The sequence below is a fragment of the Odocoileus virginianus genome, chromosome 4, assembly GCF_023699985.2.
Source record: "Odocoileus virginianus isolate 20LAN1187 ecotype Illinois chromosome 4, Ovbor_1.2, whole genome shotgun sequence".
Lineage (NCBI taxonomy): Eukaryota > Metazoa > Chordata > Mammalia > Artiodactyla > Cervidae > Odocoileus > Odocoileus virginianus.
Genome location: NC_069677.1, coordinates 40387543 through 40522902, shown reverse-complemented (window position 1 = coordinate 40522902; position 135360 = coordinate 40387543). Strand labels below are relative to the sequence as shown.

At 37.5% G+C, this 135360-nt stretch overlaps 2 protein-coding genes across 6 annotated transcripts; one reads left to right on the top strand and one right to left on the bottom strand.

The window, feature by feature from the left end:
* Positions 1-16354: 16354 nt before the first annotated feature.
* On the bottom strand, positions 16355-59692 carry PDCD10 (programmed cell death 10). Of its 4 annotated transcripts, XM_020878613.2 has the most exons (9): positions 59570-59692; positions 48321-48391; positions 43459-43666; positions 34623-34676; positions 27697-27814; positions 25990-26116; positions 20732-20810; positions 20349-20431; positions 16355-16841 (listed from the first exon to the last, which is right to left on the bottom strand). In XM_020878613.2, exons 3-9 carry the CDS (start codon positions 43552-43554, stop codon positions 16760-16762), a joined length of 639 nt encoding a protein of 212 aa, XP_020734272.1. In that variant the 5' UTR covers positions 43555-43666; positions 48321-48391; positions 59570-59692; the 3' UTR covers positions 16355-16759. The 4 variants fall into 4 exon arrangements, with proteins under 4 accessions (XP_020734272.1, XP_020734271.1, XP_020734274.1 ...); XM_020878612.2 differs by lacking the exon at positions 48321-48391; XM_020878615.2 differs by lacking the exons at positions 48321-48391; positions 59570-59692 and adding an exon at positions 59027-59215.
* Positions 59693-60322: 630 nt separating this feature from the next.
* On the top strand, positions 60323-134774 carry SERPINI1 (serpin family I member 1). 2 transcript variants are annotated; one of them, XM_020878623.2, is made up of 9 exons: positions 60323-60559; positions 105379-105646; positions 106661-106891; positions 108704-108898; positions 110731-110935; positions 117536-117633; positions 132597-132683; positions 134128-134217; positions 134447-134774. In XM_020878623.2, exons 2-9 carry the CDS (start codon positions 105397-105399, stop codon positions 134521-134523), a joined length of 1233 nt encoding a protein of 410 aa, XP_020734282.1. In that variant the 5' UTR covers positions 60323-60559; positions 105379-105396; the 3' UTR covers positions 134524-134774. The 2 variants fall into 2 exon arrangements, with proteins under 2 accessions (XP_020734282.1, XP_020734281.1); XM_020878622.2 differs by having other exon boundaries at positions 60327-60570.
* The last annotated feature ends 586 nt before the right edge of the window (positions 134775-135360 follow it).

Below are 135360 nucleotides of genomic sequence, written 5' to 3'. Positions count from 1 at the left end.
GAACAAACGATCAGACATATCCAAATCGACAGAATTCCGTACAGCCAACCACCTTCTTCCAAAAATATCAGTGTCATGAAAAGATACAAGGCAGCTACATGCACCTCCTAATCCCTGATTGGCTCCTTGGATGGGGGTTGCGTGAAGGGAGGGAGCAGCGCTGAGAGGAGAGGCAACGTTTAAATATGGACAGTCTGTTAGGAAATAGTTATGAATCAATGTGAAATTTTCTGAATGTGACAACTGACCTGTGGTTACATAAGAGAATGTATTTATTCTTAGAGATACACGGTGATTGATGTATTGAGGATAAGGGTCATGATGCTTGTAACGTTTGCAAATGACTCAACAATAATGATCATATATAACAATTCTAAATATTGCTACATAGACATGTTATTGAATTATTCTTACAATTCTGTAGCTTTAAAATTGTTTTCAAAAAATAAAAAATAAATAAAATTGTTTTCAAGATAAAGAGCAAATTTCAGGATTTGAGCCTGAGCTGGGGGAAGTGCTCACCAGTGCCCAGCTGAGTGTCTGGGGGTCATTTTCATTTAGGGAAGCCATTGATTTTGAGGTCACTTCAGTTTTTACAGTTAGGGGTCACCCAGCATCCTCCTCCGACCCAGGTGCCCACTCTCCAGCACAGCCTGCATCTCATAGTACTGGTTATTAATTTCTCCAAAGTCATTTACAAAGTCATTTGCAACTTCATTTGTGGCTCAAATTGGAAATAATCTGCCTGCAAAGCAGGAGACCTGGGTTTGATCCCTGGGTTGGGAAGATCCCCTGGAGGAGGGCATGGCTACCCACTCCAGTACTCTTGCCTGGAGAATTTCATGGACAGAGGAGTCTGGGGAGCTACAGTCCATGGGGTCCCAAAGAGCTGGATACGACTGAGTGACTAAGCACTGCACAGCACAGGTGCTTGGACTGTGACAGTCCTTAGAAACTCATTTTCGTTAGGTCCAGGATACATAAACTCCCTATAAATCCTAGAGTTAACGTGGCAAGAGCAATTCTAAAAAAGGTCAAATGCAAGACATTTCGATGCTTGAAAAAGCCACTGAATCAGGTGTAAATTTTTTCTCACCATCTTGCAAGGACTTTGTGTTTCCCCCTCAACATTGCTTCCTTGTCCCTTCCTTGCTAAGAGAATCCCCTTTTCACAGAGAAGAAATTCATACCCAACACAAGGCAAGACAGGTTGTTTTCCCAGACTCCCTCGCAAGCAGAGATGACCACGTGACACAGTGACATAATTCTGGTCAATGAGACTATAGATAGAAGACTGTCAGGGCCCTGGAAAGTTCTTGTTTTACATGATAAAATGGGAAAGGCACCCCCTCTTCTTTTCATCCTGCCCTGAATCTGGACGCCACCACTGAAGCCGCTGAAGGAAACACTTGAAAAAATCTCGTAAGTGTTGTCACTTAACCAACATCAGCAACTGCCTTTTTAAAAAAAAAAAAAAATCTCTTGTTATATTAAAAACAAACAAAAAAACCCTCTCCTGTTGCTACTCGCAAGCTAGTATGTTCTTAATGCGTGTGTGCACACCAAGTCACTTCAGTTGTGTCCAATTCTGTGTGACTCCATGGATTGTAACCTGCCAGGCTCCTCTGTCCACGGGATTCTCCAGGCAAGAATATTGGAGCGGGTTGCCATGCCCTCCCCCAGGGGATCTTCCCGACCCAGGGACTGAACCCATGTCTCTTATGTCTCCTGCATCGGCAGGCATGTTCTTTACCACCAGCACCACCTTGGGAAGCCTTATGTTCTTAATAGATACAATTAGGAAGATGATAACACCATTCGCCTTGTTAGAAAATATTAGAGAATACACGAGGCTAAAAGTAACAGGTGAACCTTTAGACTTTGAGCCTAGATTTCTGAGGACCAGCTAATGGGGTGTCCAACCAAGAAGAAGCTATAAGTGTTGGAGTGTTTCCTTAGGCATTTTGAATTGGGGAATGATGGATTTAGGGGAGGAAGGAGAGAGATCAAGGTGAGAGGATGATGGACATCAGCCTTCTGACCACTCATCCCAGATAAGTGACACCTGAAGTCATTTTCCCATATTTCTCCACTTTCTGTATATTTGAACACAAAGGAGGCATAGAAAGAGGTAGGGATTGTTTTTCCTTTATGCTATTTCTGTGACCTGGAAAGTACCTGTTGTGTATGGTTTTTGTTTTTTGTTTTTCCTTTAGGTAGGAAAGAAAAAAATGAGAAACAGTGTTTAGAAATCTAGTTGTCTTTTATTAGAGAGTGGTAAGTACAATTGAGGGACCATTCTTTTCTAAATGAAAAAGAAATTCTGACTAGTCAGGAGAGTTCTATAACTGACAACTCTCCAGATCAGCCCACCTTCTTTTCCTGCCTTTACTTCAGTGGTGATTTAATCAGCAAAAAAAAAAAAAAAAAGGGGAGGGGATGGAGAAATTAAGAGAATAATGGGTTAAGAAAATTAATGAGTACCTAAATATCAATACTTCACACATACAGCTACTGAAACACTACTATTAGGCAATGTAGCTCGGGCTATATGGGTTGTAAGAACCAGGCTCACTCCTACAACCAAGTAATGGGGATTTGCTACATAATATGACTAAAAGGAAGGAGAGAGACACATTGGGCACCCTTGAAGAAGTAAGAAATTACTGGTATACCTTGTTTTACTATACTTCACAGATATTGCATGTTTTACAAAATGAAGGTTTGTGGCAACCCTGTGTCAAGCAAATTTTCCAGTAGCATCTCTCTCATTTTGCATCTTCATGTTACATTTCAGTAATTTTTATATTTAAAGTGTTTTCATTGTTATTATATTTGTTATGGTCATCTGTAATTAGTTATCTGTGATATTACTATTGTAAAAAGATTACAACTCAAAGGCTCAGATGGGCTTCCCTGGCGGTTCAGATGGTAAAGAATCTGCTTGCAATGCAGGAGATCTCAGTTCGATCCCTGGGTCAGGAAGACCCTCTGGAGAAGGAAATGACTACCCACTCCAGTATTCTTGCCTGGGAAATCCATGGCCAGAGGAGCCTGGCAGGCTATAGTGCATGTGGTCACAAAAGAGTCAGACATGACTGAATGACTAACAGTGTCATCTTTCAAAGGCTCAGATGATGGTTAGCATTGTTAGCAACAAAGTATTTTTCAATTAAAGCATGTACATTGTTTTTTAGACATGAAGCTATGGTGTAATTACTAGACTACAGTACAGTATAGATATAACCTTTATATACATTGGGAAATGAAAAAACTTGATTTGCTTTATTTTGGTGACCTGGAATTGAACCTGCAAGATCTCTTGAGATACGTCTGTACAGCAGAGCCTAGTTTGATGCACTACTGGAAGGTCATTCTAGAACCAAACTAGGGCTGAGACTTGGATTATTTTCTTTCAAGAGCAGTCAACTGAATTTTCACCTAAATGTAACTTGAGTGCTTCTGCTGTTTATTTTTGTTTCTACACCTACTTTTTCACTACAAACTGACAATTTATCCTCTGATCAATTTTCTCCACCTCTTCCTTTCGGCTTCCTCCTACTGTGGGCTGGTATGTGCTTCTTCTGCTTTATAGCTTCATTGTATCATTTCAATTTCCTTTCTCATAGTCAGCTGACTTTCAGAATTACCTAGCTTAGAATTTAGAGCAAGATCAAAGGGGCCTGGCTATAGTGGCCACGATTGAGCAGAGATGTACTACAGAATAGCTATCTCAAAAGCCAATCCCAGTAATTTTTGGCCTTGGATAAGGTTTCCACCCCTGTTCCAATCAGGGTAGATGCAATAATGTGTCTGGGAAGTGTAGATGAGTGTAGATGGGAGAAGTCACATTGAAATAGCCAAGATCCCTTTTTCTTCAGCAACGACCATGAATGCAGCAGTTTCCTTCAAGGATAGAGTCTGAAGGAAGTAACTCACGGGGGGCTTGTGTGTACCATCAAAAAAAGAGGAAAATAAGAAATATGCTGGTAAGTATAATGGTATTCAGAGAATGATTCTCTAACTATATTCACAAAGCCAGACTCTGTAGGGTAGTTGTAGATGAAATGAGATATTAAATATGCTGTTATGAATAGCTGATGTGATTTAGAAAGATGACTGCTATTTCCCTGCAGTGGTATCAAATGACCGGGTTTATTTTCTCAAAGACCTTAGTAACACATGCTTGAAAAAGCTTAGCACTTCTGCTTGGAATATAAATGTCAAACTGTCAAAATCATAAAAATGCTCTAAAACAATTTCTGGAAAATGCGTAATAGAAAAGAGAAATGCATAAACATTATAAAAGAGGTCAAATATAAATGTCAATCAAGAAAATAGGTGAAATAGATCGCTATAATTGCCCCCACTTTAAATCTTAATTTCATTTGGAATTCAATCTATATAATTTCTTCTTTTTCAAATTCCATTTAGAATAGTATCCTGTTCATAATTTGTAGCTTTTCATGCAATGTGCCAGGTGATGAGACATCATTTCTGAATCACTCTGTTCTCTTATTTAGCATCTTTACAAAACAAAACAAATATATTGATTATTTCATGCTGAAACATTTTAGCACATTTACAAGGTAATGTTATTTAGAATCATCTTCAGAACATTTTCCTTCTTCTGCTTATCTCTTGTAGTTGAAAGGCATGGTATGCAAATTCATTTTTATATTCTTGAGTGTTTCTTTCATGGGTTCCCTCCCTCCTTTAGTATTAATTTTAGCAAATGAGACCATCTATCTTAGGTCTTCCTTAACATAGCCGAAGTTCAACAGTTTTCCTAGCATTCTCTTTGCTGATCCTCTTTTCTGTTGCTGATCTCAGCCTTCCAGCCTCCAAATCTGTGAGAAAATGAAATTTTGTTGTTTAAGCCATGCAGTCTATGATATTTCATGACAGCCAGGGTAGGCTGATTCTGCTGGGCCTACTCCTCATTAATAACACTAAGTTTTACTCAAAATGCATGCTTTTACATTTATCACAGTTGGTCTGCACAGTTCACTGGAGGGCTGGAAATGACCTTTGGACTTCCCAGACACATTATTCCTTAATTTGAAGCCCAGGAATATCCCAGTTTCACCGACATGAGTATGGCACTTAGAACTTTCTCAGAATAGAAAACTGTCTCCCACCGCTAACCTGCAAGACAACAGCAAGTGCGCCAAGACCAGAGCAAGACAAGAAGCTGGCTTCCGACCAGTGCTGCCTATAGAGGAAGGATACTGGGCGGACTGAGGGAGTCCACAGCTTCTGAGTGAAGGCTGCCTCCCTAAACACGGAGTCTTCATTTACCTCCAAAGCCGAGTCTTTTAATCCATAGGTTTCAGGAATTTGGGATTGCACAAACCAGCTAAATTACTGGGAAAACTCAGAAAGGAAATGCCAGGTTTGGAGAACAACAGTAGCCATCTGATTCTTAATATCCCAAAAGATATTTTATATCCTAATTGAAATGACAAACTCAGTAAGAGTAAACGAAATGTTAGCTGATTTATGCCTTCAGTGTAACTAGGAGACAGCGAATGCCACAACTTCCAAATCACCTGTGAGTAGAGAGGAAAAATCCAATAGTTCTCACTTCTCTCCTGGTGTTGGCAAGCCTGTGAGCCAGGAGAGCAGGTAAGGGGAAGTTTAAGTCTCTGAAAAGGAGCAGAAAGGAAAAGAGGACTCAGAAAAAGCAACAGTGAAATCATCTCTAGAAAGAGAAAGTGCAACATTAAAGGCCAAGGCTCTGAGCACACGTGGGTACTTAATAGAAGTTCACAATATGAGTTGCAGGGGCTGGATGTGGCAGCTCTAGTAAAGCATTGCATCCAGAGAACAAGGCAGTGAAGAAAAGCAGGAAAGTAGAAGCGGAAACTAAGTATCTAGCAGTCATAGAAAAGAAACAGGGTACACTGACTGGGCTCTTTCCCCTACAGCAACACAATCCATTTTTTGCTGCTAAAAATTCTCCCAAAATTAGCCACTGAAGAAAACTGGGCCAGTCCACCCCAACTAAATAAAATATCCTCAAATAAGCATGTGGTATATGAAAAATTACTTCCACTTTCCCCCCTCTGTTTCCTCTTCTTGGACTCTAAAATTTTCCCTGTGGATGGTGACTGCAGCCATTAAATCAGAAGATGTTTGCTTACTGGCAGGAAAACTATGACAAACCTAGACAGTATGTAAAAAAGCAGAGACATTCCTCTAACCAACAAAGGTGCCTAGAGTCAAGGCTATGGTCTTTCCAGTGGTCACATACGGTTGAGAGAGCTGGACTGTAAAGAAGGCTGAGCGCTGAAGTATTGATGCCTTTGAACTGTGGTGCTGGAGAAGATTCCTGAGAGTCCCTTGGACAGCAAGGAGATCAAACCAGTCCATCTTAAGGGAAATCAACCCTGAATATTCATTAGAAGGACTGATGCGGAAGCTGAAACTCCGGTATTTTGGTCATCTGATGCGAACAGCTGACTCACTGGAAAAGTCCCTGGTGCTAGGAAAGATTGAGGGCAGAAGAAGAGGAAGAGGGCATCAGAGGATGAGATGGCCGGATGGCATCACTGATGCAATGGACATGAATTCGGGCAAACTTCAGGAGATGGTGAGGGACAGAGAGGCCTGGCGTGCTGCAGTCCATAGGGTCACAAAGAGTCAGACATGACTGGGTGACCGAACAATAACAATATGAAAAAGTAGACTAAATTAGAAATACAAGTACTAAGGACAGAAATGCACAAAAGTAGGGAGAGATGAGAGTTGACTAAATGTAGGGGGGAAAAAAATTACACCAGAAATAAAGATTAAATTACTAAGTGTCTGAGAGAGTAGACTTGGATAAAAAATTAACAAAAAATCTTGATGAAAATAAATAAAGCAAAAAGTAAAAGAAGGTCACAAACAAAGTAGAAGAGAAGCAAAGAGAGTTCAACATGTTAATCAATGTCCTGGAAAGACAAAAGAACAGAATAGAATTCCTATTTAAAAGTGTAACCCAAGATCACTTTACAGAAATAAAAAAAGACCTCAATCTACACATAAAAAGGACCCATTAGGTACCACGAAAATTGACCTGGAATGACCAACTCTGATACACATCCTAATAAAACTATTAGACTCTGAAAGTAAGGAAAAAAATCCTTGCATTTCCAGGCAAAAAGACAAATAATGTAAAGGCAAGAAAATTAGATTTACATCAGACTTCTCAGAAACAACATACAAAGCAAAGCAAAAGTGAAGCTACAATTTTCAATAAACTGAAGGAAAGAAAATGTGAACTAAGGATATTATAGACAATTGAAATAGTCTTTAAGAAACAAGACTACAGGAAAATAATGTTGAACCTGCAAGAGCTCAGAGAGTACTATATAAACCTGTAGTTATAAAAGCTTCTAGATGATCTTCATCCAACCAATAGATGACTGAGAAAACAGGCAAAGGGACTATGACATATGTGAGCATTCACATGTATGTGAGCTCACAATATATGTGAATATTCATGTGTTTAATTGTAGCATTTACACTGAAATAATAGTGGATTATTTCTTCTACCTTTGTAGAAGAAAACAAAGGTAGGAGAAAAACGTAATATTCTGTGTTTTGATAAGGTATTAAAATGCAATTAAAAATAAGAAAAGGGAGAGAAAAGGGGGACAAGATGTAAAAAAAGAACACTGACTCTCATTTAGATAACAGGTGAGATTTAAAGGATACGATTTAAAACTGACACACCAGATAATAAAAATTTTAAAAAGATTAAAGATTAAAGAAAAAAAGATTAAAAATAGTATATTAATACAAAGCCACCACTAAGATAAAACTATAAACCAAAGATGTCACAAAAAAAAGAAAACTACAGGCCAATATCACTGATGAACATAGATGCAAAAATCCTTAACAAAATTCTAGCAAACAGAATCCAACAACATATTAAAAAAATCATACACCATGACCAAGTGGGCTTTATCCCAGGAATGCAAGGATTCTTTAATATCCACAAATCAATCAAAGTAATACACCACATTAACAAATTGAAAGGTAAAAACCATATGATTATCTCAATAGATGCAGAAAAAGCCTTTGACAAAATTCAACATCCATTTATGATTAAAACTCTCCAGAAAGCAGGAATAGAAGGAACATACCTTAACATAATAAAAGCTATATACAACAAACCCACAGCAAGCATTACCCTCAATGGTGAAAAATTGAAAGCATTTCACCTAAAATCAGGAACAAGACAAGGGTGCCCACTCTCACCACTACTATTCAACATAGTTTTGGAAGTGTTGGCCACAGCAATCAGAGCAGAAAAAGAAGTAAAAGGAATCCAGATAGGAAAAGAAGTGAAACTCTCTCTGTTTGCAGATGACATGATCCTCTACATAGAAAACCCTAAAGACTCTACCAGAAAATTACTAGAGCTAATCAACGAATATAGCAAAGTTGCAGGATATAAAATTAACACACAGAAATCTCTTGCATTCCTATACACTAACAATGAGAAAACAGAAAGAGAAATTAAGGAAACAATACCATTCACCATTGCAACAAAAAGAATAAAATACTTAGGAGTATATCTACCTAAAGAAACAAAAGACCTATACATAGAAAACTATAAAACACTGATGAAAGAAATCAAAGAGGACACAAACAGATGGAGAAATATACCGTGTTCATGGATTGGAAGAATCAATATTGTCAAAATGGCTATACTACCCAAAGCAATCTATAGATTCAATGCAATCCCTATCAAGCTACCAATGGTATTTTTCACAGAGCTAGAACAAATAATTTCACAATTTGTAGGGAAATACAAAAAAACCTCGAATAGCCAAAGTAATCTTGAGAAAGAAGAATGGAACTGGAGGAATCAACCTGCCTGACTTCAGACTATACTACAAAGCCACAGTCATCAAGACAGTATGGTACTGGCACAAAGACAGAAATATAGATCAATGGAACAGAATAGAAAGCCCAGAGATAAATCCATGAACCTATGGTCACCTTATCTTCGACAAAGGAGGCAAGGATATACAATGGAAAAAAGACAACCTCTTTAACAAGTGGTGCTGGGAAAACTGGTCAACCACCTGTAAAAGAATGAAACTAGAACACTTTCTAACACCATACACAAAAATAAACTCAAAATGGATTAAAGATCTAAACGTAAGACCAGAAACTATAAAACTCCTAGAGGAGAACATAGGCAAAACACTCTCCGACATAAATCACAGCAGGATCCTCTATGACCCACATTCCAGAATATTAGAAACAAAAGCAAAAATAAACAAATGGGACCTAATGAAACTTAAAAGCTTTTGCACAACAAAGGAAACTATAAGCAAGGTGAAAAGACAGCCCTCAGATTGGGAGAAAATAATAGCAAACGAAGCAACAAAGGATTAATCTCAAAAATATACAAGCAATTCCTCCAGCTCAACTCCAGAAAAATAAATGACCCAATCAAAAAATGGGCCAAAGAACTCAACAGACATTTCTCCAAGGAAGACATACAGATGGCTAACAAACACATGAAAAGATGCTCAACATCACTCATTATCAGAGAAATGCAAATCAAAACCACAATGAGGTACCATTACATGCCAGTCTGGATGGCTGCTATCCAAAAGTCTACAAGCAATAAATGCTGGAGAGGGTGTGGAGAAAAGGGAACCCTCTTACACTGTTGGTGGGAATGCAAACTAGTACAGCTGCTATGGAGAACAGTGTGGAGATTTCTTAAAAAACTGGAAATAGAACTGCCATATGACCCAGCAGTCCCACTTCTGGGCATACACACCGAGGAAACCAGATCTGAAAGAGACACGTGCACCCCAATGTTCATCGCAGCACTGTTTATAATAGCCAGGACATGTAAGCAACCTAGATGCTCATCAGCAGACGAATGGATAAGGAAGCTGTGGTACATATACACCATGGAATATTACTCAGCCATTAAAAAGAATTCATTTGAATCAGTTCTAATGAGATGGAGCCCATTATACAGAGTGAAGTAAGCCAGAAAGATAAAGACCATTACAGTATACTAACACATATATATGGAATTTAGAAAGATGGTAATGATAACCCTATATGCAAAACAGAAAAAGAGACACAGATGTATAGAACAGACTTTTGGATTCTGTGGGAGAAGGCGAGGGTGGGATGTTTCAAGAGAACAGCATCGAAACATGTATATTATCTAGGGTGAAACAGATCACCAGCCCAGGTTGGATGCATGAGACAAGTGCTCGGAACTGGTGCACTGGGAAGTGCCAAAGGGACCGGGTGGAGAGGGAGGTGGGAGGGGGGGATCGGGATGGGGAATACATGTAAATCCATGGCTAATTCATTTCAATGTATGACAAAAACCACTGCAATACTGTAAAGTAATTAGCCTCCAACTAATAAAAATAAATGAAAAAAAAAAACTATAAACCTTCATAAATACCAAAAGGAATTTTTTAAGTAGAAAAAATAAACATAATACATAATTAGCCCAAACATAGTTAATGGGGCTTCTCTGGTGGAGGTTAAAAATATAAACCTTCCTAAATGCCAATAGGAAATTTTTTTTAAAAAACCCAAGTAGAAAAAACATTTATAACATAATACATGCAGAAATTACAACATAGCAGAATTAGCCCAAACATAGTAGTCATGACAATAAATGTGAATGGGCTTAACTCAAGGTCAAAAGACAAATTTTAAAAAACACTACTAAACAAGAAAAAAAGAAAAGGACACTTTGTAACGTTAAAATCTACATTCACATTTAGGATGTAACAGGTATGAATATCTATACAACCAATAACACAGTAACCACATATGTAAACAAACACTGCAAGAGATGCAGGGAGAAACAGAGAAATACACTACTAATAGAGACTTTAACACGGAGTACGAGACAGGTCAAGTAAATCAAACAAAAAAGTGTATGTATGAACTGAACAAGAGAGTGAAAATATACAGAAGAAGAAATAACAACAAAGAAACAGCTATGATACAGAGAAAAAGTTTTTAAAACATTAGTTTGCTCACTTCAAGAGAAATACACATGTGAAAACCAGAAGCAATGGACACTCTCCTAGAAAAGTATATTTGACAAACTGACTCCTGTAGAGATAGAAAGCTTAAAATTTTTTGCATAAAATAAATTATCAAGCAATTCCTCCACAAAAAAAAAAACAAAACACCAAGCCCAGATGGTTTCATGGAGGAATTAATAAATTTGTCTACATAAACTTTGCATGGTAAAAAAAACAAGCAAATTCAAAATCACAAAGATACAGAATTGGCCCTTAAACATGAAAGATGCCTAACTTTACTCATAGCAGTGAAATGCAAATGAAAGGATAATGAGTTACTATTTCTCACTCATCATGTCAAAAATTCAAAAGCTTGGCAATTTTAAGTGAAGTTTTGGATAAATAAATGGCCTCATACATTCTTGGCAGAATACAAATTGTTTCAACATTTATGGAATTTGTCAGTATCTAATAAAACGTCATATACATATGTTGTTGACTAGTACAAGCCCACTTCCAGGAGTCTCCTCTGAACGTATACTTCAAACAAACCAGAAATAGGTATGTAAGAACATTCACTGTAGCATTACTTGTAGTTCTGCAAAATACTGAATACTATCTGAATGCACAAGCATAGGAGATTGATCAGATAAATAAATTAGGGTACCTACACACCCTGCAACACTAGGCTGCTATCAAAACAAAAAAAGAGAGAGGATCTCTAATAGACTTAGGCATGGAGTGATTCCTGAAGATATTAAGTGAAAAGAACCATGTGGAATACTAATAAACACATGAAAAACACTGCACTTCATTCATCATTAGGGAAACTTCCCTGTGAGATATCATTTTATATGTACAAAATGCCTATAATAAAAATAATCATTAACAAATGATGGTGAAGACGTAGACATATGGGAACCCCCTTCAATTGCTGCTGGGAATGTAAAATGGTATACCACTGGAAAACAGTATGACATTTTCTTAAAAACTTATATATAAATTTATCAAACAACCAAACATCACCACTCTTAGGTATCCACCCAAAATAAAAACCCATGTCCATAAAAAAGACTGGCAGGTGAATGTTCATAGCAGCAATGTGCATCATAGTGAAGAAGGAAGCAACTCAAATGTCTATCAACTATTTAAAGGATAGATAAAATATAGGAGATTCATATAATGGAGTATTCATTAGCAATAAGAGTACTGATAGAAATGCTAACATGGCTGAACCTCAAAAACATTATGCTAAGTAAAAGATGCCAGGCTAAAAATGTAACATTGTGTGATTCTATGTATATGAAACATCCAGAAAGAGTTTAAGGGTTGCCTGAACTGCGGAGAACAGGATTAACCAACATCTGGGCATGAGGACTTTTGCCAGAATGATAAAAGTACTCTACAATGTAGTCAGGTTGCACAACTCTTAAAATGGGTCAATTTTATGACACTGAATTATACCTCATTTTTGTGAAGGCACATATGTAAACCATGTACCAATAAAGTTGCATTTTACAAAAGCAAGTATATTAAATGACTAATTCTCTCAATTTGTCTGATTCTTCCAGTTTTTGCACTAAATACTCCATGTGCCAAGAAACAGCGGTCCTAAGCAAACTGGGAGGGTTGGTTTCCCTGCATTATTTCTACCTTTTGCATTAAGAAAGGAGGGATAAGAAAACACATTATTTTTCTTCATAAAAAGAAACACGGGATAAAGACCAAAAAAAACCAGTGGAGTTGGATACCTACTTGGCAGGGTGGGAAATGGCACAGATGGTAAAAGTGACACTTCTCTGGTATACTTTTTGGTATAGTTCTTATGTTTAGAAGCATGCTAATGTTCTATATATTATTAATAAATAAATGTATAAGGATGCGAAGTGGGTGGTGTGGGTGAGTTGGGGGAAGGAACCTTAAACCTGGAAGAAACCTGAAACAAATGAACCCAATTTATTTAGAATAAAGTACATAATCACAGTGAAGGAGAAAAAAAGGATTGATCCAAGTAACTCATAAACACAGAATATAATTGCATATCCTTAGTCTTGGGCAGAGTACAAACAGTTAAAGAACTGCAAACGATCTTACAGTCTTTTAAGTGTGCTTTCTACAGTGATAGGGCAAAAGAAATTCTAAAACTATTTCGAGTGTACTGTAGGACTGAACAAGTGAATAAACTGATGTTTCGGTGAGTCAGGATTTTGGGGGAGGGACACAGAAATATGGAATGGGAAAGTAAGAATGAATCCTAGGAGGATGGATTGCAATCGGAGGTATTACTGTGAACTCACGACTTCTGAAATCACACATAATGTGCATATGACATGTAAAATGTATGTGTACACGTAGATTTGTGTGTACATGTTTGTACATGCACATTTCCTAGTTGTCTGAATAAGCCTAGAAGCAGATGACATCCAGTAGTAATGAGCCCACTCAGTAGCCAGACCTGTGTATCTCTTATCATCCCCCAGGGTTCCCTGGAAAAACCGCTGATTCCAAATTGTGGGACATACTTAAGATAATGTACTTATGATAAAAAAAAAAAAAAAAGATTAAGTGGAAGCCACAAGGACACAGAAATCAGATTGAAATAGAAGGTCCCCATACTGATCAAAACCTAAGACCATTTAAGTATCAAAATAAGTAATGAACTATAAGCCATTGAAAAAATAGAAAACCAAAATAAGTTACTGTAAAAACTCATGTGGATAGATATGGATGAATGAGAGGATGGAGAGAAAGGAAGGTTCATATTTAGACAGTAGAACACCTACATAAGATATGCTGGCATTGGGAAAATCACCATTTTGAAACTATCAAAGTAAAGACTGAATAATCAAGAATCATCAATGGATACTAAATGCTGAGGGTAAAACATTGATATTGCTATTTAGCTGCTAATCATGTCCAGCTCTTTGCGACCCCATGGATTGCAGCCCGCCAGGCTCCTTGTCCATGTGATTTCTGAGGCAAGAATAGTGGAGTGGATTGCCATTTCCTTTTCCAGGGGATCTTCCCCACTCAGGGATCCAACCTGACTCTCCTACACTGGTAGATTCTTTACCACTTCCTCAGGTTGCTTATCAGGTGCAAGATGAAAGTAGTAACTATACATTTATGAAACTGACCACCACCTTGACTGAGTGACCAAAATTAATACCAGTGAGGAGTGGATGGGACACCGCATAGTATTCTGACCAAGAATGCGTAAGTAGAATCTAATCACGAGGAAACCAAAAATAAGGAACATTCTATTATAAAGGGAGGAGGGGGCAGGAGACAGAAGACTGTATTTTTCAAAAACATAAGTAAATACCATGAAAGAAAAAGAGCCATGGAAATGACCCAGGGTAAACTGACCAAGGAGTTTAAGGAAAGGAAAACAAATAAACAAATGACAATATAAAAATGGTAAAATCTTAACAATAGGTCAGTCTGGATAAAAGACAAGTTGATGTTCTTTGCACTTCTTCCTCTTGCTAAGTTTTGGTAAATAACTTGAAATTATTTCCACATGAAAAGTTAGTAACCAATTAGGAAGGCCTTACATTGAGTTACCAACCTCATTTTGCCATACAAGGTTATCACAATAATGCAATCATGAAAAAAACCCAAACTACAATTGTATCACTTTGTTTAAAAACAGTGTGAGAAGGCATTTTAAACATCTAAAACATAGTTATGGTCTCAAATAAAAGGAGACCTCTTTAAATAAATTTAGATTTATGAAAAAGACTTATCACAATGTCTTTTCTCACTTCCTGCTATGTCAGCTTGGCCAAGGAAACTATTCTAAACACTGCATTTTTGGCAGTGCATGGAGTTCAGTGGAAAGAGTGGAATCTGGAGACAAATGTTGAATTCAAATCCTGGCTTTGGCAATTACCAGTTTTGTAACTGAAGCTCTCTTAGCCAGTTTCCTCAACTGCAAGGCAAATGACAAAGTCACAGGACTAAAAAGAGAATTGTAAGAAATGGATGAGTCTAGAAAAACACTTGATACAGAGGTGCTCAACAAACGTCTCCTCTCTTCCTTCCCTGGGGAGCCACTTTTCTGTTCTCTGGAGTTGTATCTGACTCCCTGATCCCAAAACACAAACCACTAGGATCATGTAAGAAACTGAATTATCCTGAGACTAAATCTCCTTTCTGGAGGTAAATTTGATGAAAACAGAAAAACGGAGATATTGCATAGCAGAATAAAAATATAAAAGAAAATTAAAAAAAAAAAAAGATGAGCTGAGGCATGACTGGTTAACAGGTGAGTTCTCTTAAGGAGGGAAAGACAACAGGAAGAAAGATAGTACTCGTTCATGTTAGAAAAGTCTGCTGCTCAATGAAAAGAAAAGCAGTATTTTTTTCTCCATGTATTCACAAGTGTTTTGCAAATCACCATTCATCTGCTTCCAAGAGTGAAAAACAGCTTATGCCTAAAATACACAGTATTAAAATCACCAATTATATGTGTTTTACTAGCTAAGTATCACTGAAGAAAAAAATCAGTATGTCTGTTATGATATTTCATTCAATTGTCTTATCAGTTTTTTTGCTTTCTTCCACGTTTCCTGTTTACATCTAAGTGGATGATTTCCTTTTGTATTGCTAATGACAGTATTTTTTTTTTTAAATCTATTTTCTAAAATGGGGGGAAATTTTTAAAGAATAATTAAATTGTATTATAGCAAAAAATTTATATTGTCAACAGAAATTAAACATTTTAAATCTTTATAAAAGATAAACAAATTCTGATTTTTTCCTTTATTTTATCATAATTGAAAAATGAAATCACTTAACATGAATACTTGATACATAATTTCCTTAGAATTTCTCTACGGTGAAACAAAACTGTACATATTTAAAGAGTGTATATAATATTATTAACACTCATGACAATTTCAAACCAACTAGCATTGGTATAGCTTCAAATTACTATTAGTTGTGGCTATTTATGGAAAAAAGGCGCAAAGCTTATTAGGGCCCAGCATACCAGAAAGACTTAATCTTACATTGTCACAGAGCTCAAAAATGGCAGTAGAATGTGAAGACACTATAAACTGCCATCTGCTTCTCATAAGTCTCTTAAAACAAAGGTTGGAAAAATACTCAGTACCTCAAATATAGTAACTAACAAAAATATCTCCATCAACTACTTTTTGCCCAGAGTGATTAAGGACAAAAAAATAGGAATTCTTGTTGCTTTATTATCCGATAAACTGCTAATAAGCTCCCCTTAGAAGTTCTTTAGACATTACACCAAGTCTTCTTGGTCTTCTGATCATATATATATTCACATATATATATGCATTTTTTCAAGTAAAGAAATGTTTAACAGATGTAAACTATTTATTGAATATTTGCCACCAAATATTGTTAAATACATTATCTTGCAGCATATCGCTTTCAAGTTAAAATGTCAGAAACAAACACCAATATTTACAATTCTTTTAAGGAATGTTATATAATGACACATTAAGGCGTAAATTCTTTTGGCTTATAATTCTTAAAAGAATGATAATAGCAAAAGTGATGCAAAATCTTCAGTGTGAGATTATGATTAAGCTACATTTTACAAAAATATGGTGTAAGATGGCAATAATCCCATTCAACATCCTGGATTATTAGATCCCTTCAGGAGGGACTGATAATTTATACAGTCAAACTTTAAAATTTACAGATAAAGGCAGTCCAATACTGCCACTGAGAAGTACATCTCTTAACATATACAACTCTCAGGCCACAGTTTTGAAGGTCTGAAGTATCAAGTTGGTTTGATGAATTAGTCGGTTGGCACTTATGAACACATTTATTGCCCTGTTTCAAAAAAAAAAAGAAAAGAATAAGCGTTAATTTTATCCAAAAGATTAATTCTTTAAAAATATTTATACTTAAAATGCCAAACTAGCAGCAGCAATAAAATCAATTTAGGACCAACAACAACAAAAAAAGGCAAGTTAGTACTGAGTAGCAACTTTTATCCCAGCTTGGAAGTTAAGTGTCCTGCATCATTGGAAACTTATCTAGGAGTTACTGCCCCCTAGTGGTCCTGGCTGCAATTAGGTGTTGGTGGGCCGCTAATGATGGGTGGTGCATCAACAACCAGAGAGCATTTTATAGGAGTTCATTTTACAGGTCGAACATGTAACTGGCCAAAGAGGAGGATTTGAATGTAGTCTCCAGCTGTGGTTTCACAGAAGTTATCAAAATAAGACCTGCTAAAATACCATATTCAGTCTCAAAATCTGTATCTCAATGAGATGATACGTGGGAAAAGGTTCATTATTTTGATTCATCCCTATCCTTACCTTCCTTCAAAAACAAAATAATTGAATTACTTTTAGAATTAATAAACTTTTAAAATAAAATAATCATGTGGTTTCAATATTTAAGAGTTGACAATGTGTAAAAATATGTTCTTAAAAATTACTTCATTCTGAACCACATTTTATCAGTCCATCCTCATGCGATCTGGAGCACAGAGATGATGCTTAGTCCCTCTGTGTGGCCTTATCAGTTTCTCAGGAGGATAGCTAAAGCTTGTACAATCACCCGTCAGTATCACACAAGGACTGGCTCCAGGAGTCCCCTCAGAAACCAGAATCTGTGGATGCTCAAGTCCCTTATATAAAATGGTGTAGTATCTGTATATAACCTAGGCACATCCTCTGATATACTTTAAATTATCTCTAGATTACTTGTTATACCTAATACCGTGTAAATGCAATGTAAATAGATGAAGTACAATATAAATGCCATGAAACTTTCTGGAATTTCTTTCTCCAAAAATTTTCAACTGGTTGAATTCAGGGATTTGGAGTTTCCCAGGTGGCTCAGTCGGAGAAGGCAATGGCAGCCCACTCCAGTGCTCTTGCCTGGAAAATCCCATGGACGGAGGAGCCTGGTGGGCTGCAGTCCATGGGGTCGCTTAGAGTCAGACACGACTGAGCGACTTCACTTTCACATTTCACTTTCATGCATTGGGGAAGGAAATGGCAACCCACTCCAGTGTTCTTGCCTGGAGAATCCCCGGGACGGGGGAGCCTGGTGGGCTGCCGTCTATGGGGTCGCACAGAGTCGGACACGACTGACGCGACTCAGCAGCAGCAGCAGCAGGTGGCTCAGTGGTAAAGAACCTGCCTGCAATGCAGGAGATGCTGGCTTGATCTCTGGGGTGGGAAGATCCCCTTCTCCTGAGGAGAAGGCTACCGATGCCAGCATTCTGGCCTGGGAAATCCTGTGGACAGAGGAGCCTGGAGGGCTACAGCGCACCGGGGGCAAAAGAGCTGGACACTGAGTGACTAAACAATAACAACGGGGTTTGGAACCTGTGGATGTGAAGAGCTGACAGTATCATTATCTCAGGCATTCCTCAACAAAGGGGGCCTAGGAAAAATTAAATGCATCAATGCAAATTCATCCTCCTATTGAAAAATGGCTCAAAGATCAGGCTCTATTAATAATTTTCAACTCTGAGGACACAGGGAGCAAACTTGTAGTATGTTATTCATATGCAAACAATGGTAATTTTAAAAAGCTGCTGAATGGAGAAAAAGTAGTAGCAGGGAGCCTGAGTAATCCATATGCCTGTTTAAGCTGTTAGAAATAACTGGGACCAAGGACAAAGATTTTTAAAAACTGAACCCAAGTGATTCTACTGTACAAACAGGGATGAGAGTAAATAATTTCACATTAATCAAAGTTATGCTCTAAATGAACTTCTACCTTTTAATGTGCTTATCCCATGTTGTTCTTAATAAGTATCATAAATAATCTCCTTAATGCAAATTATTCTTTTAATGTGCTTTTTGGTTATTTGGACTTAAAAGAGGAAACCAAGGAAAAACCGGTGTAAGTTTATTTTCAGAACACACTGCCAGCTTATGAAACTAAATCAACAAGGTACATTTTCCTTTACACAACCTGAACAGCAGTGTTAAACAACACAAAATCATTAATAATATTTAGCACAATATCTTTAATTTATAATAAAATGGAAATATTTCAATCTGTTTGAACTATTAAAAATGACTGAAAATCATCATAGCACTCTAATGTATTTTATTACTTTTTAACATATCTACAATAATACTGTAACAATTTGACATGGATATTGGGATCTTAAAATGTCAGTGGTGGGACAGGATGTTAAAGCTCCCTGCCAACTATAGCTGAAATAATCACAATTTATTCTTCTGCTTCAAGCACTGATAGAAAATGGTCTTGTCCACAAAATTCTATTTGAGGTACAAAGAATCCTCTATAAAGTATGAGGCTGCAGAAGACACAGCCTTTGGATCAGTTTATACATTGTATGTATATGTGTATGATACATAAGTCACATAGTATTTCTTGGTTTTCTAGAATGTTCTGTATAGCCAAGTGTATGTAAATTTTAAAATAATATCTAATTTACTTTTTTAGTATACTTTCTGTCTTATAGAAAGCCTCTCTTGTAGACAGTGGATCACAACATTTTGTGGCTCTTTAAAAACACATGAAGCACTTTTAAAAAACACCTGAACCCTGGCCCCACTCAAGCCCATGGAATCAGAAGCTCTGAAGGTGGGGTCGAGGCACTGGGATTTTAAAACACTGAATACAAGTGATTTTAATGTGCAAAAAGGATTGAGAACCACGGTTTTAACTATAGTACAACAGTTCTTAATAGACCTGTCGCATTCATATAATCTAGAAATTTCTTAGAAATGTTAATTCCTGGGCCCATCCTAGACCGACAGAATCAGAAACACTGGGTAGGATCCAAAAACATTTTGTCTATAACAAGCCCTCCAGACGACTCTGAGGCTATTACAGTTTGAGAATCACTGCTTCAGGGGTTGGTAAAGTAGCCCAGTAAGTCAAATCTCATTACTGCATGGCCTGAAAGCTAGGGATACTTTTACATTTTTAAACAGTAAAAATTTTTTAAAAATCAAAATAATGAGACGGTTGAAAATTATTCAATTCAGTGTCTATAAGGTAAGTTTTTATTAGAACACAGCCACAAAAATGCTCACGTGTTTCCATACTGTCCACAGCTGTTTCTGCACTACAGCAGCAGAGGTGAAGCGCTATAGCTGCAACAAGCTCACCAAGTGAAAGTATCTGCCACCTGGCCCTTTTCAGAAAAAGTCCGCCACTGCAGCTCCAGACTACAGTCATGGCTGGATTATCAAACACTCCCTTTCCATTTTTAACAGTCTATCTTAGTAGTTGGCTTAAGTATTAGTAATACAGTAGAAGAGTTAAATATATATGGTTTCAGTATCATAGAAAGCCACAAAATTTTACAATTTTAAAAGGGGGATAAATAATACTTACTTGCCATCTTTAAAATAGGTTTTCAGAGTATCACTGAAACTTTTAGAGTACTTTACGAATTCTTTCTTTTGGTGTTCAAGTGCCTGCAAACATCAAAAATAATAAGAAAAAAAAAAAAAACAAGTAAGAAAAGAGAAGTAACACAAAAGCCAAAGTCAGAGACAGAAGATTACACAGAATTAAGAATACACCTTATATTATAATCAGTTTTAGGAGTATTCACTTAAATACACGTTTAACAGCACATTCAAATTTAAGGACAAATCCAGTCAATAATGATACAAAACCATTTTCAATAATTCAACAGTCATATTATTCAATAAAACAACTAGATGTAAACCAATATCTAGGGTGGCAGCTTGTAAGGTTTCTACTAAACTTACCCTGCGGTTCTGGTATTGATATTTCTTGAAGACATTGTTTACTGTATCAAGAAGCTCTTTTATTGCACTAGCTATATCCCTGTTGGGAGAGGAAAAAAAGGATCTTCTTAAAATCAGTTTCATTTGAAAGAAGTCTCCATACACAGCTATGTTTAAGAATCACTATACTTAATTACCATATGAACGCTGTACCAAGCTAAGTGGGGGATTTTTAGCCTGTATCCTCCTGTGATCCCAGCTACTCTTGCCCTGCTGAGGAAACACTGCACAACTAACATCAACTTCCCCAAATCATGTTCATTTTATTCAGCATTACCTACTCAAATCTAAAAGAGACCTCTGACTCTCATATTTTCCTGTTATGACTTTTCCTTTCTCATGTATGTGAATTTGAGCAACTGTATTATTCACTTTTGCTATCTCATGAAAAATTATATGAAATTTTGCTATTACATGTAACTCACTCCTATATTTAAAACACTTCAAATTATAGACCCGATAGTTTTGATGTTTAAATTATTTCCTCCTCAGATGTAGCTATTCTCCCTTAAGACACATTTATCTAGCCTCCTCTCTAACAACCACGTATTCTCCTCTTTCAAATCTTTGCTGTGACTATTTTCCTTAGAAAATATATTTATATTTCTGGGAGAGACAAAATCAGAATATTCTTCTACCTTAACCTTTCCAACAATCATCCTTTGACTGCATGTGCATCAGCATTTTTCTCCCCTTTCTAAAGAGAGAAGAAATCAATCATTCTCATTTGAGTTGACTTTTCTTCCTATCCCTGTTATCATTGTTAAAAATTCTCATCTTTTCTATCTATGCCCTTTTCAATTTCCATGTTCTAACTTCAGAGCAATATTCTAGCAAACTGAACTTATTGTAATTCTGCATTCTCAAACAGCCTCTCAGTCTCTAAGGCAAACCTTCTCTTTTTCATATCCATTCTCTTAGCTGTTAACTGCTACAAACTTTTGCTGTTCAAATGCAATGCAAGTGTAAAGATATGAATTAGTAAAACATCAATATATACTACCCAAAACACAACCTTTTATTACCTACCTTTTAATCACAAATGTCAGATTTTTAGTTATTTCATACTTAAAACATTTCAGCTAAACTATTTAAAGAAAACCAAAAAGCTCCGTGTCCAGGTTTTCTCTGTGTGTTTCACAGTTTATTTTTAGTAAATAAGCATATGGAAACTCTAAAAACTACAAATATAAAGGCTTTTGGTATAAAAAAGCATTTTAGCTTATTCTGCAGTAGTAATGACGTTCTAATTCAATATTTCAATAAATATTTCCTTATTACCTCTTGTAAGTCATACATCGGTAACAGGTTGAAACATTAAATATTCAAAAAGGACAATAAATCTACATAGAAATTACACTCGCCCACTCTCTTTTTTGCCCTCTAGTAGTAACGATTCTTAGTTACATTAACTGTTCCTTTACGTTTCCAGGGAAGCAGCACCCCTGCACTGCGGTGACAGGCATTGAGCCCCTACTGCTTCATGATGGCATACAACATCCTATTCTATGAGAAAAATGACAATTTCAACAAATTAAAAATGTCCAATCTCTGGATATGGAAAATTCTTCAAACCCACAATAAGCTTATTCAAAAGGAATACGATAAAGCAAATTACAGTAATCAGACAGCTGTTTACAGACAACCATATTCTGTAGTGTACCTTGTGGAATATTGGGAATATGTCTGTTCTTCAAAAGAGGAAAAAGTTCCCACATGATTCTGCTGATGAACCAGGTTTGGAAACTATTGTTTGGGAACTCAGAACCTAGAGCTGAAGTTTGATCCACTATTTGCCACAGAGCTTTATAAAGACCAAGACTGTCTGTCCCTAGGCCCGGCCTTCTCTAAAATAATCTGCAGCAATTTATGTCAAATATTAGATGATCTGTATGTACACAGAACAGCATCTTCATTTACGGCACTAAGGTTCGCGCCAGAGAAGGTAGTTAACTACTTGAGGGTTTGTGTCCTAAAGAGAAAATACCAGCACACACACACACACACACACACACACACACACACACACAAAATACTTCAGACAATTAAATAAAAAACTGAGGAAAACATGAGGGGTAAAACAATGGTAGTGCATCCCTGGCTTGGGAAGATCCCCTGGAGAAGCACATGGCAACACACTCCAGTGTTCTTGTCTGGAGAATCCCCGTGAACAGAGGAGCCTGTCAGGCTACAGTCTATGGGGTCGCAAAGAGCTGGACACAACTGAGCGACTAAGTACATGCAGAGTTTGGAGTTTATGAATTCTGCAATAAGAGACATATAGGATGGATAGAGTAGGAAGGAATTTTAGCAACTTGCATGTATTTAGTGGGACAACTTTGGGGAAACATATATGCTGAAAAGGGCAAGAGGCATCAGAAGAAATGTAATACATCTTACGAAAAAATTGCATGGGACAGCAGAACTTCTGCCATCCAAATCTGTGTAATTATGTTTATACAAACATACTGCAGGAAGGAAATTCTTATGCTATATGTTCAATCTGGTCTAGACTGGACACCCTGGAAAAGCTATTTTGAGGCCATCATCAAAACCAACCCTTACAAACCCTCACCTATGAATATTCAAATATAGATAAGGGTAAAGAGATAAATGCAGAGATTTCTGGACTATGAAATCCAGTTTCCACTAGTTGTCCATTAATTGCAAAGTATCCTAAGAACTAATTTCATCAAGTATTTGCATAAGCTCAATATAGTCAAACAGAAACATTAATCAAGTCATTTTTCCTATTCAACTTCATAGAGGGAAAAAACAAATCTTATTTCACAATGCTTTATGTGCTGTGATGCTAGGTTCTGTGCCAGGCACTATGTATACCATTTTCAACTCACAACTGTTACCCTCATCTTCACAGGCAGAAACTAGTCACAGAAGCTAAGCAACTTGCCAAGGTCACAAAGCAAGATGTTGCAAAGTCAAACCTAGGTTTGCTGGTACATACAAAAATATCTAGATATTTGTCATCTGACAAGAGTACTTTCTCATACAGCATTTTGAACAGTGCTAAGACAGTCAAGTATTTGATACAGGTATATATCAAAATTTACCTACATGTGTCAGTGATACAAACAGCCACAGCCATCCATGCTAATACACACAGGGTTAAACTTCAGTCTTAGAAACAATACATATTATCAACAAAATTTCCATGGCAAGTGATCCCTCTTAAAATGGATACAAAATAAATTTTAATTGCCAGTAATCTTAATTCAGTTGTGCAGAGCACACTCCAGCAAACAGAACTGAAATACTATTATTGCCCCACAAAGGAGAGACAAGATCCTAATTCAGTCTCTGTCAATGACTAAGGACAAGACTCAGAGACTCTTGACCTCAACTTCCTTATGATTAAAATGTGGCTGGTAATAAAGTAGTTTTCAAACTCCCTCTCTTTATAGAGTAACAATGGGTTTAGCAGAGATGAGTCTGGGAGTCCTTGAAGTGGAAAGAGGGTATCAAAATAGCAGGCTGAGGGTTCTGGGCATATCATCTCACTCCCAGCTTCAACCACAACACTATTCTCCCTCTTACCTACCGACATCCAATATACAGGATGTCCTTTACCAGGCCTCTTCCAAACAGCAGAAACATTCTTTTTTTCAATCACCTGATTAGATCGACATTATGAATCTCTATGATTGGAAAGTACCAGAGAAGTCCTTGGACTCAGTCTGCTTAGGTTCAAACCAGGTTATAGAAATATAGCATATGATTATCAAAATAAATTATATTATTTGAAAATTCTAGAAATAAGTGTTTAAACAGTTGTGTTTGAGATCACTGACAATTATGCTTTTACAGGCCAAACATGTTCACTTTATACAAAACTGAAAATAAAAATCTGTAATAAAAACTACTAAGGAAAGCTGAGGTTTTCCAATAAAAGTAAAATATTTACCTTAAGGTTTTAGTCTCTGTGACATGGACTTTGAGTAGTCAATGGAGTCTTTTGTACTCTCTGATACTCAATCAGAGAACCAAAAAGAACACAGTCATTCCTTGATAGTTGAGTTGGTACCTATTACCATTATTTTCTAAAATGGGTCACACTCCTCCCTCTATCCCAACAAAATGTAGCCAGTCAGCTAAACTATAATTTTGCTATGTGAATTACAAAGAACACTCTTACTGTGAGACGTATGGTAATATTTATTCCAGGGGAGCCTCCTTCAGTTCTTCAAAGATATAATGTTATGATGCAGCTTCTTCCAGAAAAAGATTTGTGCTAAATCCTTCCTTTCTAGCAATTGTTTTTTAAAAAGTCTGGTTCCAGTAGCGCTTACCTGCTTTTTCTAAACTTATTTTAATTGGAAGATAATTGCTCTGCAGTGCTGTGTTGGTTTCTGCCATACGACAACATGGATCAGTCACACACAGACACCTGCCGCCTCCGTCTTGAACCTCCCTCCCACTCCTCCTTTCTAGCAATTTCTACTCGTTTCACCAAAAGGCTGCACTGATAGTCCCACTAGTTATTCCCGGTTCTTGTTCTACCCATTGAGGTGGAAGAAAATTATGACTCTTTAGTTTAAAAACACTCATCTAGAAATTACATTTGGAGTTCCCTGATTCCTCCGCCCTCTCATCGCTGAGAATGCCCCCGGGTGGAAGTGCTGGCGTCCCTGTTCGAGAAGAACCCTTCTTGCCGCTGCCCACCAGCAGGCTTCCTGCTGAAGTGAACTGTGTCAGCTCAATTTCTTCCACTCTGCATCCCAAATGCAAGGATTTGGGGAGGTTCACAATTTGGTCAGTATTAGAAAGTGCTATTTACAACTAAGAGTACTTCATTATGCTAATAACATGAACTATTTCTGAAATAAACAACAGTATTGGTATCCTTTGTTATCAATCTCAACTACCCTCTTCACTTTAATCTGACATTTACACTCTTCCACTTCTTATGAAGTTCAAACTGCATTCTAGTTTATGTACATTCCATTCTCTGCTTTGAAATGAAACATTCTAAAATATTTTACTGTACTCAGAAGCCAGAGGCAGTTTAGAAATTAATTTTAAAAATATAGCAATTTTCAGATTTTTTATTTCAAAATTGAAATAAGTTAATATTATTAACTTAGTTAATATAATTAATATTTCAACTTAACATTAATGTCATACCACAGTAAAACATCTAAAACAAGTGGCCCTTTTGAAGTACTTAAAAAAGAAGAAGAACCAAACAAAAAGCTGCTTACTTGATTGTCTGCAGAAACCTTACTCTGTCGTTGATTTCATCTGGGATTTTACTGAGAATCTGTTTAAGTGCTCGTGCCTTTTCATTTAGGTCCTGGAATTCTGGCTCTGGTCGTTCAATCATATACTCTGATGAAATAAATACGTAGTAAAAAACACCATGCAGCTTACTGCCAAATTCAAGTCTAAGAATTTCCAATGTGTTGGTCAAGGAGGTGAGTGGGGAGATAAAAGGCTAGAAAACTAGGAAGAACAAGGTTACAAAACAGAATTCATTAGTTTAACTTAGTTCAGTAATTGTATTAGGGCTCCCTCCAAGTAAAATATCAGAAGATAAAAAAAATGAACATTTTCAATATGGGATAAATGGAAATTCCATGAAATCTTATAAATAAAATTTAAAAGGAAGGCTTACTCAAATTTTTCAGGCCTCTCAAGTTACATTTCACAAGGAAACATTTAGTAAGTAATGACATTTGTAACAAATACAGTGGCAATATATATCTGCCAACGGTGAATATGAGTTTAATGAAAGAAGCCTCTACATTGAACATACAATGGCTCATTACATCAAAACTCCAAACCTACTAAACTCTTCAGCACATTCTTGAAATCTCACTTAGAACAAAAATACCACCATAGAAAGTCCAACATAAGGCTTGGCATCACAAAACAGCAACTTTGGTAAGGAAGTTTAGTCAGATGTAGCAAAGGCGAAAACTTCACAACCAAATTCACTGTGGACTTGGAAACATTACAACTCTACCAACTCATCAATACAACCTGGCCTGACAGGCTGCAGGCGCTCAGTCCAGAAGAACAATGTGGACTTTCTCATAATTTACAGAATCAGTTAAAACATCTATTTTTGTTCTCACTTAATAAACACATGAGAAATTACAACTCTACGTTTTTCTAAATTAGAGGGAAAATGACTACTAAATTTAAGTGAAACCCATGGCTTCCTAGGTGGCTCAGTGGTAAAGAATCTGCCTGATAATGCAGGAAATGCAGTAGACAATGGGTTCGAACACTGGGTCAGGAAGATCCCCTGGAGAAGGAGATGGCAACCCACTCCAGTATTCTTGCCTGGAGAATCCCATGGACAGAGGAGCCTGGCGGGCTATACAGTCCATGGGGTTGCAGAGTTGGACATGACTTAGCGACCAAGCACACATACATTTCTAATTATTTAAAAAAGCATAAACGTGAAAAGAGGCCAAAAGGATGATTAGTAATATTGTTCTCTCAAATCTGTATTTGAAAAGAAAAACAAACCCCACAAACATGTTATACTAAAGTTTAAAAAGAAGAAACTCATTACTTTCAAACTGGTATCTGCATAAAGTCAACACAAAATAAAACCACCATTCCAAACAGCTTGTCTCTTCATTAAACTAGAACTCATCAAACATATTAATAGGGGGAAAAAAATAAACCATGTAGCATAAACAAATGCTTCACTTCTAGTAACTCAATCTGACAAAAAATAAAAAAAACTACATTTCTATTTTATATGGGTTCCTCCCTGCCCCCCCCCTCCCATTTTCATTTCAAAATAATAACAATAACACTAACAGTAAGAGGGAAGAGAGGAGAAGGGGAAGGGGAGAGGAAGGGAGGGGAGGAGCCACTTTTATCAAATAAGAAAGATTGGAGGAAGAGCTTTTCAATATCTGTAAGAAAACTAAACAAGACTTTCTGATTACCTTCTACATCATCAGCTGCCATTCGAAGAAGGGATTCTGTGAAGTTGACTTCTACACTTTTTTTCTCTAAAATTTTCATAATTATGTCTTGTGTGAGTCCCGGATTTTCTTTTTCAGCCTATAAGAAAGAGAAAGCTAGTTTTGAAATACAGAAACTGAATCATTATTTTAAAGCCAAAACCTAACCATTCAGAATCTCTTGGGACCTCCTTAAACTGATCAACTTACATATAAGGGCAGAAATCTTTGCAAAGCAAGCGTCGTGATGCCATTCAATTATGTGTGGGGAGAGTTTGTGCATCCATAAATTACTACAGTCATGATCCAAACTTCTATCTGAACATAATGTATTTAACATTTCCTACTTCTCACTTACACTCTCTTGCAATAAAACTAATAACAAACATAGAAATAAAGAGTAAATATATGTACATGAATATATATATATAGATAGATAGATTTTCAATTATTTTTTTCAATAGTTTAAAGACACTGAAGATTTTTAGCTCTTTTTCATTAAGCAGTATTTCAACTTGAAGATCAAACAGTAACTCATCTCACCAATTTCTTTGCTGCAGATTCTCTGCATTCATTTTGGAGGTTTTATTGAAGCTATATGATCCCTTAACTACATTCTCACACAACGATTTTCATTTCCTACTTTATTTTTGCAGCAAGGATATTCCCTTCACTAGCTTTCAGAAAACCATTAATCCTTTCACTACCTCCTGAGCTTGTTTCACTAATGACTTTGCACTGATTCTGTTACTTACGTTCCCTAGGGCATTAAAATCTTCTACTCATTTCAAGATTGAACATAAAAAGTCCTGAGTTTACCAAAGTTAGTCTTCAAGATTTGGATTTTCCCTCGTAATTCTGCCCCATTTTATTATTTTTTAAAAATTCTGTAATCATACTCTGTTTCTTTTAGAATGCCTGCCAATTTTAATCATTATGCTGATGATTTCCTCTCTTTTTTGCCCTGGTGCTACATAGTAAATATGATCTATCAAATGGCAATCTATTTGCTTCCTGATGGGCCAAGTTATGTTTAGCTTCTGCCACCTCAATTCTGGTATCACTGCAGTTTCAGCTTTCTTCAGCTCTTTACATTATAACATCTTGCTTCTTATTAGATTTCAAGTACCAAAAACTGAAAGGTTGTGGAATGAAAGCAGAAAAGAAAACATACACATTTAGTTCAATCCTGGGATCATTTTAACTGTTGTCAAATGCTTACAGGAAAGTCATTTTGACAGTTAATAAAGTATGTCCTACTGAATTATTCTTTAAAATCTGTTTGATTTTCCCTCTCATGAATGTATTTAAGAATCTACTTTAATAAATAAGAGTTGTTGAAAGATAAGCTGTACAAAAAAGGCTTAAGATGGTGTCAACATTACTAATTTGGTAAACTGCCACAAAATAACATAGTTACTGGATAAGAGTGAAACAAGCCAGTATTTGGTAAGAGTGGTTTATTTTCTGAGTAACATTATATCTACCTACACAATGAATTATCTTAGAAAGTGGGGGAGATTTTCTATGTGCTTCCAGAGAATGCCAACAGAAAAATACAACTTCTTTGGTTAAATTACAATGAAGTATGGAAAAAGTAAAATGCTTCTGCAAATCTGAGAACAATGCTTTCAGTACCCAACTCGTCTGGAGCCCTCAAATGCCACAGATGCAGCATTAGAGTCCTCACAGAGGTCCCTACTTTAACTCAGTTCAGTGTTCTTACTGCCAAAAGAAATACCAAAATACCTAACACGGCTGTGCAGTAAGTAAAGTTCAAACAGCTTTAGTAAGTACTTATGTCCTAACAACAGAGTAGCCTTAAAAATCACATGAATTGAAAGAAAAATATTTTATTTACTCTTAAATAATCATGATTTATTATTAATGAGATGTGAGAACCTGTTGGGCACTGCACACTTTCTCAAATGTTGGAATAAGATTAGAACTTTCTACCCTCATTTCCTATTGTACACTGATTTTCTTGTGAACTTGCTTTATATCCACAGCAGTGGCCAAAGTTCAGTTTCACAAAGATATGACATCAATGAAAGGAAGGAAGCCCAGGTGAAGATGTTGAAACTGCAAACTATCTCAAGCTTGTTCACACAGTGTCAAGTTAATGTTGAAGTCACCCTATTCCTTCAAATGTTTAAAATATCTCATGACACCCCTCTGAGTTTGCTGCAGGGTCCCGAGGTACCTTGGCACATATTCTGGGAACAGTAGTTTAGCATCTTCTGGCTGACGTCCTAGTTAAACTACTTTTTATCTTAGAGGCCTCAAACATAACCAGTGACTCTAGCTGAAAAACCCTTAAACCAGACACTGTATCTATACCTTCAAGTTTTTCTTCACAATACAATCTTAAACTCTGTGCTATCCAACTTTTATGAAAAGCCAAGGGCAGAAACACCCTCTCTTGGGATCAATGATCCTTAACACTATCAGAAACCTCCCAGAGGGGAAAAGCAGGATGGATATCATAAAAGATAATAATCACTAGTATCTCGGGAAAAATTATTTTTCTCCAAATAACAAAAATAGGTATTAAAGCTTGATAAATATCACTGGTGCTATGAACCAAGAACTGGAAACATGAAAATATAACTGGATATAAATACAGATATATGGCTGGGCAAGGTTTTTTTTCAAGTAAGTTAATAAAGTTTAAAAATCACAAAATCTTAATGTTTTTAATGCATGCTCTCCTTTAAAATCATTTGAAATTTTAACAAACAGAATATAGTAATTAAGAATAAATCAATGCAAAACTAATATACTTTCCTCCAAATAACTCTCACTATCCCTAATTAAGAACCAGTGCCATGCTGTTTACAACAGCTAGGACATGGAAGCAACCCAGATGTCCACTGGCAGACAAATGGATAAGAAAGTTGTGGTACATATACATAATGGAATATTCAGTTCAATTCAGTTCAGTCGCTCAGTCATGTCCAACTCTTTGTGACCCCATGGACTGCAGCACGCCAGGCCTCCCTGTCCAACACCAACTCCTGGAGTTGACTCAAACTCATGTGCACTGAGTCGGTGATGCCATCCAATCATCTCATCCTCTGTCTTCCCCTTCTCCTCTCGCCTTCAATCTTTCCCAGCATCAGGATCTTTTAAATAAGTCAGTTCTTCACATCAGGTGGCCAAAGTATTGGTGTTTCAGATTCAGCACCAGTCCTTCCAATGAATATTCAGGACTGATTTCCTTTAGGATGGACTGGTTGGATCTCCTTGCAGTCCAAGGGACTCTCAAGAGACTTCTCCAACACCAGTGTTCAAAAGCATCAATTCTTCAGCACTCAGCTTTCTTTATAGTCCAACTTTCACATCCATATATGACTACTGGAAAAACCACAGCTTTGACTAGACAGACCTTTGTCAGCAAAGTGATGTCTCTGTTTTTAATATGCTGTCTAGGTTGGTCATAACTTTTCTTCCAATGAGCAAGCGTCTTTTAATTTCATGGCTGCAGTCATTATCTGCAGTGATTTTGGAGCCCCCAAAAATAAAGTCTGTCACTGTTTCCATTGTTTCCCCCATCTAAATGCCATGAAGTGATGGGACCCAATATCATGATCTTAGTTTTCTAAATGTTGAGTTTTAAGCCAGCTTTTTCACTCTCTTTCATCAAGGGGCTCTTTAGTTCTTTCTTCACTTTCTGCCATAAGGGTGGTGTCATCTGTATATCTGAGCTTATTGCTATTTCTCTCAGCAATCTTAATTCCAGTTTGTGTTTCATCCAGTCCAGAATTTCTCATGATGTACTCTGCATGTAAGTTAAATAAGCAGGGTGACAATACACAGCTTTGACATACTCCTTTCCCTATCTGGAACCAGTCTATTGTTCCATGTCCAGTTCTAACTGTTGCTTCTTGATCTGCACATAGATTTCTCACGAGGCAGGTTGGGTGGTCTGGTATTCCCATCTCTTGAAGACTTTTCCAGTTTATTGTGATCCACACAGTCAAAGGCTTTAGCATAGTCAATAAAGCAGAAATAAGATGTTTTTCTGGAATTCTCTCACTTTTCTGATGATCCAATGTATGTTGGCAATTTGATCTCTGGTTCCTCTGCCTTTTCTAAATCCAGCTTGACCATCTGGAAGTTCACGGTTCATGTACTTGTGAAGCCTGGCTTGGAGAATTTTGAGCATTACTTTGTTAGCATGAGATGAGTGCAACTGTGTGGTAGTTTGAACATTCTTTGGCATTGCCTTTCTTTGGGACTGGAATTGAAAACTGACCTTTTCCAGTCCTATGGCCACTGCTGACTTTTCCAAATTTGCTGGCATATTGAGTGCAGCACTTTTACAGCATCACCTTTTAGGATTTGAAATAGCTCAACTGGAATTCCATTACCTCCACTAGCTTTGTTCATACTGATGCTTCCTAAGGCCCACTTGACTTTGCATTCAGGATGTCTGGCTCTAGGTGAGTGATCACACTGTTGTGAATGGAATATTACTCAGTATTAAAAAGAACACATTTGAGTCAGTTCTAATGAGGTGGATGAAACTGGAGCCTATTCTACAGAGTGAAATAAGTCAGAAAGAAAAACACCAATATAATATTAACACATATATAAGGAATTTAGAAAGATGGTAATGATGACCCTATATGCAAGACAGCAAAAAAGACACAGATGTAAAAAACAGACTTTTGGACTCTGTGGGAGAAGGCGAGGATGGGATGATTTGAGAGTATAGCACTGAAACATGTGTATTACCATATGTGAAACAGATCGCCAGTCCAAGTTCGATGTGTGCGATAGGGTACTTAAAGCTGGTGCACTGGGACAACCCAGAGAGATAGGATGGGGGGGTAGGCGAGAGGGGGTTCAGGGCGGGGGTACAGGGGCACACCCGTGGCTGATTCATGTCAGAGTATGGCAAAAACCACCACAACACTGTAAAGTAAATAGCCTTCAATTAAAATAAATTAATTAAAAAAAAAAAGAATCAGTGCCATGAATAAAACTTACCCAGATCTGTCATATTTAACCAGATCTATCATAACCACATACATACACCGTTTGCTTTTTAAGTGTACTTTAGAGTTAAACATCAGCTTATCTATAAGGATATTACAAGGAAAAGCTTAATAAAGTCCATCATTTCATGTCTTTTATGACTGTCGGTGGGTATATAATAAACACTTCAGAGCGAGTCTCCCTTACGAGGGCACGCTGCAGAAGCCTCTCTCTCTGGCGTCGGAAAAGCCAACAAACTGACTTTTGCCATATCAATAGTACAGCGTGCAAGGGATCACTTTTCCTTCTTTGGCCACAAAGATGGTTAAAATATTCCCCACAATGCCACCCTGACAACCAAATACACCATTCCAAATCACACTGATACTTAATGCAAAGAAGAAAACAAAAAACAAATAAACAACAAAAAACTCCACTAAGGATGGTGCTGCTTCACTCATTCTCTTCACTGATTTGGCAGGATATATTTAAATAAAATTAGTATGCATGTGTATACAGGCACTGTATTTTAGAGTATTACATCAAAATAGTACTTATCAACACACAAAATGTAATTTCTAGTAGTGAAATAGACAGATGTCTAATGACATTATTTATGCTACCAGGTAAGAGAAGTATCAATAAGTTAACCTTTGCCATAAAAAGAAATCAAGCTGAATATTCAGTTTCAACACCAATGAGACTCAACTATAAATGTATTCTAGATTTAAACATTAAAATACTTGAAATATAAGTTGTTTTAGCTATTGATGGGAGCAAACACACAAAAAGTAAATAAAAATTAAAAATTTGGGTACCCTGATATGTATTAGGTCTTCCCAGGTGGCGCTAGTAGTACAGAACCTGCCTGCCAGTGAAGGAGATTTAAGAAGGTCAAATGTGGGTTGAATCCCTGGGTCGGGAAGATACCCTGGAGAAAGAAATGGCAACCCACTCCAGTATTTTTGCCTGGAGAATCCCATGGACAGAGGAGCCTGGCAGGCTACAGTTCATGGTATCACAAGAGTCAGACACAACTGAAGTGATTGATATGGATATGTATTTAGGATGAAAAGGATTAAGTCTTATATGAAAGGCTGCACTCAGTAAGTGGAGTAGGGCTATCCAATAGAAATATTCGGTAGGAGACTATCTGATTTTAAATTTTTAGTAGCCACATTAAAAAAATAAAAAGAAAAAACACATGAAGTTATTTTAAGAGTACACCCAAAATATTATCATTTCAACGTGCAATCAACATAGTACATATTACTGAGCTGCTTATATTCTCTTATTGGTACTCATCTTCAAAACCTGGAGTACAACTCAATTTGAACTTGCTATATGTTAAATGCTCAACAGCAACATGTAAGCTAGGGATTATCAACTTAACATCTTCAGGGCAATGAAACAATAAGACAATGAAAAAGTTCATCCTGAGTGACTCAGCTGATCCTCAAAATATCCTTGATGTGATAAACACAGAGGTCTTATTTTTCCACTCAAAACAGTTTTACACTTACGTTCTATAGTTAAAAAAAGCATGAAGAAAATCTTTGGGTATAGCTTTATGAAAGTTTTTAATACGTCAAATGAAACAGAATTTTAAAATAATTTTAAAATTTTAAAATTTTAAAATCTTAAAGCTAAAGAGAAAACATTCTGAAGCACGAAGTGATGAAAAGCTGAATGCTACTGAAACAGCACTTGTTTCAACTCACTTTTTCAGAGTGTTTTAAGCTTTAAAAGTGTACGCTAAAACAAGCACAAGATGACTGAAAAGGTTTTCACTAAACAGCAAAACAAAACAAAAGAGAAAGGTATCCAGAAAGGTTAAAAAGAAAACTGACATTTATGACATGGTATATAGATTTCTTTATAAGATACATTTTAACCACCATAATAATAAATTATCTGTGCCTCACCTTAATGAAAGCTGCTCTCAGTGTCTGAGCTGCAGACAGATTTACTCGTTCTAGCTGCAATAAAAATTTTAAATCATTAATATCAGTTTTCTGGAAAAAATACATTTCTGATACTGCACTTTGCAGTAATCACACACCGATACACCCATCAATTAACAAACACAGATTGCTAATGATTCTGAATCAACATAATTCTTCAAATAGATGATCTAAATTTTTCATTAGAAAGGATAAAAAATTAAGATACGTGTATTAGTCCCTTATTTATTCCTTTGGGGCTTCCTAGGTGGCGCTAGTGGCAAAGAACATGTCTGCCAATGCAGGAGACTTAAGACATGCGGGTTTGATCCCTGAGTTAGGAGGATCTCCTGGAGGCAAGCCATGGCAACCCACTTCAGTCTTCTTGTCTAGAGCATCCCATGGGCAGAGGAGCCTGGTGGGCTAAAGTACACAGGTTGCAAAGAGTTGGACACAACTGAGGCGACTTAGCACGCACCACCTTAAGATCGATTTAAGATAAGCACAGAATACAAAATAGTATACGTCCCTAGTAGAAATAAACATATTCACTTAAATTTTTGAAAATGGGAGGAGGATTCAAGATTAACTTTCAATGTTCTGTTAAAAAGAGATGGCAAATTAAATCTGTATGGACTATAAAATGACCAAAACAAAGAAAGTATGTATTACTTAAGATTTTTTACTACTTTACTTTTATTTTTTTAATTGAAATACAGTTGATTGACAGTGTTGTGCCAATCTCCACTGTAGAGCAGAGTAACTCAGTTATGCACACACATTCTGCTTTTAATATTCTTGTCCATTACAGTTCATCCACTGTATATGTAGATCACAATACACCACTGTATATATGCACATCTTCTTTACCCATTCATCTGGTGATGGACATGTAGGCTGTCTCCATGACTCGGCTGCTGTGAATGGTGCTGCTATAAACACAGGGGTGCATGTATCTTTTTGCATTATAGTTTTGTTCAGGTGTATGCCCAGGAGTGGGATTGCTGGATCATATGGCAATTTTATTTTTAGTTTTTTGAAGAACCTCCACACTGTTTTCCATGGTGGCTGCATGAACTTACATTTGCACCAGCAGTATAGGAGGGTTCCCTTTTCTCCACACCCTCTCCAGCATTTGTTATTTGTAGACACTTTAATGATGGCCATTCTGACTGGTGTTCAGTGGCACCTCACTGTAGTTTTGATTTGTATTTCTCTAATAATTAGTGATGTTGAACATCTTTTCATGTTGCCTATTGGCTGTCTTCTTTGGAGAACTGTCTATTAAGATCTTCTGCCAATTTTTCAATTGGGTTGTCTTTTTGTTGTTGAATTGTATAAGCTGTTTGTATATTTTGAAGATTAAGCCCCTGTCTATAAAATCATTTGCAAATATTTTCTCCCATTCTGTAGGATGTCTTTTCATTTTTTTATGGTTTTCCTTTGCTGTGCAAAAGTTTCTAAGTCTGATTAGGTCTCATTTATTTTTGTTTTTATTTCTAGTGCCTACTACCTAACTTTTAAAACTGCTTTTTCATCTCCTCAGTTAGGCATTAAACTAAGATTAGTCTTTTTTTTTTAATTAATTAGCAAACAGTACTGATAAAAAAGGTTTGTTACTTAAATTGAAGACTGTGGGTCATCTGGATTTTACAGATGGTTTATATCTGTCTTTTTTTGAACCAGATTTTAAAAATGGCTACCAAAAGTTCTGAATCGACAGTTCAACCCAAATGCTTTTAACTTTTATTATCAAATGTATAAGGATTATAATTCTGAAAGATAAACATCCTTATTAAACACTGTATAAGTTGCTTTTCATTGGGCTAAAGAAGGTATACAATTTCATAAAAGTTACTAATTTCTTGAAAAATTAATTGCCAGGCTTAAAATAACTAGCTTCAGTTAAAATCAGATTTTGTTAGTCCCTAAGAATTAGGCCAGTTAACTCGATAAAACTCAATGTATGTATTTTTTATTTGGGACAATATTAACCCTTCAAAATCAATGTAATCCTACAAAGATTTTTATGCAAGTATATTTCTAAAAAAACTTATGGTTATAGATCACTTATGCAATAACTATTATTTTCAATATCTTTAAGGCAATGAAAACAGTTTTACACACACACATACAATCTAGTGACTCTCCAAACAATTTAAATCAATTTATTTTCTAAATAAGACAGAAATGCCAAGAACCTTATCTCCCTATGAGTTACTTGTCTTAACAAAAAGAAAAGCATCAAAACCGGCCAAGATTAACAATTTATCTCCAAAATAAACAATGGACCATTCAGTTTTGTATTTATTTAACTTGGCTTCTACAAATCTTGTAAAATCTAACACCGCCCTGGTAAGTAAAAAGAAAGACACAAGGGGATCCAGGTAGGCAAAAACAGCAAGCAAGCAACTAAATAAGATAAGTATATTAACTAACTAATGAAGGTATATCTCCAAAAAATTAAAATTTCCTTCTTCCACCAAATTCATTTAATTATAATGAATCGCAAAGAAGATTTAGCAATATAGCTCTTCTGATCTCAAGTTCCTATTGTGCAAGGGAGGCAGAGGGAGACAGAATAAATGTTTCCTCCCTGATAGGAACCCATTTCCTTGTTCGAGTTTACACCACACTGACCTCTTTCGCCAAGTCAAAGGTCTGAGTCAGATGAGTGCCTTTCAAGTATCAGCATTAACTCACTCTGTACTGCCCTGACAGGTATATGAAAGGGTCAACGCAAGTAAAAGGGGCCGCCAGTCAGTGAGAAACTATATAATTAGCCAAGACAGACATCTACAGCTCTAGATTTCTAGATTAAGTTTACATATGTATATATGAGAAAAGAGAGAAAGGTCAGACTTAACATACTGCATCAAGTCAGGGATCTGTGAAGCACCTGACAAGAACTCTGCTGGGAATCATTTGGGATACATTACCCACACATCTTACAATAATCCCACCAGGATTTATTACTCATAAGATATTCACAATGCCCAGGCAATACCAGGCATACAGGCACCTACATACATTCAAAAAATACTTTGAATGAAACTTAACCTTTCATCCATAAATTTACCTAAATTGGTTTTGAATCTACTTATAATTTCAGTCTCTAATACTCAGGTAGCAAGGTATGTTTACACCTTCCCTATCATAATGTGCTTCTATTTTAGGCCTCTCACATATGATAGATGATTTCATAATAAAATCATGTTTACCTTACCTGTACCTTTCATTACAGTATCAGGTTCCAGTAATATACCAGTAACAGCTACCACTTTACTAAGCACATACTATGGACTTTATTATGTATTTTTATAGAGTATGTCTAACTAACCCTCATAATAAATCTGTAACAATCTATCATCATCTCCATTTTATAGAGGAATAAATTCAGTTTGCAAAAATTTTCCCAACATAAAAGAGCTAAAAAAGTACAGAAACAGGCTTCATACCAGATCTATCTGGCTCTAAAACCAACACACAAGCCACTTAGCTCCCTGTCCTCACCCACCCTGTACTCATCCTCTCCAGGCCGGCTTCTGTCCCATCACTGAATCTCAACTGCTTGAGAACCAACACTGTACTGAATTTCTACCATGTGAGAGAAGTCAGTGATACAAAGGACCCCAGAGAGATATTCCTGGAACCCCAGAAGATTAAGTAAGTAGGTACACAGAAGCTGATGGGATCACTGTTAGCTGAAGTAAAAAGTATGAAGACGAAATCTAAACTGGTCCTTGAAGAATGTGACCTCCTAGGATCCTCCTCCTTAGTGTTTCTTCAGGGTTGCTAACCTCCTGCGGATATAATGAAGTTATGTCAGTTTGGAACAGATAATAATATCCACTTTGTTTCCAATACTTTTACTACTGAGTCCAGTATTTTTCAGCTTTTGGGATAAGGGTCTTTGACTGGCATATGTTTAAAGAGCCAGTGCAATCATTTTTCAGCGGTGCCTGACAATGCATATACCATATTTTAAAACCAAAGAAGACATAAAGGGATGTATGATGACATTTTTGTATTAACGGATACTGGGACATGGAGAGGCACTCCTAGATCTCTGCCATGTTGGATTTCCACGTCGCCAGTAAAAAAGTTAAGAGAGAGAGAATCAGAGTAAGAGAAAAGAGCACATAACAGCTCTCCTCACTTAGAGACGGAAGTGTAACTGGAGGGAATCTATAGGCTGGGTGAGCTTAACATTAAGGTCTCACCTCAACCTCACATTTTGTCTGCTCTCAGTTGTGTGAGCTCCTCCTGCAACTTGTTCTTCACAGCTTTTGTGACCACTTACTGTTAACTAACTGCAAACTTAACTGTCTGGATCATTTATAAACATATTTTAAAAGCTTATATAATTTTGAATTCATAGAGAGCTTTTATTATATCACTCCCTCTAGAAATAACAGTCCATTCCTATACTTTATTTTCTAGTATCAAGCCAATTTCTTTAAAAAAAAAAAAAAAAAAAAAAAACTTAAAAAAAACTTTTGGTCATGCTATGCAGCATGCAGGATTTTAGTTCCCTGACTAGAGTCTGAACCCCTCTCCCCTGCAGTAGTGGCCTGTAGTCTTAATCACTGGACTGCCAGGGAAGTCCCTCAAGCCAGTTTCTTAAACCCAAAATTAAAAAAAAAATCCACTTAACACTTTAGTTGCTCAAGTTTTAAACAGTCTTACAAAATCTTTTAAATGTATTTTTTTAGGTCAAAATAATTAATTAGTTGGTTCCAAATTGTCTATAAAACCTGCTTCCTCAAAATCAGGCCTATTTCTCCCACGCTGATACCTTTTTCCTTTTACCCACCCTCCTCCCAATGCCATCAAGACTATTGATCATATTCTTTAAAAGAAAAGTTAAACTGAGCCAAGAATATAAACTCCACATACATCTCTTGTGATTCAAATGATAAAGGATGAGTTAGGTTAAAAAAAAGAGCCAGAACAAAAACAGAAGTAGACAGAATCAAGAGGCCACCCATTAAATTTTATGAGTTTACAAAGGCAAAGTGCAATCATCTGTTCTGTACCTAGTAAGTCCAATAACTGGCTCTAAAAGAATCAGTTTCTGGGGTTGCTAAGTTGTCTAGCAAAAAAATGAGCAGAGCCATCTAACTACTATAAGATTATTCCACTAAAACACTGTCTAAAAATATACACACTCTCAGGTATGATCACAATTTTACATAAAATTATGTGGAAGACTCCTTAATAATAAGATCTAATACCTACACATGTCTGGCATTGTTCTAAGCACTGCATCAATTCACTTACTTCCCAGAGTTGTGAGAATTAAATAAAATATTGTTTATCCTCATTATTCAAAACAGAAAACTAAGACAAGATTATATAGCATAGTAAATGCCAGAAAAGTAAATCAAATCCAAAATATTAACTATGATCACTTCTGAATAGTGGGATTATAAGTGAAGCCCACGCCTTCACTGTGGAGAAGTGTAAATATTTACTTAAAATTTTAGGTTTGATTTTTTTAATAGGAAAAATATTTGTATTTGCCTTAAAAAGTTTTCTTTCAAGTCACCAGAAAAGAACATACATGATATGTCTTTTCCTGGAATGAAGAACAGAACCATACATCCTTCCTTTTCTATATACAAAGAATCAGCAAAAAAGAATACAGTACATGAGAACCTGATCTATATAAGACTTGGCATGAGGTTTCTATAAACTCATTATTCCATAATGCAACCAGGAGACCTATTTCACAGTACATTTACAACACATGCAATATACTTGGACTCTGAACTGTGCAGTAGCTGACTAAACAAGAAGCTTACTTTTGGCATAGCTTCATTAAGTTTAGCAAGCATCTTGCTCCCAGAATGTCATAAATAACTTTCTCCTGTGAGCTGGAGTAACAGTACTAAAATTTCCCCAGGTGTAAGGATATCCTACTATCTAAAAATCTGTTCTGCAAAATGGCTTCTAAGCTACCATTGTTACTATTATGAATGTAATATTAAGGTGAGCATGCCTAAGTTTTTTAACTCTTCCCTACAGAGTGGACAAAATGTAATGAATCATTTACCTTCAGAGTAAAACTATATCCCATTGTGGTGCTGCTTTTTGTAAAATTAATTTGACATCCATTTTATCTTTAAATATGCAAAGCAGAGAAAAGCAGAGCCAAACTAGATTCTAATTTCCCCATTACTAGATTTATAGAAAAATCCATGTGTGAACTATAGTTAAACAAAGGTATCTTATTTAAAATATTACAATACATTGGAATGCCAGAGAACAATGCTTGTATTTTATTAAAAAAAGAAAAACAAACTTGATACCATGATGTTAGATCAGTAAATTCAATTTGAGAAATCAGACCCTGACAACTTGACGTAGTATCTCTCAGTCTAACACAACCAGCCACTTCATTTTCAAATTTCACTTCAAACAACAACTATGAATCATCTGGCAACATGTTCAAATCTTGGATCCATTATACCCCACATGTTGTTCAAGTTTCATATTTCTGAAGAGATTTACTGGTTCATTTATAGCCATTTCTTTTTCTTTCAAGTTAATTCTTCTTACATATGAATAAAGTAGAAAAGGTATCACCGATATTAATCACAAGAGTTCACGTGAATCCTACATCCTATACAACTGTTTGCCAAAGTCAAGCAACAGTGCTCGCTTCGGCAGCACATATACCAAAGTCAAGCAACACATAAAATCATTTCACCATATGGAGGAAAAATCACTCAAATTTTTAGAAAAAAAACTTTTCTCATTCCTCTTTCATTAACTAGAGGATTAAACTGAAGTTCTGCAATGCAAACTGACCTTCCTTAAAGACTCAAGATACCAGATAAATATAGAAAATGCCCCCAGACAACTTGATCCAGTAGCCTACAGAGTTAGCTACATAAACACGAGAAGAGGGAGCATCTCTGGATGGAACTGTCATGATGGCCCTTAAAGAACCTGAGAAGTTTAAACACTAAATGTCAAGACAGGTTACTCATCTATTCTTCAGTGACTCTCTTTACCTTATACCTGGTACAAGCATAAGTGAACAGTTAATAACTGATTTGCTTAAACATCTGTGTTCCCGGCAACTCTTGAGAAGTATGCTGACTCTTTCTTCCCCGTATCTCCAGACCCTTGCAGAGGACTCAACAAACAGATAGCTGGTATTTAGTAAATATTTACTGAACAGCACTGAAGCACTGCTTCCAACAATAACTACAGTCTTGCAATGCCTGGGTAAAGTGTTAGAACAAAATGGCAAAATTAATGACTGGAGTATTGGCTACAGCTACCAGAGATGGGTATAGCCAGCCCTAGAAGAATACCTCCAATGCTATCATGGTAGCAGGAAAATCGTGACAGGTTTTCCAAAAGATGCCTCCTCTTTGCTTCCTCTTCAGTAAACTTCTAAATGTCCTAACTGTCCAGCTAGGTGTGGTCATAAATCTATATTCTTGCCAGTGAGATGTAAATGGAAGTCTCAAGTACGACTTTCAGAAAGGTTACTTTAAGGAAGCTTTATCAGCTGGAAATAAATCCCCACCCCCTGCTTCATTTTTTCACCCCTTTCAAACAACTTAGGACAAAGCAGCAGCCATCCCACATGCTGACGTGACGTTGACAATGGAAGGCAAGCACTAGGATGATGAAACAGAAGACAGGAACCTCAGTTTTTGATGATACTGACTCATAATACTATTAGTCCTGGACCACTTACTTCCAGAATTTTTTATGTAAAGAAACAAACTTTAAAGCAAAATAATCTCACATATCAGGACCTCAGTTCACCATTAAAAGGAGGGGAGAAATTATCTCTTTCAGAACTTCCAGTTCTAAAAACTCTACATAGCTTAGCCTATTAAATATCAACTTAAAAAAAAAAAAAAACCTGAAATGTATCAGTATTATTAAATCCTAGAAAATTCCTCAAATAAAAAAGCAATTATATCTCCTCTAGATACAAAGCAATGGTATCTTCCATTTATCAGTAAAATTATGTTTTGTCACTACTCACTCTAACTTTAACTCAGGGCTTCCCTCATAGCTCAGTTGGTAAAGAATATGCCTGTGATGCAGGAGACCCCGGTTCCATTCCTGGATCGGGAAGATCCGCTGGAGAAGGGACAGGCTACCCACTCTAGTATTCTTGGGCTTCCCTTGTGGCTCAGCTGGTAAAGAATCCGCCTGCAATGCTGGAGACCTGGGTTCAATCCCTGGGTTGGGAAGATCCCCTGGAGAAGGGAAGGGCTACCTCTCCAGTATTCTGGCCTGGAGAATTCCATGGATTGTGCAGTCCACACAGTCGCAAAGAGTCGGACACGACTGAACGACTTTCACTTTCACTGTAACTCATTAGGGTATTTTCGGGCCTGCTCTTCTGGCTACCTAAAAGGTGCTAATCCCCAACTCTTCAACACACTAACCCTTATTTACCTCTTTCAGATGTTAGCATATAAGTCTCTTATTCCAGTGAGGCCTGTCCTGGCCCCGAAAATAGGTCTCACCTGCTACTTTACTTAACACATTTTGTTTTTACACTTCATAGCACTCATCGCACTTCTTCATTTATAAAATTACTTGTATTCTTCTGTCCAATGTCTCTCTCTTCTACTATAGTGAAACCTCCAGAGGAAGAGCAAAAGCTCAGGGCTTTTCCCTCACTGTTTTATGTCCAGCCCTGGAACAATGCTTAATACATAGATGGAGTCCATTTATATAAATACTTGTTACATGAGGGAACAAACAAACAAATGAATAAATGAAGCAGACATAAAGAAATTCCACAGGTCACATGAAGAAATGTTTATTCACTTACCTCATTAAACACAGGATACATGACTGCATAGAGGGGCATAGAAACCATAGAAGTGGTCTCAGCTTCATTCTTCATCTCTTCCATTGTCATCCTCATTCAAAAACCAACTACAGCAGAAAAAGCAGTGCTAAAATGCAGAGGAATCTTCATTCACTGCAGTCTTTCTTCTCTTTTTTGTGATAAAATAAAGCACAAAACATATACTGACCTGGTTAAAGGGCAAGAAAAAACAGATATTTACTATATTAGAATTCAGAATAAAAACTTCAAATGTTTAACATTTTCATTAAGATTTTTTGCTAATCCTTCACTGATTTTGTCACCTAAAAAATAACAAAAACACAGCAACCATCAAAGATTTAAGGCAAATGTTTAAATTGGGAAAATTCCACCAAATGTGATCTATTTGGGGGAAAAAAATTGATCTAATTTCTTAATTAAATCATTTATTTAATATTATTTAATTTTGCCAGTGCCATTTTTTGAATCTTTGTCCAAAGTTAACACAGAAACTCGGAAGAAAAATCCATGGGTACTGGAAGTTTGGAAATAAAATATTGAGAATTCAACAATGTAAGAGAGAAATTTTGCCTTGAGGAGTTGAGGAAATGTGTTGCTTTTGAAAAGAAAGCAACTATATTTAATTCCTTTGCTAGGTTGAAAACTGAGCCTAATTATAAAGTGAAAGAGTAATAGTAGTTAACATATTTATATATTAAATGATACATATATGTAAGTTCAACAAAAAAAGCTATCAATTTTGAATAATTTGTACCTTTTATAAAGCATTTTCAGATTATAAAATATTTTTCACATGCATTCAGTCCTCCCAATAACTTACCTTATAGTAACTGTCATTCTGATTTTACAGATGAAAAAGCAGAGTCAGATGATAAATAACTTGCCTAAGATTGTACATGCAGAGGTCTATGAATTCAGATCTGACACTCCCAAATCAAGAAACAGAGTACCAGGGGAAAACCAAGAACCTCATTTACCCAAGAAAGTACCCAGACATTATTCATTTACTGAATAAATACATGTTAACCACCTACTACATGCAAGCACAGTGGGGGATGAAAAAGATCCCCCTAATCTTTGGTTAGGTTCCAATTGTTAAAAAATTACCTGATGCAGACTGTGGAAGATCTAAGCAGTTTGAAAGCTACAAAGGCTAGTGCTCATAGCTTCAAACAAACTCTAATGACCTGTCCCATCTGAGAACTGCTTACTATTCCTCCACATTCCTGCCAGTGAAGGGGAACTCAACACCGGCTGACAACAACTGAAAGTTTAGTCTTGTTTCTGGTAGTTCTAAACATGGAAATTTTTTCCTGTTTCAGAGCTTACATCTGCTTCCTGAATTCACAGAATAAAATAATTAATAATAAATAAAAGGAAGAAAAGGCCAATCCCTAAATTTTATCCTATAAGACAAGAGAAAACCATTATCTGATGAGTCAACTGGTACTTAAATAGACTTCTTTGGTCATACAACTTAAGGACAATTCCGAATGGAGGAATGAAGCTGAAGGCAGGAAAAATCTTAAGAAACCTAATGCATCCAGATCAATAGAACCTGAATAATAAAAAGAGCAAGTAAATATCTGCTGTTACTCTCTGACTACTTAATAAACCATTTGATAATCTGCCTTTCCACATAAAATTAACTGTGAATACCTTTTCATAATAAACTTGGAACAAAAAAGAAGGGCTGAAATGCTGTGATACTAATCAAAGTGAAAATGATGGATATCAGATGTACAGTATCAATAGTAAAGGAAAGGCATCGGTATCTATCACAAAAGAAAGTGAAAGACAGCAGGACACGGTCAACAACAGAACTTGAAGCACTATTTTACTGAATGACAGGGAAACAAATCTTTCATTTATTTAATAACTATTTCTTTTAAAAAAAGAAAAAAATTTATTGACTATGTACACAATATTGGGTCTAGTACTAATACATAACAGTGAACAAGACAAGACCTCAGAGAGCTTATACTATGGAAGGAAAGATGAACAGCTGTGAAAACCACACAAGATGCTATGCTTTTATGGGAGAACTAGGTAAGAAGACCAGCATCAGGTGTTTCCAAGAGAAGGAGGTCAAAAGTTTTAGATGCTTCTGAATATGAACAATAACCTAAAAAAAACTTTTAATTTCATTTCTTGACGAGGTCAAGTACAACACTCCAAGAGTAGCGCCACGGGTACATAGAGGGCGTCTGAGTGTTAAAGGAGCTCAGTCAGAAGGAGGGACAGACTAATGGCCTAAGATATTGAGCACGCGCAGTGGGCTCATTTCTGTCTTTACTCTTGGGAACACATGCCTATCCCTGCACATACAAAGGCAGACACAGTTGAACGGATTAGTAAGGTGGCTAGAGTCACTTTCTGAATTCCTGCTGATATCTCCCTATCTACCCCACTAAACTTGCTCAAACACTTAACTTTTACCTTTCCAAATACTGGCATTGATTTTTTTAAAAAACATTTTGTCTAATAAGTGGTACTGTACCATGTTGGAAATTTTCTCTTAAGACATTATTTAAATTAACTGTCTCTCTGTATAACTGTCTCTTTCTCTAATTTACTTATACGTATATAAATATATACATAGTTTTTCTTGCCTCTAAAACTAACTTTACTATCAGCTACTATTTGTCATCAAAAAGACAGTATTTAGCAACATTATGGACTACACAGGTGGCTGGTTACTCCACACTTAACCACTCTTTCAAATCATTGTTCCCATGGGAAAATGTTCCAAAGAACCAATTTATATCTGAACTTTTCAGAACAGACAATCACAAGCTGGGCCAAACAGTTTCATTAGCGTTGATATGTGAATAAAAATCAACAATTCCAATAAGGCTTTTTAAATATTAAACTGTTCTGCCAATTTTAACGTCAAGTTAAAGTTCTGTTGTCAATCCTTCTACATGCTTCTTCATTTGAATAGTTCAATAAACAACGTGCAACTCTATGCCACTTTAATGCCAAATTTAGTCTTTTTTTTTTTCTATTTATTTTTATTAGTTGGAGGCTAAATACTTTACAACATTGCAGTGGTTTTTGTCATACATTGAAATGAATTAGCCATGGATTTACATGTATTCCCCATCCCGGTCAAATTTAGTCTTAAGAGTTTCTGCCACACACAACGCAACCAACCAAAAAAGTCTGTTCATTTAAAGAACCACACAGGTGTATCTCAAGGCTCAGAACCAGCATTCCCTGAAACAGCCTCACTTTCCCCCTCTGGGGCACAACAGGGCCAAGGCTATTTACTCTCAAATAAAATGTGTGAACAAATGGGAGTTCTTGGAATCGATGCATACAGTCCTTGGGAAAAACAGAAGCTTCCTAAGTAAAGGAAATTCTAGACTGAAAAATATTTGTAGGCAGGTTGTCTTGCTTTTCTCTATAGTCAAATCTAATACTAGCCCCCTTACATGATCCCAAATTCTTATAATTCCTTTCACTTCCCTCCCTAAAGCAGGAAAGTTTTATTTATTTTCATTGGCTCTCCAAACTGTCCATAATATTTAGCTAAAAAAAGTTTATTAATTCCAGCAGTAAATAGAATCCATAAGTTCATGCTATAATTTATAAGTGTATTTCTTTTTCCCAATAGTGACATTACCAGTCAGCATGAGCAGGAACACAGTAGACCTAACTTAATAAACGGTTGCTGAAAGCATAAATTAATGAGACAAGAGATGGACAATTTATAAGTTGAATCAGTCTTGCTAACACTTTTCAAATATTAAGCCTAGCAAAACAAAAACAAACACAAATCTAAATAATTCTATTAACGAAGTCTGGACCCAGTTACATTTACCAGTTATCGTCTCTTTTGGCTATCCCAAGCTCTTCCTACTACAGTAAGCTGAGAGAAGATAAGCATCATACTACTGCAAATAAAATCAGAATTCCAAAAGAAATTACATGAAAGCCAAAGGAAACCAAAGGAAACTAAAACAGAGATTATTAATTCTAATGTCTTAACTTTATTAAGGCCACAGCTGGCGTATAATTTAATAGTTCACAAAATTCTCAAAGTGGAAAGCATTCCAACATTGGTTAACCTTGCTTTACACATAACCTAGATCCAAAAAGTTACCCAGCTTTCAGCAGAAAGCAAAACTTTATGAGAAAGAGTGGAAGAGTGCTGCAGTTTCCAAATGCTGGACAACCTAAGCCATCACAATCACTTCAGGGTTTATTAAAAACACAAGTTCTCAAGATTACTCATAATCTCCAAGAAAGGGCTAAGGAAGCTGTATTCTCAACAGCCAGACCATATGATTCTTGTGAACAGGACAGGTTGGATATCACTGGTATGGAAAGAACAGTGGAGTCAGAAGAAAGGAAAAAAAAAAAAAAATCTGCTAAGGACAGTCTCCAAGACACAGGTAAAATTAAGTTTGACTCAGCACCTGAGACAAGGGTTTTTGATCCTCCTGACTTGACAGAAGTTTCACTTAATCACTGGCGTTGTTTCCTCATCAGAAATTATAAAGGAGGTAAAAACTATATCATCTTAAAGGCCATGGAACTTTAAAAATCAAAGACAGTAAAACTTTATTCCTGGTGTCTACCAAGGGTTCCAAAGTAATCTCATGAGAAATTAAAAAAAAAAAACTCACAAGATCATAGAAAATATTTACAAATTCTGATAAAGGAGATCTTCTTGAATGATTGACTCAGGGTTTCAAATTAACACCACTTTGCTTTCTCTCAAGCACCCAGCATCACAAGTCATACCCAGAAACTGAATTTATTTCAAGGTAGGAATAGATCAGTCTGGCCAAGTCACATAGCTGGAAAGGTGAGTATTTGATATCACAACCTACCTTTCAGGACCTTCTCAGGTCAAAATGTTGTAGCCACTTCCAAACAAGAGACAAAGGTTTAGCAGAAGATGCTAGGAAAAAGACAAGCAGAGGAAGAGGGTAAGCAAGAGATCCTACTTAGACCAAAATGAATTTGGTAAAGAATCCACCTGCTACGGCAGGAGACATGGGTTTGATCCCTGGATCAAGAAGATTCTCTAGAGGAGGAAATGGTAACCTACTCTAATATTCTTGCCTGGAGAATCCCATGACAGAGGAGCCTGACAGGCTATACAGTCCATGGGGTCGCAGAGTCAGACACGACTGAGGTGACTTTTCAAGGTTCTAAGAAAGGCTTAACACTTCACCTAAAGGTGAATAGGAATAGGGCTGTTTGAATTACACAGTGGTTTACCCCTTACTTTAACCAGTTTCACTTACCTAAGGTCGACCAAGGTCCAAAATATTAAATGGAACACTTCAGAAATAAACAATTCATAAATTTTTAACTGTTCGCCATTCTGAGCAGCATAATTTAATCTTACGCCCTCCAGTCTGAGACCCCCCCCCAATCATAGATATCATCTGCTCCTAACATGCCACTACTCACATCATCATGGCTTAATGATCCTCCTTCAGATGTATCATCAGGTCAATAGTAAAAAAACAAAAGAAGGTCAATAGTACACTAACACTAAATCACAATGTCTATGTCATTCACCTTGCTTAGTCTTATCACTCAGACGTTTTATCACCTAGTATCACTCCCAGGAAGGTAAGTACAGTACACTAAGGTATTTTGAGAGACCACATTTGCATAACTTTATTACACTGAATTATTATAATTGCTCTATTTTATTATGACTGCCAATCTCTTGCTATTTATAAATTAAACTATCATAGATACGGATGTATAGGAAAAAAATAATATAGAGAGCTTGGTACTATCTGAGGTTTCCAACATCCATTAGGAGTCTTAGAACCTACAGACATAGTGGGGGGGAAGGTGTGAGGGGGCTACTGTACTTAATTAACATTATTAGCACTGTCATTAGAGTGGTGAGTAACAAGCACAGTGACTCTAGAACCAGACTTGCTCGGATTCAATAAACTGTTCATTCATCCAATAAATGTATTGGGTAATAACTACCATTTACCAGCCCTTTCACTCACAGGAGCCCTCTCTCTCCGTAATTTGAGAACCACTGCTCTAGGCACAATCACTACACAAACATTATGAACAAAGGTAAGTGGTCCGAATAGTAAAGGTAAGGGCTGGCAAAAATTATCCAGACTCAGATTTTTTCCATAATTCAGACAGTTTCAGATCTCAATCTCTCACCAGTAAATTTATCTGTACTGTTGTCACATACTCATGCATTTAAGAAACCTAAACATTAAGACTATAAAATTTTAAAGAAAAACAGCCATTAGCACATATTCCTCTATACTATCAAGTCTAATCTCCAAACCTCACAATTTAGAAATAAAAGTCTCCAGAAATTCACGTTAAGAAACTAAACAGTGACTTATTGTAAGTATATATTCTATAGAGCTACTATAACCTATTGTATGGGACACGTCTGCCATGTCCAAACTGCCTGCCATGTCTTCTGTCTGCCAAAGTGATCTACTTCTAGGATCACCTGCCCTGCTCTCTGTGTCCTCCACGGATCACTCAGCTGAGAGTCAAAACCCCCAGACTCCACGCAGAATGCTTAGAGACGAACGCCAATGGGAACGTGGCTCTGATTCAAGGTCGCCCTAGGGTATACAGCAGCACACGTCTGTGGATCTTCCATTTTTTGGAACCAAGACCTCTGACTCAGGTACTTTAAAAGTTAACTGCATCAAAAAAGTTAACTGCATCAAGTCAGTGTAAGAATATTTGGGGGGAGTAGTTTCTAAATACAGAAATCAAACGGACAAGTAACTAACATTTTCTACATATGGATGGATAGCACAGAGTAGAAGGTAAGTGCTCAGATTTGAAACAGGTTTAGGTTTGAATGGGTGATATCACTTAATCTCTTTTTAAACTCAATGAGAAATTTACTGTCAATAATGACTGAGGTACTCACATCAGAGCATTATTAAGAGTACAAAATGCACGTACTTATTGCAGTATCTGACATACAATAAACATTCATATTATTAGTTATTGATATTTCATCAAGATTCTAAGAATCTGACACAGCATCAGGACTGGAATGAGTGTGAGGCAAACCAGATGGCTAGAGCACAAAATTAAGCTCTTGGTTCTAGGACAGAGAGCGAGTGCCTCCTGAATTTTGTACACTCAACTCTTTGCTTGCCTCACCCTCGTCCTGCCCCTGCACAGGACAAGGATGGGCCAATACTGATTACCACAATGTCAAAAAGGACACTTAAAATAGCCTTTTAAAACCTTTTCTTCCCCACTTGCCAAAATGAAGGCATATATAAATTACCTGGACCACCCCAAAAAAGTTACAGGTGTCATCCAAAGCAAACTACACAGTTTAGGAGTTCTTAAAACATGTGATCATCAAATGCATTTTAAAATTATTTGCTAAGTCTGTGTTAAAATTTTTATTCTCTTAATGTACATAGATCAATTTAATAAAGAAAGTTGTGGCCCGGAAGCAGGATTTGTAGAAGAGTGAAATCAAGATATGGTCAAAGAGCTTCCCAAAAAATCTGTAAGAGGGGATAATCTATACAGGAAAACCAAAAGATAATAGAATCAAAAGGCTTGCTACCTCTGATGGTAAAGGGGAACAACAAAAATAGCAACAACTGCTATTTGAGCTTCTAAGATATTTCTGCACAAGTTCAGGGGAAAAGACACATCTCTTTGGCAGTGACAATACTCTATTTTCCCCCCTATTCGAATGCCTAAAGTTTCATTCAATTCTGGTCTGAACAAAATTTAAATGAAAACATTTGTTGGAAGGCAAGAAACAAATCTGTTCCCTCGAATGTGTTTATCTTTTGCCCACAAAGTTCTTAATCTAGTGGTTCATGAATTAAATAATGCCTAACTGCCTAATTTAGTGTTTGAGGTACATCTCTGTATTCTCTTTATCATTGGTATTTGTGAGTTTTAATTTCTCTAATACAACTCTAAAGCCCTCCTTTAAAACCCCTTAGAAATTCAACTTAAGCTCTCATGGGCTCCCTGGTGGTTCAGATGGTAAAGTATCTGCCTGCAATGTGGTAGTACTGGGTTCTGTCCCTGGGTCGGGAAGATCCCCTGGAGAAGGGAACAGCTACCTACTCCAGTATTCTTGCCTGAAGAATTCCATGGACAGAGGAGCCTGGAGGGCTAAGTCGCAAAGAATCACACACGACTGAGCAACTAACACACACACACATCACACGGGTCAGGCTCACCTGCTCTGTATCACTTATAATCTTACATTTTCCTTAATAACTCCTTATTGCCTAAGGTTCGCTACAGTATGCAATGTGTATTTTCTTTATCAAATTTCTTTGCACCACAACACTGCCACAAGGCCCTTAAATGTTGATAAAATTATTAGCCCCAGATATTAGATTGGTACAAATGTAATTGCAGTTTTGCACTGTTTAAATTTGCTGTTTGATATTGGAATATATTCTTAATAAATGTGGTTATGCTATATATCATTTTAATGTGCATTTCTCACTTTATGTTTTTTTGCTAATGATTTATTACTTGCTGTTTATTTTATATTTATTCTGGACTATGGAAATGATGTTAGACAAAATGCAAATTCAAGCAATTTTCTTATCTGAGTTCAAAATGGGTCATAAGGCAGCGATGACAACTCACAACATCAACAATGCATTTGGCCCAGGAACTGCTAACACACACACAGTGCAGTGGTGGTTCACAAAGTTCTGCAAAGGAGGTAAGAGCCTTGAAGATGAGGAGCACAGTGGCCAGCCATCGGAAGTTGACAACAATCAACTGAGAGCAATCATTGACGCTGATCCTCTTACAACTACAGGAGAAGTTGCTGAAGAACTCAACATCTCAACCATTCTACAGTCGTTTGGTATTAGAAGCAAACTGGAAGGTGAAAAAGCTAGTTAAGTGGGTGCCTCATGAGCAGACCGCAAACCAAAAAAAAAAAACCATTGTTTTGAAGTATATCCTTCTCTTATTCTATGCAACAACAACAAACTATTTCTCGATTGGATTTTTACGTGAGACGAAAAGTGGATTTTATATGACGACTGGTGGTGATGACAAGTTTAGTGCTGGACTGAGAAGCAGCTCCGAAACATACCCCGAAGCCAAACTTGCACCTGGTTACTGTTTGGTGGTGTCTGATCCACCACGACATTCTGAATGCCAGTGAAATCATTACATCTGGTAAGTATGCTCAGCACACTGATGAGATGCACTGAAAACCGCAATGCCTGCAGCCAGCACTGGTCTACAGGGCCTAATTCTTACCCAGGACAACGTCTGACCACACGTGCACAACTAACACTTCAAAAGTTGAATGAATTGGGCCTTACCTCATTCGCCAAGTTCACCTGACCTCTCATCAACCAACTACCACTTCTTCAAGCATCTCACCAACTTTTTGCAGAGAAAATGCTTCCATAACCAACAGGATGCAGAAAATGCTTTCCAAGAGTTTGTCAAATCCCAAAGCATGGATTTTACACTACAGGAATAAACAAACTTATTTCTCATTGGCAAAAATGTGTTGACTGTAATGGTTCCTATTTTGATTAATAAAGATGTATTTTAGCCAAGTTATGATTTAAAATTCACAGATGAAACTGCAATTACTTTTGCACCAACCTAATAAATGGACTCTGACTCATTTGTTTAACAGTAAGTGAGAATAAGGACAAGATTCTATCATGATAATGACATTTAACTTCACCTTTAGCTCCAAGTGATCTCAAATAAAAATGCTATTAGTCACAAGAAGAAATGAAGGAGACAGAATGTTATCTGTTTGTATCATATATACAATTCCTCCCATGACCTTCACTTATAAAACTGTAATTCATTTTTCAAGGAAGAACACCAAAATTAAGGGAGGACCTCAGAAACCTCTCAAGTTTTGACAATACTGTCAGAATGCCAATTTTATTATGGATAAAGGCATCTGCAAGTGTCTACTCCTGAATAAAAGGCCACAGCATTATTCGAAATCCTTTGGAATTAAATTAGACAGCCCTGTAACAATGTGAACTGTAATAGGGAGCACTGGCACTCTGGAGGCTAGGTGTGACTCATTTACCATTCCCAAAGGCCTCTGGTTCCAGCAACATAATGAAGAAGGCAGCAAGGGTTTAACACCTGAGGGTTTTGTCCTGCCTGGACTCCAAACTCCATTAGATTTCCAGTTCATCCTGAAGACAGGATGGCTGAATAAGGCAGAAAGGCATATTTCAGTGCCAGGGACCAGAAGGCAACTCAGAGAAACTGTCATTTTTTCCCCTTTCCTGTTGGCTCTGATGCGAAATTATCAAATGAATTGATGCATGGTCAAGTACTTAATATATTGGAAAGACCAAATGTCCATATAATGGTCTTTCCACCCCCCTACTATCCACTAAATTATAAACATGTAGAGAAGTTTTATTCCTTTCTCTATTTCCTAGTACCTAGCTTGGTACTCTGCACAGTCAGTCTAAATCAGCAGCAGTGTTGGAGATGCGACAATGAAAAGCTAGATATAGTCGATGCCCTTGAGGGTGTGCAGTCTTGTAGGGAAGAGAGACAATAAAGAAATACATGTCAAGCTGCCACTTCACATAACTCCAGGGAGCATACCTGTGTCACACTATACATACCTACGCAAATTCAACGTGCACGTTTAACATTTTTCATTTTTGAAGAAAACAAAAAGAAAAATAACTATTGAAATCGTGGGTGATTGTAATTCCATTCCACAAATATAAGGCCCTGAATGAAAGCGATAAAGACATGGATCTGCTACCCACTACTGGACTGAGGGCCACAGCTGTCCCCCAAATGAGAGGCTCATCACACTGTGATTCTCATAGTATAATGTACATATTTCCTTTCCAGAAAGATCTCTAAATAGCAAGTTAAATACTTGACCCAGCACTCAAAGGAAAAGTAATTCTATCCCAATGCAATAGGAAAATGATGTTTATTAATGCTATGTCAGTTTCCAATGTGGTAACTTTCAAAGTGTTCCTTTTAGAGTAAATTTTAAGATAAGTAATTTTTGCCTGACACCTTGACTTTAGTATCTAAGACACAACTTTTTGTAACTGGAACTCTAGTCTAAGTTGAGCCCTCCATCGATGCTCAAAAACTAACATCATTTTTACTGCCATGATTAAAAATGCAGTGCCTTAACTTGACCAGCATGGATTTAAATCCTAATTCCAAGCAATTAAGTGGTTGTGTAACCTTGCGAAAGTTACTTAACCTCCCTATACTTTAGTTTTCTTAAATTGGGGATAACAGTACCTCTACATCACAGGGTTGGTACAAAGATTTAAGGCAATTTTACACACAATATATATTTAACAAATATATGATAAATGAATAAATCATAGTATCATTATTATACAATCTACCTTTTTCTGGTAAACTTATTTCCAAAGAACTGGCCTGAGTAAACAGTAATGACTACTACTTAATATGTTCCACTGCTGTTACCCAATAATTCATAAGCCAGCTGATGAAAAAGAAAAATCTTTTTTTTTAAAATAGCAACACCTGATTCTAGACAACTGTAGAGTGACACTGAGTTTGAAGACTCATCTCACTTTTTAAGTGGTTAAAAAAAAAGATTATGCACACCAAAAAACATAAGCATGACCTTGAAAAATATTATTATAATATTACATTGTATCCAAGATGCAATTAATTGTGTAGCTAAAATGAGAAAACTAAATTCTACATACAAACAAAAACGGACCACCAAATTACACAGTTTACCTTTCTGCCAATAAATTATTTCTAACTGCTACAATAAAGATGCTTTCACTTTTTACATCGTGTGTGCGCGCGCGTGCTTGTACTGCTAAAATATGAATCTCTAATAAGACTGCAACTTTCTATAACATTTCAAATGCAGCAATATACACCGTCAATCGCACTATTTAACTTCTAAATCACTTCTGCAGTTTATATTGTGGAGAAAAAATTGTTTATCATGGAATTAGCTTAAAATTGTTGGCACATGTTACCAATCATAACAACCTTAATAACTGAACAAGATATAAGAAGCAGTACCTCAGTTTTATCCTTCACATATTGGTATGCTAGGTCAATATGAATTTTATTATCCTTGATTCAAGTAACATAGGGACTTACTTAAAAATCTAAGTTTAGGATTTATCAGAGACTTGTATTAATAATAAAAACTGGGCCAAATGTGAGCAAGCACTTTTTGACAATATTTTGTGGGAGAGTGAACTGGTAAATTCATGAAGGCATGCAAGGCTACAGCAACTCTGAGCTGCTGAATTTATTCTATACCATTATTATAGTACTCTGAAGGATCAAAGAATTTGTTTTCAGAACCAAAACCTAACACAATTTATTTCTGAATTTAGTCTTCATGTTTTTGCTTTGAAAATAATATTTTTACTCTCGTTAAGTACAAAGGTTTAATGCAAATAAGATATTACCTTAAAACCCACTGAAATGTGACAATTTTCATGAAGCTTAAACTATAAGCTCCTTTGAAATAAACACCACTCAGTTTTACAGTCACCTTGTCTAAGGCAAGTTATATTAAAGGTAAAATTCAAAGGAAGATTACTGTGTCAAAAAACAAAACAACAAGGAAAAGGGAAAATCATGAATTTTGTTGAGGACAGACGAGTTAACAGGAAGAACAGAATTCACAGAAAGTTAGTTTCTTGCATATCTGTATTTCATTATAATGAATGTTGCTTGCAAGAGCAGGACAATGATAAGATCTCCAAAACACTGTTATACAGAAATTTTGCTGTAATAGAAAATGATTCCTTTGCCATTTCCACACAGAAAACTACCCTGATTTTACAGACCTCCAAGAAAGAACAAACATCTTTCTACAATTTGTATCCAACTTCTGTCAATAACCTCTTTTTATCCAAAGGTAGGAAACAAATCTCTTTTACTCATTTTTGTATTTCTGCCCCTTGCAGAGTGCTGGACGCACTGTGCATGAAAGCACTTACATTTATTCATACATTCAGCAAATAATTACTTACTACTTAACTTTGTGCCGGGCACTGTATAAGTAATGAGGTAAAAGGCACATGACAAATAAGAGCCCTGCTCAGGAAGCTTACTGTTTAGTGAGGGAGACAGACACTTATCAAATAAACACAGAAATAATTAAGTTCCTATTGTGATGATGCTACAAAGAAGTACAGAGCATGGTGAATATATAGTAGGAACTTAGTTTGGGGAAGGAGGAGTCAAAGGTCAGGGAACATTCCCCTGAGAAATGACACCTAAACTGAGACTTGAAAATTTAACTAGGAGTTGGCCAGACCTGAGGCCTCCCTGGTAGCTCAGACAGTAGAGTCTGCCTGCAAGGCAAGCAGGAGACCGGGGTTCAATCCCTAGGACGGGAAGATCCCCTGGAGAAGGGAAGGGCTACCCATTCCAGTATTCTTGCCTGGAGAACTCCATGGACAGAGGAGCGTGGTGGGCTACAGTCCATGGGGTGGAAAAGAGCCAGACTTGGGAAGGGGAGGTGAAGCAGTCCAGGCAGGAGGAGGAAACAGGTATAAGTGCCGCCAAGTCAGGAAAAAGCTTATGCAGGTGTTAAGTGAAAGGCACAGTAAGCAAGACAGGCTGGGGGATAAGGCTGGAGAGCTACACAGGAAACAAAGGAGAAACTGTTAGCATTGAACAGAGTAACAGGGTAATAGTACCTGAATATTTAGGGTATTTTAAGTCTTTTTCTCATGTAAAAATAAATAAGGAAACTGAGTCTTTATCTCAAAGTAATAAAAAGATCTATAGTTAAAAAGACCTGGATTATGCCTTGATCCCGCCAGTTACTAGTTACAGAATCTTGCACTTAAAACCAATCTGAACTTCTTTCTTTATTCTCTTTGTAAACAGGTACTCAGTTACACCACCACAGTACTCCAGCATGACTGAAAGATGATAAATACAAAAAAAAACATTATCCTACCATTCTGTTACTGACCAGACAAAATACCAAAACTACGATGACACTCAGAGATGAAGAAAAGTTAGTGGTAGAATCTAACCAAGGACAAAAATTAGCATGCACTAGACAAGTGTGTTATATTAATTTTACTAATTCCCAAATTTTGCTGACTTTTGGTTCAAAAGTTCATTCCACAACCTCCCAAATGCATGCCAAAAATTAGAACTCATTTCTCACTTCCTCCAACAAACCAAATGCCTGTATGTGGCCATACAGAAAATATATTAACATTCTTTCTTTACTATCACTGACTCATGATCAGTTTATGGTTTACTTAAACTACCGCACCCGTCTAACACAGCACTGAGTCAGTTATCTTCACATAATTTTCCACTTGCTTAGTTAGGTCTTCCTTCCTTATGTACTGCATTTCTTACTCATGGTGCTACCTATTCTTGATTTTACTTCATTCTATAGTATTCCACCTCTCTTTTATTTTAAAAGGAATGTAATAGTACTCCTGATCCTAGGAAGTGTTTTTGCATTCAAAAGTTAGACATATTGTGGGTAATTTTAATAATTGCAGAGTACATTCAAACGTGCCATATTTCAATGGTCAATGCATACAACAGTAAGCCATGACAGATTACCTGAGATCAGCAGATACCTGATTCTTATAAACTTATCAGGAACAAATGTCAATGAATGTACTACTAAAAGTCTACTAAAGAACTGTCTAATATTTATGCACTAATTATATTTGGTCACAACAATGGATAAGACTGGAACAAGCACACTACTTTCTGCTCAATACAAAACATAAATGTACTATTTTTCCATTCTTTAACATAAAACAAGGATGAGTTAAAACTCATAGATGGTAAGAAAAATAAAACGTACAAAAGCTTGAGGTTATTATTTACACACATACACACGAAAAGAAAATGAGGGGAAGTAAAAACAAAAACAAAAATGTCATGTTACTTCCAAAAAATGCAGCGTATCTTCTTTTCTAGTCATGAGCACACTAAACTGTCTCTTCCTGCTGTATTATTTGAAAAAGTGTAAAATAAGTTTCGTGGAAGAATCCCAATCCCATTGTTCTCAGTTAAGAATAATAATAATACTGTCCTAAAGTAGAAAGGGAAAGGAGTATCTTTCATGAGTAAAGACGAGCCATATTGTTACCTTTCTCCTGTCCCATTAACTACCCTTTAAAACGGTAGCACCATTCATCACTTAATATACCTCTAATATAAGGAAAAAATAGGTAAATTGAAATTGATTCTTATTTTTCCAACAACAGATTAGAGTGAGTGCTTCTTTTATTGAGGAATTCACAGACGGCTTCTTAGAAATACCTAAAATGCATTACTTTGCAACTTCCTCTTCAAAAAACACAATCAACCTCCCCACTCTTTCTTTCTGGTGCGGCAGCTCAGATTTAGAAGCTGGATTACAAATGGATTAGAGTCAGAAGATCTGTCCCTACGCGTGTGACCTTGTGCACATCATTTACCCCCTCAGTTTCCTCATTAACATCCCACTAGGAAAACTTGAAACAGCAAAAGTGTAAATACATATTAGGAATTACATTTTTATAAAGTTAAACTTGCCTATTCACGGCAAAATTACCTCCTTAGAGGGACCACATCACGAAACTGGAACTGAATCCGTAGATCTCTGTCAACATTTTGTCTGTTCCTTCCACAGTTCTCTTCTCTCAAAGGGCATAACCCGAGTCACCTCAAGAGTCGACTCCAAGTGCCCCTTCCTTCCTCCACTCCTTCCCTATCCTACTTCTAAAGCTGGGGGAAAACAGCAGTCTCATCTCCCCGCCCCAAGCCACACCTTCAGAGGACCCCACCCCAGGCACATCCGCCTCTTCCTACTCCGGGGGCAGCACAGGCCAACCTCGCCCTTCCCCTCCCGCCCCCACCTACAGGAGACTTCCTGAAGGCGTTCAGGCCCGAGCAGGGCAGGCGGCATTTACAAACCCGCTTTACGCCACTCGCGTAAGGTAACCTCACTTACGCCCATAGGGCCCCGTTCCCAGCCCCGTCCGCTCCGCCTGCCAGAACCAAGCCCTAGTGCCTTAGCCACGGCCCCCATGTGACCCCAGACCTCTTCAGCTCCACGCGGGACCACGGGGACTGGGACAGAACAGCCACACCTTACCGGTTACTGAGGTACTGACTTCACTTCCCACCTTTGAAGCCCTCTTCAACTCCCGGATCAATTCACTCCGGCGACGCCGGAAGGACCCGAGAGGAACCAGGCGTTGTCCGGAATCCTGCCCAGCCGGAGTCGCGCAGGGGCCTATGGGGATTCGTAGTCCTGGTCGCCAGCATCGTCGGCAATTCCTGCATACCCAGGACTACAATTCCCGTCAGGCTATGCGGTGCAACAGAAGACGATGGGTGGGGACACTTTTAGCCAATAGGGGGAGAGTCCCTGCCTTTGCGGGAGGAGGTGAGAAGAAGAGAGAGAGTGCACGGAAAGAAGAGGAAGGGAGGGGTCAGCTCTCACCTGCGCCAATCAGGATGCAGGGTCGGCCCGGCAGGCGGCTCACCCATTGTGGGGGCGGGCTAGCGGGAGGCGAGGAGGGAATGGGGGCGGGGGAAGAGCTTCAAGTGGCTAACGTGGGGCGGCCGAGCCTCGCGGGTGGCGGGGAAGTCGCTGGGGAATCGCCAGGGTGGAGGGAGAGAGAGATGTGGGGATGCGCTCTGCCCGAAGAATCAGTTTCCCCGAAAGCGGCCGGGCACCGAGCGTTCAGACCTGCGGGTCGGGCAGGGAGAGCTTGAGGCTAGGCTACTCGCGGATGTGCCCTGATGGGGCGGGGAGCTGCTCCAAGTGTCAGGCTACTGCATGAGGGGAGAGGGGGTCACCAGGGAAGGGAAGCGGCAGAGAAGCTGCAGGAGTGTGAGGGAACGCGTAGGTACCCGGGCAACAGCTTCCCGCTGCCTCCAGCCCGGACAGCACCCGGAACAGCAGGGGGAGGAGCAACAGCTGCTGAATTCGCCAACTAGAGGAGGGGAGGCGGAGCTTGGGTCTCTGTAGCAGCCGTAGGCGCAGCCTGGACTGTAGTTTCCCGGGAGAGAGAGCAGGAACAGGAGCGGAGCGCAGTCCTTCGAAGCCTCAGGTCCAGCATCCCGCCAGGGGTTGCAGGTGTGTGGGAGGTAAGCGTGGGTGCCTCTCCTGGGTATCTGCTCTGCCCAGGAGAAAGCGTCTTCCAATAGGAATTTTATCAAGGCACAGCTAAAAAGAGTCTGTGACTAAGGTTAGCGAACTGGTGCAAACCCTTTTAGGTGAAAGATGTACGTTTTTGGAGAGTTTAAGGGGGGATAAGGCAGCAAAAGGTGGCTTGACTCAGGGCATTAAGGGCGTGGTTAGTTTTTGATTTGAGTTGTACCATTAAACTGTTCTGGGAGATTTTAAATTGAGGAAACCCTGCTAATTGAGGACAAGGTGGATGATATTTGGGTAGGTGCGTAGCTGGTAAAATACAGAAAATTTTGTCATTGATAGAGAATTACTTCGGAACTGTTTCGCCGGTCAAATAACTTTGCAGTCTTCCTGACTATGTACCCTTTATGTTGTTTTATCAGATTGTCCTGCTACGGACCCGTTTTCGGTGGTTATACTGCAGGTTTCTAGAATTGCGAGATCTCTATTAAATAAGCAAATGCAGTCAGGAATAATCAAGATGACTGAACCTATCAGAAGTATAACTTTTGCCAGCAATCATGTAAAAATGCTTTTTATAATAGAGGGATACTTAGGTTTCCCTGCCAGTGGCTCTAGCATATCGGAACAAAGACCAGGACTCAGCCTACAGTGGGAACGTATGTTGTACTTCACTGCTGCCCCTTATTCTCTCATTTGTGTCTAGTAGGATTTGTACATTTTAAAAAACAAAAGTACCAGAAGAGCTGTGCAAGGATCTTTCCTGTTTAGAGATCATGTGCTAAGTGATTTCCCTTAGTATGCATTATGATGGGTTCAGACTTAACACATCGTAATGGTATCATAAAATAATAGTTTATTCTCAGTACGAAACCATGTGTGGTTTGACTATAATTAAATACCTGTAGATGGAAATATGTTAATTCTAGATAAAGATGAAAATCCCATCTACCTTTGTGTAACTATGACAGAATTACAGCCCCCTTTTTTTTTTAAAGGTGGTAAAAAGCTATTTGCCCAGTTCATTTTCTTTTTCTTTTTGTTAAAGAGGTTCCCCCAGATTACATAGCTTTTAATCATAGTAGCATATTGCAACACATTTTTCCCTGAAATGCTTTCTTTGTGACAGTTGTATATTTGAGTCTGCCTGAATACTTTAATTTGGGTTTGTTTGTTGTTTTTTTTTAACTAGGGTCAGTAAAATGGAGTGATTGCGTTCTATTTTTTTGTTTCCATGGTTTGCTGATTCACTCATGATTTTTGGATTTTATTTCTCTAACACACACAGAATTCTCTTCTGAAAAGAAATGGCTGGACAGAATTCATAGCTTAAAGTTCAGTCCTACTGAGTGCTACCACTGATGAGCCTCAGTGACTTATCAATGTATATACTCCAAAAGCCCCTCCCATACTCTCACACATTAGAGAAATATATAGGGGGCACATCTTAGAAAAACAGTGTCTTTTTAGATTGTACTGAAGTAGAACAAGTAAGTATTAGAAGCAACAAAGAGCTTAGAAGGAAGAAAAGGCAACAGTAGCCACTAAACTTCGCAACCATGCTTAAGAACGTATTTTATCTTTGCTACCTCACCAGAGAGTCTGTGAATCTACATATAGCTGATATGACCCGTGAAAATGATTTTCGGTGGAGAAATGGGTACTAGGGTGTAGTTAGGCTTGGAAAAGATTGTGTTTGCCCTTGTTTTTTCTGATTAAGTAGATCGTCCTGAATCAGAGTCTCAGTTTCTGTCTCAGGCTCTGCTACTGATTCATTTTGTGAAACTGAATACTTGCTGTCTACTGGGTTTTCTACCATATAATAATAATAATTAAGAATAATACTGGCACTGAAGTTCTTTCAGGGTCTTTATCAAAAGATCTTTTTGACAGGGTTTGGTTGGGAGTCAGTTAGTAATCAAGTAAATAAGATAGAAAATACATACCAAAACAGTTGAAATTCAGATGTACTTTGAATCCCAACTATTTATGTGTCTTGATGCTTTGAAGCATCAAAAGGAATTCTCATTATGAATGAATGAGTCTTTGGTATTAAAGAACAGAATTTTTCACCTTTTCCCAAGATATGGATCTTTTTTATTGTGTCAATGCAAGAGATTGGGTTTCTGTATCATTTGAGAATAAGAAAACCATGTTTTTATAAGGAAGAAAATCATTGGCAGTATGTGGCACTTGAGTATTTGTTACCTTGAACTCTTGACACATTTTAAATTGGTATTCACATTAAATCTCAGAATTCTTAAATGTTACTGGTGAGAAGTTCCTCATATGACAGTTTATAGTTTTCTGTGAAGCATTACTTGGTTTAAAAGCACATTATTCTGCTCTTTATTTTTACTATTTGCGTATGGCTATCAGAGTATGTATAGGATGAGAAATGAAAAAAATCAGCAGAATGTCTCTCAAGTGGAAGATGCTCATGGGATTAGTGTCCTTTAGTTGAAAGACCTGGTTAATTTCAAATTACAATATATACTGGACTTTTTTTTAATGTAACATTCTAACTCTAAGCCTATTGAGTAAAAATAATTGAGTAGCATGGATTTCTCTCTAACAGGAGGATTCACTGTTGCATGCAGCACAAAAGAATAAGATTTAAAGGTTCAAGATCAAATGGTTTTGATGTGGGACAGGGATAGATAGGTGGCATAGAGGACAAGGTAGGATAGATATGAGGAAAACTGTATGAGACACATACCCTTAGCAAGAGAAAAAAGAGATTTGATCCCTTTTTTGGTTGAATGCCTGTAAGTGATTTCATGACCTTTTTTTTCCCCCCAGTTATTAATTTCTAGAGGCCTATACCCATTGTAGGAGACAGTACTTTCCTGCATTATCATTTTAACTGAAGCTAGATAGACATGAATTCATTACATTTTGAATAATCATGGGTTATTGAAGCAAAGTGGAAAGACTACTGCAGGTATATACTTACACATGAAACTTAGTATTATTTGGATATAATATTAAAAAGTAGAAACTAATGTTTTCCCCCTTCATAACAGAAGTATGTGAACTGGACACTAAAGCAAGATACCCCTCGCTTCCTGCCCCTGCCACCTTTAAAAGCCATCTTCTAAAGTTAGATACTGCTTTGAGGATCAAGATTGTCATACAGAGGAAAAAGATTTGTTTATGTTTTATTTTCAGTCTTATGGTTAATGGCAGCATTTAGTCCTTGAAGTTTGGTTAACTGTGTTTTAAGTAACAAGTATTGGCTCCTGGAGACTCTATGCTCCTTTCCTATCTTTTGCTCTTAGCACCAACATCACGCCCAGCAGAAAGAAGTTGCCCTATAACTACTTACTATTTCAAGAACTTGGGACCAGGACTTCTTTAATGTATGTGTTGAGACATCTTGCACTTTGATGAAGAAGTCAGTTGCCCTCACAGAATAATTACTCTCCATTAGGCCTTCTGAGAATGTCTTTGTGCTGTTTAGCCTTCACAAAAGTGTTATTTGAGCCCGATTTGATTCCGACTGTTTGGGCTGCAAAGATTTACCTACAACTTCATGTGCCCCCATTTCTAAATTCATCCCAGAGACAAGGAATTACAGGTAAGGAAAAGGGCTCTCCTGCTAGTCATACTTAAGATCTGCCTTCTACAACCAGAGGAGCCTGTGGCTCACCACCACACACCTCAATAAGATACCTTTGTTGAAGCTTATCTATTAAAATCATATTTCATTCTATGAAAATTGAATTTACTCCTCCATTTTTTTTAATCATTCTTTTTGAAAAAAGTCAGATTGATTGTGTTTAAGCACATGTGGAATTGGGCATTTATTGTTTTTGTACTGGACCTTCCAGAAACAATCTGATTAGTGTGAGAATTAAGAATTCAAATGTGATTTTCCTTTTATTATTGTAAGACCTGGAGAATTTAATTGTAAATAGTTCTTTAGCAGTGAATTTAATAATAGCAGATATTTAACTTGTCTTTTGTTTGCTTTTTAATATGCCTTTATTAGCATACTGATAGATAGAGTTTGACTTAGAATTGATTAATCTTCCTGTTTTGATGGCATTACTCTTTAGCTCAGAACAGTGTCTTATATAGAATTAGCTGAGCTCCTGTCTTCCTCACCAGATGCGTACTATCTTCAGAATTAAGACTGAGTTTCATTTCCCTTGGTATTTACTTTGAGAGCCTTATATATAGTTTAACAGTAACATTCATTATATTTTGACAACCTATAATGAAGCATTTTGTGTTTTTCACAAACAAGTACAACTAGAAAAATGAATTTTTTTAGACATCTCTTTTTACACTAAATTCAGCCCTCTGCCCACAACAGTTACTTATATCGAGCTAAATATAAATATCACTGCCTTTTCCTAGATTTCTAAATGAATAAACATTACTGTTAGTGGCAACTTTGCATGTGTGTATACTTTGAATTTATTAATTTGAAGCAGTTTGGAATTTGTGTGGTCTCTCGTTGTCTCTAGAACTCTGCTGACTTCAAGGTGTACTTTTAAGTAACATTCCCCACTATACATATATACACACATTTATGATTTTTTTTTCCTTAACACCTGGAAGTAGACTTAAAGTACGTGAATGTAACCTGAGGCTTTCTCTTAACTAAAACTTAACTGCTCTTGAATATTCTATTTTCAGTGAAATGGTTACAATGGGAGACGGTACTCAGACTTATTAAATTTAAATTATGCAAGTATTTGTCATCTTTGAGCTGGCAGGTGCAGAGGGTGAGTTCTGGGACAAGTGCGCGTGGTACCTCAAGCTCAAGCCACTGCTTCAAGGCCCTCTTCTGGTTCAGCTAAGAAAGGAAAGCCTTCTGATCCCACGGCTCATAATTTAGTATGGGAAGGAAGGCAGATGGAATTTACTTTGATTTAATAACATCATTTTCCTAAGTGTATTGTTTTCCCAGATATACCAAAGTTCCCAGTAACAGTAACTCAAGTGTCAGAAAGTATTTCTGTAATACAATCTGGCAATTCAGTGAGTACCTATCAACCCATAGTTCATTTTTCTGTTAGTGTCTTAGCATTTTTGAATGGACCTCCAAGAGCTCACTGGGATACTTCTGATATTTTGCCCCCATTGAACTGCTTCTGTCTTTTTCTTGGTAACCTAAATTTTGTTCTGAACCCTAAGTTTTATTTGAGGTCTTTTAATCCTACATAAGTTAAAGAGTTAATTTTATTGTTTTTTCACCTTTTAGTAGTATGCTATAGATACTGTATTATGATGTATAATTTTTGCCATTCACTTGAATTAAATCAGTTATTGGAGCATTTAATTGTTGTGTACTTCACAAGGCAATTTAAAATCACTGAAGCAATTAATGCCTTTTAGATACATCCAGCCTCCCAGTTAAGTAACCTCTACTAACTGTCCTAAATCTCTTTTAAAAATAAAATGTCAGTAACAAAATTATAAATACCTAATAATAGCTATTCATTTTTAGTATAACAGCAGATTTAGTTAATAATTATTAATGTATAATTAAACATTTTGAAGGAGAAAGAAGTCTTATTGTCCAGGGTTATCTTGAAAACCAAATTTCACTTACATTATGTGGCCAAAATTAACTGACAATTTAAAAAGTAGTTCGCAAGTATGTATCAATTAGAAATGCTTTCAGCTGCAAGTTTCATGCTCAGTGACATAAAATAATAGGGATTTATTTTTTTTCCAGGGCAAAAAGTCTTGAAGAAAGTGGTTGTGTCCTTTTGTCTAGAGGCTAGCTGAATGTAGTCAGGATTTTGTCTTCACGCTTTATCTTGTGCCTGATACAAGATGGATGCTTCTGCAGATCGAGACATATTCTAGTTTAGGGCAGGAAGACTGAGGAACAGCTTGTACCTATTGAGTTTTTCTCTTTTAATAAGGAAATAAAAGCTTTTCCAATGACCTCTACCAAATGTCCACTGTGGACCTAGTGGTCCGCAGCATGTAGCTACCCCTAGCATTAAGGGATGTTTAGATATCAAGGACTTTGGACCTTTGCAGTGGATGAAGCAGGGGAACAATGGTTCGAATGTAATTTGGCATAACCAACCAATAGTGTTAGCCATAGTCTGATAATTAAAATCATACTAACTTTACTAACTTTAAAAGGTATTCTGTCTTCTTCTAACTGACTCATTATTTCCTGTTTGTTCATTTGGGTTTTTGTTTGTTTTCCTCCCCAGGTTAGAAAACTCTAATCTTCTTACACCAAAGTTTCATTTCTATGACTACCAGAGTTGAAGTCTCTGGGCAAAGGCGTTTCCCAAAGACTGATGGTATCTCTAGTTAAAAGACCATCTATCCAAATCGCATATAATACTTGTCCTGTTCTGTTCATTACAGATATTTTCTGTAACATTGAAAGGATGATTCTATTTTAAAATCTGCTTTAAGCTTCAAAGTATCAAAGAATCTTCATATAGATCAAATTGAAAAATATAGGTGTAGTGTAAATGAAAGAACAATTGGATAGTAAACAAAGCTTAAAAACAAATGCTATCTGTCAAAAAAAAAAAAAAAAAAAAGCCAAAAAAGCCGTTGCTTCATAGACAGGAACTCACTCTCAAAAAATTTAATCCTGGAAAATGGTGGTGTTACCATTTTTAAACTATAAAAAATATTACCAACATCTATACACTGATTATTACCTAAAGTATTACTCATTCTTATAAAAATACATCATAGGACTTATTAGAGTTTTGATAAATTATGATTCCTGATAAAGTGTGAAGAAAGTTGCAACTGAAACAATGGAAACAAGTATTTCTTCTACATTGAAAGAGCTCATAGTCAAAGATGTTGACCATAGGACCTTGGCTATATTGCAGTTGTCTGCATTTCCATATCAACATCTTTATTGTCCAGTTCTTAATATTTCTTTTATGTGAGCTTAGATCAATGGTTTTATTGAGGCAAAACTCTAGATATAGTCATGTAAATTTCTAAACTACTGCAATCTGAAGCATGGCGTTGGCTGTTACACAGAGATGCAACAAAATACATAAAATCATTGGCATGATTTTTTTTTTCCATTTATTTTTATTAGTTGGAGGCTAATTACTTTACATCATTACAGTAGTTTTTGTCATACATTGAAATGAATTAGCCATGGATTTCGGGTGGAGAGGGAGGTGGGAGGGGGGACCGGGATGGGGAATACATGGCATGATCTTTTTGTCAATATGGTTAACAAAAGATGACATTGTAAGACATATTTGTATAAACAAGGACATGTGATTTAGAATGATGGCATTACAACAGTTGCTGTGACACATGTCCAGAAGCAGAAGAAATTGATCTATGTGGTAATAAGGGAAGGCTTTGAAAAAGAAGTAGGCCAGTGTGGTGTGCTGGTGAAGAGCTGGGGACCACAACCTATGGCCTGTGGCATACTATCTTTTTTTGTAAGTCAAATTTATTGGAACAGCTATGCACATTCATTTACGTATTGTTAAGACTGCTTTCTTACAATAGAAGAGTTGAGTCATTGTGGCAAAGACCATATGGCCCACAAACTTAAAATATTTACTATCTGGTCCTTTTTAAAGTTTGTCAGACACTGGTTAAGAATGTGGGTTCTGTTGTCGTACAAAACTGGGTTAAAATTTGGTTTTGTAATCTGTAGCTTAAAGGATGTTTATATTGGTAGAGGGAAATTTCACATAAAGTACATTGTATAATACTTGGCATGTGTTACATACTTAACTAAATATTTTATTAAATGTTAGATTTATTTTATTATGACTTATTATTTTAGGTGAATTATAACTTTTAATTCAAGTAGGAATTAGAATTTCTAAAGTTAAGTACTCCCTACCCCTAAAATAAAAGTTCAGGAAGCTGGGAAGCAAATCATCTAATCTTAAGAAATTTTCAGGAGTTACACAAAATATTATATAGAGATGGGTCTTGATGTAAGAGACAAACAAATGTACAGAATAGTAAAGCCAAGACTTTAAAATACAATTAATAAAGACTGACTAGCATATTGAATATTGTAGGAAGCTATGAGTCAATTAAAGAGGAATTAAGATACTTTATTAAAACTTAGAGGAAAATGAAATTTTTAAGTGAATTTAATAAAGAAGAGACATTAGTACTAGCCTTGGAAAAATAAAAGATAGTATGGAATACTATGAAGAATAATATAACAAACTAGATGACCTAGATGAAACAGACAAATAAGTACAAAAATACAAACTACCAAAACAAGAAGAAATAGGAACTCTGAACGTAAACTCAGAAGTCGTCATGTCAAATCTGACAACAAGTAAAAATTATATACCGTAATCAAGTGGGATCTATTACAGGAATGCAAAGTTGGTTAAACATGAAAATCAGTAGTGTAATATACCATATCAGTAGAACAAAAGTCACATGATATCTCAATAGATACAGAAAATCATCTGACAAAATCCAATACATTTTCTTGGTGAAACACTCAACAAACTAGAAATAGAAGGGAACCTCCTCAGCTTACAAAGAACATCTGCAAAAAACCCATAGGTTACATCTTTCTTAATAGTGAAAGACTGAATATTTCTCCTTAAGATCAGGAGGGATGTCTGAAGAGATGTCTTCTCTTCTCTTCTATTCAGCATTGTGGTAGGGGTTCTAGCCAGGGCAGTTGTCAAGCAAAAGTAATTAACAGCATTCAGATTGGAAAGAAAGAAGTAAATCTATCTCTATTTATAGATTAACTTATATTTTATATAGAAAATTCTAAGAAATACACACACATACACAAACTGTTAAAGTTCAGGAAGGTTATAAGCCATAAGAGCATAATAAAGATTTCAGTTGTTATTTTTTTATACACTGGTGAACATTCAAAAACAAAATTAAAAGCAATCCATTTATAATAGCATCTAAAAGAATTAAATACTTAGGGATACATTTAATAAAGGAAACATAAGCTGGAAGATAATTCGTGTTCATGAATTAGAAGACTTAATATTAAGATGGCAGTGTTCCCCAAGTTTAATCTACAAATTTAATGCATCAAAATAATCAGCTGCCTTTTTTTGCAAAAATTCATAAGCTGATCTTAAAACATTTAAAAATGCAAAGGGCCCAGTGGAATAGAATTGGAAGTTCAGAAACAGACCCTTACATTTATGGTCAGTTGATTTGCAGCAAAAGAACAGATAGTCCTCAGCAAATGATACTAAGACAATGATGCGTTGTGCTTAGTCGCTCAGTCCTGTCCGACTCTTTCTGACCCCATGGACTGTAGCCCACCAGACTCCAGGCTTCTCTGTGCGTGGGCATTCTCCAGGCAAGAATACTGGAGTGGGTTGCCCTCCCTCATCCAGGGGATCTTCCCAACCCAGTGATCAAACCCAGGTCTCTGGCACGCAGGCGGATTCTTTACCATCTGAGCCACCAGGAAAGCCAAAGAATGCTGGAGTGGGTAGCCTGTCCCTTCCTCAGGGGATCTCCCCAATCCAGGAATCGAACCGGGGTCTCCTGAATTGCAGTTTTCTTTACCAGCTGAGCTACCAGGGAAGCCCGTGATAGCCACATGTAAAGGGTGAAACTGGTCGCTAACTCACACCATATGTAAATGTAACTCAGAATGGACTGCGGGCCTAAACAGAAGAGCTAAAACTATGAAACTCTTAAAAGAAAAGGAGTAAATTGTCATCATCTTGCATTAGTCAGTGGTTTCTTAGGTATGATGCTAAAAGCACAAGTGACAAAAGAAAATAAAAGTAATCAAATTTAAAACTTTGCGTTTCAAATGACAAAATCAAGAAAATGAAAACATAAGCCACAGAAGAAATTATTTGCCAATCAAACAAATCTCTTCCTGAGAAGAGACTTTCATAGGACATATATTTACAGCCACTAGATGGCTAAAATAAAAAATAACAATAATAAATACTAGTAAGGATGTGGAGAAAATTGAACCCTCCTAAATTCTTGGTGGGGCTGTAAAATGGTGCAGCCACAATGGAAATGGTTTGCGTGCGAAGTCACTTCAGTCATGTTCAACTCATTGCGACCCTGTGGACTGTAGCCTGCCAGTCTCCTCTGTTCATAGGATTCTCCAGGCAAGACCATCAGAGTGGGTTGCCATGTCCTCCTCCAGGGGATCTTCCCAAATCCAGGGATCAAACTCATGTCTCTTAGGTCTCCTGCATTGGCCAGTGGGTTCTTTACCACTAGCACCACCACCTAGAAAGCCTGAAAATAGTTTGATTAGTCCTCAAAATATTAACGATATATTTAGCATATGACCCAGCAGTTCCACTCTGGACACAAGCCTGGAGAATTGAAATAAAAATATTGCCATGCAAAAACTTTTACACAAATGTTTATAGTAGTGTTATTCATAACAGCCAAAAAGTGAAGACAGCCCAATGTCTCTCAATAAATGAATGGATAAGCAAAAAGTTGTACAACAATGCAATGGAACATTACTTAACCACAGAAAAGAATGAAGTACTGATAGATGCTACAATGTGGATGACTCTTGAAAATACTATTCTAAACAAAGCCAGACACAACAGGCAGCATTTTATTCCATATAAAATATCCAGCAGAGCCAAATCCTTAAAGACAAAGTAGATTAGTGTTAAGGGGCAGGGGAAATGGGGAGTGACTGCTAATGGTTATAGGGTTCTGGGGTGAAATGTTCTAGAACTAGATAGCAGTGATGATTGCAGAGCTTTTAAAAACTACTGACTTGTACGCTTTTAAAATGAACATATAAAAAGTATAAGTGAATATAATATGAGGTGATTGTTTTTAAAAGTATGAGTTATAGAATATCAAATTATAAAGAATCCAGACCAGCAAGTAAAAATAAAGGAAATATTCTCATTATATATGATTTGGCCTTAGAACACCAGGCAAAATTAATGGAGAGTGAAATCTAGCCACACTTTGGTAAGGTTGTTTTATTTTTTAATTTTGAAATGAAGGGAGAGAAAAGAACCTAAAGTACTCCAAACAGATAAAAATAAAGGGAGTGAAAACATTAGCTTGTGATCAGACTTCTCTTCTGTGGCATCTAATGACAAGGTAATGGAATAATGTATATAGAGTTACAATGAAATAAGTTTATGATTCAAAATTGCTTATCGAGATGAGCTAGAATTCAGTGTGAAGACAAAAGAATGATTTTCTCAGCCATACAAGGGCAGACACACACAGATACACACCACCACTGCTACAACAACAAAAAATGCTTACTTTGCTGGCCAAGTAATCAGAATCAGGGATTCAGGACTGGAATTATAAAGTGATGAAGTGGATGACATTTAAATAAGCTGTTCCTGTTTTGTTTCTAAACAACTCAGATGTTAAAAAAGGATTCTTATTAGGTGCCTTATGGTAGAAAAAATAATGTTCTGGGTCAAATACCCCAGATCACTTCAAAAACACAGAGAAGGATGTATAAGAAAGAAAATTAAATCCCTTATTTTACAGATTGTGGAGTCAGTAGATGTTGTTTTATTCTTCCTATTCACAGAAAAACATTATTTAAGAACAAAGGAAATTGTGATCTATGCAAAAAGGAAAGGATAAACAAGAAGCATTACAAAATGCTAAGCAAATGTATTACAGTTATCAACAGATTTACTCTCTTATTGAAAGGTAGAATCTGCCATGGTGGGTGAAAAGCAAAAACTTGTTTTTAGAGACAATGCTAAGCAAAGTAGCATCAGTTAAAGTAAAAGAATGGCATTGCAATAATAGACAAAAATAAATTTAATAATACAGAGTGACATATTTGTAAGGTGACAGAATTCAAAACAAAAACTTTAATCTGGTCAAGAAAGACGATTTATATTGGAAAAGATATAATACACACTGAAGCTTTAATAGCCATGAATCTATTCACGCTGGTCATGTCACCTTAAAATACATAAAAAAATAGCCATGAATCTATTCACGCTGGTCATGTCACCTTAAAATACATAAAACAATCTGACACAGAAAACATGGCTTTCGTTATCAGATCTGGACTCTAGGGAAACAAGTAAATAAACATGCAAAGCTGAGAATAAGGAAAGGACAAAAGTAGAATTTGGGAGGAAGCAGAAGTGATCACAGTGGCCCAGAGGTGGTAGCAGTGATGGTATAGATTCAAGGAAGATCTGGAATACAGAATCAACAGGTTTTGTCCCTTTATTAGCTACAGGCCAAGGATTTCAAAACAAGTCAGAGGTCAGCCCACACGTAAGCGTGCGTGTGTGTGTGTTTAAATGTCAGTTCTCCACAACCATTCTCTCTTGTCTTATATTGAGCTCCTTGGGGCACATTTACCTTGCCTGCTCCCACTTCCCACGGCAGCCTCTGTGGGCATTTCAGTGTATGACCCCAGGGATGCAGTAAGGGAGATGGCTAAGGAAGAATGACTAAAAAGTTGTGAATCTGAGTAATAAGAGGAAAATGAATCATTGTAGTGGTTCAAAAAGTAACAATTGTATACACTTCAAAATGTTAGATTATTTTTTTACTATAATAAAAAATAAGTTTAGAGACCTAAAAATGTAGTAATAATTATAAATCAGCTAAAGCATTTAAATATGTCTTAAGAGGATTATGTTCATTTATCTACATTCAATTTGCTTCATTTCATAAATAGTACTGGCTTACTTGACATTGATACATCCCTATGAAAAAAAGGGTCTTCTTGCTTTTAGATTAAGGAAGTCAACTTTAATTAAAATATGTCTCATTTCCTTTCTTTTCAGTCTTAAAATTTTTGTCATTGCTTTAGTTTACTTTCATATCATCTTCCTTTTTCTGTCACCCTAATTGGAAAATTTTAGTTTTTGATTTGACACCTGCTTCTTAACTGCCACAAAACATATTAATTATGCTTTTACTATTATAGAAACATAATGTTCAGCTAGCTAACTAGCATGAATAATCCATCACTAAGAATCATTAACTACAGTAATTGCTGTCTTTATACAGGTAAAGACAGTCATTTGATGATATGGCTGACAACTTAAAATCATAAGCCCAGTTTCACTTTAAATATAATAGTGTACCAGCTGATATTTCAAAAAATGTTTTCCTCTTTCCCTCTCTTAGAATAACTTTCAGAAAACCTTTAACAGAAAGATCTTATTTATCAAGTCGATCCAGAATTCATTCACCAAAACATACCTTAGAACCCAGCTTTCTAATCCAGCCAGATTTCTTGCGGTAAAATTACTTTATGCATTCATTAGCCCCTCAAGCCCTTATTCAGAGCCTGTTTACTTTTAATAATCTGTTTAATTTACTGTTTAATTTGTGTGTTTAGACAAATTGGCAATGATTCAATAATATAAACCCTCCCAATAAAAATGAGAGAGGGGAAAAACTGTGAAACTAAAGAAACGTAATCATCTGAAAGGTACATGTCTTGAAACCTCAATGGACCTGTGACAGATGTGCCCTAGGATGGTGAGAGGTGCTTATTTGGATGAACAAAGAACAGTAAGTTGAGTGACAAAAAGGTTAAATAGTTATATTTCCAGTTTTCTGAGAAAAAAAAAGAACAGACTATATGTTTTCTTTGCTTCATGCAAATGGTAATAGAAATTTTGGTGCATAAGTAGTAAATTAACAGCTAGCTATTGGTAAAACACCCAGCCAGGATGACATTTTCAGAGAAGTTAAGAACAAAATTTTGCTTTTTCTATGTATAGTTACATATCTATTTATTTGAGTATCTATAAAATAATGGTGTTAATGTTGGTATATTTACTTTAGATATGTGCATATGAAATGACTAATTGTACCTTATGTCAGCTTTCTCTTGTTCTGGTTGAGTTTTAGGAAGCTCTCTGAAAAGTATAATCTTATCAGCACAGTTTAGGGTAGAAAAATAAGAACAGGATGACTGCACATAGAAATTACTGAAATAGAAAAGGCCACATTGAACAATGGGTTTACAATCCTATGTTCCTGTCACTTGTTTGCAGATCATGTAGAGACTATTATTGTGAGAGAAGGCAAAGTGAAAGGTTTTGAGGAGGCAGTGGATATTGGGCAGAGGGAAATCCAGGTACTTTATTGTTTTTTGCCTCTGCCTACACACTGTGCTAGTATCTTTATATACATAACGTGATTCCCCTTTATTTCTATAATAATCCTATGAGACAAGTACTACTTTAGTCCCCATTTCACAAATGAGGAAACTGAGGCACAGAAAGTTATGTAGGTTATCTCAGGTATCGCCACACAGAATCAAGTTTGTGTTGTTGTTTTTAGCCTAAACATGGCTTACAGTCATTACTTCAGAAGTGACCAAAATCCTTTGTGTGTTTCTATAGACTTTTCCATAGTTACTACACAGCATTTGTGTCACGCACCTTGCATCCTGCAACTATGAAGTCTTCTTCATTCTTAAACGAATGAGAACATTTACAATTGTAGGTCTTAACCCTTTAAAAAGTAAAATCAATATTTTAAAATTCTAACTTCAGATAAAACCAGAGGATGTCCAGTGGTAATACCAAAAAACCCACTACAAAGTTACTTTAAATCATATGTGTCAAACTTCCAGCTGGGCAGACTGAAATCCTGCCGCCTTACCTCATCTGGATTGTTTTTGCAGAGTTTATGTTTTAGGGGAAAATAACTTTTTCTTTATTTGCTGCTGATGCCACTCCTGTCTATTACACTGGTCCCACTTACACATTTGACATTTTGTAATCCCAGCTTGAAATCATGAAAGTGTGAAAATGAAAGTTGCTCAGTCGTGTCTGACTCTTTGCAATCCCATGGACTCTACAGTCCATGGAATTCTCCAGGCCAGAACACTGGAGTGGGTGGCCTTTCCCTTCTCCAGGGGATTTTCCCAACCCAAGGATTGAACCCAGGTCTCTGGTCTTGCAGGCAGATCCTTTACCAGCTGAGCCACAAGGGAAATCACAAGTCCTTGGTAAATTGAAAGTATATTGAATTATTAACTTTTGGGGGGTGAATGTGTCTGGTAAAATGAAAGAGACCTATGATTATACAGAGTAACTCAAACTTTCAAAGCACAGTCCCTACAAACTAAGATTAAATTATAGAGCTGTCAACCATGTCTATTAGTTTCCTATTAATGTTTTTTTTTTTTCCCTGTAGAAAGAACTGGGAAGTCAGATTTTTCTTAATTCAGACAGAAAATTCAAAACATGTGAAATTGAAAATGCTTACCCTGATAGATATGTAGATTTCCCAGGGAGTAGTGGTTTGGGGATTGTCAGTAGTCAGAGTATGATAATAAGTTGTCAGTGACATTTTCAGGCTGTCAGCTTGATTGCCAGGGTGAAATTAATTGGTTAAGTGGTATGCAGCATTACCATGTATGATTTTTTTTAATATCTTTTACAATATCTAAATTAATAATGAAGCTTCTCAAGTTAGCAAAAGATTACTCTCCATGTGTGAAAGGGCAACGTTTTAGAACTGTATTCTGTGATATAATGGATTTTCTTCCAACTTATGTTTGTATAATAATAAACTTAATAAAAATGCCAAAATTTGACTATTTTTGACCTACAAAAAAGAAAAAGACAGTTGACTTAGTTTAATGTAGTACAGTAACTATTCCAGCCTAGACATTATACAATTGTTTCAAATTGGGAAAGTGTTTTTCACTAGACACTAAAATATGGCTTTGTTTCTCAGCTAATAATAAACAGGCATTGTGTCCTTGCTTTCTGCCAGGCCCTGTGCTCACGTGGATGGTCATTTTCTTACTTCATCCTCCTAGGTCTTATAAGTATTGGAATTTTCCAATGCTTGGCCAATGGCGGGCTGTTCACCACACCCACCCTGCCCCCCAGGAAATCTCATTTGTCTTATAGGCTTAAATGTGCTGACAACTCCCAAATATACCTCTCTCCCAGACCTGTACTCTGAACTCTGTATGCATTTGTGTTTAATCATTCAGCTGTGTCCTACTCTTTGCAACCCCATGTACTGTAGCCCACCAGGTTCCTCTGCCCATGGGATTTCCCAGGCAAGAATACTGGAGTGGGTTGCATTTCCTCCTCCAGGAGATTTTCCTGACCCAAGGATCGAACCCAGGTCTCCTGGTTTGGCGGGTGGATTCTTTGCACCACCTGGGAAGCCCCACTCTGAACTCTAACCTCCTTTATCTAACTACACTTCTTTGATTCTTCAAGTTAATGTTTCAAGGGCATCTCAGATTTACCTATTCAAAGCAAAATTTCTGATCTCCTTCTTCACTTCTGTCTGTTCTTGGCTCAACCTCCTACATCCTGGAGAAGGGCACCTCCACCCTGATTTTAGAGGTACCGGAGAAACCGAGTCGTCCCTCCTTTCCATTACCTATGTTCTATTCAGTCTATCTCTTATATAATAACATTGAGAATCTACTTCTCTTCTATCTCTCTCTCTTTTTTTTTTTTTTAGCCACCTTAATCTAGCCACTATCTCCTTTCACCCAGATTGTTATAGTAACCACTTTATTTGTTTTTAGGATTGTACTTCTAGACTTCCTTGAAACCCATTCTGTAAACATCAGCTTCTTATACTGTTCTCCATTTAGGAGAAAATGCAACATACTTGCTGCCTACAAGGCCCTATATGTTCTGACCCCTAGCTATTTAAGCCAGCCTCTTCCCTCCCTTGTTGAATGATGTCCATCAGTTCCTCACAGTCACAGAGCTCTCTCCTGAACTCAGGCCTTTGTGTTATTTCCTCCATCTGGACCACTGCTTCTCTTCTTAACTCTTGCTTATCCATCAACGCTCAGCTTAAGTGACACTTGCTCGGAAAGGCCTTTCCCGGCCTTCTCACATCTGAACTAGGGCCCCATGATTCTATGACATAGCACATTGCCAACTTTTCTTCACTGCACTTAACACAGTTTGTTATTGTTGTGAAGTCATGTCTGACTCTTTGTGACCCCATGGACTGTAGCCTGCCAGGCTCCTCTGTCCATGGGGTTTTCCAGGTGAGAATACTGGAGTGGGTTGCCGTTTCATTCTCCAGGGGACCTTCCCAATCCACATAGTTTGCAATTAGATATCTTTATGTGTGATTCATTTTGTTTGATATAAGCTCCATAAAGCAAGCCCCTTGTGTATTTGTGTCCAGGGCCCAGTATGTAGTAGCCGCTATCAGCTTGAAGTGAAAAACAGTCTATCTTGACATTCGTGCTCAAAGAAAACCATATTGTTCAGAAGAGCATGCAGTGATGAGGGGCCTCTGAAAGTGTGTTGTATTTTACATGAAACATGGAGTGGTCTCAAATCTCATCTTTATCTGGGGTGAGTTAACTTTTCTGAGCCCCTAAATTAACCCTTAATATAAGATTTTGAAAGTGCATACTTTATCTATTTTGTTCACTGCTGTATCCCCAACACCTAGAAAAGTCCCTGGTGAATAGCAGATGCTTAATAAATATTTGTTGAGTAAATAAACTTCTGTTTATTCTTTGGCAGATTTCCTTTCTAGTGACACTCTGAGAGGGTTGATAAAAGAGACCATAGGAAGTCCCTAGTACGTGGCAAGTACTCAATAGATGTTGGAAACCCTAATGCCTTTTTCAGATAGTAATTTTTTTTTCTTTTTTTTTCTGTGAATCACACAAGTGGTTCTCAAAAGCCTTGGATCCCCATGAGTATTAAAACAGTGGATAGGTGCATTAGTAATTTCTGTAACATTTTTCAGACTCCTTACACTTACACCTCACCTCCACTGCTTACTAGAGAGTAGGTATTTTTAAGTATATTATATTCCTCAGGTATATTGAAGCAAAAGTTGAGAAACACATTTTAAATCTTGCCTAGAACCAATGTCACTGGAGTAATAACTGATAAAGGCTCCATATTAGAAGGCTGTCAATTTTAGGCAAAAGTATTTTTAAAAAATAAAAGAAACTATACAATGGTTGTATAGTAATGCTACTGTCTCTCTGTAGGTAAAACATGTCAGAATGTGTGCTTGATAGAGTGTTCCTCTGGGTGTTTTACTTTGGATTTAATCCTGAAAGCAGTTGCTAGCCCATAATTTGTTTGTTTTTCTTTAAAGAAAAGGGAGAGAGGACAATAGGTTTCTTAACCCTCCCAAATCATGTCTTAACCTTACTTCACGCCCCTTTTTCAAAGGAAATATTTATATTCCCAAGGACTGGTTGGAAGAGACTCAGTCATGCCACATTTACCTTTGTGTTATTTCAGTTTAAGAGTTTGTGAGCTCTGCATTCATTTTTATATCAGTTAATTAGGCATGAAATCCAGGAGGGAGAGAAGGATGAGGGTTAGAATCACCAGAGGATGTCCACAAATCCCAGAAATAAGGGAAGTGAGAATTCATGAACCAACAGAATCACATATTACAGCCCAACCTTGGGCTGTGAGAGGTAACTTGAGCCATCAAAAAAAATGAAAGTGCCTCTTAAAGCCCTCTACTAGTCTATAATTGTAAAATGTTTACAAGCATTTTATGCAATTGAAATATTAAGCAGTTCTAAGTGCCCTACTTCTATGGGGTGTATATTTTCACAGACTGCAGTTTTGAGCATAAAGCCGTGCTTTCTGTAGTATATGGAGGCTCTTCAAATTTGAATACTTTAAATGTCAACATAGAATAGCATTCAAGTTTAGGATCTGGGTTTAAGGAAATATATGGTGCAAAATCTGATTTTACATATCATTGGAACACACTAGGAGTGTCACTAACCAGGTTCGTCCATTAGAAACAAAACTACTTCCGGTAGAGCTATATTCAAGAAGAGAAGTTCATGGAACACATCCTCATCATTTGTTTAGTGATAGCGTGATTCATTTTAAGTTGCAATTCTATGTGTGTGTTAGTCACTCGGTTGTGTCCAATTCTTTGAGACTCCATGGACTTTAGCCCTCCAGGCTCTTCTGTCCATGGGATTCTCTAGGCAAGAATACTGGAGTGGGTTGCCTTTCCCTTTTCCAGGGGATCTTCCTGACCCAGGGATCAAACCCAGGTCTCCTGCATCACAGGAATATTCTTTATTGTCTGAGCCACCAGGAAAGTCTGTGACTCTATAGTGCTCTCACATGGGATGAGCTAAATCCTTTCATTTCCTTCCACTTTGGGATTTCTCAATGTTCCATTAATGATCTGGTGTCCCATTTCAGTTCAGGGCTAAATTGATCTTGGCCATGTCTTCTGCAGCCCCATTAGCTGCTTGCTTCCTGGGTTCCCACCAAAAGTTGTTTTCCTCTTACTGACCACCTAGTTGGTCTCCCTGAGTTACTTTTCTTCCTTTCCTGCTGTTCACAAACATCATCAAAAGCCCTTTTCTGCAGCCTCTAACAGCTCAGTGAACCCAATCTGTTGTCTCAACTGGTATTCCCAAAAACATATTCATTCAACCAATCTAAATCCCTCTTCACTTTTAATCTTTCAACTCTCCCAACAGGTTACTGGGTCATATCTACACTAGAAGAATTAGACTTATTACCCCAGGTCTACATTTCATAAACTCATCTGTAGAGGTGCAGGAAGTGGTACATTTTGATCCATTTTTATGCATTTTTTCAGGATGATAGTTTTGAAGTGTTTCTCCATTAAGAAACTGAAAGAAAGCCAGTGATATTGGTATTAAAGTGATTACTCTAAACTGACCTCCCTTTAGAATAAGTTCAGATTTTTATCTGCAGCACCCCTTTACCTCTGATTTAGAGTAGGCAAGTAACCAAAGAAATACTGGTTAGATTCAATATTTTAAATCAATATACAAGTGAAAAATCTGTTCTTGCTTTAAAAAAATGAAATAATAGTTTTAAAATTCCTTCATCCAAGCCCATTGTGATATGGCTATGCTTTATGAAAAGATTTGTTATTTTAGACTAAAAGATTGGAAGAGAGGGAACCATAAGAAGACTGTGATTAGTACTGGGACTTTGTACAGTGCAGACCAGTATCACTCACTGTTCATATTTGGAACTGCAGCAGGTGTAAAATGCAAATTTGATAGTGTGGTATCAGTAGTTTTTAAAATATCTTGGATTTTGTCTGTTTTTCTACTTTTCTTCTCTGTTTTCTCTAAGATACTAGTCCTGCTGTCATAGTTTAGATTTAGGTTAGTAAACTTAACACCTATATTATTAACTATTAAATGTGTTGCTGATCTTCTAAAATTGTTTTCTTAATAAACTTCCAAATAAGTATGTCTTACCATAAAAAAATAAGGCATCTTTCTTATTTTGGAAGAGATAGATAAGCATGTGCCCCTTGTAATGAATATGGCAGTCATAGCCATGAAAGCAATTTCTCTCCACCACTAAAATTATTTAGATTAGCTATTTTATTTCTATTCATCAAAAGAAGACAAGAAAACTAAGTAGCTACAATATGCAATATGTATATAACATACAATATGTATATTGTATATTGCATATACATATACAATAAGCATACAATATACAATATGCTTCTGACTTTAAAAGCAGTGTATTCTGAGTCTCAGCTGACTTTTCATTATGTCAGAAGTCTAAGCCACTGTGTGAAAAATAGAGCTGGTGACTGTATGTAAATGAGATTTTCTACCCCAAGGGATTCAGCTCTGTGAGACTCAGTAAGCAGCTACAAAGGATTTATTAAAGAGAAAAGTGCATCTATTACTGATTAGGATATTTTGAGAGAAAGGCACATTAAGCAGTAATTTTTAAATAATCAGTTTAGCGAATTACAATATCAAATGACTTCAATGCTGGAAAGAATCTTAAAGATCAAAGACCAACTCTCCCATTTTACTGATGAAGCCCAAAGCTTTCTCTAAGACCACCTGGAACATTCCAGCTTTCTGAAATGACCTCAGTTCCACTGAACTGCAAGGTCAGCAAAGACAGTGTTTAATTGTTGCTTATATCTCTGGTGTTTGCACAGTGCTAGGAACATATTAAACATTCAGAGTGTGAGTCCGTGTGATGAATTAATAAGTGATTTTATGAACAAACATGATCACCTGTCTGTTGCACAGGGATTTGTGTTATACAAATCATATTCAAGGTTGATTCTATCTGTTTTCAAGAAGTTCTCTCTCATTACAGTAGCCTAATCTGCTGATATCTTAATCTCTCCCTGTACTACGCACTCTGCCCTCTGTTCACACTAGAGAATGCACAGGCACACACATGCACACAAACATGCATATACCTGTGAGATAAAGTTATTGAGCTTGTAATTATGACTTCTGGCTGACCTCTGTATATTCAGATGATACAGACATATAAATATTTTCTTAAACCTTCTTGCCAATTGCCAGATGGTCGGATCTCCAGCCAGAGTATAAATGTCAGGGGTATTTGGTACCCTGAGCTTCTGTATGCAGGAGTCTTCTGTCTTTCATTCTTGGAGCAACCAGGATCTGGGTTCAGTACCCTTGTCCTTCATACCCCGGGCATTTTTCCTTCTCCACCTACACATTTTCATTTTTTTCCTCCTATACCACATCTCCAAACAGGCATTTCTTGAAGTGGATTGATTTTTAGCAAGGCATTGATCTATGAGTTGAGTCATCTAAAAAAGCCATAGCAAACCTAGGACAATTTGTGAAATAAAATAAATAATGATAGTAATGGACTGTAATGCATATAAAACAGATATCCACGAGTCTATACTCATACAAATAAATAACTTAAATACATTAATAAGGAAGAAAAAAGGGACAGCTGTTGCTTGCAGGAGAAGTCCATTTGATGAATGAAGAAAGAACGATAGAAGTTGAAAAATCACCATTTGGCAAACACTGTGTTCATTGCTTCAGATAAGAATAATCAATGGATGTTAAAATTAGTGGCCAAAAGTATGATGAGAAATAGGATATTTGCAGCCTTAATGCATTCACTCATGAGATACTTTTTAAATGTTGGAGGATACTAAGGGGACATAACAACAAAATGCAACGTGGGAACCTGGACAGAATCCAAGACCAGGAAAAGGACATTAAAGGAATAATTAGAAACATTTGAATGGAATTTATAGATCAGTTAGTAGTATCATATCAGTGTTAATTTCCTGGTTTTGATCATTGTGCATCAGTTATAAGTAAGATGTTAATATTTGGAGAAACTAAGTGAAGAGTATATAGGAATACTTTGTACTTTTCTTAACCTTTTTCTAAGTGTGAAATTATTTCAGGACTAAAATTTAAACCTAAAAATAAATAAATAAAAAAGCTCTAACATCTGACATTTGAAAAAAAAATTTTTTAATGTTAAGAAATAGAGAAGTTTTTATGATCCTCCTTTGACACAGGAAATAGATGCGTCTAATTTCTGTGATTTGCTCAAGGCTACCCATTATAGATGGCTTCCCCGGTGGTTCTGACAATAATCTGCCTGCAGTGCAGGAGACCCGGGTTCCATCCCTGGGTTGGAAAGATCCCCTGGAGAAGGGAATTTCTACCCACTCCAGTATTCTTGCCCGAAGAATTCCATGGACAGAGGAGCCTGGTGGGCTACAGTCCATGGGGTCCCAAAGAGTTAGACATGACTAAGCGACTAATACTTTCACTGTCCCGCATAATAAAGCCATGTGTTCATCACAGCCACTTCATTATCATAGCTACTTTACAAAGTGGAAGGAGAAGGCATTATGATTTCCATTTGTAGACTTGGAAACAGAGTCCCAGCAAGAAGAAAAGCTTTACCGTCACAGAATGGCCATGGGGGGTGGTGAGAGCTCAAGTTCAGGTCTTCTCATTCTCAGTCCAATTTTCTTTTCATTCATATTCCCTGAATATAGTTATCTTTCTCTACTATTCAGCAAACATCTGTTTAGAGTTTCCAGTGAAGGCATTGCACTGAGCACTATACATACAAAAATGAAAATTACTTTCTGGAAGCCACCTTCAATGAGGTGAATTTTTGAAAAGAAATAGAAGTTAGCCAGGTTAGAAAAAAAAGCTAAGGACATCATTCTGGGCAGGAAATAGGGTAACTTGGCCCTAAAGATGAAGCAGGAGTGCAACAGAATTGGCCTTGAAGCCCAGAATAGTCACAGTTCCTTTTATTTACAACTCTGTAAGCATTTAGCACCCATTCACCAGTGAAAGGTTCTTACAGACTGCTGTTTAAATGTCAAGTCCTTTTTCTTCACCCTAACTTTGCTTTGGAAATTGTTGTAGAATTTACTTGCATTCTGCTTCACTAGCAAGCTTCAATTAGTCTTGTTGCCTGTACATCTCTGTGATCCAACCACAACAGTTCCTCTGTATGGTACCACCAATGGGATCGTCTTACCAAAGTTATAATAGTGCCCAAGAAGGGTGGCTGGATAACTAATGTCAAGAGAAGATGCACCCGCCTGGCCTTAGAACTCAGCATCACACACTGGTTTGACAGGAGGGCAGCAGGAAGCAACTGACCAGAGAACAAGTGTGACCTCCAGTCCTCTCAGCCCAGTGTCTCTGGGCTGATCCTATCTCCCAGCTTAAATTCTCCAGCTGGCAATGGGAGATTCTTCCGTTCGGGTAGCTTGGCTCCAAGTTGTGTGTGTGCATAGTCTTGACTGCTTTACAAGCTTTAACCTGCTAAACCCTCTCAATGGAATGCCTTTCTTGGATTTATCCAACCTGGCCACACATTACATATTTCAAATTGTTTCATATGTTCAAATTGTCTGAGTTTGCCTTTCCTTCACTGGTTTCACATGTGCTCTTGTTAGTCTGTGAGGGAGTATGAAATCCACATTATGGGGATTTAAGGCATTAAACTCTTAAGAGTCATTTATCACAGTCCTGCAAATAATTGTATCCAAGTTCAGGTATAATAAAACCAGATGATTAGTCTCTGCATAATGGGTAATCTTGGATATTTAGCCTTGGAGTGCCATTGTTTTGGTGCATATGTAATGTATACATTTATATTTGAGCAAGACTTAATACTAGTGCAACAACTACTTCTGATGCACAATTACGGCAGATGAACTCTTTGCTTGTACAAAGACTCTGTTCAGTGTGACCTAGAGGGGGAGAAGACAGTGCCTTTTATATGGTTTATTCAGTTGTGATCTTTTGTTCTGAGCCTTTTTCAGACATTAATATGATAGACTTTTGGAATCATCGTAGGTTTTGTTAGGTTTATCTGTTTAAGACTGGCCACCGAGTTTCAAGAGCTTTGAGACTTTAAGAATACAAATAACAACTGAAAATTCAGTAATGCCTATATCAATTTGTTAAACCATCCATTGGCCCCAGGTTGAAAACTTTATGGGCCTCTACTTTATGGCTGAGGAATTTGCCCAGATTCTATGTTAATAAAACTAAAGTCCCAACTATATCAGTTTCCAATTATATTATCTGATGTGTTGGCATAAGAACTTCAAGCCATGTCAGCCTTACAGATTTGATTCATATGATAGGGTGGAGGAATGGTGAGTAATACTTTTATTATCTAACTTATGTGATGGTGGGTTAGTTGCTAAGTTGTGTCTGACTGTTGTGACTCCATGGACTATAGCCTGCCAGGCTCCTCTCTCCATGGAATTCTCCAGGCAAGAATCCTGGAGTGGGTTGCCATTTCCTTCTCCAGAGAATCTTCCCAACCCAGGAATCAAACCCAGGTCTCCTACATTGCAGACAGATTTTTTTACCAACTGAACTATAAGGGAAGCCCTGATCTAACTTATGTATGTCTTTAAATAGTATGCTAGCTTTCAACCAAAATTACTTGTTCTTCATTAACTCTCCAACACTTGTATATTCTACTGATGTCCTAATTTCATAAGACATTAGAGTGATTTCTGTTGCATAAATGATAGCTTTCACTGCTTATAAAATGTGCTTTGACACACTCAATAATGTCTTCTTCACACTTACACTGCATTGATTACATCTGGCAACCCCATATGGAAAAACTTAGTTACGACCCTTCCAATTAAATTATAGTTGGAAACCCACTTCTGGGGTGCAGCTCAGTTATCTACTAAATTTCTCATTGACATTCAGGACATGAAATAATTTTGAGACAATAAATTTGCAATATGAGTGAGAGCAAATGAGAAGGTTTTCAATCTGTATTCATTTATTTTTCAAAATTCATTACTTACACAGTTTACTTTCCAAGCTAATTCTAACCAAAGATGAGTAACACTGCACTGGCAAAAGTTTGTGCATAAGATGTTTTTCCATATGCTTAAGCAGAAAGTCCCAAGTACCGTGTTTATATATACGAGTAGATGCAGTGAAGGATGTTCTTAAGGCAGGTTCTCTAGCACGTGCTCCCAGCCTTGTCCTCAGCTAATGATTCTGCATCCTCTTTCATAGAAAAAAGAGGACCTATCAAAAGATTGGCACAGTCTCTCACTACCACAGGGCCCTACCTAATAGCTCTCTACCCATGTACTTTGCTCTTTTCTTTTTCTTTTATTTTTTGGCTGCGCCACACAGCATGTAGGATCTTAGTTTTCCAACCATGGATCAAACCCATGCCCCCTGCATTGGCAGCGTGAAGTCTTAATCACCAGACTACCAGGGAAGCTCCTCCACATTCTTTGTCTTTTCTCCTGTTTCTATAGATGAATTGTCTGTGCTTCTAAGGCCACCCCCTACCAGTGCATAGGTTCTCAGCCTTCTCAACCTCACAATTCCACTCCTGCAATGCCCTTCTTTCCTGAATCATCAATTCCCCCCCTCTTCCCCTGGAGCATTAATACCAGAAAACAGGCATGCTGTGTTTCCTCCTACCTTAGGCAAACAAAAGAAGCTCTCTCTTGACTAACCACTTCTCCACCCAGCTGCTGCCCGATTTCTCTGTTCTTCCAAAGTGCTGTCTGGCCTGTTCCTGAATCATCTCTTCCAGTTCTTCTGTAACTCATGCTGATCAGGTTTCTCCCCATCCTCCCCACCCTCTCTGTTCCATCTGTGTTGGCTTCTTGTAGATCTGTGGACTAAACAGACCCCTCCTTCCTCAGGCATTTGCTCTTGGTGGTCCCTGGCCTCTGACCCCAGGTGTCAGTGGCTTGCTTCTTCCTCTAAGGCTTTGTTCAAAAAATCACCTGTTTAGTGAAAACTTTCCATCATTTTATTTAAAATTGAGATAGTTCTTCACATCCCCTCACTTTCTTATCCCCTTGTGCTGTGTTGATTTTTTTTTCACACATTCTAAAGCACTATAAAACTTATTTTGTTTTCTAAATAAACTCATTAATTGGGCTTTTTGAGAGTTTGATTGTTTAACAGGCAAGCTGATATAGATCCCCTCTACCACCAAATTGAACATCCCATGAGAAGGAAAGGGTCTGGGTGTGGAGCCAGCCCGGAAGGACTTTCTGCTCACCCTCTGAGTGGCTTTGGGCTGTCTACCCTTTCCAAGCCTGTTTTCTCACCTCTAAGTGGGCATAATATATTTAAATCATTCACTCAGTGAATGTTGAGGGCAATGTTGAGGGCAATAGGTCAAGCAATGAGTTAAGTCCCCAGACAATCCTGGGCGAGACAGAGGTGATTCCTGCTCTCATGGAGCTTGCAGTCTAGGAAGGAGGTAGGTTTGTTTAATACCTGCTGCTGCTGCTGCTGCTAAGTCACATCAGTCATGTCCAACTCTGTGCAACCCCGTAGAGGGCAGCCCACCAGGCCCCACCAGGCTCCGCCTTCCCTGGGATTCTCCAGGCAAGAACACTGGAGTGGGTCGCCATTTCCTTTTCCAATGCATGAAAGTGAAAAGTAACTAGGTATGTTCAATAATCCCAGAAACAAATGTACAATGTTACTCCTTCACTACCACTGCCTAAAAGCTCAGTTTTACTGAGAGGCATGTGCTAGTTTGTAATCTTCCCAACTTGATTTTAACACTTGATTGCATCCTGAACTATCTCATAAAAAATACAGGCGAGAGGGCAAGGGGTGTATGTCTAGAATGATTCAAGAGGTTGGTGATATGGCCTCCAACCTGCATTTTCACCATCTCCTAGGAAATTCTGATGCAGACCACACACTGCGAAGTGCTGATTTAGAGAAAGAGTTTTATCATCTTTCTTTTTAATAATAGGTAATAAAAACATTTTAAAGTCATGTCATTCTAAATAAATTATGCTCTCCTAGAAGCCATTTATTTTAGGACTTTGCCTCATATTAATGGTATTAATGATCCTTAGAGGCTACACACATGCTATCTAATCCTACTAGGGTCTCAATCTTAAAATAACTCACCCCCCTGAGAATATCTTTGGTTGCCTCGTAGCTTTATTGCAAAAAATACAAAGCGTTCTTAAATGTCATCCATTTATGTGGCTAAGAAGTACGGACGAGCAAAGAGAGCCACAACCAAAAGGAAAACTGACCTCAGAGAGCCTTCCTGCCACAGACACTAAGGAAAGCAATCAACAGATGGTGCTGACTGCTGCCATGATTGAGCCATGCAAATTCAAATGTGAGCATCATTTCACTCCGTTAACATAATTATGCTAAGGCAAGTAATTTTGATGTATGACATGTGGCCATGTTCTACAATAAGGTCATAAACCCACAAAATTATTCCTTTGTAAATAATCAGAAGGTATTAGATATTACTCAATTCAGAATGATTGAAGGTGGAAAATCTGACTTGTGAGTTAAAAGCAAAAGGCGGAAAATCTGACTTGTGGGTTAAAAGCACACCAATGACAATTTATTATTTGTTTCTCTTATTTTTTGGCCTCTCTGTGCGACTTGTGAGATCTCAGTTCCTTGACCAAGAACTGAACCAGAGCCACGGTAATAAAAGCCCAGAATCCTAACCATTAGGCCATCAGAGACCTCCCTATTATTTGTCTTTTATCCTATGGTAATGTCATAGATAGCTGTGTCCAAGGAAAAATTTGTTTTTCTATATGTCTAGAAAAAGACAATTGAAGTATATCCTGGTAAATATCCCAGTATTTCGTGTCAGATGATTTACAGTAGTTTGTCTATTTGTTATTTATATTCCTCCAAAATATACTGAGCAGAATAAGCTAATGTTTTTGAGATGGTTCAAGGGCATCCTCATGAATATCTAAAACTGGGCACTACATTAATACCCTGATCCTCATAAGAAATGTACCTGTAGTAAGTGGTCCTAGACTTTAAGGCTATTGTGTTATATCTGCATAGTTTAGGCCTAAATATTACTTTTATCAATCCGATAAGTAACTAGTGGTACCTCAGTGTAATTTTACTATAATTAATAATTGTAGAAAAGTTTGATCATCTTTCTATGTGTTTAAGAGCTATTAAAATCTTTTGATGTCTATCCTTTGCCTATTTCTCTATAAGATTTCTGTTGGATTTATTAATTGATAGAGGTCTTATATAGAGTAGAGATCTTATCCCTTATCTTTAAGATTTTTCAGTTTATCCCTTCTGTTTTGACTTTACCCATGTAGTTTCTGCTGTGCAGAATTTTGGAGAAGGCAATGGCACCCCACTCCAGTCCTCTCACCTGGAAAATCCCATGGACGGAGGAGCCTGGTAGGCTGCAGTCCAAGGGGTCGCTAAGAGTTGGACACGACTGAGCAACTTCACTTTCACTTTTCACTCTCATGCATTGGAGAAGGAAATGGCAACCCACTCCAGTGTTCTTGCCTGGAGAATCCCAGGGACGGGGGAGCCTGGTGGGCTGCTGTCTATGGGGTCACACAGAGTCGGACACGACTGACGCGATTTAGCAGCAGCAGCAGTGCAAAATTTTAATCTGTATATATATATATAGTAAAATTTATTAATCTTTAATGGCTCCTGGGTCTTTGTCACACTTAGGCCTTCTCCATTCAACACTGTGTGTATAATACATGTGTATAGTATACATACATAAAGTATATAAATAAAGATAGCACAACATAAATATCTGTAACCCATATATATAATATCAATATATATGTATTTACATATATATATGAACTATATATATATACATATTTATCTTTACTTATGAATGTACACACATATCTTTACTTATGAATGTGTATTTTAAAATTCCCATGCTTTCTCCCTGGAAAGTTCAAGTTTCAGTTTTCACTTTTAAAGTTTGATCTATCTGGAACTTATTTTGATTTAAAATACAAACTACTCATCTTTATTTTTAATACCTGAATATTCTCCTCTTTCTAACACCAGTTATCACATACTGAATAATCTCTGTTACCCCACTGATTTGACATGCTAAATTTTATCACATGCCAAATTATATTTCTCACCATTCTAATTATTGTAGCTTTAAAAAAAATTTTAATTGGAGACTGGTTACAATATTGTGGTGGCTTTTTCCATGCATCAATATGAATCAGTCACGGGTGTACATGTGTCCCGCATCCTCACCCCCCTCCCACCCCCTCCCCACTCCATCCCTCTGGGTTGTCCCAGAGCATCGGCTTTGAGTGCCCTGCTTCATGCATCAAATTTGCACTGGTCACCTATTTTATGTATGGTAATGTATATGTTTCAATACTATTCTCTCAAATCATCCCACCCTCACCTTCTCCCACACAGTATTATTGTAGCTTTTAAGTACATTTTAGTATCTGATCACTATTTTATCCCCAGAGCTTTTCTTGCTATTCCTGCTTTCTAATTTTTTTCTATATAAACTTTAAATTAGTTTGTCTAATTTTTTAAAGTTGTTATTTTTATTGAAATTGCATTAAATGTACAGAGTAATATAGGGAGAACTTATAGCTTTATGATATTGAATTTAAGAATAAGATATCAATTTTCATTTACTCTAGTCTTTCCCCTCAATTGTCTCATAATGCCATAAATGATTTTTACAGCTTGTTTGCTTCAACCAGCATTCAGATAAAGTCCAAAAATTACAATTTGTTGATGTGTCTCTGAAATCTTTTTAAATCCATCTGCCTCCCTGCATCTCACTGCCTTTTATTTTTACATTTTATTTGTTGAAACAATCACTTGTCCTGTGTGGTTTCCTGCCATCTGGATCTTGTTGATTTTACCCTGTTGGTGGTGTTTAACATGTTCATCTGTCCTTATTTTAGGAAGAATATTACATAGGGGATGAAATATTCTGTGTTTTTTAAAATCTGCTTCTCAGCGACATTTCCATTTTTCTTGTGTATATCTTCCTTATTTCTTTCTGAGTGTATTCCTAAGATTTTTTAATAATGATATAACCTCTAAGGAGAGCAGCTTGGCACCATTTATCAAAATTGCAAGTACTTGTGTCTTTTGACCTAGCAATTTAACTTCTAGGAATTTATCCTGCAGAGGTAATTGTACACCTGTGAAATGATGTATTTCTGAAATTACTCATTGCCTCATTATTTGTAATAGCAAAAAATTGCAATAATCTAAATGCCCATTTGTAGGAGACTAATTAAATAAATATGGCTTGCCCATGCAGTGAAATACTGTGACACTGTTAAAAAAAATTAAAGTGAGAGACTTCCTTATGTACAGATAAGAAATATTTTCCAAGATATATTGCTGAATGAAAAAATGAGGTTGCAAATGAGTATGTATATTATGCTATTATTTCTATAAGTAAAGGGGATGTATATATACTGAATATAAATAAGATATTTCTGGAAGATAACATTGATTCACCAAGAGAAATTGGCTGACTAAGGGACAGGAGAGTGTGGGAAAGAGAATCTTCATTATATGCCTTTTCACACCTTTGAATTTGTACTCTGTGAATGTTTTACCTCTTTAATGATTTTTACTTTAAAAGTTTAAGTATTATAATGTATTATATAACAGGTTAAGACCCAAATTAAGATGCTTTATGTTTAAAGCTTGTTGTAGCATTGTTTGGCACACAGAATTCACACAGAGTCGGTGTTGTTGAGGGAATTCCTACCCAACATGGCTGGCATGGCACAGTAAAACTAGCAAGCGGTTTGAGGCCCTCAGGCAAATGTTCAGCCGCCTTTTCTCTTCCTTAGTAAACTTATCATTGTTGTAAAAATATCTTAAACTTACTAGGTTTCAGTTTCTTATTCTACAAAACAGAATTACCTTCACTTAACTTCCAACTTGTTATGAGGATGAGCAATAATTTACATTATGCCCAGATGCCTGGTCCATTACATTATTTTCTAGCTCTAGAATTCCATGAATTAATTAGTCCCTGGGGAGAACACTGAGGTCAAAGGATATATTTTATGGGAAAATTTCTCCTTTTTATTTTGAAACTGAGATATCCCTAATCGTGTTCTTGAATTTTATTGGCGATGCCCTCCTCTTCAGGCCCCCAGCAGCCATGTGTAAACTCTCAAGCAATCCTAAAAATGAGGAAGCAGGCAGTGTCTCCCATTCTATTTGGGTGGCCTCTCACCCACTTCTCTTGACTTGAGCTCTGCCTTTCATTGTTTTTCTCCTTGGGCCTATAAAACTGCATATTTAAAATTATAGTTCTATAGCTCTGTTACAGGGTAAAATCTATGAGGCTCAGGTTGCCCACCATTCAGTCATTCTCTGCAAAGCCAATTATCTGAATTTTTAAAGAGCTAAATTGAGAGAGCTATTTCATTTTATTCCAATTTACTTATAGACGTCTCATCTACAAGATAGACTCTGACAGATACCTTGGAGTCATAAAAATATTCTCTGAAATTTCTCTGACACAACTAGCTTTAACATTTTATAAATTTTAAGATGTGTAAGAGGCAGCCCACAAGGTAACAAAATGAAAAGCCAGTATCCTTGCCTCCATTTCCCCAGACTCTTCTGGGTCCTTCAGTTGTTAAGCCAGAGGAAGACAGCTCCATCATCACAGGGTGCCCATCGTGCTGGTTCTCACGATATAAGAACCATGAGATAAATCCCTCCATCTAACTGTGCAATGATGGGGAGAGTCTTAAGTGGCTATGTAAGGAGCATGCTAGGGACCATTTCCTGTCAGTGAAGACTGTTAAACTTGGAAGACATTCAAAAGAAAAGAATTAAATCTATTGATAGATCTCTACAGATCTCTGAAAATAAGACACACTAGTTACCATTTGGAATGATTTAACTCTGCCTTGTGGAGAAGTACCCTAGCCGTCTCTATTTTTATTTTTTTGCCTATGCAACATGTCATTGGCTGATTTCCTTGATTCATCTTTCTATACACTTCCTAAAGCTGTTACTATATTGTAAATATTGTTCTGAAAATTACAGGAAGTGAAACCAGGTTACTTTCATATAGCCCATATATCTGCATACACGGTTCACTTATTTACCCACACTCAGCAAGAAAAATTACATGTTGCTTTTTCAGTCATTCACAGTGAGGAACAGGAAAAGGAAACCAAAGTACTTTTAGAAATCCCCTGTTATGGTGTGTGGTAGGTTTATAAATAGAGTTATCAGGTGGATATTTTCAAATAGCATTAATACAACATTAGTCAATATTAGGAAAATTTTGTATTTTAAGTTTTAAGAGTTAAACAACAAAGCAGTGAAATTTTTTTTGACATGTTCTTTCTCACTTTCACTTTCCCCACTGTCTATAGTCCAACAAAAGACCATTTAAAAAGTAATGTATGTATCTGCCCTTATTTAGAATGTTTTCCCTTACAGGTCTGTATAACTGATTCACTTTGTTGTACAACAGAAAGTAACACAACATGATAAATCAACTATACTCCAATACAAATTTAAAAAATAAAAAAGTACTTTTTACAACTGATGTTTAAAAAAAAATAAGGCATATAACAATTTCCTTAGGGTACAGAGGGTGCGAGCCACAAGGATTTTGTGGTTTTTCTTCAAAAGAAAGAGCCACCTAATTTAGTTGGTGTTTTGTATTGGTTGGAGAGTTCCTTCTGTCAGTTTCTAGCATCTCCAGCAAAAGATAAAGAGAAAAGAATTCTAAGAGGAAATCATAATAACTGTTTCCCCAGATTTCTTAACTAGGATGCATATTAAAAATATGAGATATTGTAACCTCTCAAAACAGTAAAACAACTGTATGAAATACTAAGTAACAAAACAATCTGTTAATGTTTTAATATTTGGTCTGGGACACAATAGATGCTCAGTAAAATATAGTTGGAAGCATATGAAGTTGCTGATACCTAACCACTTTCACTTATTAAAATGGCACTTTCATAAGACTTGATCTAATATATTAACATCTTGCCTTATTCACCTTGGTGTCAGAATTCCATGAGCCTAAACCATATTACTAAAGGGCAAGCTGATCTTAGGAATATTATAATTATTAGCCAGGATAAAGAAGTAGATTTGTGTGGCCTTAACAGACCCTGAGGCAAAGAGAACCTATGCATTTCGCCTCAGGATAGTTTAGATGTCCCCAAACCTCACCCATGATCTCTTAAAATAAGGCGAGAGGGTAAAGCTAGGGGAGCAAATTAACAATAGCTGTAGGGTTGCATTATCATGGGGAGAGACGGAGAATCAAAAAAAGGAAAGAAAAGAGAGAGGAAGGAGGGAATGAAGGAAAGGAAGAAGGAAGGGAGAAAGGGGAGTTGAAAACATTGTAATTATAACCCAAATATAATTTTAAAAACATGCAAATATACTGAATATCTGAGATTCTTCTGTGTCTGGTCAAGAGCCCTAACCACTACTGTTCTCTGTTAGAAGATCGTCACGTTACAAAATTGTATTTACACTTCTGACTATACATTATCAAGACAAGTTTAAAACTGGATTTCAATGTTCTGAAAATCTTTCTGTAAATTTTTTTTTTTTTTTTAGGTTGGCACACCACAAAACTTCTCTGGGTATTTTACCTCAGTTCTCAGCCTTTCGGGGTGAACCTAAGTGTTAGTGAATGATCGCGCAATGAAGTTACTGCTACTTCTTTCTACTTCTTCCACTGGCAAATAATTGAAAAGCAACCTCACACCTGGGTATTCTTTAGATTTCTAGAGACATATTCAACTTTAAAAAGCTTTATTACACAAGCAATATTTTAATATTTGAAAAATAGAAAATCCAATATCTTTTATTGAAAATAGAAAAAACCTGAAATCTGAAAAAACCTGAATATTTCTTTAAACAATGTAGAACACGAGAAGGAAAATCACCACAAAGGCCTCTCTTGTGTTTCTCTGTTCTCATCTACATCCCTAGTAACTAGCATAGGGTGTGACACATAGCTGTCAAGGACAGGTATTTATTGAATGTGTGAATGAAATTCAGTATTCACATTGGAAGTTTTGGCTTTTTCTTTAAGTGTCTATGGTAGCTCATTAAATATTGTTTGTATACAAGATGTTCAGTACAACTGACTTTGTTTCCTCATCTGTAACAGGAGGGTCTGGGCAAAGTGTTTCTGGCAGAAATGTTCTACAGTCTTATAAACAGCTAAACCTTCAGGCTAGGGAAGACAGTGAGAGGGAGTGCTGGGATTTCTTAAAGCCTTAATGGGTCAGCTGAGACCATTAGTGTCTGGCTTAGTTCCAAAATGGCCTTGGGCCAGGCATGACCATGATTGATGATGACTTTTTAACCTATCTCTCTGAAACTATTCACTGAATTTTGCTGTGGGGCTTGCGTGTCACTTGTTTAGCCTTCCTGACAGTATTCCAGAGGAAGTTGTTTGTTGGCCAGTACAAAGTCTCTCCCAATTTGTGCCAAACAGAATTATTCATTACCATTTTGTGGAAAGCCCAAATCGTATTTCTGGGAGGACTAAGCACCTGCCAATTCCCCGGTTTTTGTTGATATTGACTTTGTTTTCCTCAGTAATCACCAGCATTAACCAAACATTTTTGGAACTCTAAATGGAGCCTCCTCACGAGTTAAGATCTCCTGAAGAAAGGGAGTATATTTTTAAAGAAACATGTTTTGTGAGGTCCGTGCTGGTTTTTCTGTTTTTGTTTCAAACACTTGTATCATGGTCAGGTTATGAAGGGTAAATGTGTTTCGCCTACTTGTAGCTCTACACTTTCAAATATGGTAACCACTTGTTCAGTCCCTCAAATATGTGTCTGTCTTTTTACACCCCATGGACTGCAGCACGCCAGGCTTCCTTGTCCTTCAGTAACTACTAGCTACATGTAACTATTTAAATCAATTAAAATAAAATTGAATTAAAATTATTATTCCTCAGTTGCACTAACCACATTACTAGAACCCAATAATTACATTGTCAAATGGCTATCTTGTTGGACAAGGACACATAGGTAATATTTTTATCATTGCCAAGAGTTCTTTGGACCACATTTTCCTAACTTTTTGAAGGATACAGAGTAAACAATATTTTGGCTTTTAATTTATTTCCCAAGAGGTTATCTTTGTTGTGAAATATTCTTGAAAGTTTATGGCCCCTGCTTCTTACTAGATAGATTATATTGTGGCCCAGGGAGCTTACTGAGAAAACCCAAAAGCTCCTTGGAAGCCTTAGATACTGCCAGAGAAAGCCAATCTTCTCAGTCACTGTTCATCTTCATTACAATTAGCCTGAGGACTATATGTTAATTATATTAGTATATATCAAAGCACTTTATAAATTCTGGGAAGTTTTGGTACCTTTAATTATTTCTCAGCATTACCCGAACTAGTTAGTCCCTAAATGACCAGACCTCCATTGTCTCTTCCAGGCCTAACCTTCATCTGGGATGCATGCAAAATACTCAAGAACTTTAAAACTATAGGAGAGCAACTCAGTGCTGGCTTCTATATAATCAGTAATTTCAAACCACAGAGTTCTATGAAATCACTTTGGGATACCCCTGGTACAATGCTAATTCAACCAATAATTAAGGAATAGTCAGTGATTAAGTGAAGGCTAATATCACAGTTTATTCCTATTCTGCTTATTGGGGTATCCCATGAAAATAAACATTTTTTGGAAGAAAGAATTCTAACTTCAAGGATTTAAAAAAATAAAGAAAAATTACCTTTTAAAAAGATTATAATCTTGATTTTCATACAAATATAAAATGAAAAAATGTCAAAGATTTTATTTAGCTCATTAATTAGTAAAAGATCCAGTAACATGTTACAAACAATTCATGAGAGAATCCAGGAAGCAAATGAATACATAAGTCTATCAGAACTATTGAAATGTATTTGCTTAATAGATGCAAAACTGGTCACTACCACAAGACAATAAGCAGTTGCATTCTAACCGTTCATGTACACTGTGCATTTTATAGACAAGAATCATTTGTATCACTATCAATTCTCTGTAATTTAGAGAGTTGTAAAATTGTTCAAAGACAATGAATGGCCCAAACCCACAGTTAGATAACTTGGAAGGGTATGTTCTAGATAATGCATAATTTTTCACTGAAGACACCCAGTAATCATCCTGGTCCACTTCCAAGTCTTTTATAATTTTCTATGGTAAATTAAATCTCTATAGGTTTTCTCTCTCCCTAGCTCTGGTCCTTTGATTTGCCTGGCCATTTCCCCCTTGTTGGAGGGATATTTGATAGGCTTTCTCTTTTTTTTTTTTTTTTTTTGCTTGATTCAACAGAACAGGAAAAAGAACATAAATATGTATCTTACAGAAAAATCTAAGAGACTATCGAAAAGAATCCCAGTGGGCTGAATAGCTGAAGGGAAAAGCAAAAGAAAGAAAAAGATGATAAGATGAAATCATTGATATCATAATTTCATAGATGTTGCAATTACAAAGTTAAACCTCTTTGTTTCTCTTATTTCCTTGCTTCTGACCTCTTGGTTTTAATACACACCTCAATTTAATAATACCTATTTTTTTAGAGGGGATATTTAAAAAGGAAAAAGGTGTACACGTCTTTTTAAAAATAACACAATGGAATATATTTATTCATTCCATAGCATATTATTCCCTTAATAACCAGAGTTTAAATCTAAGGCTTCTTGTCATCCTTCTGAATTAACACTGGGCCATTATTTATCATGCATATGACATGATACTTTACATAATGCATTTTCTGATCAAAAACTTTTAGTGCTTTTGTGATTGAAATGTAATCCTAAGATATTAATTAGCCTCCAACTAATAAAAATAAATGAAAAAAATTATCCTGAGTGGGGGGGAAGATATTTCAAAGAATAGTGATGTGTTCTCTACATTTCATTTGATGATTTGATTACTCCGTCACCATACCCCTACACTTCACATAAGTATATAGCTATTTTTGAAAGTTATCAGGGTGATTTTGACAGCTTAGCACCAGAGCAGTCGTCCTTAGGCTTCTCTGGGGGCTCAGACAGTTAAGAGTCTTTCTGTAATGCGGGAGACCCAAGTACAATCCCTGGGTCAGGAAGGTCCGCTGGAGAAGGAAATGGCAACCCACTCCAGTTTCTTGCCTGGAAAATCCCATGAGCAGAGGAGCCTGGCAGACTACAGTTCATAGGATTGCAAAGAGTCAGACACGACTGGGCGACTTCACTTCAGTAGTCCTTCACAAAGCATGCGTAAGTAATTCATCTTTGTTGCTTTGAAAACACTATGATTTGTCCTGAGAGATTTGGTGAATTCTTCTGCCTTTAATTGTACTGCTTGACATCCAACAGACAGGTCCTTGTATATATCCCAGGGATAAAAGGTTCATCTACTAGCACAAATTAACTCTTTGTATGTGCCTACTATTGTTGGGTGCTCTGTAAAAAAAAGAAAATAAAAACTTGGTTGTTGTTTTACAAGAAAATCAGTTAGTCCATTTCTCCACTAATGAATGCTTGCATCACTTATAGTAGTTTGCATTCTCCTTTTTATTCTCTTCCATGTATGTGGTTCTCTTTCTTTCTAGTATTGCCATCATACTATATTACTTTTGAGGGCAATTCGAGATCCAGCTTGAAGCAAGAATTTAATTATGGTAGCCAACATCAGTGGAAATAAGTCAGCTTAGAGAGCAAGGGTAAACAAATAGCCTAAAGTTCACATTTTCCAGGCTATGATGCTTATACAGGTAATGGCAACTTGCCTCTCTGTCTGAGGGCCAGCTGTTTTAATTGAACAGTGATTAAAACAATCATTCCAACTTCAGAAAAGTTAAAATTGGGGATAAGAAGGAATACCATGCATATTATAGTTGATGAAGCTTGCTAAATTATAGGTTGCTTAAATACATATTATTTCACAAGGTAATGACTCTTTTTTTTTTGTATGTGACAAATTCTTTGAAAAATTTCCCAGTTTCATTTCTGCTGATCTAGCTTAAACCTGTCTCTTAATCAGGAAACACAGATCTAGAAACGTCAACTTTCTTGTTCCAAATTTCGTCAAGTGAGCTAGAACTAACCAAAATTAGAGTAGTGGTTTCCAACCACTCAATACCTTCTCATGGGGGAAAAAAACCTTCATGAATTTAAGTATATACACTATAAGTGACTGTCTTATTTTCACTTGGAAATGCTTGCTCTTTTATGTAATTGTAAGAGGCATTATTGTTGTTTATTTTTTTGCCCCATCCCAATATATGTACTTGGTAAAGTAAAAGTTTAGCAAACCTAAATTTAGTTCCCTCAATTAAAAAAATTGACATGCAAAAATCTGAGAATTAATAGGCCAGAGGGCTTCAAGACAGTGTTGTTTTTTTTTAAAAAAAACTTTTTATTTTGTACTAGGATATAGCTGATTAACAAAAAAATATTGTGATAGTTTCAGATATTCTTTGCAGTAGACATTTCTCCATAGTTAAGTCCCATGGCTGTTTCTTGCTGGAGAAAGGATCTTCTTCAGCTATTTATCTCACCTTCTAAAGAACACCTCCCTTGCTTTCTCAACTCAAAATATGAAACCACTTTTTAAAAATTTCAAATAATTGGATTATCAAAAAAGAAATGCTACATATATGAATAATCAACCTGTCTATAAATAAGACTACTATCTTTTTTTATTGTTCTAGCTTTGGGCTCTGTGATTCCTCATAAGTGAAAGGGAAGTCGCTCAGTCGTGTCCGACTTTTTGCGACCCCATGGCGTGTAGCCTACCAGGGATTTTCCTTGGGATTTTCCAGGCAAGAATACTGGAGTGGGTTACCATTTCCTTCTCTAGGAGATCTTCCCAACCCAGGGATTGAACCCGGGTCTCCCGCATTGTAGGCAGATGCTTTACCATCAATTATAAAATGATTTAGTTCGCTAACCTGTTTCAGTGAAGTGTTTTCTGAAGCAAGATACTCATACATGTGTCTACAACCTACCCGACCAATAGCAGTAGAAGGAAAAATGCAAGAATTGACATAGTTTATCCACAGCTCAGCTGCCTTTGCCTTTCCTAGCACCACAACACAGTTCACTATTAGTCTGGTACTGTAGCCCCTTGTTTTTATGAAGAAAGGATTTTATTCAGTAGCTTGAAAATAATCTACAAAGTGGTGTTCCATGTGCGAGTAATATATTTCAGAATGCATGGATTGTTATGATTAATGGCGGGACCCTGGCATTTTGTAGACAAATGTTAATACAGTAACAGTTGGGTATCACCTTTTGCAATTTTTCAAGGTGGTATACTTGTTTGTTAATGCATCCCTTGTCCAGCCATTGCATTACGCCAGCATTGGTGACAGTGCCACCTTGTCAGGCTGGAAAGACCATCTCAGACTCAATAAGGAAACACTTTATCACAGGGAGTAAAAAAATGGAAATGAGCTACTACCTGTGGGCTCAATTAAATGAGCCTCAAGAATTGTAGAAGCAGCAGCTACTCTTGCTGTTCCTTCTAATGCAGTGGTGTGGACCTTTAGATCTCATGCTCTGTTCATACCACAGCTATTTATTGGGCACCTAATATGTGGAATGCATTAGGTGCTTATTCTGATTATCCTAAGATATAAAAGATGAATGTACTTCTATTGTGCCTTCAAAAAGCCTCAGAGAAGACACATGTACGGAATTGTCTGTAATAGAAGGAAGTGTTGGAGAGGTAGAGATAAAATGTGCCAAGATTTCAGAGAAAGGGGAAATAGCTGTTTTAACTGAAGAACTAGGAGGGTATTCATAAAAGAAAAGGAAGTGGTTAGGAACCCTGATAAGTGGTTAGGATTTGAACATATGGAACCAGGTTGAAGTTGTTCCAGAAAGAAAACTACACAAGCCAGAAACAGGAGAGGGAAATTCTGGGATATGTATTGCAAAAGGGATTCTCACTAGAAATTCAGGATCCTGGAAGGAGAGTAATGGATAGAAGGAAATGCTGGCATAGCATAGCAGTGAGTTATGTTCAAGACTAAAGATTTGGGGGTTTAGTCTCCAGGCATAAGGGTGATTCCCAAGGTTTTGTAAATATAGGAATACCTGTTCATAACAGCACATCAAGACAGTTCATCGGGAGGATATGCAGTTGTTGGAATGAGGAGGACCGTAGCCTGGGGCTCAGAGAATGGCTGAGGGGTCTTGGTGGAGTCCTTAGGAATGCATTGAAAGGAAGAACTGCCAGCATGGTCAGGGGAATGATCATGGGATGATGGCTAGGAGAAGTGTCAGGGATGCAGTATGGAGTAAGTGTTGACCATTCCTTGAATATAAGGGGAAAAGAGATGGGAAAGCGTCAAATACTGTGACATTGACATTTTAAGGAAATAAAAAAGGGTGGGTTTGATTGATAAGACAAAGATTCTTATTTGAGCCACCTTGAATTTGAAATGCTGGCAAGAGTCAAAGACTAAATATCCCAAGAATGATTTGCAATGCACATTGGAAATGAAGATAAAAATAAAGCCAGAACTAGAATTTTACTTATTTGGGAATAATATGAATAGGAACAATAGTTAAAGTGCTTTTTTGTTTTGAGAGACGTTCACCAGCAGGAACGGGAATAGCATTACATGGGAGAAGGTCAGGAACAGATCCAGAGAGTATACCTACTTGATAGAAGGGGAAAGGAGATCTTCCCCTCTCCTCTGGGGAAAAAAAAACAAACACTCAGGAGGAGTCAGAAGCCGCAGAGGTGAAGGGGGCCAGGGACCAAAGGGTAGAGTAGGTGGGATCACAATAGCTGGATCAGGCTAGCAGAGTTCATTTTGCTTGCTCATGATCTTGCCTTCAAAAGAAGGAAAAATCACTTAACTATAGATCAGATGTCTGTTTCCAGAGGAGTGTTTGTTAAATCTTTATTAAGGAGTTTCCTGATATCACTTGCTTCTGCTAGAGAATTTCTAATTTATTAGAGTTTCTAATTCTCTAGCAGAACATGTAAATCAGTGTCCTGCTGCTTACTCCCCTGGGAAGAGCCCTGTCTTGCAAACATATGGCTGGTCTTTCCAGGAATCTTCTAGAAGCTTGAAGGAACATGATAGGTTTGGACATTTCTTTCCCCCAGTAAGGTAATGTTGCAGAGCAGTGGGTCCATCAAACACTTCTTTCTGCAATGGACCATCTGCTGTAGATCAGGGATTCCTAACGTGAAGCCAGCAAATACCCTGGCCAGCGAATATAATGTTCTGTTCTCCATGCATGCATTTCTTGAGGAGATGATTTACCCTTCACCTGATTCTTAAAAGTATCTCTTTTCTTAAAAAGATAAGAAGCGCTGTAATAGATCATGCGGTGTTGTACAATGATGCCAGTTCCTTGAAGACAAGAGCCGGTCCTTATAAATTTTGGTGTCTTCCTGATACCTCTGTCAGTCTTGGCTGAATGATTGGGTAATGGTGCTGCATTCAGTGGGCCAGCATTAATGATAAAATTCTCATTTTGTTTCTACAGTCTCTTGCTTGACTTAGCAATTATACAAGCCTAGGAAACATATTTTCTAATAATTTTCTAGTGTCCTGTACTAGTATAACTTTTAGCATAAAATGAGTACTTCAAATATACACACTGTCTCATTTCTTTCTTTAATAAGTGTGCAGAGTAGGGATTGGCACCTGCATGTAATGAATGAGGAGACCGAGACACAGAATGCATGTGACTTGTCATAAGCCATATGTCATATGTCAGCTATGATTATTATTATCTCATGGTACATACATTAGTCCTGGAGAAGGGAATGTCTATCCACTCCAGTCTTCTTGCCTGGAGAATTCCACGGACAGAGGAGCCTGGTGGGCTACAGTCTGTGGGGTCGCAAAGAATTGGGACACGACTGAGCAACCAACACACACACACTCATATACATTAGTAAACAAAAATGTCTACAAATGCGATAGATTTGGCCATATTTCCTGAAATATTTATTGGTTGGCAATAGGTTTTGCTTTTATATGAATGAAGGCTTTTTATTAGCTTAAAATATAACACTCATGTTAAATGCAGTCATTTCCCAATAGTTGTGTTATTGAATGACAGACTGCTATCATATAGTGACTTTAATTTCTTGGTCTTGTACTAGATAACATTAAATGAAAACAATGTGTCTTTGCTGGGTAGTGAAGATGACACATCAGATAGCAGTATGGTGTCATGATGAAGAGCATGGGCTTTTGAACCCCATTTGGATTTCAGACTTCCCCTAAATAACATTACATGTTAAGTATTAAATACCAGCTATATTTTAAGTTTTCTTTCAGCTTAAGAGAGTACGTGCTAAATTTGTTCCATCTGAAACTAGAGAGAAAACTCATATCTTCTACTTTGATTTTCCCTGGAGAGGACGGAGGAAAAGAGAATGCCACAGCAGCCTCTATGGTGGCTGAAGTCTGTGGACCAATGGGGCAGCTGTGCCCTGGCATCTGGCTTCTGTCTGGATGCTGTTTCCATGGCAGACTCTGTTCTGCAACCACGCGCTTCATCTCCCACCAGTAGCCATTCTCAGCCTCCTCACTGCATGGGTTGTGAGAGTTCATATTTACATATGGGCTAAACGTTATCTTCCTAAAAAGCAAGAATTATTCAAACCTTACTACAAAGTGTGTGGGCTTCCCTGGTAGCTCAGCTGGTAAAGAATCTGTCTGCAATGCAGAAGACTCCAGTTCAGTTCCTGCATCGGGAAGAGCCCCTGGAGAAGGGATAAGCTACCCACTCCAGTATTCATGAGGTTTCCTGGGGCTCAGATGGTAAAGAATCTTCCTGCAATATGGGATACCTGGGTTCTGATCCCTGGGTTGGGAAGATCCCCTCAAGGAGGGCATGGCAACCCACTCCAATATTCTTGCCTGGAGAATTCCACGGACAGAGGAGCCTGGTGAGCTACAGTCCATGGGGTCACAAAGAATCAGACACGACTAAGCGTGTGTGTGCACATGTGCACATGCGTGTGTGGGGGGGGGGGATGGGTGCAGGGGTGTGGGGATGGGTGCGAGGGTGAGGTTTGGAACTTCTCAGACAAAAAACTGATACCTGAAACTTAACCCTAAAATGTGAAGAATTTGCAAAATGACTAGGCAAAGTTCTCTGAAATTGATCAGAAACATTACAGGACTGGTTAAGGCACTCTGACTCAAAAACCTGTAGGAAGCATGCTGCTCTTAGATTAAATGTGTGTTCACTCTGTAACTGAGAAACGGGGGTTGTTTTGCATCATACTAATTAAAATACAATTTTCCAAATGTGTTTGCTCACTACCACTTTACTTGTTGTTTTAATGATAATTTGTTTTTTTTTTTAAATTTCCAGAGCAAGGAAGCTACTTAATTGTTTGAACAGGCAGTTTACTTCCAGGTGCCTACAGCAACAAAGTGTCAGAATACGGGGAGAAAGGGAATCCTGTTTCCAGTGTGTGCCAGTCAGGCTTCTTTGTGGGGAGACAGGGCATGTGGAATACTAGTTGCCAAGAGGCAGGAATATCATTCTAAGATATCTGGGCGCTGACACTGCTTTCTCTTCCCAAGAGAAAATGGTTCAAGGACCAGATGAGCTTGATATCTTGAATAGTTATTTAAATAGAATCACTAGTTTACTGGTGTAAGCTGAAATAGTCCTATAAGCCTGAGTATGAAAGCATAGTGTTGCTAGAGCGAGGCTCCTCCCTGCACGGAGATGGGCATCGAGGACAGCAGACCCCTAGGAACTGACGCCTAAGGAAAACCACACAGAATCTGCCAAATCTGCTTTTTCTCAGGGTTACCACTTCCTATGGGTTCAGCAGCTTGGGCTGACTAAACTGGGGCTCCTCACGGGTGTGTGTCTGATATCTCCCCTCTAGTTGATAACCCAGTTGGTGCATTAACTTCATGTGAAATTGTTAGTCGCTCAGTCGTGTCTGATTCTCTGTGACCTCATGGACTGCCAGGGGGAAGCCCCAGTAGCCCTCCAGGGTTCTCTGTCCATGGGGATTCTCCAGGCAAGAATACTGGGGTGGGTAGCGATTCCCTTCTCCAGAGGATCTTCCCAATCCAGGGACTGAACCCTGGTCGGCTGCATTGCAGGCAGGTGCCATCAAACTGTAGTAAATGGGCAAAGGGGCATTTGAAAGTGCCTAACTTCAGTAACTGATCTTAAACCCTGTAAATATTTTTTGGTTTTCACTTGGGTTGTCCTGGGCCTACATAATTTAGTGTTAGCTAGAATAAACTGTTTCAAAGTCATGACCAAAATATATATGATGAAAGTGGTAGTCGCTCAGTCATACCTGACTCTGCGACCCCATAGATTGTAGCCAGCCAGGCTCCTCTGTCCATGGAATTCTCCAGGCAGCAATACTGGAGTATGTTGCCATTTCCTTCTCCAGGGGGTCTTCACAACCCTGAGATCAAATCTGGGTCTCTTGCATTGCAGGCAGATTCTTTACCATCTGAGCAACCAAAGAAGCCTCATATATGATGAGGCTGTGAAAACGGATAAATTAGCCTCACCACACATTTTTAAATATGTATCTGTATATATTTAACCTCATGAAGATGGGACCAGGCCTATCTTGTTCCTGGGAGTATCCTCAGTATTCAGCAGCATTATTTGCTCATTTGACTTTTAATTGATTAATAGGATCTTCCAACAAATCCCTTAATGAGTTTTTGTTACAGAGACAATAACACTGCATGTGTTTAAAAACTTTTGGTTTGCTTTACAGCTTTCCCAAGAAATTATTTTTATAATTATTTTATGGTTCCATTTCTCTGAGATAATAATTGATATGTAAATTATTGTTCTCCAGGCTTGAGATTATTCCAGCATGGCTTTTCTTGGACTCTTCTCTTTGCTGGTTCTGCAAAGTTTGGCTTTAGGGACCGCTTTCACTGATGAAACCATTGCCGAGTTGTCAGTGAATATGTATAACCATCTTCGAGCCACTGGAGAAGATGAAAATATTCTCTTCTCACCATTGAGCATCACCCTTGCAATGGGAATGTTGGAACTTGGGGCCCAAGGGTCTACCCTGAAAGAAATCCGTCACTCAATGGGATATGACAGCCTGAAAAATGGTAAGTGTGCTTAGGTTTGATTTCTCGAAATAGTTTGACTTACGCTTTCAACTCAATTATGTCATCTATATCTGAGGCAGCAGTATTTATACAGGGTAAGAAAGTGGTCTCACTAAGATGGTTTGAGTGAGACAACCATTAGGAAACCCAAGAAAGTTCTTTTTCTTAGCAGCATCCCTGGCTGAGTTAATCTAAGGAAATGATATCTTTATTATTATTGTTATTTAAATAAACTTCACTGTGATTAACAAAAGCAAACATGCTTCTTGCTCTGATGGCATTTCCAATTTAGAGAGAGAGGCATAAATTAATCAATTATCACATAAATAAATGAGAAATTACAACTGTTAGGAGTGCTTTAAAGAAAAAATTCTCTAAATATCAGAAATTTTTACTTAAAATCTACTGTATCTTCATTGTTCAACTAGAAACCATGAATTTTTTTTGGAATGTTGTATAATAGTATCATGAAAATCTTTCGTATTGGGGAAAATTTCTAGCCAAAATGTATTTTGTAATCATTTTGCTATGATGTACAATTTCTATTTAATATTTCTAATATACATAAGGATTAACTCATTAAAAAGTTGAGAAGTAATACAATTTCACTGGATTTTCTGTTTATAAAGTTAAAAAGTTTACTGAAAGTAAAATTTAAAGGAATATTTTGATTTTTAAACTAGATAATAAAAATTAATTCATATTTCTGATAATTATAAGACTAATTTAAAGTAACCTAAGTACTTTGAAAGAAAACAACCCAAATATCTCTACTTTATAATCAATAAAAAATAAAAATAATATCAGTAATAAAACTGCAAAAGTTAATTTGAACATCTAGAAGCAGCACAAATCTTGCAACTTCCTCACCATGTCAGTGTGGGGAAGAAGCCAGTGCTTTTTCTTTGGGCCTGTTCTCTTAATCCTCCTTGTTGTATTTTCATGCTCCTCCACTCTCCAGGATCTTTCATTGTGTTTATTCCACTAATAAACTTATCCTTTGTCATTTTGCAGGTGAAGAATTTTCCTTCTTAAAGGATCTTTCTCACGTGCTAACTGCTGAAGAGAGCCAGTATGTGATGAAAATTGCCAATTCTCTCTTTGTGCAAAATGGATTTCATATCAGTGAAGAGTTTTTGCAAATGATAAAGAAGTATTTTAATGCAGAAGTCAATCATGTGGACTTCAGTGAAAATGTAGCTGTGGCTAACTATATCAATAAGTGGGTGGAGAATAACACAAACAGTAAGTCATTTGGCTCCTTTCTTTCTCTAATAGCTTAGTTTGAACTTTCTTTTACTTCTGACATTATTTGTCCCTTTGTTCCTTTTACATTTTGAATGTTAGATTGCATTTAGTTAAGTATCTACTAATTATTTTATATAGATTACAACCGATTTTAGAAACCTTGTTCATGAATAAACATTGGAGAAAGATGTTAAATCTTTTGACATATATAGAATATTGGCACTGATAAATTAATATAAGATGTGTCTTCAGTTGGTGAGTTTCATATGAACAGTAGTCTTATTACTGTATGGAATTTTACTAGGGCTGACTATTTCATAAGTTAGATACTATTTAGAATGACAATTGATGACTCTCTTAACAGTGTGATTAAAATAGAATAAGAGAGTTTAAAGATATTTGTTGACTTTTAAACCACAGAACTTAATTGGTAATCAAAAAATTATACAGGATTCCTTTTAAAAAGAGAAGCCCATTTTAAGCCAAATAAATGGAGAGGGATTAGACAAAGATGCATTTGTTTTAATTTTTATTTCTAAATCTTATTATCCAAATGTATTCAAACTCCCCAAATGTTTCATGTTACCATTTTATTTTCCAATTTTACCAACAAAATAATTGAAATTGGAATTAAAAAAAAATAAGACCAAACTGAAAGTAGATTACTTTGGCTGTTCATTAAATTAATTAACTCATGTTGTCAAGACTCCAAAACTAATATTAGTCTTAATACATTTAATGCTGCAACAACAACAACAGAAGACCCTGACCACATACTCTTTGTCCCTTAATCCCCAAAATGCTGACTTAAAAAAAAAAAAGTGCTGACTCATAAAATGAGAGTGCCAAGCAAATGTTAGTTCTGTTTTCTAACTATGAGATTAAAATGTAACATAAAAGAAACACAATTGTGTTTTAACATTCAAAGAGTAAGTTAAGAATAATAATCTACCTGCATCAGACTGAATTATTGAAAGCTATTTAATTCCAAACTCCCCTTAAACAATTTCAGCCATCACCAAAGTCCCAATGTCTTTCACAACAGATTTAGATAGGAACATTTATATGATGAGAAATAAGATATCATGAGTTAAACTGGCTTTTACACATCTGTTGTCACTTACACAGAAGCAGTTGTTACATTTGGTAAAAAGATATCCAATGTACATGGGGAAAACGTTTGAATTGGATGACCTTTCAATTACATACATTGTACAAGAGTAAACTTAGAAATGTTTGTTGAATGCTTACTCTGTGTTGGGGGGCTTTCCAGGTAGCTCAGTGGTAAAGAATCTGCCTGCCAATGTAGGAGACTGGGTTCTATCCGTGGTTTAGGAAGATCCCCCGGAAAAGAAATGGCAACCCACTCCAGTATTTTTGTCTGAAAAATTCCATGGACAGAGGAGCATGGCAGGCTATAGTCCACAGTGTCACAGAGTCAGACACGACTGAGCTCCTGAGCACATACCTGCTCTTTGTTGAGTTTTACATTTATCATTGCAACTAGGAAGTAGGGAAGCCTGAGAGTCTGTTGTATGTGGTTCTGTAGTTTGTGCAAACGTCAGAGTACCACTAGTGTTATTTTAGGTGGTGTGTGTGTTTTAGATGCCCTTCGTGTGTAAGTGTGTGTGTGTGTGTGTGTGTAACATTTTTTCCTTTGAAAGTTAGGTACTTTTAATTTTTATTGTAAATATTACAATGGTATAAAGTTCTTTATCACTCTGTCAGATGATAGTTTGACAGTCTTTTGATATTCTTTCATCTTTTGATTTAATATGAATTTTCATCTGTTTGTCTTTTCCTGAATAGGTCTGTTGAAAGATTTGGTATCCCCAAGGGATTTTGATGCTGTCACTCATCTGGCCCTCATCAATGCTGTCTATTTCAAGGGGAGCTGGAAGTCACAATTCAGACCTGAAAATACCAGAACTTTTTCCTTCACTAAAGATGACGAAAGTGAAGTCCAAATTCCAATGATGTACCAACAAGGAGAATTTTATTATGGTAAGACATTTTGGCTTTTTTTCTCTCTTCTTACAGTATATAAACAAATTTCTAAGAAAAAACATGAAATATTCATTATTCAGATTTCTTGTCAATCTGATTTGGGCAGCAATTCAATTTTCTTGGCCCCATTTTCAAAGATTTTTGATTAGATCCTGAGTGAATATTATATGTCGTGACAGTTTTCCGATATTTAGTTTATAAAGTTGATTACACATACAGAGTGGCTTTATTCATGTGAAAATATCTGACCTTGTATAAGAATGTTCTGAGTTCCTCCAGAAAGCCTTTCACTTTGGGGTAGTTTTCAGTGAACCATATGTTCTACCCAGGTCTTGATTTGTACACCCCATCACTTTTTGAACTATAAGCATTCTTTTAAAATTTTGCTTTCAGACTTGTGTATGTATGTGTGTGTGTGCACTCCATTGCTCAGTCATGTCTGACTCTTTGAGACCCCATGAACTCTAGCCCACCAGGCTCCTCTGTTCATGGGATTTCCCATGCTAGAATACTAGAGTGGGTTGCCATTTCCACTCCAGGGGATCTTCCTGACCCAGGGATTGAACCCATGTCTTTTGCATCTGCTGCACTGGCAGGCAGATTCTTTACCACTGTGCCACTTGGGAAGCCCATAAATATGCATGGTCAGGCATAATTATTCATAGTTTCACTTACTGAGAATCTGTAATTTGTGATACAAGTCAGCATCTTTGACATTATTTTCAGGGATATTTTGTTGGACTTTTCAGAAGTTTAGGGTGCTAATCCTCTCTACATACATGCTGAACTGTGATAATTTATTGTCTTAAACAGAAATGTAAGTAAGCTATGTTAGAACAAATATTTTATTCTATGCAAAGTTACATTATAAAAGTAACAGATTACAATCACAATTAATTAAATTAACAGAATACAAAAGGAAAATATCCATTTATTTGAGAACCAAAATATTTAATGTGATGGCTAAAGGATATCAGTAAATGAAAATATTCAGAACAAAAACATTACCTTTGTTTTGAAAATGCGGCAAATTTTAAACTAGTGGCAGGGCTATTTATTTTAAAGACTATATTATTATTAGTGAAAGCCTGGTCAATTTAGCTAAATTCATAGAACACTAAACCAATTAACTAATTATCTAATTTGGAGATTTTAATCACCATAAATACTCTAGATTTCATGTTGGCTGTGCTACCTTGGCCTCAAAACTATTAGCTGTGATAATAATAGAGTAGGCTTCCCTGGTGGACGATCCCTGGGTTGGGAGGATCCTCTGGAGAAGTGAATGGCAACCCACTCCAGTGAATGGCAACCCATTCTTGCCTGGAGAATTTTATGGACAGAGGAGCCTGGCGGGCTAGAATCTATGGAGTCAGAAAGAGTTGGACACGACTTAGCAAGAGTGCCAGGTATTACATGGTCAGTTTTTCCCTTCTTAGAAATCAGGTGGATACTGGTAAATGGATTCACATCCATCTTGTATCCACATCCATCTTGGATCCAGAGCTTTATTTTTCTAATCATGACTTTTCATTTTTTTAGTGATATCCTTAAAATATATTCAGTTGAGGTATCTTACTTAAAAATAAAATGTAAGTCTAGAGAACATGCTATTATGACACATGTGAAACAATTCTGGAGATCCTAAAATTAATTTGGTAGGACTGAGAAATCACTTGAATTTCAGGGCCTACTTTAAAATAGTCTTCTTCTCAGATGCCTGAATTTTTTTATATTCTATACATTATTTTGGAAGAAAGTTATAACAAGTTTAAACATTTTATTCCAGCCTTGATGGGGGCCTTTTACTTCCTTTCTGTCCTTTTTAGGGGAATTTAGTGATGGCTCCAATGAAGCTGGTGGCATCTACCAAGTGCTGGAAATACCATATGAGGGAGATGCCATCAGTATGATGCTGGTGTTATCCAGACAGGAAGTCCCACTGGCCACACTGGAACCATTGGTTAAGGCACAGCTGATTGAAGAGTGGGCAAACTCTGTGAAGAAGCAAAAGGTGGAAGTGTACCTGCCCAGGTGAGAGACTCCTATATAACTCCTTCTGATAGCATGGGCAGAGGGTACCAATGAGGGTTCTGACTCAGAGGAGCCCTTGTCACTGCTTTTGAATTTTGTCTGGTGTTGCTCTTCTCTTCCTCCTTTTCTTCTCCTCCTCCTTCTTCATCTTTTAAAATGTATTATTTCACACTCATTCAGTCCTGCCCAGAGACACAGGCTGACTCATTGATTCATTCAGTACTACTTATCAAGACCAAGTTTCAGATATGAGTCAATATCCCTAGCTTAATTTTAGAAGATTTTTCAATAGATTGTCTCTGAATATCATTTGCATTGACAGTCTTCTGTGTAGTTCATTAATATTTGAAGTGGATAATAGCTGGGGGAAAATAACTTTCTACTTTGTTGGAAGTGCAAGCAAGTCATGTTTTAGGTGTTAAGATGCAATCATAAATAAGCAGGAAGAAGCTTAAAATTCTCCCTGTGGCTGAAAGAATAAAAGCTATGCAGGGCCTAGATATTCTGACTACCATCCACTTCCTCAGCCCTATCTCTGGCCCCTCACCATATCATATCCTTTGTGGTGGGTACTGTCTGTGTGCTTGTAGCCATACCTCAGTCATCCTGCCCCTTTATGCCTCTAGGTCTCTATGTACATTTTTGCATTAACCTAAAATGCCCTCTTGGAGTCTGTCAGGTATTGTTCACTTGGCCTTCAGGTTACAACTCTGGCACCAGTTCTTCTAGAACCAGGTGATGGAGCCGATGACCCTCACGTTTGCCTCCTGTATGCACCTCCCTGTTATGACAATGCATTTATGTTACTGTGCGTGTTTGCTAAGTCACTTCAGTCATGTCCAACTCTCTGTGACCCTATACACTATAGCCCACCAGGCTCCTCTGTCCATGGGTTTGTCCAAGCAGAATACTGGAGTGGGTTGCCATGCCCTCCTCCAGGGGGTCTTCCCAACCCAAGGATTGAACCCACATCTCTTACTGTCTCTTACATTGGCAGGTGGGTTCTTTACCACTAGCGCCACCTGGGAAGTCTCAAATTACCACCCCATAGCAGAAATTAAATTTTTTGTAGGTCTTGCTTTTTTTTCTGTAAATTCTTTTAAAGTCAGTTCTCTCTCCCATCCTAGAAACACAATAAGTGTTTGCAAAAATCATATCCAACAAAAGATATTATTCTGCCCCGAATACCTTAAAACCTAATAGGGGAGCTAGACCAGTAAACACAAACAACAAATTTATAAACATAATATGTAAATTCCAGGCTAGAAAACAAGATACAGATAAACAGCCAATAAGCATACACATGTGTATATGTGGAGTACAGTTCCAATATTCATTCCACATTAAGAAAATTTTTAAAATATGATTAATATGAATACCGAAGGATGATAAATATTAGTATTAAAATTGAATTACTAAAGTTAATTGTGTATGCATGCATGCTAAGTTGCTTCAGTCATGTCCAACTCTTTGCAACGCCCCCCCGCCCCATCAGATTCCTCTGTCCATGGGATTCTCCAGGCAAGAATACTAAAACTCATTAACTCATTCATATTTGTTCCTTTAATAACATTAGGAATTATCATACATTTTATATAAATACTTATTTTTCCAAAACTTTAGCTGATTGTTTGTTTATGTTAATGAAAGATTGTTTGAAACTATAAATTTTTAGCTAGAACTATATGTGCACTTTCGGAGAAGGCAATAGCAACCCACTCCAGTACTCTTGCCTGGAAAATCCCATGGATGGACGAGCCTGGTAGGCTGCAGTCCATGGGGTCGCTAAGAGTCAGACATGACTGAGCGACTTCACTTTCACTTTTCACTTTCATGAATTGGAGAAGGAAATGGCAACCCACTCCAGTGTTCTTGCCTGAAGAATCCCAGGGACGGCAGAGCCTGGTGCGCTGCCATTTATGGAGTCACACAGAGTCGGACACGACTGAAGTGACTTAGCTTAGCATATATGCACTTTATTTTAAAGTTGTATATTCATAATATCTTAGTCTACATATGAAAGTTAAGGTAACCATAACCCCAATTTTTTTTCTTTCTGGCTAAGGTACTTAACTTGCATAACTTCCCATGGTAATACATTTCTGTAGAAAGATTTCTATTCTCAAGGAGAGATAGCCAATGAATATCTAACAAACAAAACCAAGGGTTTTTATAATAGATGATCATTTGTGTCTGTTATTTAGTACATGAGGGCTTCCCTGATAGCTCATTGGTAAAGAATCTGCCTGCCAATGCAGAAGACGTGGGTTCACTACCTGGGTTGCGAAGATCCCCTGGAGAAGGAAATGGTAACCCACTCCAGAATTGTTGTCTGGGAAATCCCATAGACAGAGGGAGTTGGCAGGCTATGGTCCATGGGCTTGCAAAAGTGTAGGACACAACTGAACAATAACAGCAATTTAATATATGAACAAGGTATCTTAACTCTAAAGGAAGCATTTTCTTTTAAATATTAATCTTTAAATAACTAAATCTGATTTAAACTCTTATCTACTGACCTTTTATCATTAGTTTTGTATTTTCCCTTGTATTTTATAAGGAATTCTTTTTGATGATATCAGAAATTCAGTACAGAATTAATGCATCTTTTTCTAAATTCTGTGAATTAACTGTAGCATTTCCTCAAATGTTTAATTCTATGAGGATGCAAAATTATTTAGTATTTTAAAAGAATTCTAAATGAATGCTTAATAAGTATCATATATTGTAATTCAACCGTATTCACTAGAAAATGTGGCCTCCAGGTCCCGTCCACTGAGAAATTGAATGTGGCAGCAGAAGAAAATTAAATTTTCATTTTCTAAGAGATACTCTTCAATTATGAAATAGTTTAGCTTGCTTGCTTGCTCATATTAATGCCTGCTACTAAACTAGGCTCAGTTAATTACCATGTATCCATTTTGCCAGAAGTTCTATGAATTCTCCTTCTGCATGGCTAATGCATAGAGTGGGAGGCTAAATAGCTACATAAGATAAATTGGGTTTCCTTTTTTAAGAGATTGACTGTTTTCAAATGCCAGTGTATCAGTAATAATCAATGGGAACCATCCACCCCTCCATTTTGCAGCTTTAGGACCCAGCAGATGTTCATTGAGGGTAATAATTTATGGGACTTAATTTTTAGCAAAGGTAAAATTTTCTAATAGTTGTGTTCCAGCTTTACTCAAGTGTCTGCCTTAAAGGGCTTATATAGTTTATTTGTTTGTTTGTTTTTTCACGTGGAGACATTAAGAATTGAACTTAGTATTTCTGAATTTGCCCACATTCTGGTCCTATCTGACAGGTATTTACTTTCTATTGTATCAGATTTTATAAAAATTTATTTAAAATGCTTTCCTTAAGAGGCATAGGGTATTTGGGGTTTGGGGGAGTGTAGAAGAGGCAATTACTTCTGTATTGTTACTTTTTTTCCCCCTGAACAATAAATCCTACAGGAATCAGATGCTGAATTGAAATTAAATTTTTATCCAAAATACAAGAATCTGTTCAGAAGAGGGTAAGATTTCTATCTCTACGTGATATTACCAAATCCAGTGAAATACCACAAGGTTTATACATAGTCATACATACATCTCTAAGATTTAAATGAGATTGCCAAATATTTTTCCAATTTATCCATGTTAGAAAATATAGTTTGGCTACTATATAAAATATATATTATTTATATATGCATAATATATGTAAAATATTTTAAAAGCACTGTGGAATAATGCCTGCCCTAAAGTAAGGATCATGTAATTATTATCTATTATTACTATTGTTTGTTTCTAAGTCCTAGTATTTATCTTTTGTTAATCTATCGTTATACATACTTTTCTCTAAGTAGGATTTTTAAAACCTGATTCTAATGAAATTGCCATCTTCATTGTATATTTTTACTTTTCTGATTTTACAGATACAGTTTAGGTATAAAAAGATTTTTCTAACATCAGAATCAAATCTCTACTTGGAATGCAGATGGACTGGCTGTAGTATCTTTCCACTCTGACCTTTGTAGTCTAGATTTTTCATTTGTGATCAGAGTGCTAGAAATCAAAGGATAAGTGGTTCTCTGTTTTGTAATGAGAACTCATCCTTCTACTTTGAAATGCTTGTCTACTAATAAAGCACTTCCGTTTCATGCCTTAAAAGAAAACCGGTGCATAAGCCATCTGATTTTGTTCTTTAACATGAATGCTTTTATTAGATTTTTCTACAAAGGGTTTGATTGATTCTTACACATATTTTTTTTTACAAATGTCCTTATATGTAATATATATTTGTTCTTTTCTAACACTTGCTTCACATAATCTCCAATGTTTCTGCCCTCCACATACCTCTTTAATTTATTCAGATATAATAGAAAGTTGCAAATACAAGATTACATCAAATGCCTTTACAAAAACAGCCATGCCTTATGGTTTCAAAAAAGCAGTGTTGTGGCTTTTTATTTTTAAAATCAGTGGGTGAAATGTAAAATCTTCCTGTAGCTTGTTTGTCTGTTTTTAAAGAAGCCATTGTTGGAATTACAGTGATTAGTGGTGGGGGGACTTTTCAGTTGGGAAGATCTCAGCTCATATCTTTATTCTGCCACCTACTAGCTGTGTGATTAGGGCAAGTTGCTTAGTTTTGTTGAACTTCAGTTTGTTCTTCTGTGGAACAGAGATAATAATACCTATCTCATAGGACTGTGTGAGATTATCACAGGGATGATTAAATGAGACAGTAAGCATAAAAGAATTTACATAGTGCCTAGGATATGGTGGCACTGGCACTAATGGTAAAAACCTCTCCTGCCAATGCAGGAGATGTAAGAGACGTGGGTTTGATCCCTAAGTAGGGAAGATCCCCTGGAGAAGGAAGTGAAAACCTACTCCAGTACTCTTGCCTGGAAAACCCCATAGAGAGAAGAGCCTGGTGAGCTACAGTCCATAGGGTCACAAAAAATCAGAAATGAGCGCTGCACTGGGACTTGGTAAACAGTGTAAATGTTACACATAGCTGCAATATAGTAAGTACTGTTAACAGTATCTGCCCTTTATTTCATGCCTCCTACATGATAGCACTGCCCTAAGACATTTGGAAACCTTATTTAATCTCCTCAATGATGCTGTGAAGTAAGCATTATTATTGCCATTTTCTGCATCCCAAAATCAAGGCTCAGAAATTAGGGAACTTGCCCACAATCAATCTCTGTAAAATACCATCTTCATCTGAACAGCCTCAGAAGTGTGAAACAAATGAAGCTGGTTTTAAGAAGTAAAAAGGGTTCCTTACCGACACCTTCCTTCACGTCCCTATTTTAGGCGGATCAGGATATACATACTAACTGGATCATATCTCAGCTCTGCCACTTATTAGCTATGATCCAAGGTGGAGCTCCCCTGGTGGCTCAGCAGTAAAGAATCTGCAATGCAGGAGACCTTGGTTTGATCCCTGGATCAGGAAGATCCCCTGCAGAAGGAAATGGCGACCCACGCCAGTATTCTTGCCTGGGAAATTCCATGGCCAGAGGAGCTGGGTGGTCTACAGTCCATGGGGTCCCAAAGAGTCAGATACGACTTAGTGACTAAACCAACACCATCACCACTTAATCAAGTTATTTCATTTCTTTGCCCCCTCAGTTTCCTCTAATATTAACTGAAGATAATAATACCTACCTCAAAGGGCTGTAGTGATATTTAAATTAATCTGTTTTTATTTATCTGTTTTATACTGTTGGAAAAGTTTCTGTGGTATAGTAAGCTCCATCTGTGACCAATAAATAAACCAACAAATAAATAAATGACACAGCACACACAGAAAACACTTGAAAATTTCACTTAAGTCATTGAATATATTCTCCGGTATATTTTCCTACTCACCCCGCTTTTTTATTTTCACAGTCACTGTCTGCTTTTTTGTGCTATCAAAGTAAACAATGTTTAAGTGCAAGTTAAACTGTTGGATATAGACAATATTTACTACTTAGTTAAATACGTTTGCTGTACATTTATTACTCATCTGTTGGTTTTCTCCTGATCATTCCTCTTGTTTATAGCAATCATTCTCTGTCATTCTTCTTGAAACCAGAAAATCAGAAATGATGCTAGTATAAAGTTTAGTGACTATTACAGACTTAGCTTTTTAAGGACACAGCCCATTGCCTAAAAACTTATATTTATGATCTGTTTTGATTATAAGGCAACATAATTTAAAAAGGAAATATTTATTACTAACCAGCTGTTTTCACTTTTTATAAAAAGTTAATAAAAAGCCTTTGCTTTTAAAAACTGTAGTTGTTTATTAATACAGTCATGTTTCGTCCATATTTTTCACTGGAAATATGGGTGATACAATTCATTGATTTGGAAGAGATTCCATATTAAGACCAACATGGCTTCCTATTTATTAATGTAATACTATTTTGTTATGTTATTCTTTTTAATACTCCCTATTTTTACAATAATAATCAAATGCTAATGCAGTCAAAAGCCAGTTTTGGCATAATTTATCCTCTATAAAATAGACTTTTAAAAAATCAACATATCTAACATTTTATTCTTGCCCCAGATAACAATATGCTGTAACTAAGTACTTCTTCCCCTCTATGTTCTCCAGGTTCACAGTGGAACAGGAAATTGATTTAAAAGAAGTTTTGAAGGCTCTTGGAGTAACTGAAGTTTTCATCAAAAATGCAAATCTGACAGCCTTGTCTGGTAGGAAATAAACATCAGTTAAATAAAAAATATTCCAAAAAGCTTTTTTATAATGATGGTGGTGAAGCCTCTGTTTATTACAGAGTTCTGAGGTAAAATATATTTATTAATTGCCAGATAAATATAGCAAATATATTTAACTTCTATAAGAAAATTATATTTGCAGTCATAACATTAAATTTATGTTATTCTGATTCATGTCTTATCTTTGACAATAGATTATATTCTCCAGAAGACCTGTCTTATACATCTTTGAATTCCCCATAACATCTGACAAAATGCCTTGTAGATAATCAATAGATGTGTTGATTGAATATCTCAATATATCTGGTTATAATAAATCATATAGGAAAGAAAGAAGGAAGAAAGGGTAACTGAGTACCCACTGTGAGAACTAGATGTTTTAAGAACACCTGAGAGATGATGTAAATATTGTCCTGCTGCTACAACTAAGTCGCTTCAATCGTATCCAACTCTCTGTGACCCTATAGACGGCAGTCCACCAGGCTCCGCTGTCCCTGGGATTCTCCAGGCAAGAACACTGGAGTGGGTTGCCATTTCCTTCTCCAGTGCAGGAAAGTGAAAAATGAAAGTGAAGTCACTCAGTCATGTCTGGCTCTTAGCGACCCCATGGACTGTAGCCTACCAGGCTCCTCCGTCCATGGGATTTTCCAGGCAAGAGTACTGGAGTGGGTTGCCATTGCCTTCTCCGAAATATTGTACTAAGTCGTCAATAAAAAACAGTGGTTTTGAAGAAATAGCTTCAAAATATACTTGGCATACTGGCGGTTGAGTAATTTATTTTAAATATCCCACAGGAAAACAACCAGTTAAATTATTTGATTTCCTAATTTGATCAGGATAAAATCGTTAACATATTAGTAATAGTAATGTTAAGGTACTTAGAAATGTAAAATTCTTTTGGAAATACTTTAAAGCAGCCAACTCCAAGACACTTGTGAGTATAAGTCTAGTTAGACAAGATAATTATTTTCCATTATTTCTATAGAACATGGGAAATAATCCTTTTTCTGATGAGATAAAGACATATATCAAGAAAAAAGATACTGAATGTGTAGGGCTTCTTTATATGCAATTTATTGAATCAAAGTCTCCAACTATAGAGAGAGTAGAGGTGGTAAAAAAAATTCCTTAGCCTTTCATGTGTTTATAGGAAAGAATTTAGATTTTTCTCTCCTGAAGCAGCAACCTATAGAAAAATGAAGCCGACTAAATAATAGCTTCTCGACCTGGAGTGTGAAGGCTCATGGCCTGAATTTAGAGAAGTAGATGCCTCCACCCCTGAAATTGCATTTGGGGTACATGTGTGTGTATGTGTGTGTGTGTGCAAGAGAGAGAGACAGGGCAAAGATAGCAGGTGCATAGCTTTCAAGAATTTCTCAAGGAGTCTACAATGAAAAAAGGCTTTATCTTCCCAGGTTTTGGCTTGGGAAGATCGTTTTCTAACCAGCATTCAGCTTCTAGCAATGAGATGATACTGATGTATTCGATACAACAACTTCTACCAGTCACTTAAACAACTTACATCCCAAAACATTTATGGAATTTGTCTACATGTCTACTATATAAATGTTCCTGTCCTCATGAGAGAAGTGAATGTTCCCTGAGGAAAGGTCCTCATGTCTCACATCCAGGCTCCTAGCGCTCTGAACTTTTGAGTAGGGTTGTCAAGAAGATAGGACTGGTGGAGATTCAGAAGGTAATGGGTACATTGTACTTGAGTCAGAAAGATATTCATGGTTTGAACATAGGATAATTTAAAGTTCTTATCCTTCTTTCCTTAGGAATTCAGAGAATCTGTCTGCTATACTGGCCAAATTCCAACCGGATAATTATATTTTGCTTTCTTACCATGGCTCTATTTTCAGTTTGATTAGAGATTCCTCACTGTCTCACCCAAACATCTAGGAAGTTATTTCACACACACAGAATATTTGCTGCTTTTCAGTCCTGAGGGAGTATCACTGTAGTGGCAAATCAATTATTGTGATCAGTGTGGCTTAAATTTTTTCACATATCTGGAAGGTTTATAAGGTAATTTTTAATTGCCTTTACTGTCAGAGACAGTAGCGCATAAATGTACATATTAGTGCAGATTTGAAATCACACTAGTCTCTTTCAGAGTTCAAATAGTCTATAGTGGAAAGTCTCTGCTCTTTGAACACAACTCTATCAGCATTGAATTTGTCTCGGCATCCTGCTCACAGAGGCATTCCCAGTACCTGATCCAGGGCTGACACATAGTTGGTACACAGTAGACATCTGCTAGGGCTTCCCTGGTGCATTGCAGGAAATGTAGGAGATGCGAGTTCAATCCCTGGATTGGGATGATCCCCTGGAGGAGAGCATAGCAACCCACTCCAATATTCCTGCCTGAAGAATCCCATGGAGAGGACCCTGGTGGGCTGCAGTGCATAGGGTCACAAATAGTTGGACACAACTGAATCAATTGGGCATGCACGAACATCTGCTAGAGGATAAAACAAGGGAGAGAAGGGGAGAATAGGTTTATCTGGGGCCACTTTGTCTATTATATTTCTTGGATCATTTAACTGCTTAAAATATCAGTAAGAAATCCAGGATTGGCCTCAAACACTACCCAATTCAGATTTTCAGAATAACTGATCTAAGGTTAACTTCTCAAGCTTTCAGTGAGAATTCCTTGATTCTTAAATTTCTAGTTTTGCCAGAATCTTGGAAATCCTGGCATACCAGCCACCCCAACTAAGACATTCTTCATTCTCTTTCTCTTTCCCTCTCTCTCTCACAAATATACACATTACCTTATAAATCATTCATTCAGAAACCTTCTAGTGACACAACTATAAAACTTGCCTCTCCATTCCTTTAAATTCAATAGCATTTATTCCCTGCATCATTTTGGGCGCACCATATGCTCTGTCTTATGTGGTTGGTGTCCTTTTCACATGTATCCTTCTTTTCCCCAAATAACATGAAAACCTTGCTGATTAAAATGTTTATGACACTTAGTAATCCTCACAAGTACCCAGGAAAATTTATAAACATGTATTTGGTTATTACTTTCTGCTTTAATGAGAATTTCATGGTGTTTAAGTTATACAAATCAATCATATTCAGTGCCACGTCTACTCCTTTCACTTAACAACTCTTAGTAAGGCAGAGAGGGTGAACAAAGGATTAGATCGTAAAAATGAAGAAATGATTAGAATGGTATACCTGCTCTGAAGAAACCCACAGACTTGTGAGGAGAGAGACATAAACAGCTGGATTTCATAAAAGGAAGAGTGGCCAAAATGTTTTATTGCAGAGTGGCTCTTTTTTTTTAAATGATTTTATTTATTTATTTAATTTTGTCTGTGCTGGGTCTTTATTGCTGCTTGCAGGCTTTTCTCTAGCTGCAGGGAGCAGGGGCTGCTCTCTGGTGGTGGTGCACGGGCTTCTCATTGCAGTGCCTTTTGTTGCAGACCGTGGCTCTAGGGTGTGCAGGCTTCAGTAGTTGCAGTTCCCGGGCTCTGGAGCACAGGCTCAACAGCTGTGGCTCATGGGCTTAGTTACTCCATGGCACATGGGGTCTTCCGGGATCAGGGATCGAACCCCTGTCTCCTGCACTGGCAGGGGGATGCTTAACCCCTGAGCCACCAGGGAAGCCCCAGGCTGTAGCTTTTAAGGTATGCAACTCCATGCAGGCCTGCGGGCCCACAATTACAAACACCACTGACCTGCAGACCAGATCTCAATGTGTCCCTGGGTGAGAGTTTGTAAAACTCAGGGCTTCAGGGGAGTGAATAATATCTTTCTGGGGAGGTACCAGCAAGCTGTGGCGAGGCCCAGGGAGAGCTGAAGGAGGGTGTCTTCCTGCCTACATTCCCTGCGAGCGCCTCTGTAGCCTGTGCATGGAAACACACCCGCAGCCTGTCCCTTAGAATGAAGCTCCAGGACAAGGCAGTGAGCCTTTTTCACAGGCGGACGGGAGTGGTTTTAATTTACTGTCTATGCAGTACCCTGGGGGTAGGAGCCTCACAGAACTGTCCCTCTGATTGTTACAATTTGGGGGTGGGGGCCCAGAAATGCAAACCCCTCTGGCCACAAGGGCCAAGCAATTAAGAGGCATCCCTGCAGGGACTGTGCTCACTCCCGGCTTTAGTGATGCAGGTGAAGATCACTGGGGGAAGGGCACACCCCTGCCTTTAGAAAGACTGGGGAAGAGCGCTGGGGATGGGGCACAGCCGGGACTTCAGCAAGGCTGAGCCTGTGCAAGCCAGGCACAGGGAGAAAGCAAATGCAGCACTCATCCATGCCACTCTCCAGCTGCTATCTTTGTGCTGAATCCTGGAACAAGCGAGACCGTGTCATTTAAAAGGAGTGTCTCAAGTCTCCCCGGCCCCTGGGTCCTCTGGACGTAAGCCCCTTAGGTTTCCAAAGCCAGATATTTGGGAATCTCATCTCTGCAGTGCAGGTTCCTAGGGTTGGGTGAGAAGCTCTGGACCGGAAATCCCTCCCTGCTGGGGGTCTTTGCACCAGGGTGTGTGATTTTTGGTGAGACTGACCCTCTGCCTCTCCTACCTGTCTCATGAGGCCCTTTGACTCATTGTGGCCCCTCACATTGGTCAGCTGCTTATTAATTCTTTTCTAGCAGTCATTGTTCCATGCATAGCAGTAGGTTTGGTGTCTGTGGAAGGAGAGTTCAGGATTTTGCTCCATCACCATCTTAGACCACCTCCTCGTCAGTATGTATTTAAGCTTTTAAATGAGCAGAACAGTATGAATATCTTAGAAAATGATAGCAGAAGTTGCCTCAAGGACAGAGGCTATTAGGTGAGAGAGGGCTTTTCACTTCATAGGCCACTGTATTTGGTTTGGAAATTTACCTTGTGTGTGTATGACTTCTTTAATACTCTTTGGTAAAGAATCCACCTGCTAAAGTAGGAGAGGTAGGAGACACAGGTTTAATTCCTGCATCAGGAAGAACCCTTAGAGAGGGAAATGGCAACTCACTCCAGTATTCTTGCCCAGAAAATCCCATGGACAAAGGAGCCTGGAAGGCTGCAGTCTTTGGGGCCCAAAGAATCAGACATGACTGGGTGCACACACACTCATTTAAAAACTAAGAAAATCTTTTTAAAATAACATTATTAGCAGAATTTATAAATTTGAAAGCACCCAGAAACAATTCAGTAGTGTTGGGATGCTATTACATTTTTAAGTCATGTAATGAAAATTTTATCTTCTTCAAAAATAGTAAATGTGATTTAGCAGTGAACAACAGCAACAACAAAATACCCTGCTTCACATCCTCTTGCTTCTGGAAAAACAGTGACTCGAGAGTCCTTTGCTAAGACCTCTTGAATCCACTCTTTCATTTTCTGTTCCATGGCATCTACTTTCATTTCAGACTCTCATTACTGCTGCCCTAGACTATTTCAATAGCCTCCTAAACGGTTTCCAATCTCTCTTCTATCTAATCTGTCTTATCTACCACTGCCAAGATTAATCGCCTTAAAACTCACTCTCAGATCATTCCAGTTCCTGTTCAAAGCCTCCCTTCCGTCTGCTGTGCAATATCCACCTCTCATCAGGACGTTCAGACCTCAGCTCCCTCCAGCCTCAGCTCCATCTGATTCCTTACACACAGCTTGTGCTCCAGCCAAACTGAATACTCACTCGGCACCCCACATCCCCCCAGCACCCCATCTTTATGAAATCTCTCCCACCCGAAATATCTTTTGAACTGAGCCTCAGGTCAGATATCCCTAACTTTATTAAGTCACCATGATTATACCAACCAGAAGCTACCAGTCCTTAACTACTACAATATTCTATTATTTTTCTTATGTCACATATCATATCTAACCTCCTAAAATCATTTATGTATTAGGTATCCCCTGCCAGAATTTAAGCTCCCCCAAATTGATCCTTATGTGTGTTTAAGAAGCACCCAGCACTGTTGCTTTCTGCTTTGTACTCTCTGGATGAAAGAACAAATAAGATGAGACGTTCTGTATCTGTTGTGTTTATTTTTTCACCTCAGTTTGATGTCCATTACTTTTGACGCTAAATTCCATTAACATAAAACATAGTAAAGACTCATATAATAAACATGGAAGCTAGAGAGTGCTGAGAATCATTTTCTTCTCAGGCTTTATTTAAAATGCTCATCTAGTTGCAGTGAGGATCCGGTTATAGAGTAGGGCTATTTTTGTAATGGAAATGAATGTCAGCATTTGGATTAATAGATAATCCTCTTGGAAGGTGTAAGGGGAAAGAGAAAGAGAATACTAAATCCTTCAGCACAAAGTATGAGCTTTAATAAAGGAGCCAATAAAATAAAGGAATTAAGAAGACACAGCAAAAGCCATATTCAGGTCAGACTCAAGTGCGGGGATTTGTGCTAGACTGACTCTTACATCTTGCCCTTGTTTGTTCTCTTTCTTCTGCCTGTAAGTCAGAGAGCTGTCTTTCTCTTCCAGCTGTGGTTCCAACTAAAACCATAATTCCACTTCTCCCCCTACTTTTTTGCCTGGACTATTGCAACAGCTGACAAAGTTGATCTTCTTGCCCCCAGCTAATTGCTCATCCAATTCAGGCGTTACAGCTGCTGCCACAGATATCTGCTAAAATCAGAGCAGCCGTGTCCTGTTCCTTCTGAACGAACCCTGGGCTCTCTAGCATCATGATCCAAGCTCTTAAAATCGAGCACGTCCCCCGCCACTCCCCTCCTCCCAAAGCCCCAGCTTCAGTTGGACCTTCCAGTCATCCCCACTGCTTCTCTCACCTTGCAAATATAATTCCTGACTTGGAATGCCCGTGTCCCCTTTTCCAACTTTCACTCTTCTACTTATTCTTCAAGAACCAGTTCAAATGTCACCATCCCTAAACAGCTTCCTGGACATCGTTCCCTTCCTAGATGGTTTTTCTCTCTGTCATCCGAACTCTGATAGTGCAAAGTGCTATCAAAGATCTACTTTTCTTTAGATTGTTTGTTCTCTTACCTGTCACTAAGCTAAGAGCTCCTCAGAAGCCCGGAATGTGTCATAGACGTCTTTCTGTCCTCAGAGCCCAACACAATGTGGGAAGCGGGACAGATGCTGGGTGGGAGTGTGCCCTTAGGAGATGATCCTGAGCCCTGCCTTGCTCCAAGTTGGGGGCTTCTCTCGAGGCTCTGGCCCTCCTCACTCCCCATGCTCCAGTCTCACAGCCTTTTCTGGGTCCTTGAACACACCTGGCTTGTATCTGCATCTACAGTAGCCTTTCTCCCATTTTACCGGAAACTCTGCCTTCAGGTCTGCCCAGCGCTGACTCCTCTGTATTCTTTAGGCCTCAGCTCAAATTAATCTCCCCAGACAAACCTTTCTTAACATCTGATATCAAGTAGTTCCTCTTACCTGCCCTAGTCACAGCTAACCCATCACTTTATCTTATTTCTTACACTTAATATACCCTGAAACTGTGGTCTTTCATTGATTCACTTTTTAAAAAATCATCCTGGTTATTTAATGTCTGAACTTCCCAGGTGACTCAGTGGTTAAAAAAATTCAGGTGATGCAGGAGATGTGAGTTCAGTCCCTGGGTCAGGAAAATCCCCTGGAGTAGGAAATGGCCATCCACTCGAGTATTCTTTCCTGGGAAATCCCATGGACAGAGGAGCCTGACAGGGTCTCATGGGGTCGCTAAGAGTTGGACACAACTGAGCGACTGAGCATGCATTCATTTAATGTCTGCTTTCCCTCCCAGGAAGAAACTATTTAGTGCACCATAGTATACCTAGTTCATCAACAATATCAGGCACACAGGAGGTGCTCAGTACATGGCTAAGTGAATGAGTGAATACATAAATGAATATTTGCTGGTCTATCACAAAATCTATGTGGAAAAACAAACAAGCAAACACTATTCCCACCTTAAAGGAGCTCAGATTCTTAAAACCTTTCTAAAGGTCATGGGTGGAGCCGAAGCTCAAAATATTTTAGCAGCTAAAGTACAGAGACAGAGATGTTTTTGGTATCCCAAGGTTCTGTTATGGAACTCCATTCATTTTGTTATTTTAAGCCTGTCCTTGGTGACGCAGCCATCTATTTAAATTGGCTGTTTAGGAACAGTGCCACGAAGAAAGCAGTGGCATCTCCCGTACGAAGGCCAGCCTGCCAGTGTTATGTCCATCGCAGACACTCAGAGCGTCTGGTGCCCTGAACAATACCTCATGCAAGCAAGATACTCGACAAATATTTGCTCAACGGCTGAATGAATACCTTAGTATTTTGGCTCTGCTTTTTTTGGAAGAGTTTGTATTATCTCCCAGCTCTTCTCTGGGGGATCTAGGGTTTGCTGGCCCTGTTCCCATCTCATCCATTGTGAAAAGCCTTGCACCATGCTGCCTGGAGGAAAGCAGGGCCAGTTATTTGGCAGCAATGTCTGCAGTGACCAGAAGACTGCTTGGGAACAGTATGTGGATTTTTTTTTTTTTTTTTTTTGTATTTCTGTTTCTCAATGGTTTCTTTATTTCCATTTTTAGAGAATAGTTATCTTTTCTCTAAGCAATAAGGTAAACTCATCAGGGTGACCATACCTGAGTGCGTGTACCTAGTGGCTGGCAATGTGCCTGAAATTGGGGATTGAGACAGGAGGTGAATAGCACAGGAAGGTGCAGGCCCTCAGGGAGAAAGTGTCTGGCCTAGCTGGAAAGATGGTCTTGATTGACACATAATTACATGAGGATGAGCAATATAGGAGGGCAAACACAGAAGCTGTGATCTTGCCTGTATTCCTGCATGACCTTCTCTCCTTCTCTGATGTGGTGGCAGCATACTCTTTCTTAAACCATTTACAGCTTATATTTTATTTCAATGTAACTGCTTGAAGTTTGTCCCAAAAGAAAAAGGTTCCATTTTCTTTTGTCCCCTCGGTATTCATGGTGTGATTTCTCACATTTTATATGTTCTCTCCTACTTGTTCATCCAAAGAGGTGACATTTCTCTCAAGGTTAAGTGTCCCGAGATTTTGTTTACAACTGCAGAAACCTGCTGTCTCTGGTGGGGTTGGGACATTGGTTTCAATCTTTATTTGCTGTCTTTGAAATATATATGGTAACATTGGTTGTTGAGTCACATCCCCTCTGCTCTTCCACTCAGATTTTCTAAGTTTTCTAGTGTGTGTGAGGTCTTTGTATTCTTTCTGTCTCTCTGGGACTGTTTTCCATCTACTCTGGATTAGTGTCATATGTTTTATTTATTATAAGAATAAACTCTGAAATAATTGTGAGCAAAATTGTGGTCATGGGGCCTGTAGAGTGACAATACCCACGGTCTTACTATTAATATATGAAATAATTAACCCCTTTCATTTGGGCTTTCCTGGTGGCTCAAATGGTAAAAAAAAAAAATCAGCCTGCAATGCAGGACACCCGGGTTTGATCCCAGGATTGAGAAAATCCCCTGGAGAAGGGAATGGTTGCCCATTCCAGTGTTCTTGCCTGGAGAATCCCCATGGACAGAGGAGCCTGGCGGGACACAGTCCCTGGGGTCACAAAGAATGGCCACGACTGAGCAACTAACACTTTCTCTTTCTTTCATTCAACAATTACTAAATGTTGGACTGTGGGCTTCTCTGATGGCTCAGTGGTAGAGGAGCCGGGCGGGCTACACAGTCCATGGGGTTGCAAAAGAATCAGACACGATTTAGTGACTAAGGAGCAACAACAAAATGTTGGATTAAATACTGGTAAATTACGCATTACCAGGAAGCTCCCTCCACTTAGCTTAGTTCACCCCTTAGGCTCACTAGATGCTAGAAGCCAGGGGCACTAAGAGGAAGGACACAGTCCTTGCCTGAAGGAGGTGGAAATCCATTGGAAGAGAGAGAACAGTACAAATATGATATATTATGAAGGCTTAAGTAGAATTAGATCCTGGGTTCAGTGAGAAAGAGTGGTTAGTTCTACTTTAATGGGGGATAGGAGAAGACAATGGCAACCCACTCCAGTACTCTTGCCTGGAAAATCCCATGGACGGAGGAGCCTGGTAGGCTACAGTCCATGGGGTGGCTAAGAGTCAGACACAACTGAGAAACTTCACTTTCACTTGTCACTTTCATGCATTGGAGAGGGAAATGGCAACCCACTCCATTGTTCTTGCCTGCAGAATCCCAGGGATGGGGGAGCCTGGTGGGCTGCCGTCTATGGGGTCGCACAGAGTCGGACATGACTGAAGAGAATTAGCAACAGCAGCAGCAGGAATCAGAGGAGAGCAGAAAAGTCCTGGTAGGGTTGGGAAAAAAGGGAAACTGTTAGTTGCTCAGTTGTGTCTGACTCTTTGTGACCCTATAGACTGTAGCCCACCTACCAGGCTCCTCTGCCCATGGAATTTTCCAGGCAAGAATACTGGAGTGGGTGGCCATTCCCTTCTCCAGGGGATCTTCCTGACTCAAGGATCAAACCCGGGTCTTCTGCACTGCAGGCAAATTCTTTACTTCTGATCCACCAGGGAAGCCCAGGTAGGGTTGGAAGCTGAGCCTTAAAAGAAGATTAGTGTCTGACTATACAAGGGTTTAGGGAGTTTCCAGGGAAACAAAGACACAGAAGTGATAAAGTGAAGAATGCTAAATGAAAGAGGCAGAGTCAGCCTCACTGCGGCCTTCATACTGCATCCTGAGCAGGCATGTAGGTGTGTGATATACTGGAGGGGAGCTGGGAAGGCGGGCTAACAGGTTAGAGCATAAGGGTTTAAGTAGGGGAATAGCAAAAGTTGGTTTGTGGTTGATGGTCATCTCAGAGGAAGCTTGTGATATGGACTGGAAGCAGAGCAGTTTTAACTGCTGACATCCCCAGAAACTCATTTTAAAAAAGGATTTGTACAGACTTGTGGACTGTGTGGGAGAAGGCGAGGGTGGGATGTTTCAAGAGAACAGCATCGAAACATGTATATTATCTAGGGTGAAACAGATCACCAGCCCAGGTTGGATGCATGAGACAAGTGCTCGGGCCTGGTGCACTGGGAAGACCCAGAGGGATCGGGTGGAGAGGGAGGTGGGAAGGGGGACCGGGATGGGGAATACATGTAAATCCATGGCTAATTCATTTCAATGTATGACAAAAACCACTGCAATGTTGTAAAGTAATTAGCCTCCAACTAATAAAAATAAATGGAAAAAAAAAGAAAACACATGTACATTACCAAAAAATAAAAATAAAAAAGAAAATAAATAAATAAATAAGGATTTGTATTTGCTTCTAGGTTTAATTTGCTGATTTTAAAGAATTTTACCTCCATGTTAATAAGTGAGTTTGGTCTATGAATTTCTTTTTTTAAACAGTCCCGACCTAGACAGCATATTAAAAAGCAGAGACATTACTTTGTCAACAAAGGTCCGCCTAGTCAAGGCTATGGTTTTTCCAGTAGTCATGTATGGATGTGAGAGTTGGACTGTAAAGAAAGCAGAGCGCCAAAGAATTGATGCTTTTGAACTGTGGTGTTGGAGAAGACTCGAGAGTCGCTTGGACTGCAATGAGATCCAGCCAGTCCATCCTAAAGGAGATCAGTCCTGGGTGTTCATTGGAAGGACTGACATTGAAGCTGAGACTCGAATACTTTGGCCACCTGATGCGAAGAGCTGACTCATTTGAACAGACCCTGATGCTGGGAAAGATTGAGGGCAGGAGGAGAAAGGGGCGACAGAGGATGAGATGGTTGGATGGCATCACCGATTCAATGGACATGGGTTTGGGTGGGCTCCGGCAGTTGGTGAAGGACAGGGAGGCCTGGTGTGCTATGGTTCATAGGGTTGTAAAGAGTCAGACACAACTGAGTGACCGAACGAAACTGAACTTGTTTAATTTTAATAGCAAGGTTAAGACTACCAGAGATGACTTAGATTGCTTTTATTCTCTTTCTAGAGTCTGAAATAGTTTTATCTCAGAAAATTTTATCTATTCCTAGAAGGTTTGGTTAAGGTTCCCTGGAAAACCATCTAAGCTTGGAGTCTTTAATTTTGAGGGCTGGGGAAGATTCTGTCTACTGATTCAGCTACTTTAATGCTTATTGGACTATTCAGACTTTGTATATTTTTCCTTGATTTAACTTTCTAATTTATGTATGTTTGTAAAATTGTCCAGTTGATGGCAAATGTTTTATTTCAAAGTTATCCATATAAAGGAGCACAAGAAACTTTGAGGGGAGGTGGAAATATTCTTTATCTTATTTGTGGAAGTGGGTTCATAGATATATACATCTATCAGAATTTACCAAATTGTGTATTATAAACAGATACAGTGCATAGTAAATAATTTATACCCCTTAAAGTTGATTAAGCTTCCCAGGTGGTGCTAGTGGTAAAGAACCCGCCTGCCAATGCAGGAGATGTAAGAGATGCAAGTTTAATCCCTGGGTCAGGAAGATCCCTTGGAGAAAGGAATGGCAACCCACTACAGTATTCTTGCCTGAAGGATCCCGTGGATGGAGGAGCCTGGTAGGCTACAGTTCATAGAGTTGCAAAGAGTCAGATGTGACTGAAGCGAATTAGCACACACACAAAGTTGACTAACATTTATCTGCAGAAAATTATGCACAGTATTCTTTGTGATTTTTAAAAAGTCTCTTCTATGGACACTCCTTACCTAGGTGCTGCCACTTTCACACTCAGGGCCATTGATGTGTGGCCCTGCCTTAACTGGCAGACTGATAAAAATGGACAGCAGAATCTGAAAATATTACAGCACCATTTAAATACTAAATAGTTAATATGTTTTACTTTCTTAGAGCTCAGTGTTTTGCCAACTAAATTGTTTTTACTAGTTACTTAATGCAGTTGATATTTTTCTTTTCATTTGCTAAAAAAAGACTAGTTGTCTAGATTTGAGAGAGCTAGTTATACTTGTTTAATGTAAAACTTTATTCCTTCTAGTTTTCTTCTAGTTATCAAATGCATTCTAGAAGAAAATATCATAATATGTGAGATGGACTATTTCATAATGCAAGGCTTATATCTTATTGCTAAATATGAGCTAAAGAAGGAATAGGTCTATGAAATGTATAATCAGAAATGCCACCAGTTCGTCCTGAGGCTTATTCAGAACAAGCAGGAGCTTTTCAAGAGGTGTACCAAAAATGTTGTCGAACATCATTTTCTAACCGTAACAGATAATTATGTGTTTTTGAAAGTAGTACTAAGCAGTTTAATGGAAAATCAATTCTGCTTTTACTGAGTGGTGCTCGGCATCAGCAACAAAGCTAATTATCTTAAATTTGAAGTAGACCTCCTGGGATAAAAAAAAAAAAAAAGGTACAAACTTGAGTAATCCTTTCTCTTGCTTCCTTGTGCTATTTTTTCTTTTTTCTGTATTTGAGGTACCTCCTGGTTGTTTTGTTTTAATCTTGAACAGAAGTTGGAAGCCCAAGACTGAATGCTATTGTATTGTATCATTTGCTAGGGCTCCCATAACAAAGCACTGCAGACCGAGTGGCTTAAATAACAGACATTTATTTCATCACAGTTGTGGAGGCTGAAAGTCCAAGATTAAGGTCTTCAGGGTTGGTTTCTCATGAGACCTCTCTCTTTGAGTTATAGATGGCCGTCTTCTATGTCTTCACATGTTGTATTAGTCAGAGTTCTCCAGATAAAACAGATCCAACAGGATGAATGGATACACACACACACACACACACACACACACACAGATGGCTATGTGCGTTTGTGTCTATATAGACATTTACATAGAGAGAGAGAGAGATTGGGATTGATTTTAAGGAGTTGGCTTGCACAATTGTGCAGGAAACGTGGGTTTGACCCCTGGGTTGGGAAGATCCCCTAGAGAAGGAAATGACAACCCACTCTAGTATTCTTGCCTGGGAAATCCCATGGACAGAGGAGCCTGACGGGCTACAGTCGGTGGGGCCACAAAGAATAAGACACAACTTAGCAACTAAACAATAACAGCAGTTTCCAAATACAGTCCTATTATGAAATCTTGGGGGTTAGAGCTTCAGTGTATGTATTTTAGAGAACAAATTCAAGCTGCTGCCACTGCTGCTGCTAAGTCACTTCAGTCGTGTCCGACTCTGTGCAACCCCATAGACAGCAGCCCACCAGGCTCCCCCATCCCCGGAATTCTCTAGGCAAGAACACTGGAGTGGGTTGCCATTTCCTTCTCCAATTCATGAAAGTGAAAAGTGAAAGTGAAGTCACTCAGTTGTGTCCGACTCTCAGGACCCCGTGGACTGCAGCCTACCAGGCTCCCCGTCCATGGGATTTTCCAGGCAAGAGTACTGGAGTGGGGTGCCATTGCCTTCTCCTAAATTCAAGCTACAACAGCCATTAACTTAAAAGTAAGCATAACTAGAAAGACAATTCAAAGGGAAAAACAGTCCTCCTAATATTAAAAGTGTTATTTAGCCTGACTTTAAGATAAAGCATGTTTTTGAAACCTGAGATAAACCAATTAATTGGAATGGGAAATAACTTTTTAATATATTCATATTTCTACAATCTAGAAGTCAAGTTTGTTTTCCTTTGCCAAGGATATTTATATCATCACAGTAATTAGAGATTAGATTTTTTTAAAATTTCTTATTTTGATTATATGTGGATTTCTACCCATTTTCATTTTATGTTTTTAAGTTTCAAGTTAGAGAGAAACAGGTAAGGAGTTTTTCTTGAGTTATGAACTAATTTGAAGTTGTTATTAAAAGCAGAGCCACGTTTTGCTTTTCCTGGCAATATACAAAATAAATGATGGGAAAATTACCAATAAAATGGAGGAGAAAATTAGCAAGAGAATATAATACAAAAGACAAAACGGAAAATACATCTTCAACAGTTCTCTCAAATCATAAAAGTAATCTTACATTATCTCTTATGTTTATATCAGTACCTTATATCACTTATGTTTTTCAGATCTGTTTAACTAAAGGGTAAAGTGCTTCCCTATCTCTGATACCAAAAAAATGCTCCTGTTATCTCTCTCTTTTTTGCAGATAACAAAGAGATTTTCCTTTCCAAGGCAATTCACAAGTGCTTCATAGAGGTCAATGAAGAAGGCTCAGAAGCTGCTGCTGCCTCAGGTGCCAAATTATGGTTTTCCCAAATCTCACCTTTTCTAGATCTGTATTCTTAAAGCAATCTTGGGTGGGGGAATGGGAGTCATTTTTAGAACCAAGTCATAAAACTGATGCTGCCCTCACTTAGAAGTCAAGCTAATGATGAACCTGCTAGGATTTTCCAAATAGGATATGAAACATGCATTCATTTCAGTGCCCCATACAGAGTAACTCCCATCTGTAATGAGAGGCAGGAGGAGATTGTCAGCTCTGCAGAATAGATTTTCCTGCTGTGCTGTCCATTTAAATATTTAAAATATTTCCCTGCTGCCCGGTTAAACTTTTTCTTTTCTATTTAATTATTTGTGGGAGTTAGTTCTTAATTTTGTCAGTGAAGAGCATTGATTTTTTAAAAGCCCATGCACAAACAAGCATACATGATAGCATGCAATACAAAATTTTAAGTTAATAATAAAATAATAATTTTAAATGAAAATTTTAAAAAATTTACCTAAATCATCCATCCAAAAATAAAAACCCAACAATGGTAACAGTAAATGTCCTTAATTATTTTATTTTGAACATTCTGATTTCCTTAGTTAAGTGAGAAGGATTTTTCTTTTCTCATTTGTTTGGTTTTGTTTCAAGATCATGTTCAACAGCCACCACCAAATTTTAGAAGGATTTTTCCCTTCTCTAGTAAAATGTAACACATCATGTTTGTACACATTATGTTTAACCTCTGCATATATTTACCCATTAAAAGGATCTCATCAGTTAAAATGGTGTTTGGGGGAGGAAATAGAAACAGTAGTCTCAGGCATTGAGAAAGCTTCAAATCTTACATCATTTAATCTTGGCCTTTTCCTGACAACGCATCACCCTGCAGCAAGTATAAAATGATTATCCTACAATAAAGATCTCAAGGGAATTCAGTTTCCCAGCTGTAGGAAGCATCATTGAATCTCTCCCTGCTGTATTTTCTCTTTAATCACTGCTGTTCTGGCCGCTTGCTGGAAGCCTGGTGACTTGCTATGTAAAATCCCCATTTCAGATAAAAGAAATGATGATTTGGTAATATAAAGAAACTGGGGGAGGGGAAAGCTGGGGAGGGTATTTGTTTGTTTGTTTGTTTTTCCCACTTTCCTTGACTTAAGTCATCTTATTAAAGCCATAAGTATCTGTCTGAGGCCGAGAATAAAAATTTGTAATAGGCAGAATAAATTATCCTCTATTTTCGGTGGGTGATGGGAGGAAGTGTGTACATGTGTGTGTACGTATTTGTTTTTCTTTAAGATGAAATAGAGATGTTAGCTCATTTACAATTTTTCTCTCTTTAAGCCTTTAAAAGAGAAGCCTTGCTTCGTGTAAATCATTACCTTTGTGCTGAACATAGATGGTTTGGAGAAATTGCTCATTAGTCCCTGCATATCCTCAGACATGTAATTACTTTCTCACTGTGCTACAGGAATGATTGCAATTAGCAGGATGGCTGTGCTGTATCCTCAAGTTATTGTCGACCATCCATTTTTCTTTCTTATCAGGAACAGGAGAACAGGTAAGTCTGTTATGAGAGCAGAACTTTATTTATGGCCAAAAAGAAATCATTTGTTAATTGAAAACATACTCCTGCATTTTTATCAGATAATTTCTAATGTTCAGATGATTTTTTAAGTGACCATAATTTATTCACATTCTTATCTTTAGAGCATTGCTAATTGTAAGCAAGAAGGAAAATAAATAGCTTTTGTTCAACTCCTTTTTTGTTCACTCCCTACCCAATGCAGGTACAATCCTATTCATGGGACGAGTCATGCATCCTGAAACCATGAACACCAGTGGACATGATTTTGAGGAGCTTTAAATCATTTTATTTGAGTAACAAAGAAAACAGTAACTAAGCACATATGTTTGCAACTGGTATATATTTGAGACTTGTGTTTTACAATATATCTTAAAATAATATTTAAAATAGTTCCTGATAAAAATAATGTATTTAAATTATAAGCCAACTTGTCAAGGAATGTTATCAGTATTATCGAGGTAATGGTCCTGTCATTTCATTGTGTTTGCTGTGCTAGTATTTAAAATAAAAGTACATAGTGAACATGTCAACAGCTCTGTTTTTCATTTTAGAAGTATTATATAGATACCTGTAGGTAGAATTTGGCAACAGTGGTACTTCTGGGCATCTTAAGCCTTTCATAATTGTGCAGAAACAAAGCACCAAAGTAAATTAGTGTTATTCACTTATACCTAACAAGCAACAACTAGTGAGGTATTTTTGTGGACAGCTACTCCACAAAAACTCCGATTGCTGTTTTTCTGAAGACAGTGTATAGTTTAAAATAAAAACCTGCAAACTGAGCATCTTTTATGTGGCTCCATGAAAAAACTTGTTAGGAAAAAATTGGGGCTATGCCAACCCATAGCTTATAGCTATAGTTTATTGACTATGTCTTTAAAGATCCACTTGGCTTCATAAGGGTGATATAGATTCCAAGCCTGGTATATCACCATGTTTTACTGCTGCAAGTAAAATCGGACCTACAGCTTAGTTCCCCCAAGTCCCCAAATAAGCCAGATGAGCAAATTAAGAATAAAAATATGCCCTCTGGTATGTCACTGGAGAATAAACTAGAAAAACTCTGCTGGTACAGATACTGGGAGCTAGCAGGTCACAGGCCGAAAGCCGCTCACA

Excerpts from the sequence above, each read along its gene's own strand:
- SERPINI1 (XM_020878623.2), top strand. The coding sequence starts at position 105,397 with ATGGCTTTTCTTGGACTCTTCTCTTTGCTGGTTCTGCAAAGTTTGGCT. Across the intron at positions 132,684-134,127 it reads AGAAGCTGCTGCTGCCTCAG|GAATGATTGCAATTAGCAGG; the intron begins GTGCCAAATTAT and ends ACTGTGCTACAG. Across the intron at positions 134,218-134,446 it reads TATCAGGAACAGGAGAACAG|GTACAATCCTATTCATGGGA; the intron begins GTAAGTCTGTTA and ends TACCCAATGCAG.
- PDCD10 (XM_020878613.2), bottom strand. The coding sequence starts at position 43,554 with ATGAGGATGACAATGGAAGAGATGAAGAATGAAGCTGAGACCACTTCT. Across the intron at positions 27,815-34,622 it reads TGAGAGCAGCTTTCATTAAG|GCTGAAAAAGAAAATCCGGG; the intron begins GTGAGGCACAGA and ends TCTTTCTTATAG. Across the intron at positions 26,117-27,696 it reads GGCAGCTGATGATGTAGAAG|AGTATATGATTGAACGACCA; the intron begins GTAATCAGAAAG and ends TTATTTCATCAG.